This window comes from Ambystoma mexicanum, chromosome 1q (assembly GCF_040938575.1).
Source record: "Ambystoma mexicanum isolate Mex_15411 chromosome 1q, UKY_AmexF1_1, whole genome shotgun sequence".
Classification (NCBI taxonomy): Eukaryota; Metazoa; Chordata; class Amphibia; order Caudata; family Ambystomatidae; genus Ambystoma; species Ambystoma mexicanum.
In genome coordinates this window covers 1,503,339,121-1,503,483,299 of record NC_090922.1, presented here as the reverse complement: position 1 = coordinate 1,503,483,299, position 144,179 = coordinate 1,503,339,121, and positions in this window count along the sequence as shown.

The window sequence follows — 144,179 nt, the reverse complement described above, 5'->3', positions numbered from 1 at the left end:
TGACGCCCAGTTTAGCCACTTTACCATTAACTCTATCAGAATTCCAGTACTGGACACGGTAAAAACGCTAGACGTCTATCTAGACTCTAACTTATCTATGACCGGACAAGTAAACGCCATCGCCTCCTCTGCTGCTTACCATGCAAAACTCCTCAACGCAATCAGACCTTATCTGTCAAAAGACTCATGCACCAACATAGCCAGAGCCATAACTGGTTCGCGGCTAGACTACTGCAATGTTCTTTTCCTAAGGACCTCCAACAAAAACCTCGAGAAGCTGCAAGTAATCCAGAACAGTGCTGCACAAGGCATTGTCAAGAGAGAGCACATCACCGCTGCCAGAAAAGCGTCCCATTGGCTCCCCATAAAGGAAAGGATTACATTCAAAGCTCTAAGCATCACCCACAAATGTGTCCATCTCTCAGCTCCAGTGTACCTATCCCAGAGAATCCACCCGGTCTCCTCCACAAGACCCACTAGGGCACCCTATGCAAACATGCTTTCAGTACCTAGGGTAAAAAGAGCCAGAGCAGGGGGCTCCAGCTTCCCTTACCTTGCTGCCTTACACTGGAACACCCTTCCCACCTCCCTGCAATCTGAACCTTCACTGACTGATTTTCGTAAAGCCATGAAAACTACCCTGTTCACCTACCCAACACTATATGTCCAAGTTCTCATGAATAACATGTATGATGCATTATGTTGCATGATACCACCTATAGCCGATCACAGGTCCCTGCCTTACTGTAACCCAAGGCACAACCTGTACCCAGTGTAACTAAGTCTCCTTACAAGTAACAGCGCCACAATGCCCCTGGGCTGCCTGCGCGCTATATAAATGTAATAAATAAATAAATAATAACTACATATAATAAAGTATTCTGGTTCAACTTACATGGCTCCACAGCTGGTCTGTACCACTCCTGCTACAGAGACGCAGCACCATATTGAAGTAAGGAGAGTTGTGGGAGGGGGAAGAAGCTGATGGGACGGCCGGCGTATCGGAGAGGCCCGGGAGTACCACACCAGGAAGAGAGAACGCCTGCTACAGAGACGCAGCACCATATTGAAGTAAGGAGAGTTGTGGGAGGGGAAGAAGCTGATGGGACGGCCGGCGTATCGGAGAGGCCCGGGAGTTCTTTTCACTCCGACGCCGGCTCTGAAATGTTGACGTCAGCACTCTGCTAACAACGCGCCTACATTTACAATGATGCCGCGTGGCCATCTCCATGGTAACGCCAGCGCCCTGGCGGATCCAAGTGCTTTTGAAGAAAGGCACCAGCAACGTGCCTATGGATGACGTCACGGAGGACGTTTTGTAAAGGGAAAAAATTAGATTCACAATGTCATGGATGGGACATGACCTGTGTGTGCGCACTGCATCGTCTACGGACCTCAGAAGTAGAATATAATGATGAGCTTAAAAAAATGTTTTAAAAAATAAAAGAGACATCAGTTTTTATGTTTACAGAAATGCAGAAAGATCGGGGAATTGCCAATGAAGTATTTCCAGTCACAAGTAACGAAGTCACGAATGATTTAAGGGTTTCCTGGCTAAGAGCAAACCAACGTCAAATGACTTTGGACCATTTTTATTCTGTGATAGAAGTTTTTTTTTGTTTTTGGAAAGAGACAAAATTTCCTCCAATCACATCAGTGTGGCTATTGACCTACATGTTTGTTTTGCAGTTTTTTTTTCCGGTACGTGTTGGTACTGATCACACTGACACACAAGGAGTGAAGTAGTATTTTCAGCATGGGAGAATGATGGTTCATATACTAAGGGAATTAGAAGGAATTCTTAAATGGGTCCAAATCATTTTAAAGTAAATAATAAGGGAATTTAAATAAAATCAGTGCAACATTGGTTTCATTGTGCTAGTTGTGATTTCACGGCGCAGCTCTACATCAACGTGGTCGAGGATATACTTAGCGAAAAGGGTTGGTTGGGAAACGTTCATATCGGACATCAAAAATAAAATGTTCTCTTAGGACCTGCAACTCTGTGTTTCTGAGCAGTGAGCGTAGCTTTATCAGGAGAAATAGTGTTTCACAGATTCAATATTCTAAGGGCCTCATCATGAGTTGGGCGCTAACTCCGCCTGCCGGGGCTATAAGCCCTACCGCCAAACCCCCGTCGCTATTAGTGCCGGGTCACGGGTTTGGTGGAACAGTTAAGTCCCCATTCCCCAATGAGCCCAATGGGGAATGTTCAGTGCTATTAACGCTGGCAATAGCGCCGAAAAGTGTGAAAATCGCAGGGGGGGGGGGTGGAAATCTGCCAAGCCCGTAATTTGGCCGACCCTTAAATGCGACGGTTAATAGCGTTACCGCTGGATTTAAGGGTTAGAGCCAAACTCGTGATGAGTCCATTGTTTAAGTGATGTGGGGTGTTAGTGTACAGTGGTGAGAGGTTCAATAGTCCGTTTTGTGCCGTTATCTTGTTGGTTTGTGTCTAAGTGTCGCGGGCCACTGTCACCATATCACTCGTTTGTCATCTGTTACCAAGTACCACATGTTTTGTTGGTACTAGACAAGCTCTAGTCTTTAGGGCAGATTCAATTAGTTGTGTTTAGAGTAAAGGAGGAAAGTGAAGAATTAGAACTGTTGTTTAGCGTCTGGGGGGTCCCAGGGTGCATCCTCACAGCATAGGCTTGCGCCTGGTTGTTAGGGTAAAGATGTTTATTCCTGCCTGCGATAGAACGGCGACAGAGGATGTAGGGAAACGCCCAGGTCTGTCCTCCTAAAGGACATTAAAAAAAAAAGATCGTGGATAAGATATAAAGGAAACTGGGCAGTAAAAAGTAAATAATAGTTATTATGCACAGAGCGCAAAAGGCAAAAAGAGCAAATTGTGCACGGACTGAAAAGTCAAAAAAAGGAGAACTTGTGCAAGGACTGAAAAGACAAAAATAGAAGCACTTGTGCAGTGTAACAACGCATGGACTGCCCTCTTTCATGAGCATTTTAAAGTGGATTTAAGTTGATGCATTTTGCACGTAGCTATGTGTACAAATGTTGGCCAATTGGTCTTACTTTCTCTTTACAGTTTAGCTAGTAATGTTCATTCGTATTGTTCATTATCTATATTTCGCTTTTGGTGCCATCAGGGGCCTCTCATCAGTTCATTTGTTACATGTTTTTGTGAGGATTAGTGTGCTGTGGAATGGTGATAGTGCATGTGGTTGTGTATGCTTGTGGGTTACGTGTGCATGAACGCAAGTGCGATTACACTTGGGCGTATGTGGCATGGGTGGAGGATGAATGAATATGGTTCGCTTCCAAGTTGTCATGTTGGGTGTGACATGACACCACCTGTGTGTTAGAGGTTTGCCTGCACGTGCTGTTTTGCTGCCTTGTCCCATTTATTCTGCTCATTTATGTTGCGTGTGGTTTGTGCATGCAGAATGCAAAGATAGGTTGTTGTGGCAGTGTAGGGTGCTTGGTGACAGTTGCAAGGCGATAATGCTATGAAGTGATACTTCTGTGAGCCTGTCCGGCTTGGGTGATGTTTGGGATCTGATTGCCATTGTTTGTGTCTGGAATGTGAGGGTTGATGTTGGTGGATTACGTACCCCTTCTGTGTTGGTTGTTCCTGATATGGGCAACAACACCTTCCCTGGGTGTCAGTTTCCCACTCTGGCTCTGCATCAATGTTTTGCATTGCATCCGGGTCTGGTGTTTGGCGAGCCATGATCCCTCCCCCATCTGGTTCCACACCTTTTTGTGTGTAGTTGGTTCCTTGCGTGTAACCCTCTGGGTCTTTGTGCATTCCAGGGGTGGCTGCTCCGGATGGAAGGTTGTTGGTTCTGGAAGAGGAATGCTGTGTGTCTCTGCAGTGCTTGGTTGGGTGTACTGTGTGTGAGTTGTGTATGAAAGGGAGATGTGGTGGAAGGAGATGTTTTAATGTTAGCCTTCTTCTGTATCACTTGCCAGGCATGCATGCTGATAGAATGTTGGTGCATGTATGATGGACAGGGCAGGAGACTGTTGAGTGAGTGTTGTGTGTGAGTGTTCCATGAAGGTCAGTTGGGGGCCTGAGACGGATGTGAGAGGATGGCCGGCGGGTCTGTCTTTAATCTGTCACTGTCTGCCTTGGTCCTGTCTACCTGTCATGTACATACCTGCGAGTAACTGGAGTTGTACATATGTAACTATGTATAATACAGTAACCTGGTTCAACTTATATGACTCCACAGCTGGTCGGTTTGTTATCCAAGAGAGCCCTACACACCACCTTAACAAAAGTGCCGGGGCCAATCTACAGATCAGAAGCAGCGGCTTCTTACCCAGCCTGTGATTTATTAGAAGACCCAATGGAAGCAGTGGGAGCCAACAGACATGAGAAAGTAAGGAAAAGCTGGAGACCATGCAGGGCCACAGCGCTGAGAAGAGGCAGGAAATGTGTACAGCACATAGGCTTGGTAGGTATTATCTCAAACTCAGTAATTCTATATGAAGAGTTGTCAGGTAGGAGCTGGGGACGTTGCAGAAGAAATGAGTATATGAAGACGGGAACCTGGAGGGACGGGATAGAGAGGAGAACACAGAGTGGGGGAAGGAGAGGGAACTCAGAGTGGGGAAGGAGCTGGAAATCAGAGTGAGGGAAGGAGAGGGAACTCAGAGTGGGCCAAGGAGAGGGCACTGAGAGTGGGGAAGGAGCTGGAAATCAGTGTGGGGGGAGGAGAGGGCACTCAGAGTGGTGGAAGGAGAGAATAACTCAGAGTAGGTGAAGAAGAAATAACTCAGAGTGGGGGAAGGAGATGGCACTCAGAGAGGGGAAAGGAGAGGGAACTCTAAGTGGGGGAAGGAGAGGAGAACACAGAGTGGGGGAAGGAGAGGGATAACGCAGAGAGAGGGGAGGGGAAGAAGCTCAGAGTGGGTGAAGGAGAGGGAACTCAAAGTGGGGGAAGCAGAGGGAAACAGAGTGGGGGAAGGAAAGGGAACTCAAAGTGGGGGAAGGAGAGAAGAATATAGAGTGGGCGAAGGAGAGAAACCTCAAAGTGGGGGAAGGAGATGGAAATCAGAGTGGGGGAAGGAGAGGGAAATCAGAGTGAGTGAAGGAGGGTGAACACAAAGCGGTGGAAGGAGAAGGAACTCAGAGCGGGGAAGGAGAAGGAACTCAGCGTGGGGGAAGGAGAGGGAAATCAGAGCTGGGAAAGGAGAGTGAAAACAGAGTGGGCGAATGAGAGGGAACTCAGATCAGTGGAAGGAGAGAAGAACATAGAGCGGGGGAAGGAGAGGGAACTCAGAGCAGGGGAAGGAGAGGGAAACCAGAGTGGGGGAATGAGATGGAACTCAGAGTGGGGGAAGAGAGGAGAACACAGAGTGGGGGAATGAGGGGGAAGTCAGAGTGGAGAAAGGAGAGGGAACCCAGAGTGAGGGAAGGAGAGGGAACTCAGAGTGGGCCAAGGAGCGGGCACTCAGAGTGGGGGAAGGAGCTGGAAATCAATGTGGGGGAATGAGATGGAACTCAGAGTGGGGTATGGAGAGGAGAACACAGAGTGGGGGGAGGAGAGGGCACTCAGAGTGGGCGAAGGAGAGAGAACTCAGAGTGGGGGATGGAGATGAGAACCCAGAGTGGGGGAGGAGAGGGCACTCAGAGTGGGCGAAGGAGAGGGAACTCAGAGTGGGGGATGGAGAGGATAACACAGAGTGTGGGGAGGATAGGAGAACACAGAGTGGGTGAAGGAGAGGGAATTCAGAGTGGGGAAAGGAGAGGAGAACACAGAGTGGGGGAAGGAGAGGAGAACACAGAGTGGGGGAAGGAGAGGAACTCAGAGTGGGGGAAGGAGCTGGAAATTAGTGTGGGGGAGGAGAGGATAACTCAGTGAGAGGGGAGGGGAGATCAGAGGGGGTGAAGGAGAGGCAACTCAGAGTGGGGGAAGGAGAGGGAACTCAGAGTGGGAGAAGGAGAGAATAACTCAGAGTGGGTGAAGAAGAAATAGAGTGGGGGAAGGAGATGGCACTCAGAGAGTGAAAAGGAGAGGGAACTCTAAGTGGGGGAAGGAGAGGAGAACACAGAGTGGGGGAAGGAGAAGGAACTCAAAGTGGGGGAAGGAGAGGAGAATATAGAGTGGGAGAAGGAGAGAAAACTCAAAGTGGGGGAAGGAGATGGAAATCAGAGTGGGGAAAGGAGAGGGAAATCAGAGTGAGTGAAGGAGGGTGAACACAAAGCGGTGGAAGGAGAAGGAACTCAGAGCGGGGAAGGAGAAGGAACTCAGAGTGGGGGAAGGAGAGGGAAATCAGAGCTGGGAAAGGAGAGGGAAATCAGAGCTGGGAAAGGAGAGGGAAAACAGAGTGGGCGAATGAGAGGGAACTCAGATCAGTGGAAGGAGAGGAGAACATAGAGCGGGGGAAGGAGAGGGAACTCAGGGCAGGGTAAGGAGAGGGAAACCAGAGTGGGGGAATGAGAGGGAACTCAGAGTGGGGGAAGGAGAGGAGAACGCAGAGTGGGGGAACGAGGGGGAAGTCAGAGTGGAGGAAGGAGAGGGAACTCAGAGCGGGGAAGGAGAGGGAACTTAGTGAGGGGGAAGGAGAGGGAACTCAAAGTGGGGAAAGCAGAGGAGAACATATAGTTGGGGAAGGAGAGGGGAACATAAAGGCGGGGAAGGAGAGGGAACTCAGAGTGGGTGATGGAGAGGGAACTCAGAGGGAGGGAAGGAGAGGGAACCCAAAGTGGGGAAAAAGAGGAGAACTCAGAGGGAAGGGAATGAGAACACAGAGTGGGGGAAGCAGAGGATAACACAGAGCAGTTGAAGGAGAGGAGAACACAGAGCGGGGGAAGGAGAGGGAGTTTAAAGTTGGGGAAGGAGAGGGAAATCAGAGTGGGGGAAGGAGAGGAAAATCAGAGTGGGTGAAGGAGATTGAAATCCGAGTGGGGGAAGGAGAGGGAAATCAGAGTGGGTGAAGGAGATTGAAATCAGAGTGGGGGAAGGAGAGGGAACTCAGATTAGTGGAAGGAGAGGAGAACATACAGTTGGGGAAGGAGAGAGGAACACAGAGCGGGGAAAGGACAAGGAACTCAGAGCGGTGAAAGGAGAAGGAAATCAGAATTTGGGAAGAAAAGGGTACTCAGAGTGGGGGAAGGAGAGGAGAACATAGAGAGGGAGAAGGGAAGGAGAACACAGAGTGGGGGAAGAGAGGGAACACGCAGCGGGGCAAGGAGAGGGAACTCAGGAAGGAGAGGGAATGCAGAGTGGTGGAAGGAGAGGAAAATCAGAGTGTGGGAAGGAGAGGGACTCAGAGGGTGGGAAGGAGAGGAGAACTCAGAGTTGGGGAAGCAAAGGAGACCACAGAGCAGGTGAAAAAAGGAGAACACAGAGCATGGGAAGAAAAGGAGAACACAGAGCAGGTGAAGAAAAGGAGAACACAGAGCATGGGAAGGAGAGGGAGCTCAGAATGGGGGAAGGAGAGGAGAATATAGAGTGGGGTAAGGAGAGGGAGCTCAAAGTGGGGGAAGAAGAGGGAAATCAGAGTGGGTGTAGGAGAGTGAACTCAGAGTGGGGGAAGGAGAGGTAACTCAGAGTGGCGGAAGGAGAGGAGAACATAGAGTTGGGTAGGAGAGAGGAGTGCAGAGTCGGGAAAGGACAAGGAACTCAAAGCGGGGAAGGAGAGGGAACTCAGAGCAGAGAAAGGAGAGGGAACTCAGACTTGGAGAAGGAGCGGGAACTCAGAGTGGGGGAAGGAGAGGGAAATTAGAGTGGGAGAAAGAGAATGAACTCAGAGAAGGGGAAACAGAGGGAACTCAGAGAGGGGAAGGAACTCATAGCAGGCGGAGGAGAGGTAACACATAGCGGGGAAGGAGAGGGAACTCAGACTGGGGGAAGGAGAGGGAACTCAGACTTGGGGAAGGAGCAGGAACTCAGAGTTGGGTAAGGCGAGGGAAATTAGAGTGGGGGAAGGAGAGTGAACTCAGAGAAGCGGAAGGAGTGGGAACTCAGAGTGGGGGAAGGAGAAGGAACTCAGCGTGGTGGAAGGAAAAGGAACTCAGAGTGGGTGAAGGAGAGGATATTAAAGTGGGTGAAGGAGAGGGAACTCAGAGTGTGAGAAGGAGAGGGGACTCAGAGTGGGAGAAGGAGAGTGAAATTAGAGTGGGGTGTACTGAGAGACCCCCGGCTGGCCCATAGAGTTGGGGTTTGCTCTGCAGCACTTTAAGATGAGATAGCTGCACCTCGAGATGGATGGGGGTGCAGGGTCTCTTACTCCAACACCAATCAATAAGGACAACTCAATGGTTTGGCAAAGGGGAGTCAATTTAATGACAAGTACAAAAAATGGGGAAACATGGAAATCGACAGCAGTGCGACAGCCCGTCTCGCTTCAACTCCCCCGAATTTCATACAAAACATAACTTTTATACTCAAAACGCGTCATAATGTGACGTGTAACACTCAAAAGTTAACATGCAATTCTATTGGTTGGAAAAAGGTCACTTTAATATAGGTGCTATATCTTTATATGGTAAAGGAGTGAGGGGATTGGGTAAATACTGTCAGGTGGGCATCTAGGCCCTTCATTCATAAAGGACTACTGTAAACATCACAAAAAGCACGACGTCCCATTGGTTCTACTAACTATAGGACCCTAGATTGTGTGGTCCATTGTGATTAGGTTGGCACCAACCCCATGCATAACTCTCCACTTTGCCTAGCAGCAAGCAGAATATTCATCCAGGTGCAGGGTGCCCCCTCAGCTACCCAGCCTTCCTCCAATTAAGGTTACCATCAATCATCACTTCAACAACAATGTCTCAATTATGTTACTGTGGTTGGCCTCGAAACTGCATCTTCTGTCTGGAAGAGTTCTGATATCTCTGTCAGGGTGGATGCCAAGCGTAGGTGTGAACTTGTTTCTCCTCTCGCTCAGCTGGTCATGTGCTAGTACACCATGGATTTTCCTCGTTTCTTTAAATTTATGCATTTGATTTTCGTTTCACCCTGCCACCTGTCTTGGCTTTCTTATCTCGATTCTTCAGAGGCAGGATATTCTGTTCTTTGCTTTAAAGTAGCTACTGTCTACAGCTTCTATCTATGTGACCTCGGCTTCCCTGGCACGAGCTGCCTCTGCCGAGTTTCGATTCAGCTTTTTTCCTCTTGATGCTAGAACATGGAACTTCTTGCGTTTGGCCTGTAATAACCTGAGTTTGTTCTGCTTTTTATGCAAAGTGGACCCACACTTATAATATTGTGCTTCATTTTGAGGTAGATTATATACAATGGCGCTTGCCGCTCTATTCTTCTACTTAGCATAGCAAGCCGCACTGTTCTCTTTAGCTTCATGTGGTTCCAAGCATATGCACATGCGTAAACTAATCGACTGTCTTTATTTTGATTAAAGCTCAACTCTCTTACGCTTTGATTGTTTATTTATTTTTTTTTATTTTTTTTACATTTTTAAAGCACTCACACAGCCCACAGGCATCGAGGCGCTGTTACAGGAATTGTTTGTTTTTTGGATGCGTAATTGTTTTTTTTTTGTCTTAGTTGCGTATTTATAGCACGCTTAAACACCCAGAGGTTTCTGAGCACGGACCATGGGATCGAACCTGTGTTGCTTCGTGTCGTCTTCCTTCCAAGGCGCGCACGTTGCCGCTGAGCTATCCTCCCGGGACATTGTAACGCTCACCTGGTATTCATGGGGACGTAACTCAGCCTGTTCTGACCTCTTACGACCTCAAACCCTTCCATAGAGGCTATTCGACTGGAGACTGGGCCTGAAACACAGGATTGGTAGAGTTTAACTCCCTATTGTCTCTGTGTGCTTGAACCCCTTCTTCCCCAGGGTCCAACCCTTCCCTTTGATCCACAGCTCACCTTCTTTTCTTGGATAGTGTGCTCTCCATCCTGCCTTCAGCGCAGGGGCGCGTTGATTGATGCGGGCTCGTTGCTGCGTAGTTACTTCACTGGCAAGGGTCCGACAGGTAAGTATAAGGAGTCTTTTGAACAGTTCTCTAACTTCGTTCCTTTCCTTCCTTAGATGATGGCCGGCGTCCGGGGATGGCGGCATGCTGCTGAGATGAGTAGCGCTGAAGGTGAGTGAGAACGCAATGCCCAATGCACCCCTTTTGTATTTGCATTGAACTGAGTTCTATTTCGGTGTCTTTTATGTGCCGCAAAGTTTTCAGCGTGGATGCCGGTTATGAAGAACAAATGCGGTGGGTAAGCGCGGTATGCGTCGCCTCTAGATATTTCCATGCTAACCTGGAGTGTCTTTTCCCTCTTGCAGATGATTGAGAAGTTCCGGAGACAGAGTTCCCCAGAGCGGCTGGGATTCAGGTAAGCGTTTGAAGCTCGTACAGTATTTAAAAATAAGCGAAGATTTGCAGAATGCTTACTAATGCCTTTTTCTGTTCTTTTCCCTTTTCCTTAGGAAGCGGCGTGCCAGGATGGGAATGACACCGTGAAGATGCCCGCAGAACAGAAGGAGCGATGAATGATGGGCAGAAGCGCTGCAAGGTAAGGCTGTTCCTAACGGTGATCTTGTTCTTCCAGGAGCTAATCGCAGAAGAAAGATGCAGGCCTACTGGAGACCGATCCGAACACTGTGAGTGTCACGCTGCAGGTGCAGAAAACGCAAAGCATGTTTCTCAGCCTGGGAGTGGCTTAAAGAGTCTCTGGGTATCCCAGGTGCTGAACCACACCCAAAAGACTAGACCGCACATGCAGTTCTGGAAACCGAAATACGTGGGGGCATCCATCTTGTCCCATCAATGCACTACAAGTCCAATCCCCAATGCTATCCTATAGGAGTGAGAGAGTCTAGTGCCACAAGCGCCAAGTCTGACTCCAAGTGGGTCTTTGGAGGGATGGAGATGCCCTTGAGGGCCATGTAGGTGATTGTGGCCTGGCTCCAGCCTGACATCTTGGAGGGCTAGGGACATGAGGGGCAGGAATCATGACATTGATAGCTTTCTATCACTTTAAGCTCACAATCCCTTTTCCCAGGGCGTTTCGTCTCTTTGTGTCATTCTTGGTTCATCATTTGTTCTATCTGTGAGTCCGTCCAGGCTGTCGTGACGTCACCATTCACCCTCCATTAAGTATTTTCTGGTTTCTTCCTATACCGTACTTAATCAATCTTTATTTCTTTTCATTTGCTGGTAGGGCTTTCTCAATGGGTACCTTACTGCCCATGGTTGTCTGGTTATTGGTACTTCAATAGGTATTGTTCTTCTAATAGGTACTGGGCAGAGCCCCACTGCGGCTCTCTGCTGGTTTATTTGCTCATCATACGTCACATATCTCAGTGTGAACGTTCCTGGTACTTCAAAATGAGCGACTGGAGTGCAGGCTATATTTGGGACCTCCTCTACAGGGAGAAGGAGAAGGAACTCAGAGAAGGGGAAGAGAGGGAAGTCAGAGAGTGGGAAAGAGAAGGAACTCAGAGTGGCGGAAGGAGAGGAGAACTCAGAGTGGATGAAGGAGAGGAGATCACAGAGTGGCATAAGGAGATGGAACTCAGAGTGGGGGAAGGAGAAGGAACTCAGAGGGTGGGAAGCAGAGGGAACTCAGACTGGGGGTACTAGAGGGAACTCAGAGTGGGGGAAGGAGAGGAGAACACAGAGTGGGGGAAGAAGAGGAGACCACAGAGTGGTGGAAGGAGAGGGAACTCATAGTGGGGGGAGGAGAGTGAAATTAGAGTGGGGGAAGGAGAGTCAACACAGAGAAGGGGAAAGAGAGGGAACTCAGGGAGGGGGAAGGAGAACAAACTCAGAGTGGGGGAAGGCAAGGTAACTCACAGTGGGAGACGAAGAGCGAAATTAGAGTGGGGAAGAAGAACGAACTCAGAGAAGGGGCAGTAGAGGGAACTCACAGAGGGGGAAGGAGCAGGAACTCAGAGTGGGGGAAGGTGAGAGAACTCAGAGTGGGGGACGGAGAGAAGAACATAGATTGACAGAAGCAGAGGGTACTCAGAGCAGGGGAAGGAGAGGGAACTCAGAACATTTCCCCAGCCGCGTCTCGTTGGGTTGCATACTTTCTCAATCTCAACAATAGAGAAAGTAGTGTTTGCTCTCAGACAGCTGAGGCCGATGCTATACCAATCGAATTTGGCATCCATCAGGGGGCAAGTCTCTCTCCATGTCCATACAATATTTTCATGGCCCCTTTTTTTGCATTGTTGGAGCAGGAAGGGATTTGGTTTGCCAGTTTTGCGAACGACACGCAGTGCATTATCCCGCTATCAGGTTCTCACAACCAAGACAAAGTTAACTTGGATAAAGCTTATGCTAGCATTGAAAACGGGATGGTTTTGAATGGCCTGGCACTTAACAGGCCCAAGACTGAACTCCTGATCGTTGGTACGCAGTCTTCAGTACCTAAGGTGGGCCCGCCCTATGAGGGTTTTCAACTAGGTTATGTGAAGATCATCCCACTCAAGAAAGTTAAATCTGTAAGGGTTACTTTCCATCAGAATTAGACCACGAAGGCTCACGTGGGGAGCTTGGTCTAGGTGGCTGCATATTATCTTAAACTACTTGCTCACCTGCTTCCCTTCATAACCCAGACCAATGCTGAGACTCTAGCCAGAGCCATCGTGAGTTCCAAACTGGATTACTGCTGTAGCCTATTGAGAGGTATCAGCAAAGCAGAGTCCAACAGACTTCAAGTGACACTAAACGGGGGATGTGAGGGTTGTAATGGGCCTCTCTAGACCCAGTCACGTGTCAGAGGCCAGAAGAGCCTCACATTGGCTGCCAGTTGAGGCGCAAATTCTTTGCTGCCTCCTTATGATCACATTAAAGGGCACACTGGGTATCATGCCAGGCAATCTGAAGGAACTCATCGTGATCAAGGCCGCTAGCAGAGCCCTCAGATCTAATAACCACAAGCTACTAGTGATCGCAAGATGTAGATCCAAAAAGATGGAAAGGGGGGATTTCTGTGTGGCTGCCCCCTCGACTTGGAATGATCTCCCGTTCAATCTTAGGCTCCAGACCAAGCTCGAGATGTTGAAGCAAAAATTGAAAACTGGGCTGTTTACCTAAATCTTCCTCCTGGCTTATCTTTCAGAATCTCCCCATGGCACTTTCAGGTCTTTTGATCTCGATGCCCCTCTGCTTTAATGTTTGTCAGCACCCTCATGCCCCCGGGTCCATTGTTGCACTATACAAATTAATTAAAGTAAAGTGAAGTGGGAAGCAGAGCGAACTCTGACTGGGGGAAGGAGAGGGAATTCTGAGGGTGGGAAGGAGTGCAAAATTAGAGTGGGGGAAGGAGAGTGAACTCAGATAAAGGGAAAGACAGGGAACTCAGAGAGGGGGAAGGAGAAGGCTCTCAGAGTGTGGGAAGGAGAGTAACATTAGAGTGAGGGAAGGAGAGGAAACTCAGAGTAAGGGAGGGAACTCAGTGGGAGAGGGAGCCCAGACTGGGGGAAGGCTGGTGAAATTAGAGTATGGGAAGGAGAGGGAACTCGAAGCGTGGGAAAGAGAGTGATCTCAGAGCATGGGAAAGAGAGGGAACTCAGTTTGGGGGGGAGAGAGGGAACTCATAGTATGGAAGGAGAGGGAACTCAGAGTGGGAGAAGTGGAGGAAACTCAGAGTGGGAAAGGTAAGGGAATTCAGAGTGGGGAAAGGTGAAGGAACTAAGAGTGGGGGAAGGTGAGGGAACTCAGAGTGGTGGAAGGAGAGGGAACTCCAAGTGGGGGAAAGAGAGGGAACTCAGAGTGGGGCACGTGATGGAACTTAAAGTAGGGGAAGGAGAGTGAACTCAGAGCGTGGGACGGAGAGTGAACTGAGAGAAGGCTGTAGAGGAGCAGCTGTATACTTCTGCAGGAGACCTCACCCCCCTAGCTCCCCTGTATTGGAGACATGAGACCGTGCCTTGTCTGACACCGGCTATCGTACCAATACTGCAGCGAGTATTTGGAAGGAGATACCCATTTATTCTTTTTTTTTTATTGGTCATTTATATAGCACCTATGCACTTAAACAAGCATTTCAAATTGCTCCAATGCGGGGAGAGGGAGTAAAAAGATGACATTCCTAATAGGCAATGGGTCATTCCGAATGGACAATTGCTATGCGTTAGAGGTACAACATAGAACAAAATACAGACTGATTACAACATATGAACATAAATTAGTGTACGTGCCTGACGGTTGTTGAAACAGTGCAAGAGATTTCACTTAAAATAAGGGAGAGAAGGGGAGGATAAGATGAACAGAACAATCAGACTATCATCGTGCACTTCTGATAGTGTTAAGTGCTTCAGCCCTAGCAGAGAGAACGGGGGAGAGGTGGCAGGAAGAGGCTTTCTAATTGAGAGCAGAAACAAAAGTGGCAACAGTTGTAAAGGAAACCTAAAGCCAATTTCTAGCTGGGGCACACAGTGGGCACAGAAAGGAAAATGGCAACAGGAGAATAGTCAATGGAATCGGGTTAGGTGAGTTGCCAACTCACAGTAAGACTGAAGGAGTGCAAGAGGTTCTTGGGGGCCAGGCACTGTTCTCAAAGTCAGGAGACTTTGTTGTGGTGTGCAGACGCCATGAGGAAGTAAGAGGGTGGCTTCAGCGCCCTCCATGCCCAGACAGCACCGACAGGGCCATTAAAAGAGGGCCTTGGAAAGAGGGGCCGGCTATCGCCTGCCGGCTTCCCGGATTGGCCCTGTAGATGCAGGCTGGGCCAGTCAGTGCTGGGGCAGGTCAGGGACTCCAGTAGTGCATGTTGCGGCGGCCATGATGAAATGTGGCTTGTAAAGGAAATCAGAATAGCCCAAGTGGGCTTTGCCACGAGGTACCAGAACAAATAAGACAAAATGCACAAACTCTGGAATGCAGGGCTGCAAGGTATTATTTAGAGCTACATCAGGCACCATTTGTGGAATAATGAACAATGCAGAGTGCTCAGCGCTGCAGCATGTAAAAATAGCACCGCCCACAAACCAAGGCCTCGTGGGCTTACCTCGATGTTAAGCCGGCAAATGCTGCTCCTGTAACCTCATAGAGAAGGAGGGAATCCCTGGATGTTACGCTCGTTGCTGTGAAGAAAGAAGAAAGGAGAAAAAAATAGAGAGTGCAAATGAGGAACAGACAGGACCTTTAGACAAGTCTATCGAATGCATCCCCGAAGTGATGAAAACTTGCAGGAAGAACTCCCTGAAGGAATACAGAAAGAGCTATGCACATGAATGGATGACATCATAAGAAAGTATGCATGACGTCCCGAGATACTGAAAGGAGACACTGTATGGATCCTACAGGACAAATGACGAAGTAAAGAAAGTAAAGAATCAAGTGGCCTATCAAAGTGGAAAAGAAGATTACAGGTTAACAAAGTGCTGCGGAAAACAGAAGTTCAATGAATGTACAGATGCTGAAACGCAAGGTAGACCAACTCATCGTATAGGCTAGCTATGAGTAGTGAATAGAATGCAGGTGAAGACGCCACTGTACAGAAACTGGACATTGGTATCATGAAATGAATAAGCCAGAAACCATGAAGGGAGAATGAAAAGCTGTGTCACAGCAGAATAGCAGGTCCTTGGAACTGCGTGATGAGGCTGTCTGGTGAGTCAAGATCTTAGAAGACGAGGTCAGTTATCTACCCTGAAGCGGAGACCAATGAGTGTGCGGTTGATGAATCCTCTCACGTTAAGGTACAAGAAAGAACACAAAGGATGCCAAGGCATGGGTGATGAGAGATGCTGGGCTATTTGAGTGCTGAGGCAGCTTCATGTCCTATCTCCCTGCACCTGGGTCTGAGCTTACGTGCTGCTAAATGAACCGAATGTTCCAGAAATGGCACAAGCGTGCCAAACAATTGTATTAGTCCGTATAATGAAATACTGTATAGTTCCGGAGACCTATGAAACACAATGAGCCTCATTACGACCCTGGAGGTAGCCATGGCACTTTTTGTAGCATGGCTACCCCCATTCCGAGTACCTGGTCCGGGTTCCTGGAATGGGGAAATACCGGGCCATTCTGAACTTGGAGGGCCCGGTATTTACCCATTCCAGGGTAAATCCAGAGGGGAAGATAGAGTGGGGGGGGTGTGGGTGGAGCAGAGAACCCCGGGCAGGGGATGACAATCTGGCGTGAATGTATGACGCTTTTTATATGACGCACAAAGTAATTACAGAGCCTGGATTCTCGGACCCCCTCTCTTGCAAATTCCTCAGTCCCAGGACGGTACCAAAACACCCCGAGGCACAATTCTCCCAAAATGGACACTTCTGCTGAGATCAAAATGCAACCTTTGTATTCCCCGTTTTTTCTCCATTTCAGGAAACGTTCTCATTTATTAAAATATATGGATAAAATTTTGCGTTCATTTGGAGCTTTAAAAGACCATTCAACAAGAAATAATTAGTTGAAAGGCAAGGGAGCAATTTGTGTCAAAGAGCCATCCGCCATATTGGTATAGTACCATATTGTTTATTTATATAGCTCCTATACACAGGCAAGTGTTTCAAAGTGCTCAATTCATCTGTGGAAAGAGTGAGTGCGTTCAATGTTTCAGAGGAGGAAGCCAGCTCCACTCTATAGTCAGAGTCGAGTGGTGTAGCGTCTGGAAGCACATTTACTAAGTGCTGTGACTTTAAAATGCACAGGATCTGAGAGGCAGGTTCACACTGAAGCCTGAGCGGTGTCCTGCTGGTCCCTGCAAGGCTCACACTGAGCAGTGTACAACTGGTCCCTGTAAGGCTCACTCTGAGAGGTGTCCTACTGGTCCCTGCAAGGCTCACACTGAGAGGTGTCCTACTGGTCCCTGCAAGGCTCACACTGAGCGGTGTCCTACTGGTCCCTGCAAGGCTCACACTGAGAGGTGTCTTACTGGTTCCTGCAAGGCTCACACTGAGCAGTGTACTACTGGTCCCTGCAAGGCTCACACTGAGCGGTGTCCTACTGGCCCCTGCAAGGCTCACACTGAGCGGTGTCCTACTGGCCCCTGCAAGGCTCACACTGAGCGGTGTCCTACTGGCTCCTGCAAGGCTCACACTGAGCGGTGTCCTACTGGCCCCTGCAAGGCTCACACTGAGCGGTGTCCTACTGGCCCCTGCAAGGCTCACACTCTAGCGGTGTCCTACTGGCCATGCAAGGCTCACACTGAGCGGTGTCCTACTGGTTCCTGTAAGGCTCACTCTGGGAGGTGTCCTACTGGTCCCTGCAAGGCTCACACTGAGAGGTGTCCTACTGGTTCCTGCAAGGCTCACACTGAGCAGTGTACTACTGGTCCCTGCAAGGCTCACACTGAGCAGTGTACTACTGGTCCCTGCAAGGCTCACACTGAGAGGTGTCCTACTGGCCCCTGCAAGGCTCACACTGAGCAGTGTACTACTGGTCCCTGCAAGGCTCACACTGAGAGGTGTCCTGCTGGCCCCTGCAAGGCTCACACTGAGCGGTGTCCTACTGGTCCCTGCAAGGCTCACACTGAGAGGTGCCCTGCTGGCCCCTGCAAGGCTCACACTGAGAGGTGTCCTACTGGCCATGCAAGGCTCACACTGAGCGGTGTCCTACTGGCCCCTGCAAGGCTCACACTGAGCGGTGTCCTACTGGCCATGCAAGGCTCACACTGAGCGGTGTCCTACTGGTTCCTGTAAGGCTCACTCTGAGAGGTGTCCTACTGGTCCCTGCAAGGCTCACACTGAGAGGTGTCCTACTGGTCCCTGCAAGGCTCACACTGAGCGGTGTCCTACTGGTCCCTGCAAGGCTCACACTGAGAGGTGTCTTACTGGTTCCTGCAAGGCTCACACTGAGCGGTGTCCTACTGGCTCCTGCAAGGCTCACACTGAGCGGTGTCCTACTGGCCCCTGCAAGGCTCACACTGAGCGGTGTCCTACTGGTTCCTGTAAGGATCACACTGAGCGGTGTCCTACTGGCTCCTGCAAGGCTCACACTGAGCGGTGTCCTACTGGTCCCTGCAAGGCTCACACTGAGCGGTGTCCTGCTGGTCCCTGTAAGGCTCACACTGAGAGGTGTCCTACTGGTCCCTGTAAGGCTCACACTGAGTGGTGTCCTACTGGTCCCTGTAAGGCTCACACTGAGAGGTGTCCTACTGGTCCCTGTAAGGCTCACACTGAGAGGTGTCCTACTGGTCCCTGTAAGGCTCACAATGATCAGTGTCCTACTGGTCCCTGTAAGGCTCACACTGAGCGGTGTCCTACTGGCTCCTGCAAGGCTCACACTGAGCGGTGTCCTACTGGTCCCTGCAAGGCTCACACTGAGCGGTGTCCTGCTGGTCCCTGTAAGGCTCACACTGAGAGGTGTCCTACTGGTCCCTGTAAGGCTCACACTGAGTGGTGTCCTACTGGTCCCTGTAAGGCTCACACTGAGAGGTGTCCTACTGGTCCCTGTAAGGCTCACACTGAGAGGTGTCCTACTGGTCCCTGTAAGGCTCACACTGAGCGGTGTCCTACTGGCCCCTGCAAGGCTCACACTGAGCGGTGTCCTACTGGCCCCTGCAAGGCTCACACTGAGCGGTGTCCTACTGGCCCCTGCAAGGCTCACACTGAGCGGTGTCCTACCGGTTCCTGCAAGGCTCACACTGAGCGGTGTCCTACCGGTTCCTGCAAGGCTCACACTGAGCGGTGTCCTACTGGTTCCTGCAAGGCTCACACTGAGCGGTGTCCTACTGGCCCCTGCAAGGCTCACACTGAACGGTGTCCTACTGGCCCCTGAAAGGCTCACACTGAGCGGTGTCCTACTGGCCCCTGCAAGGCTCACACTGAGCGGTGTCCTACTGGCCCCTGCAAGGCTCACACTGAGCGGTGTCCTACTGGTTCCTGCAAGGCTCACACTGAGCGGTGTCCTACTGGTTCCTGCAAGGCTCACACTGAGCGGTGTCCTACTGGCCCCTACAAGGCTCACACTCAGCGGTGTCCTACTGGCCCCTCGAAGGCTCACACTCAGCGGTGTCCTACTGGTTCCTGCAAGGATCACACTGAGCGGTGTCCTGCGGGTCCCTGCAAGGCTCACACTGAGCGGTGTCCTACTGGCCCCTGCAAGGCTCACAATGAGCGGGGTCCTACTGGTCCCTGTAAGGCTCACACTGAGAGGTGTCCTACTGGCCCCTGCAAGGCCCACACTGAGCGGTGTCCTACTGGCCCCTGGAAGGCTCACACTGAGTGGTGTCCTACTGGCCCCTGCAAGGCTCACACTGAGCTGTGTCTTACTGGTTCCTGCAAGGCCCACACTGAGCACTGTCCTACTGGCCCCTGCAAGGCTCACACTGAGCGGTGTCCTACTGGCCCCTGCAAGGCTCACACTGAGCGGTGTCCTACTGGCCCTGCAAGGCTCACACTGAGCGGTGTCCTACTGGTTCCTGCAAGGCTCACACTGAGAAGTGTCCTGCTGGCCCCTGCAAGGCTCACACTGAGCGGTGTCCTACTGGTCCCTGCAAGGCTCACACTGAGAGGTGCCCTGCTGGCCCCTGCAAGGCTCACACTGAGAGGTGTCCTACTGGTCTCTGCAAGGCTCAAACTGAGCGGTGTCCTACTGGCCCCTGCAAGGCTCACACTGAGCGGTGTCTTACTGGTCCCTGCAAGACTCACACTGAGCGGTGTCCTACTGGCCCCTGCAAGGCTCACACTGAGCGGTGTTCTACTGGCCCCTGCAAGGATCACTCTGAGCGGTGTCCTACTGGCCCTGCAAGGCTCACACTGAGCGGTGTCCTACTGGTTCCTGCAAGGCTCACAATGAGCGGTGTCCTACTGGCCCCTGCAAGGCTCACACTGAGCGGTGTCCTACTGGCCCCTGCAAGGCTCACACTGAGAGGTGTCCTACTGGCCCCTGCAAGGCTCACACTGAGCGGTGTCCTACTGGCCCCTGCAATGCTCACACTGAGCGGTGTCCTACTGGCCCTGCAAGGCTCTCACTGAGAAGTGTCCTACTGGCCCCTGCAAGGCTCACACTGAGCGGTGTCCTACTGGTCCCTGCAAGGCTCACACTGAGAGGTGTCCTACTGGCCCCTGTAAGGCTCACACTGAGAGGTGTCCTACTGGTCCCTGCAAGGCTCACACTGAGCGGTGTCCTACTGGCCCTGCAAGGCTCACACTGAGCGGTGTCCTACTGGCCCCTGCAAGGCTCACACTGAGCGGTGTCCTACTGGTCCCTGCAAGGCTCACACTGAGCGGTGTCCTACTGGTCCCTGCAAGGCTCACACTGAGCAGTGTCCTACTGGCCCCTGCAAGGCTCACACTGAGCAGTGTCCTACTGGCACCTGCAAGGCTCACACTGAGCGTTGTCCTACTGGCCCCTGCAAGGCTGTCCAGTTCAAGCTTTATGGTAACCCGTGTATTTGCATGTACAACCTGCAGCTCTCCAGATGTTTTGGACTACAACTCCCATGATCTTGCTCCATTGACTATGCTGACTAGGGATGGTGAGGGTTGTGCTGTGACACACCTGGAGAGCCAATGGCTGCAGACGTACACAGAGATGCAGGGCTCTGTTTGTATTGGGAATGTCTTGCCCTGCTCTGGGCAGTGAAGAAGTTGCTGCAGGTCAATTTGGACCTTTTGTCACTCATTCAGGGAAAAAACAAAACACCTGTTTACCTCATAGGGTGTACTGCGAAGTTGATTGGATGCTTTTTATCTGTTTTGACGGCATATATATGTTGGAGGAAACCGACCCCAATGCTCCCTGATACCCCTCCACAAATGTTTACATCCTTTATTTTGGTATGATCCTCAGAGGAACGATGGTAACTGTAGCGTGACCTATGTCCCACAGCGCGGAAAAGGAATACGGTCAGCCATTGTGACATCACAGGCCTAATGCAATGCATTTCTTTTGTTTTTGTACAATTATTTATCTGTTTCTTCTTTGCTCCGCACTTTCCACTTCTCCCCCTTTCATGCACTTTTCTCCTCCCCCTCTCCCATGCACTTGCGCATTCTCAATGTCACTGGGCCTAGTAAGATCGCTGTTTTGTTCTCCCCTCTTCCCCTCCCTTGCCTTGTCGCGCTCTGAAACACTTGTGTACGAGCGCGATAGGAATAAAATATCAATATCAACCACGTCAGACTCAACAGCCAAGCGAGATTAGAACCATTATAAGATCCTGGACCCCTATGCAGCCTATAAGACCTCGCCAGTCCAAAAGCCGCTCCTCCATGACCTATATTCCAAAGGTCCATAAATAGGTATTAATGCATGGCTAAGGTGTTTGGTGATGACAGAAACATGATCTCAGTCTGTAATTAACGCCATGAATAGACTAGTTCCTGTCTATGGCTGAAGGTACACAGGAAGGCGCGTGACTACGAAACATGGTCAATTACAGGCTTGGCGTCATGTTGCATCACAGGGTGTGTGTGCACATCGGCCTAGTGTGTTCGCAGACACAGAACCGAACTACCAAGAGTAATCACCAACTTTGAAAACAGCGAGCAGATCAGTGTCGACCCCAAAGCAAGGTAAATGGCTGCCCAGACACAGATCAGCTGTGAGCCTCTTGGCTAGAAAGTCCAGTTTCCGTTTTTCATAAATATATTGAGATGTTAATGTGTTCTAGTTATCCTTAAGATATACTCATAATGAGACCGCCCACTGCCATCGTCATGCAGTCCAGCCCAGGTGACACTTCCAGACCATTAAAGCACTCCACATTCTCCTGAGCTGTCAGCACACTCCTCCACATATGCGTTATCAGCACTCCCAGGGGTCCAGCAGGACAGGCAGGCTCGGACTGGCCTATAGGGCAACAGGCCAATGGCCGAACCAAAAACGCAAACTGCTGGTGTGGTCCAGTTTTTCAGGTCAAAGAGGGCCACTTTGTTGGCCATTGTGGGCCAGTTTGATGAGTTACTTCACTATGCAGCTAATAGTTTTGACCAGTGTTGCTGAATAAATATTCTTTAAAATGTACAATGTGCATCACGTTTTATGAAAAACCTCCCCTTTAGGTACTATTCAAACAGCGCAACAAAAAGAATGAATTCCCATTTGCAACTGTGGGCCACTTTTTCGTTGGTGCCCGAGACAATCTTATGGCCCAGTCCGACCCTGGGAACAGGACAATATTCCGCAAGTCACAGCAATCAGAACGGCCTTCCGCTGGGCACCTGCCACAAAGAGGATAGGCAGGAGTTGTGGGGAGGGGGTGGTGGGGGCGGGGAATTCTGCCACGCTCGACAAAAATCTTCTCACACCTGTAAAGCGTAGTGCTATGAAGCCCGACGAAGCACTCCAGTTTCACCTCCTACAGCACATGCTGCTGTGGGTATTTGTGTGCTACGGCTATATTTCTGGGCGCCTATTTGCTCTACTTTTGGGTTTCGGAGAGAGTGCTCAGCGGAGCAGTGTTCAGGCCATGCTGCATGGCCCAGGCAATTACCTTTTTAACGCAGCTGTTTGTTACTGTGTTGGGACAATTCAAACTGAAAGGCTACGCCTGAGGGTGCCAGTTAGCTGACAAACGTGTGCTTTCTTCCGGGACAGTTAAATTGAGTTACAAAATAAAACTCTATTTTTTAAAACCGTTTTATTTGTGGCTATTTTTTTTATTTTTATTGTGATCTTTAGTTTATACAAACTTTTATCACAGAATCTCCATCTGATCACATTTATCTACAGCTAACAAAGTTTTCCAAGTCAAGTAAATTCTTGATTATCAAGTTCTTACATGCGAGTCTTCTATAAATCTTTCAAAATTACATCTAGAAAGTCAATTATTTGTGGCTATGGTTTAAAACAAACCTTGCACAATTTCGTCCTAGAAATTCAGCGTCAGTCTTATTTCACAGTTCCACAAGAGATAATACAGAACATACTTTCAACATACGATACAAAATGAGCTAAAAACAAGTTCCAATCATTGTTAACATGTCAACATTCAAATTAAAACTCTACATTTACAGGGCCCCTACGAATTCCAGTACTTAACTACAAATAACATTGTATTTATTAATTTTTTTATAACGCGCCTAATACCGTACCGGAGTTCAGTTTCTAACCCCAGATGCGGGATTCGAATCTCTGTTGCTCTGCGCGCCTTGCGTCTGTGCTATGCTCCGTTCTCCAGAGATTCCAACTTCCCCAAAACAAGTTTTAAAAACACTACCAGGGCAGTCATCAAGGACAGATGAGTACCACTCATGAACCTCTCCCACAAATCATTAGAAATCTCAGCCTCCTTTTAATAAGAATTTTGATCCTGACTTGAATAATATGCTCTTATTCAATTCTTTCTTTGGTTAAATTAGTCTTCAGACTGTTTGATATTCAATAATTTTACATTATTTATTTATTTTATTTTTTAACATTTATTACTCGCCCAGACCCTGAGGTATCACGGCGTAGTTACAGACATCTTAGCATAGAAAATCACATAAAAAATCAATCGATACTTGCATATTATAGGTTAGATATAGTTACACAAGGATAGACATAGATAGTTGATTAATTGAACACAGCGTAAAACGAGACAACACACATACTATTTACAATGGTCAGCTCAAGCACCCAAGAAAGTGAGGGTTTTGAAGGCCAAGCGACTGGTGCGAGCTGGGGAAGCTAACTTATGTTGGCTAGAACCTGTTAAAAAGCCAGGTTTCTAGGGATTTCTTAAATTTCAGGAAGGAATCTTCCTTTTTGATGTTCAGAGGGAGGAAGTTCCAATGTTTGGGGGCGAGAACTTGGAAGCTACTACCTCCTGCTCTAGAGCCCCTATAACGGGGGTCTCCAGGAGAGCGTCATTGTTGGATCTTAGCATTGTGCTGGAACTTTTTTTTTTCATGGCATTGTTTATGTAAGTAGGGGCTTTATTTTCTAGCCATTTGTAGGTGACACTTAGTATGTTGAATATGATTCTGGCCTTAATGGGAAGCCAGTGCGTTTCCCTCCTGTTGTTGGATATATGCTCAGATATTTGTATTCCTAGCGCTGCACGTAATGCTTTGTTCTGCATTAGTTGGAGTTGGTTCAGGTTGGTGTTGGATGTTCCTAGTAATAAGCCATTACAATAATCAAGTTTTCATAAAATTAGTGCTCTGACTAGGGTAATACAATTTGTGGGTGTGAGAAATGTGCGACTTAACGCGATAAGTTTTGTCGTATATGAGGTGGATGAGGATAATGCCGAGATGTGTTTAGCCATGGTGAGGTTGGCATCCAAGTAGACTCCTAAGGCCTCATCACGACCCTGGCGTTCCTGGATTGAAGGGGGCGGTACAGCACCAGCCCCCTTCATTCCGGGAGCGCCGATTACAAGCTTCCCATCGCGGGACCCGGATCGCACTCCTGGTGAAACCAGGCATGCTTTCCGTGTCCCGCGAGGGGAAGAGGGAGGCAATAACGGGCAAGATGTAATCTGCCCGTTATTACCTCCCTCCCCATTCCCATTGAACCCTATGGGGCCTCAAATGGGAATGGGGAAGGGTTCCTGCATGGAGGACTTACCGGGTCCTCCTATCTTGGAGTAACCCGGTAAATCCCCATTGCAGGAACCCGGTAATGGAGCCTGGAACGGTGGCAGCCATTAGCTCCATGGCTACCGCCATTCTCGTAATGAGGCCCCTAGAGTTTTGACTTGTTTAAGTACTGGGATCACAGTGACATCAATATTGATTGGCGAGTAGTCAGAGTGAAGGGACCCTATTTTAGATTGAGAGCCCACAATGAGAATCTCTGTCTTCTCATCGTTCAGGCAAAGTCTGTTTAGAGCCATCCAGTTTTGGATGACAGCATAGACTTTGTTAATGGTCAATGTGTCTTGGTCATAATTCCCCGAGATGGGGATGAGGACCTGGGTGTCATCTGCAAAGTTGGTGTCGATGACACCCATGTCACCTAAAGCTACGAAGAGGAGCTTTGTGTAAGCATTATATAATGTTGGGGACAGGCAGTATCCTTGCGGTACCCCTATGGGGACTGTTATAGGATTGGCAGAAACTTTGCCGATGGAGACTCTGGATGTGCGTTCATCAAGGAATGATTTTACCCAGAGAGTAGCATTATTTGAGAAATTGAAGTCATTGGCTAATGTGGTGCATAGTTTGTCGTGATCTACAAGATCAAACGCAGCGGATAAGTCTAGTAATAATAGTATGCAGAGTTTCCCTGAGTCCCTAATGGTGTCCATCTGGGATTTCAAATCAATGAGTGCTGTTTCCGTACTATGGTTTTGTCTGAAACCAAATTGATGGGCTCCCAGGAGCTGATGTTGTTTGATATGTGTTTGAATTTGTGAGTAAGCTATTTTATCTATGATTTTAAGTAAAAATGGGACCGTGGTTATTGGTCGGTAGTTGATGGGTACAGTAGGGTCGAGGGTGTTTTGTTTTAGAAGCGGGGGTAACCCAGGCTTCTTTGATGCTAGCTGGGACTAAATTGGTACTGAATGAGGCATTAACCAAATTGGTAATGATGGGGTTGAGAGTAGATGCACAGTCTAACTAAGTGCGCAGGAAAGTTATCCCCTTTAAAGTTTGAGGTTTTCAACTTAGGAATAGGAGTATTCACTAGTTCTTGGGTCACTGGAGTGAAGAAGAATGGTGGGGTGTTGTGATCAATGGAAATTGTGGGAGTGTTGGATGGGGCATTTTTTTTCGGTTAGTATTTTTCTTTTAGTGAATATTTTCTTTTGCAGCAGTTGTATTTTAGAGGAAAGTGCATCGTGGATGGTAGTGCACCATTCTTTACTATTGTTAGTTGGGGTGGGTATTGAGATAGGGTTTTCTAATTCTCTAAGGATAGAGAACAGTTCTTTAGAATCCAAGGATGCATTGCAAATGCGGAGATTGCGTATGTCAGCTTTGCAAGAGATGATTGCTGCTTTGTAGGCTTTGTTGGCAGTATTGAAGGCGTTGGCTGATTCTATAGTGGGAGATTTTTTGTAGAGGTGTCCAAGTGAACGCTTAGTTCGCCTTAGTGCTACTAGTTCATCGTTAAACCAGAAGGACGTTTTTTTGTCCGCACAACGTGTTTTGGTTGTGATTGGTGCTAGAGAGTCTATGGCATTGGTGAGACATTTGTGGTAGATATCTGCCAGAAGGCATGGATTGTCGCTCGCGACCTCATTGGTTGTAAGGGTTTTACTTAAGATAGGGTTTAGGTTCCCAGCTGATATACCTGTTTTTATATATCATTCTGTTCTATTCCAAACTAATAAAAAAACTTTAACATAAAAAAAGAAATCTCAGCCTCCGTGGTATGCACACATTTACCTAAAAACAATACTCTCTGCTGCATTATCCCGGGTAGTCCAAAACTAAGTGAGAGATTCTAGGTGCTTCATCTCACATAACCGGCAAACTCTCTCTTCTCTATGTGAGCCCAACTTTGGACCAATAACCTCAAGGGTCTGTAAATTATTCAAGTGAAATGTCATATACTAAGTCCGCACAATTGGCGAGCAGAACTTCTGACTGCATTAGTGCTTATCCTTGGTTCTGGTATATCAATATCTTGCAGCCTCATACAACTTCTGCCTTAGCAAACCATTATCATCTTCATTCGTATGCCATGGTCTTATTGGTTTCTTTATTACCAATTCTGAGGTGTCTAAGGTAATTCCCAGTTTGCACATATGACCCTCACATGTATCATTACGTATGGTCAGGAAGTCAGTGGATATCATTATAGCCTCTTCCCCATTTTAAGACAGATCCGAGATCCCATCGCCTCCATGTCCTTTATGTACAATCCTGGTTTCCTTGCTAAAACAGTTGACCACCAGGATTGTAGACCAAAATCAAATCTTATGATACAAATTCCCAACATGGCTCTCCAGATCTTTCCCTGTATAATATCCAACCATTTTCTTGATCTCATAGGTAAGAGCTCCAACCCATATAAACCAGAAGGTGTCACCTTCGCACGATGAAACTCTACCAAAGGATACACCGTAAAAACACATACGCTATATCTGACTACCTTCATTACTGAGACGAGAGCCAATAGTCTGCTCATCACTTTCTCTTTCACAAATTTCATCCTGTTCTTGTTCGCAAATGTGTAGCCTAAATATACAAAGTAATCCATTACCTCAATTCTATTATTGTCAATAGCCCAGACATTTCTTTTCCTTTCTTCCTTTCCTTTTACTATTCACAGACATAGCTCTCGATTTCTCTGTGTTATTAATCACTCTATGTGATCTCTAACGCACCATGTAAACCTATTTGAGTTAAATCAATGAGAATCAGATCATCCGCATAGATCCTACAGGCTATCCTCAGATCATCCACATAGATCCTACAGGCTATCCTCAGATCATCCACATAGATAATAATAATAATAATAATAATAGTAATAATAATAATAATAATAATAATAATAATAATAATAATTAATAATAATAATCCTACAGGCTATCCTCAGATCATTCAATCTGGGCCGATCTCCCCTCCACTGTCAGGGTCAGGGGTAAGCGACAGACTGCTTCTCCCTGTACCAGGCGGACAAGTCGTGTCAAAAAAGTGACACGCAATATAGACTCACTAGGACAAGGAACAGACCTTTGCTCCCCTACAAAAGTCTCCTCTGCCCTCTTTGCAGGAGAAAACGCGGGAAGACTACGTTACACATGAACGCCTGAGCTAAAAACTACAGAAGAGCCACATTGGGCATGGTCGCCTAGCAACACGCATGCACAATAATGCAAGCGAGGGGCTTGCACTTGAGACACCAAGCTAAGAAGACATGTTCTCAGCAAGCTCCGGCACTGATACCTTATGCCAGGGGCCACGCCCCACCGGTGAGAAACATCGGCCCTCGCTAACGAAAGATAAGGGCTGCTGCACTCCATTGCTACTGGGGTAATAAATAGGGTTGCGCAGGAGTCCTTGCCCCACCGGATCATCCGGCCTCTGCCACCCAGAGACCGAAGTGATGTTCTTTAGCGCTCAACCGGAACCACGCATGCCATCAACCCACGCGCCTCATTTAACGGCCCGCACCACCCAATAGATTCCCGTGGAGATCACTAATCACAGTGCATGCTACTATATAGACCATAGAGGACCTCGAGAGGCCGCACCAACTGGAATCTAGGCAATGTGCATGTTTGTTTGGAAACACGTGTGAACACTGCATAGGAAGGCATGTATAATAGCCACGTGCAGCGTACATTGTTGGGCACTAACAGTTGCACCTTTCCTGCAGCGACTGGACTCACAGAGGACCGCAGAGACATTAGGGCCTTGATACGATCTCAGGAGAAAACAAAGGAAGTTCCAAAATGAGCTAGTTAAGTGCCCTAATGATTTATACATGCATTGCATAGTGTAACCAATGCATGTGAGTGTGGATATTGTGGGGTATGAGGGTATGTATGTGTGTGCAAGCACAACTGAGAGTTCCTGAACTAGCACTCACCTGGAGAGTGCACCAAGGCTGCAATACCTTCCCTAATATTCCCCTTCCTATGCAATTCTTCTCGCTAACCCTCCTACCGGTTACCCTAATACCCCCAACCTATCCAACCATCGTGATCCTAGCCCTCCTTCCCTGATGCGGCTATGGAGCTCTGTGTAGCTAGTAATCACAGGTCCCAAAACAGTAGCGGGGCTGGAATGGTTTGTGATACTCCTGCGCAAGGACGCCTTGGCACCATGATAGAAGAGCAAGCCCATGGGTGTGTGTTCGCCCGGGTTGCACGACCCACCCATGCTACGGAGGAGATAGTCAAAGCCCTTCAATACCTCTGCACTGAGCTGGCCACAACCCGGCAGGAGTATGCATCGTTTGCGAGTCAGGTGCGGGTCCTGATTGTGCAAAACATCCCCATTACCAAAGTGATCTCCACCTCTGGTCCCTGTTCAGGTCCAAATCATCCCAGAGGCAGTAATACCATTGGCCCCACCAGAACGTTACACTGAAGACCCCCAAAAGTATCAGACGTTTATCACCCAGTGTTGCCTACATTTCCTCACTAAACCATCTGCGTTTCGATCTGCACAAGAACACACAGCTTTTGTCGTTTCCTACCCTGGAGGAGATGCGGCGGCATGGGTAAACCCGTTAGTACAGAAAGGCGGCAGGGTGTTGTATGAATGGCAAGGGTCCCTCGCAGAGTTTGCAAACATTGTCTGCCTCATTGCCAGGCTGCCTCATTGTTTCAGGATCGAGAGCTTTTAAACCTCAGACAAGGAGGAAAGGACCTTGTGACGTACGTCACACAATTTAATCGACTAGTAACTGAGACGGATTGGCCCAGTGAAAAGAGACTGCCCCTATTTGATCAAGGTTTGCAAGATGATCTAAAAGACCTGATCACACAGGTAGACCCACAGACTGTACCACACTGATTGACCTGGCTTTGCACTTAGACCACCGTCGAACAGAAAGATGGGAAGACAGGAAAAGGGGACAGTTGATCAACTTCCCGCATGGACCAATCTCGTTCGCCAGGTATAATGCTTGATAAGGCAACTGGAGAAGAGCCAATCCAGATTAGGTCAGTCAGGGGTCTTCTCACCAAAGAGGAGGAAGAGAGGAGGAAAAAAGACAGATTGTGTTTGTAGTGTGGGGCTACCAGTCATTTTGTGTGTGAATGCCCGACCAAGCCAAAGGCCCACGGAAATGCTTCAGCTCAACGGTGGTAGGGGTCACACAGTCAAGCGTGGCCAGCAACAGGACCCCATATTCAGGCATTGATAAATACGCACCACATGTAACAGTCGCCAGACGTTTGTATTTCTTGATTCAATGTCTTCCAGTGACCTTGTTTGTTGATTTGGGAGCAATCGGGAATTTTATTGATATATCGTATGCTGCCAAGAAGGGCTCCCTGAATACCGAAAGAGTAAGGCAGAACCTGTGAGAGCTGTTGACGGGACACCTCTAGTGTCAGGCTCTATTACTGAGGGCACTCGGGAATGAGTGCTCTGGAAATAAGCATCAGGAATCCATCTCATTCGACCTCGTTGCCGCAGCCCAATTTGGTCTTATCCTGGGGTTACCTTGGTTGAAAAAACATGACCCTAGTATACTCTGGTTAGAAGGGTCGGTAGAGTTCCCTTCCGGTTATTGTCAATCATGTTGTATAGCAGCTCAGAGTGCAAACACCACTATACAGATGCAAAAAACTTAAGCCCAGCCTGACAGTGATTCCACTGTTCTACATTATTTTGAAAAATACATTACCCTCGACATCCCTTCAGTAACCACAGATAGTGACCTATGTACACAAATCTTACGCTTCCAAAAATATGTGTGGCAAATACTGTCGACGTAGATATAAAAAAACGGAGTTCAATACTATACCAAATGTTGCTTTGGCTTCTCTGGACCAGTTTTCAAAAAAGGACAAGTAAATAGCTTGATGTCTTCTGTTAGACAGTGTAAAAGGCAAATCCCCTAAAAACACCTACAACATTAAAAGTGACAAAACTTCCATGTACATCAATGATTACAATGCAATCATTGCCGTCTTGTGGAATGCAAACATAGACATACAATACATTGCAGACAATTACACTGCAGTTGAAAGATATGTCACAGCCTAGCTCACCAAAGCTGAGAAAACAGAGCTAAAAGACCTCTGGAATGACATGGCAACTGACAAAACACTATCACAGAAACCGTACAGCTTCGGTATAAAAATGCTCTCCCATAGAGAATGCAGGTGCTACGAGGCTTGCGACTGTTCAACAGGTACAGCCTTGTATGGAAAATCTGAACGCATTGTCTGGCTAAACTTTGGCCAGCTTCATCCCGAAAAAGAGTACTAAAATCCTACCAAGAGACAGAAGCAATGTCTCTTGCGAGAAGAAAGGGACAGGAAAGAAATAAAGAGAGAGGAGGAAGAAGCACAAAGAGTAAAGGACAAGCGGTTACAGAGAAGAAGAGGAATGAAGAAAAGGAGTAAGGAGGGAAGAACAAAGGCAGAAGGAAGATAAAGCTAGAAGGGATGTGGGAAAGCAAAGGGACGTAGATCAAGAAATAGAACAGAATAGGAGGCAGCGAGTTCTGGATGCCAGTCTCATCCTCAAGGAACAAATGAGGCCAAGCTCAGAAACACGATGGGATAGAGTAAAAGAGATTCTCTGAGGAGGTAACACCAGAAACATCTAGGGTAGCGCTAGAAGAAGGCATTGGAGATTGGTTTGATAAGGTCTATCAGCAATTAAGAAGAACGAGTATGGAACTCGAGGGAGTGGTAATCGATCCCCAGTACCACAACCACGAACTGAGGAAGAAAACATGTTTAGTGATGAATGCCGAGCACTATCTTTGAGCAGATGAACTCTAGATAAAGATGAGGGGGATGATAGTCCCACTAGTTGGGGTCTGGAAATGTCAGACGAGGAAAGAGAGTCAGTTTGTGAGGCAGAAGTAGAAGGTGCGTGCGCCCCCAAGGAAAGCCAACAGATGGATAAAGAAGTAAGAGGGTCAGATCTGGAACATCCTAAAGAAAGAATAGCATATTCTGAGCTTCCCCGAAGACGATCATATAGTGAGAAGGGAGAAGCTCCACCATATGTAAGCAGGTTAAGGTTGCTACAAGCCAGAAGACGGATAGGGACTATTACCTCTGCCATAGATAGACTAATAGTGGGATCCGACTATGGGATGGGATTCACACAGTTGATCCTGCCAGAGAAGTGGGAGCAAGACCGCAATACATTCCATACACCTGTTTCAGAACATGGCATGATAACCTGTTCTGTGTTTTTTTTTCCCACTTTGAGAGTTCGCACCCATTGCTTTTTGCTCACTGTACCTTTCACAGATGGGAAATATCCAAAGAATAGTGAGCAAAAAACAATGGCTGCAAACTCTCAAAAGGGGAATAAAACACAGAACATGTTAACATGCCATGTTCGTTCTGGAGGGAGGCGTCGGCTTACTTTTTAGAAAAATATTTGCAAGGAACTTGGGGTTGGTCACCCTGAGTTACCTGGGGGAACCCAGACATGGACTCCCTGTTCACTGTGCTCAGAGAGGCACAGATCCACCTCACTGATGAGGCCCAACAAGGCTGAAGCATGTGTATGGTGTTGCTGTTGATACTCTTGTTCAGAAGGGAATTGCCATAGCATTTCGGTGCTGGACTGCCCATGTGGGGGGGACACAGACTGATATGCAAATGGATATTTCCCATCTGTGAAAGGTACAGTGAGCAAAAAGCGATGGCTATGAACTCTCAGAGTGGGACAAAAACCACAGAACAGGTTATCATGCCATGTTCTTTCTGGAGAGGGGCGCCTGCTACCTTTTTGGAAAATGTTTTTTCAGTGAATTTCATGGGTTTTATGGGTTTTTACCAGTGCACGCTAATTTCCTACATCATACTTAGCCCAATATAGCAACATTTGTGTCCAATTTGCAAAGTTTCTCCTTAAAACTCTGCCATTTCCCACTTTCTAGCATAATTTTTAACACTTCTATACACTTTTTTCAACTTTTCCCACTGTTTTTGCATCCGTCGAAATCCGCGACCATCTGACGTCATTGCAGACTTTTCAAACAGTGTCACGCGATCATATGCGTGCGGCATGATGAAGTATTTTCGAACATGTCCGCACTTCGCGAAGGGGTCCGTGCTTCGTGGACAGTTCAGGACTGCATTCTCTGTTGAGCTAGGTACTTTCAAATCAAAATGGACCCTTGCACAGCTCCTACGCCTATTCTTACTCATTGTCCATTAACAATCTAGTACAGAGCAAACACATAGAGGAATATTAGCAAAACTGCTATTTACCTTAAAAATGGCATCAGCGATTGCCTTCCCTCCTCTCCAAGAGCCACCACAACCACCACCAGGAGGACCTACACAACAAAAAAGCACAGTACTTCCAAAGACAATGAAGAGGACCAAGAAGATGAGGTAGAGGAAGTGCCTACCTTTAGCACTAAGAGAGAATCAAGGGTTTGACATTTCTTTACCACTGTTGGGAATGTACCAAGGGCTAAAGCTACCAAAGTGAAATGCACTGAGTGCAACGTTGCACTCAGTCGCGGACTACCTGGACAGTACTCCTGTGGGACCACCTCCATGTGCCGCCACACCAAGTCCAACCACTGTAATGCTCTCAGAAAGGTTGTTCCTTTCTTAGCAAGTAGTAGGCTGTCCTCCTCCACCTCATATCCCTCAAGCAACACTATAACCATACAGCCTACTTTTGTGGAACACAAAATCCCACCAGCTACCTTGCAAGCAATAAAAGAGGCTATTGATGCATATCGTTCGAAGACAACAGTCCACTTTACAATCTTTTACGAATCTCATTTCCCTCACTTACACAGAAAATGGCACACAATGCTCCTATAAATGCACATATGAATTCTGCAGTGAGATAAGTGCATAAATAGAAGGGGCAGTACGGATGCACAAGTGCTCATGAGAGCCCAGCAGAGAAATGCCAAGGTGGGACGCCTCTGAGTAACTACTTGTGCAGAGGAGTCCCAAAGGGAGTCCCAAGGGTGGGGATGCATCCTAAACATAAGATCCCTTTAACAAAGTTTTTCTGTCAATTTAATATGTTTTTATGAGTGAAAATGTTTCAATGATGTTACATCACTATATATAAGTTATTAATACCTCCTCTTTTCATATATATGTCAGAACAATAAATCTCCTGTAGAGGAGGGGCCAAGCTTGATTCACACTCCAACTGCCCATTTTGAAGTACCAGGAACATGCATGCCAAAATATGTGACGTATGATGAGCAAATAAACCAGCAGATAGCCGCAGTTGGGCTCTGTGCAGTACCTACCAGTAGAACAACACATGTTGAAGTACCGACACCTACAAAACCTGTACAGTAAGGTACCCATTGAGAAAACCATATCGACAAATGAGACAGAATGACGATTGTCAGAATGCAATCCCCGAGGAAGCTAAAAAGATACTGAAGGAAGACGAATGGTGACGTCACAAGCACCCGGACTAACTCACATATAGAAGATATGACGCCCTGTGAATGATGAAAAGAGACGAAACAACATGGGCAAGTGACATCCTGAGTTGAAAGTGAAATGATTTAAAGATGTCAGGAATTATGCCACATGCGCAATGAAGATATTCAGTTAGTTTACACGTGTACATATGCAAGGAACCGCAAGAAGCAAGAATTTGTGAGGCTTGCTCATGCTTAATGGTAAAATAGATTGCGGCAAGCGCCACCTATACATATCTACCTCAAGGAGCACTTTATATAAATATACTTCCACTGTGCACAAGAGCAGAATCAACCAAAGGTTACTAAAGGTCTCAAGAGGAGAGCTTCGTAGCGAACAAATCGAGAATTAAAGACAGAGAGAAACTCAGACGAAGATGTGCCAAGGAGCCAAGGTCGTATCGGCTGAAATAGACCAACAGTGGATACAATTTATGAAAAGAAGAACAGAGTATCCTGCTCAGAAAGGTCAAGATAAGCCACAGATGATGGTAGGTGGCTGCAGAATTAAATCTAATACACAAATTGCATGAAGAATAAGACTATTTCACGGTGCCGGAATCACATGACCAGACGAGCGAGAGGGGATGAAACGTTCACACCTACGCATGGCCTTGTGCCATGCACAGACGCCTGAACTTTCCCAGACCAAGAAGCAGTCTCGGGGCCAACCACAAAGATATAATTAACACATGACCACTGAGGTGATGAGTGATTGTAGCAATAATTGGAAGGAAGCTGGGAGTGCAGACAAACTCCCTGCACATGGCCGGCTATTCTGCACGCTGCTATGGAAGTAGAAAAGTATGAGTGGGGTTGTTGCCAACCCAATCATAGTGGACCAAGTAATCTAGGGTCCTATAGTTAGTAGAACCAATGAGACGTACTTTTAGTAATGTTTACAGTAGCAATTTTGAAGGAAGGGCTTAGATGCCCCACCTGACAGTGTTTATCCAATCCCCACTCCCCGTTACCATATACAGATATAGTACCTATATTAAAGTTACCTTCCTAGAACCAATAGAGTTGCATGCTAAAATGTCAGTGATGATGAGTTTTTGGTATAAATACTATGTTTTTTCTGAAATTAATTGGAGTTGAAGCGAGAAGAAAGATTGGGCGATTGCTGATATTCATAAACTCTCCATTTTTTGTACTTGTCATTAAACGGACTCCCTTTACCGAACTATCAAGTTGTCATTATTGATTTGATGCAAGAGTATTAATTTGCATCCCCATCCATCTCAATGGTGATGATGCTCATCTTAAAGTGCTGTTGGGAAACCCCAAGCTCCATTGTATTTATTTATTTGTAGAGCACGCTACAGCCCGCAGGCATCGAGGCGCTAATCAAAACTTAAGGAGGCTTACTTAGGGTTACAAAGAAGCCGCCCAATAAAGAAAGAACTTGTTCACATTAGGTAGTTACATGGTAAAACATAACACAGGTTGAGTCAATTCAAACAAATAGGTTGGTCTTTATGGCTTTGCAAAAGACAGAATGGGAGTCAATTACTCTAAGGTGGCGTGGAAGAGTGTTCCAGAGGGGAGAGTGAGCGCGACTGTGGGGAAGCTGGAGCCGCCTGCATGAGCTTTGCGAGTTCTGGGCAAGGCCAGTAGATTTGAGTACTGGGATCTGGATGGTTTATGAGTGGTGGGTTTGGTAATCCTTTGTGCTACGTCGGTGGGAGCGAGGTCATGGAGACATTTGTGAGTCAGGGCCAGGGCTTTGAAGATGATCCTTTGTTTAACCATAAGCCACTTGACTTTTCTTCTAAGTTCAGAGATGTGCTTTGGGCAGGCTGGGGTCCTACTGCACACTTGGTAGCAGAGATAGATGGTTATCGATTATCGATTAGATAGATATCCATTGGCCGTCGACATAAGTAACTCTAGGTCCTCTGCAATATCACAAGTCTTTTGCCATCCGGCTAAGTAGACCGAGAGGCTCCTCGTACATGGTGGTAAGTCTAAATGAAAACCCTGCAGGTGAGGTCTGAAGGAACCTGTGCTTTCCCCCACAAACTCTGTCCCACTTCTACGAGCAGCTGATTGAGCGAACAGCAAGGAGAGGCGGTAACAAAGGTAGTGATCCCGAGCATCCAGAGAGGAAAAAATGCGAACAGTGAGTGAAAAAGACTAAATACTTTGGCAAAAAGTGCATGCCTTAGAACAAGTAAGGGAAGGTAATGGAGGGAGGTGGGACAAAAATAACGTCAGAGTAAGAGTATAATGTATATATAAGGGGAAAGAAATATTGACTCGAGGGTACCTGAGCAATAGAAGAGGATACTGGGAGGATATCCAAGCTAGAGAGAGGATACCGTGAGGATACCCAAGCTAGAGGATACGCCCAGATACCTACTCTTTAATATCATGCTAGAAGAAGCCTGCACTGAAATTCCTGAAAAAATGGGACGCTATAGGAGACCAAAACAATTAAAAAGACGTTTTGAAAGGGATGGGTTTACATTCCAAGTCGGAATAGTGATAGGGGCATGAGATTCATGAAGCCGGGCGGAGTCTGTCTAGTCTGTCACGTCTGTTTTGTGTTTTTCTTTTTTCTCTTACGAGGTAAGAACATTTTTGGGGGAATTAGCAGGAAAATTGTGCAATTGTATAGCCAGGATGTTGTATGATATGAATTGATGGTTGTTGTTTGAAAAAGTAAAAAGACATAATTTGTAAAAAACAGGGTTTGGAGCTTGCGACGATTGGTGCTCGCTCATATTGTTGATTGTATTTGAGAAACGTAAAGCAAAACAAAGTGTTATATGAGGAGAGCATAAACAGATTTAAGCATGGAAGACGTTACACCGTTAGTACACTTGTGCAAACAGTTGCCAAAACATGCACCTAAGCTGAAAAGGTACAGTGCAGAATGGGTTCAAGGAACCGCCCACAAAATCTTTATGCCATGGCCCCAGGGAGGATCGCTATCTAAAACGATCCTGCAACACATGATGACATATTTGCATGCCACGTACACTGGCAAAAAGTTAGACACATGCCTAGCAAGTTTAGAACTTTGGAAGATGTACCAATAGGAAAAGGAGGAGGAGCCACCGTTAGATTGGATACTTAACATATGCACAGAGGGGGGTGAAATGCATTCTGTGCCACCCGCCCCGTCTCAAACAAAAAGTGAAGCCAGTAAAGACGAAGGATTATACCCGTTGAGGGAACTTAAAGCAGCCACGGGATATAGCAACCCGGCATATGAGTCACCTACGCAAAGTAGTGACGAAAACCCAGAGAAGGATAGAGACAGAGATATCACCTCCAAAGTCCTGGAGAGACGTGAGAAAGAAAAATGAGACCAGGCATAAGCAAGTACATCTCTAGATACAGATAGGGAGGGAAAGAGATGGAAAGGAGATGAGGACAGAATTGATGGGATGGCATTCATACAGAACAAATGGATGGGGGTCAAATTCTATTGAAACTCGATGGTAAAGGCATTGAGGACATGAGGCAAAAGGGAGAGCCAGACGATTCACCAAGGAAAGAGAAGGACAAGGAAAAAGGATTGAGAGACAAAAGGATCAGGAAAAAAGATAGACAGAGACGAGAACAGTTGTATCGCGAAGAACAAGAAAGGAAACGCAATCATAAGCAGAGAACAGCTAATGATCAGAACAGGCTTGAACAAAAGAGAAAAGAAGAAGAAGAACAAAAAATACGGGAAAGAGAATAAAAAGACGAAGGGATGAGGAAATACAAAGGGCAAATGAACGTAGAGATTCGAAGAAACAGGAAGAAGATAGGATTAGAGAGGAAGCGAGTAAGCGCAGAGAGTTTGATGACGACATAGAATGTAAGCGAAGAAAGAGAGCACGAGATCTTGAATATCTGGGGAGAGAGGTTAAAAAACCCGATCCAGTAGTAGACTGGGAAGACATAGAAGAATTCTTTCCTGAGTACGATTCATTACAAGGCACGTCTAGGGAAAATATGGAAGATGACTTCGACACCAGAAGCATCGGAGAGACGATCGATAGAATATATGATGAAATGGGCCTAAAACAAGTACACCAAGGGAATACAGATGACGAGCGTCTGGAGAGCACTCAGTTGTACGATACTGAGGACGTCTCTCGAAGTAGCAGAAATAGAGAGCTGTCCCTAGATATGTTGACGCTAAATAGAAACGAGGAAGATGAGAGGAGTTGCACGAGTTGGGCAAAGACAATATCAGATGCAGAAAGAGAGGAATATGAGGAGAGAGAAGATGAGAGAAGACGCGAAAAACACTTCTCTGGAAGAAAAGGAATAAGATAGTCAGATTCTAGTGGATCTGCACCTAAATAATCAGAGTCAGCCACACAATCAGACCGACACAGAATATCTTACGGTCAGAGGGGGTGTCTCCACCACCCTATGTGAGCAGACTAAGGACATTGCCAGGTAGACGGCGATATGGAAATATTACCCCTGCAGTGGATAGGAAAATGATGAGAGAAGAAAAAGAGTGCCATGTGTTACAATTCCTTTTACTCGAAAAAGGAGGAACGAGGCCACAGTATATATCCTGGCCACACATGAATCAAGAAAATCTGAAAAATAAGCTTCCAATGTTAACATCGGGAGCCGGAAAATGGATACAGGAGTTAGAGAAAATGACGGGAGGGAACATGTTACCTATAGGGGATATTAAGGGTCTTTTAATTGCCATACTTGGTGATAGAGCTGACGATGTGTGGACACGTGCAAGTTACCCTGGCATAACTACAGTTAATACTGCGCATGATGGAGCGCCATTTAATAATTGCAGAGACGCGGTATGAAAAGCATTACGATTGCTATACCCGGACAATTTAGACATGGGAGCCATAATGACATGTAAAATGAAGGAGTCAGAGGATCCTTTGCTTTACATTCAGAATTTCCAAGACGCATGGGTGCTGGAAACTCGCGAATCTTGGGCGAAATCCATACCCGTGTATTACCATATATCATGCCAAGGGCTGCCAGAATAGGCACAGAAGCAGCTCAAGAAATTGATAGGAATTGAGGACAAACCGTGGTCTGAAATACAGTTGACCATGGCACACTATTGCAGGCTGCTGCAAGAGAAAAATCACAAAAAAGTGGCTGCACAAAAAGCTGAAGAGGCAAAATTAGTGCAGAAGAAATTGTCAAAATATGCCATTGAAGTGGCAATGATAACTAGCACAGACGGACCAAACATGCAACAGGCCAATAATCAAGGGCAGAGTGATCAAGGCAATAACGGATTCTACCCAAGGGGGAGAGGCTTTCGAGGAAGAGGATGGCAAGGTAATCAGGGAGGGTTCCAGAGCAATCAGGGAGGTTTTCAAAACATGCAAAGCGGCAAACAGGATATGTCAAATGGGCAAATATTCAGACCACCGCCAATATGTTGGACGTGTGGAATGACAGGGCATCTAGCACGCACATGCAGAAGTCAAGGCATGGTGCAAAACGACCAAGGAACAAGAGTAGGGATGGCGAATCCACCTGTATTTTTACAGCACAGTGGAAATGGAGTTGCACAAAATCACACGGTGCAGCAGCAAGTGTTGTGAGCACAGAAAGGCTTGCAACCTCAGAATATGACAAGTTTTTGCAAGGACAGTACCAACTGTCACTGATGCAACTGTTACAAACAACAAGTATAGGGCAGGTACTGAATTCTGGAATGAGAAATAACAATGGTGATGGAGGAAGTCCATTCACTCAACATGGAACAAAGTTATATATGGACTAGGACAGCTCACTGGGAAACCTGATGTGTTCTATCCTATCAGTGACACCAAACCCTCATGAGGAACCAAGGGTAGATGTCGTTATAGGGGATATAGAAAATGTCTTCTTAGTTGGTAGAGGTGCAACACTCTCATGTATATGTGAAGGCAGGTTTTCCTTGTCCGGCAATGCAATGAATACTCAGGGCTTCACAGGAGCAACAAGTCGTGTTTCTTTTACAAACGAACTTCCAGTTTCTATAGGAGAATGTGACATGAATGTGCCACTACTTTATTCACGGCAGATTCCAGTAAATAAATTGGGGCGAGACTTAATGACGAAGTTAAACATGACAATCTCGTTCACAGAAAAGGGCATAGTATGTTCAACTCCAGGAATGCACTATTTGAACATATGCAAAATTATTAGAGCATACGCATGACCAACAGCTATGAGAGCTGTTCCATTGGAACCAGAAAAATTCACGTATGGAGTGGGTATACTAATGGCAGGGCTACCATGCTTTGCAGACAAAACCATGAGAACCCCAGATGAGTTTCTATTCAGGCCAAGAATACCTATGCATGAGGAAAAGGGACGAGTGTTTCGGTTGGCACTACACACAGCTATAGTACGAGGAAAAGTGGCTTTGATCAACGATTGTGAAGACGAAGGCAGACAATAGTGCGCAGTGATCGCCATTGAGGAAGGATACAGATTGACTGATGTCATTGATGATGATCTGTTTGAAGAGCAACAGGTATAGATGAAATAACAGTCGAGGTTAATCTCATTTATTGGGTGAAAATGATCAAAAAAGAGGTGCCCCAGAGAATGATGCTGGCACAAAAACGTCCTGAATATTTTGATGACGACATGGCAGAAGTGCAGAAGTGCATGTCTCAGTGTGGACTACAAGCCCTTATGACGTAGGCCTATTAAAAGGAGTCAGAGATGTGAGGATTACATTGAAACCAGAAGCAATCATACCAAAAGCACAACAGTATCCCATGTCTAGGGAAGCAGATGAAGGGATTTCCAAGACAATTTCTAACATGATGGAGCAGGGTATTTTCGTAACGTCAGAGACGTCATCTAATACCGCAGTGTACCCTGTCAAAAAATCAAAGGGAGGGTCTTGGCGACCAATAAATGATATTGTAGAGGCCGAGTTCCATCTAGTCCCTAACCTGTCCACATTCCTATGTAATATACCCGTTGAGACAAAATATTTCATGGTGATTAACTTAAAAAATGCATTTTTCTCAATCCCATTGCACAAAGACTCACAAGATTTGACGTCATTCACATTCAGGCAAATGCATATGAAAAGCACAAGGTTACCTCAGAGGTACTGTGAGTCTCCTTCGATTTTCAACAGAGTCCTACAGATGGACTTAAGCAATATCGCATTAGCGAGTGTGGTCTTGCAATATGTCGACGAAGTCTTAATTTGCAGCACGACAGAGGAAACGTGCAGAAACAAATCTATTCAGCTATTGACCATATTGGCTGAGAAAGGATATAAAGTCGACCAAGAGAAGTTACAATATTGTCAGCAAGAAGTGCTGTACATAGGCCAGCTAATCTCACATGAGGGGAAAAGGGTTACCCCTGAAAGGGCTGAGGGCATATTAAACACAGCCAAGCCACACACGATAAAACAAACAAGTTTTCTAGGATTATGCAATTATGTCAAGGCATGGATCTTTGACTACAGCTCTTATACCAAGCCCATGTTACAAGCCCTAAAGAAAGCACAGGTGACGAAAGGAAAAATTGAATGGACTAAACCCATGGAAGAAGAGTTTGCTGAACTCAAAAAGAGCATTTTGCACGGCACCAGTTCTAGGAATTCCCAATTATGCAGAGAATTCTACCTGTTTTCTCACACAAATGGCAGTGTTATTACGACAGTACTCACACAGAAAACCACTTTGAGGTACAAGCCCCTGGCATACTACAGTGGAAATCTAGACCCAGTGATGAGGGGTCACTTCCTGTGCGAACAAAGTTTAGCTGCCGCAACGTTCGCCTTAGAGAAGGCTACAACCATTGTGATGGGATGCTCAATGACGTTATTCGTTGAGCACGCATTATTTGCCATTTTAGAGAAACCGAAAGGCACATTGACATCTCAGAGAGCTTCTGCTTATGAGCTGATCATATCAAATCCATCGATTAACATAATTCGATGTAAGATAGTGAACCCAGCTGTGTTTATAGCAGAGCCAGTCACTGACGGAGAGCCAATCCATGACTGCGCAAACTATGAAGAATTCTGTGATGAAATTCCCAGAGTGAAAGAAAATGCATTGGCAGAAGGAGAAATTGTCATTGTTGACGGTTCTTCAAGAATCGATCAAAATGATGTGCAAAGATATACATGCACCGCTGTAATGAAGCACACGGCAAATGGAGAATTTCGAGTACTCATTAGAGCACAATTACCATCACATTATTCAGCGCAACCTGCAGAATTATTGGTGTTGATACTCGCGGTTGAGAATCACGCAGACCAGGAAGTGACTGTGTACAGTGACTCAGTGCATGCAGGCCTTGCACGCTGGGAAAAGAGGGGTTACATCTAAGCAGACTGCTCACCAGTGGAGCACGCACCCTTATTGGATAGGCTCATTAAGGCACTACAACCACCAGTGGGCATAGCAGTCGTGAAATGTGCCACCCACACGAAAGGGACAGATTTTATCTCATGAGGAAATCAAGCAGCAGACAAGGAAGCCAAATGTGTGGGGACCAAGGACGAAATAATAATGTATGTGGAAACAATGGATGTGCATGAGAGAATTATTGTTGCATGAAGTGAACCTGAAAGTTATAATAACATGGGGCAAACCCAGTTAATGCAACTCCAAAGGGAGGCACCACAGGAGGAGAAAAATCTTTGGAAGCGGCAAGGGTATTCTTTAAACACCTCCGAGAGCTTGTGGCGGCAAGACAGCAGTGGTAAACCGGTGACGCCTGTAGCCCTATTGAAAATAGCATTGGAACAGTTGCATTATCCAGCACACATGACAAAAGAGAATCTAGCAGCAATGATTGCTGAAGACTGGTTTATACTGAACTTAGCAGAGCACGTTGCATTTTTTATGGTGAACTGTATAATCTCCCAAAAGTTCACAGCTGTGCACACACTATGAGTAATTAGAGAAGTCATCCCAAGGCCCAATGGACCTTTTGAGCACTTGCATGTCGATTATGTCGATATGATTCAAGTATGTAACGGGTACAGGTATCTAATTGTTGTGGTGTGTCCATTGTCTAGATGGATAGAAGCAGGTCCATGTACGCACCCAGACTCTACCTGTGTGGATACATTTCTGGTGATGGAGGTATTTCCCAGATGGGGAGTATGTGAGGTCATAAGGTCAGATAATGGTCCTCACTTTGTTAATGCAGTATTCTAACAGAATAGCTTACTGCTTGGTATAAAGTACAGGTTTTCATCGGCGTATCATCCCCAAGGTAATGGAATAGGCGAGAGGCTCAATGGCTTGTTAAAGGAAAGGATTGCCAAGTTGAAGCTTACTCTAAAAAAGGGATGGCTGCACTGCCTTCCACTGGCACTGTACATGCTCAGAAACCAGCCTGTTTCTGACCACCATCTTACGCTGGATGAGATTGTGACAGGCAGAAGGATGCACACACCAATGACACCCTGAGATAGAGCTAGATGTGATGCTCAGTCAACAGGGGACGTTTTAGGATCAGAAATGCAAAATTACTTGAATTGCATGACATCTTATCTTACTGTAATTTCAGGACAGCTGCAGCAACGACAAAAAGGGTGCAGGGCAGCACAGAACACAGAAGGAGATACTACAACAGACCCAATTCAGTTTATGTCTACCACAACTGTTCCCTGGGGACGCGGTCCTGGTGAAAAACCACAAAAGAAAAAAGTGGGACGAGGCAAGGTTCAATGGACCATTTAGAGTGGAGGACATCACTCCCTCTGCAGTTAAGCTACAAGGAAGAAGAACTTGGAACTTCCTTGGTGATATCCAGCCATACAACGGAGAAGGCCCCCGGGCCACACCCCAACGTGTAGAGAATACAGACAACAGGGAAGAAGCACAGCACGTGCAGACGTGATCCATGACGAGGAAGAAGGTCGCATGACAAGCAAAGCAAAGGCAAAAGAACTTTTGTGCAAAATTGTGTTTAAATTTGGACATTTCCTCTGAGCAAAAAAGGGGATAAGGACATAAAAACGGACACTCTGTGCATTCTAGTTGCAGGGTGAAGAAGAAAATTTCACGTATAAGCCACAACATAGTTTATTAACTTTGATCTTTGGGCTGAAGCACACTAAAACCTTGATGAGAAAAGGATATGCCAATTTTTGATCGAGGACATGTAAATTGGAAGAAAATACAGTATCCAGACTCATTTCATACAGGAACCTTGTTTGGACTCACTTATGGTGTCCCACAGCAGTGACATCACTAAAGGTGTTTTAATATATTTCGAGTTAGTATTGAGATCGTAGCCATCGTTAGTGGGAAGGCTCACTAACATCACTGAATGTCTTCAAAACCCTGAAAATGAAAAGACAATAAGGAGGCTGCTCATTGTGATTGCCGAGCAGTTCCTTTCACTTCAGGAATACAACGAGGACAAGAGAAATGTCCATGCCAGAAGAACCTTCGAATAGGCTTGTCAGAATGCTATTCTTTCACTTAATTGAAGCCTGTCCAGCTCTTGTGGGAGACACACTGATGTCTTGACAATTCTTCGAGATCCAGCAAACACAGAACATTTGATTATAATTCTGAACGGAATCATAATTCAGGTTGCTCTTCAAGCTCATCGAAATCACAGAAGCTGCTCATCGCGATTGTTGAGCAGTTACTTTTTACAGGGAAGTCAAGACAAATTTCCCTGTCACCAGAAGATAGCAGATTAGCAAGCAATGTGTTTTTCCACCTGATTGAGGACTTTCCAGAGCTTGTGGGGAGGTCTGCCGGTGTTGGCATCCTCACTTTCATCAGAGACCCAGCAAACTGTACACAGATGAGCAAGCTGCTGCATGGTATTGTAACGCAGGTTGAACTTTCTAACCATCACCAGAACTTCAGAAGAAGATTGTAAGACTTTCCGCCGATGGACAGATCAAGAAAGTGTTGCCAGAAAGCTTCACTCTTGTTTATGCTGACAAGGACACGACATGTCGTCTGGAGTGATACAGATAAGAGGCATTGACTGGGAGCTTGTTTATTTTGAACACGCAAACTAGAGACATGCTGAACTTATTACCTTATTTTGACATTTTCACATAAAGAAAAGAGAACTGTGTCCAGAGACAATCTATTAATCATGCAAAGAAGGACAATCGTTCCAGTACCTGCAACCTACGAGCAGAGACAGCCGAATCCGGCAATAATAGTGCCTAGAATGTATTAAAGAGTTTTTTTTTTTTCCTTAAATGATCGAGATGGGCAACCAAAGTAGTAATGTTGTGATCCCACAGGAGGAGAAAGACATGCATTGTCCCGGAACTAAGTGTTGTAGGTTAACATATGGAGGAATCATGTACCTATTCATTGTATTCATCATTGTTTACTGTCACTGACGATTCGAACTGCATTTTTTATTGGTGCACAAAGTGCTCCAATTCCAGTGCACCCACCTACTGAGGTACGCATGAAACCCACAAAGGCACCCAGACCCTAGAAGGTCTGACAGAGGAGTGAGTGAACTTGAAATGGATGTGATTAGCAATGACATACACTCACATTTGCTAACAAGCAAATTGAAAAGCCAGAGACATGGTCGGCAGAGTAAGAATGAGAAAAGGTTAATCAAAGACACACACACACAAACGATGAGTGCACACACACCGGGTCTAGTGTCAATAACTACAGAACCACAATCCAAAGAATGGTAGAAGGTTGGACAATCAACAATGAAAAGTTCCACCACAAATGAAGTGAAAAGACAAATGGAGAAATTTGAACTTTTAAAGAGACGAATGGAGTTGGAGAATAAACCAACAGAGACAGCATTGACAAGCACGCCTGATCCAATGAAGAGAGCAAGTGCAAGTCTTACAAAACTCTCACGTGCAGAGATGATAGCCGAATCAATATGGCCATCTATAGCCAGAGCCAGTAAAAGACAAGAGGACAAGGAGAGAATTACCAGATGTTCTCCTACTCAAATGGTACAAATGAAGATGCCTGAACCATGGATGGAGATGCCTGAGAATCCTCCAGCAAGAAGAAACTATATGGATGCGATTAAAGATGTGATGAAAGCAAACTACATGAAACCTTGAGAATCAAGAGAAGCACACAAGAAGATAATAGCGAACTAAACGACTACCTGGACAGCACCGCACACTTGGGAAATAATATCTGGTAGCAACAAATGAAAGAAGTTGGATAACGAAATTTTGAGGAAGAATGCTATGTTTGTGCACTCCTACCTTACAGCATGGGAAAGTCAAAAATCTTTGTAGCTGCTGAAATAGATGTGCAGACGGCTTACTGTCTATCACACATAGCAATGTGCAAGACCAGAGGCACCTTGGCTGAAATTGGCAACTGAAGCAACTGATCCAAATGAAGACGATTATGTCCGGGACATAGAGACAAGAAACAATGGAAAAACAAAGAACATTGTGATCAGATATGAGAAGCCAGTAGTTAAAGGAGCAGAGATCAGAAGAGAGACAAACCAAAAACTGAACGTTCAAGGAAAAACTTCAGAAGAAGCTCGGAGTTGGAAGAACAGAGGCCAAATGCATATCTGGGGAACAATGCTTTCACCGGACGGATGGGAGAAAGGAGTAGTGATTCTGCAGAGCGTGGATGGTCATCGGTTGTTACCAGCCTACCATTGACATAGTATGAATTGGATGCAAGCCAGAATGGCCAAGATTTGCTAAACTATTGTCATGGGTCGAGGACAGAGGAGGATTCTTACAGATGCCATTGGAGAGTCCAAAATTCTGCTTCACGAATAATGGCACAAGAAAAATGGAAGCGAACCAGAACTGTGGACAAGTTTTTGACGCTCCAGGAATGGTACATGGCTGCCGAAGAACTGGGGAGGTATCTGCACACTGGTGAATGTCCATGTTCCAGCACTGATGATTCCAAAAAGTGATGCTCACCTGAGGAAAAAGAGATCTGTGGAGATTATGAGCAGAATGAAGAGAGAGAATTACTTTTCTGCCAAATCAGAAGACGTTTTCATGCAATACCGTATGAACACAGGCTGTTCAGCTTGACCTCATCAGTGTTCATGACAATTCTGATGCCAAAAGTTCAGTTTGGAGCAAATACTTAATGGTTGCAGATAACCAGTAGGGAGTTACTGCAGACCATCAACCCAACCAGAAAGGGATTCAATGTAATCAAAGAAGAGTTAAGAGCAATTCGACTAATGACTCTCCAGAACAGATATGTCCTTGACATGATCACAGCTATGGATGGGGGTGTTTGTGCAAATCGGAGAATCATGTTGCACATTTATACCAGCTCACAATGACGAAAATGGAACCTTAACAGAGGCCATAGGTATGCTGACGAATCTAAAAATCAAATGATTGATGAAACTGACGAAAGTGGACAACGACAGTTGGTTTGGATCACTATTCTCATGGGTTCCACAATGGATGGCAGATGCATTCAAATTCCTAGGAGCACTGCTAGTGAGGATATTGCTGAGATTCTGTGTTATCAAGATACTAATCTCTCAGTGCCAGAAAACTGCGAAAAAAGGCCATAGGGATGAAGATCATGATTGATGTCGAACCAGGACGGAAACCCAAGGACCTGACTGATGAAGAAATAAGAGACTTTGTAAAAGCCAGCATTTATGCATCAGAAGGTACAAAGTTTCGATATCCATGGGGACATAGAAATTATGTGGGAAATTGGATCTATTGTAGTCCAAGTGGACCATGTCAACTAATGACTTGGAACAAAGGTGAGCACGTGAGAACAGCAGGAAGCTTGAAGGGAGTCATAAAATATGAACCCCAAAGATATATTTCTTCAAACCTCTATGTGTGGATACAGAGGAGGAAGTAAAAGTGGATACAGAGGATGAGGTAAAGGTAAATACCAAGGAAGAAGTGAAAGTGGTTGATGAATCGCTCAGAGGGGGGAGTGTAGAGGAGGTGCCAAGCTCAATTCACACTCCAACCGCCCATTTCGAAGTACCAGGAACGTTCATGCCAAAATATGTGATGTATGATGAGCAAATAAAACAGCAGAGAGCCGCAGTTGGGCTCTGTCCAGTACCTATCAGAAGAACCGCCCCTGTTGACGTACCGACACCTAAAAAAACCTGGACAGTAAGTACCCATTGAGAAAACCATATCGACAAATGAGACAGAATGAAGATTGTCAGAATGCAATCCCTGAGGAAGCTAAAAAGATACTGAAGGAAGATGAATGGTGACGTCACAAGAACCCGGACTAACTCACAAATAGAAGATATGATGACCTGTGAATGATGAAAAGAGACGAAACACCATGGACAAGTGACATCCTCAGTTGAAAGTGAATTGATTGATGTCAAAGATGTCAGGAATTATGCCACATGCACGATGAAGATATTCAGTTAGTTTAAACATGTACATATGCAAGGAACCGCAATTACCAATAATTTGTTAGTAGTAAAATAGATTGCGGCAAGCGCCACCTATACATATCTACCTCACGGACCACTTTATATAAGTATACTTCCACTATGCACAAGTGCAGAATAAACTAAAGGTTACTAAAGGTCTCAAGAGGAGAGCTCTGCAGCGAACAAATCGAGCATTAAAGACAGAGAGAACTCAGACAAAGGTGTGCCAAGGAGTCAAGGTCCTATTGGCTGAAATAGACCAACAGTGGATACAATTTATGAAAAGAAGAACAGAGTATCCTGCTCAGAAAGGTCAAGTTAAGCCACAGATGGCAGGTGGCTGCAGAATTAAATCTAATACACAAATTGCATGAAGAATAAGACTATTTCAGTGTGTTGAAATCATGTGACCAGACGAGCGAGAAGGGATGAAACTTTCACACATACGCATGGCCTTGTGCCATGCACAGACGCCTGAACTTTTCCAGACCAAGAAGCAGTCTCGGGGCCAACCACAAAGATATAATTAACACATGACCACTGAGGTGATGAGTGATTGTAGCAATAATTGGAGGGAAGCTGGAAGTGCAGACAAACTCCCTGCACCTGGCCGGCTATTCTGCACGCTGCTAAGGAAGTAGAAAAGTATGAGTGGGGTTGTTGCCATCCCAATCATAGTGGACCAAGTAATCTAGGGTCCTATAGTTAGTAGAACCAATGAGACGTACTTTTAGTGACGTTTACAGTAGCCCTTTTGAAGGAAGGGCTTAGATGCCCCACCTGACAGTGTTTATCCAATCCCCACTCCCCGTTACCATATACAGATATAGTACCTATATTAAAGTTACCTTCCTAGAACCAATAGAGTTGCATGCTAAAATGTTAAGAGTTACACGTCAGTGATGATGAGTTTTTGGTATATATACTATGTTTTTTTTCTGAAATTAATTGAGTTGAAGCAAGAAGGAAGATTTAGCAATTGTTGATATTCATGGACTCCACGTTTATGGTGCTTGTCATTAAACGGACTCCCTTTGCCAAACTATCGAGTTGTCATTATTGATTTGATGCGAGAGTATTAATCTGCATCCCCATTCATCTCGAGGGTGCTGCTGCTCATCTTAAAGTGCTGTTGGGAAACCCCCAGCTCTATGGGCCAGCTGGGGTGCTACTGCACACTCCTTTAAGAGAAATATTTTTTTTAAACACATATTTATGTCTGTCATTATCAGCAGTGTATGCTCGGTATGGAAATCATCGTTCAATTGCCTACGGCATATGGCTCCACCAAACTACCCCTATTATTCACTGCACCTACTCTGCATCCTAGCTCAGTGTCAACTATACCCTAATATTCTATCCAATGGCCAGTGCTCATGGCTTGCAGCCATAGCCGGTCTCCAAATAAATACTCAAACAAAATAATCTTCCAGAATCATGGATACGAGCCGTGGTCATTCCAATCTACAAAAAACGGTAACCGAGCAAATCCTAATAACTACCGCCTGACTGCGCTGTTGGATGTTGACAGCAAGATCTTCTCAGGTCTCATACTCATGGAATTGGTAGCATGGGCAACAAAGAACAGAATCCTAACCAAGCACCAACTGGGCTTTTGAAAGGGAAGTGGTACAACCATAAATGGACTACTGATGAGTATAGTATGCGAGAAGTCGTGGGAAAAAGGGAGGTCCTATCCTGTATGGCACCTGAATTGGCCTCTCACAGGCTTTTGACACCATCAACAGAGAGTGCCTGTAGAGCAAACTGAAAGTGTGGGGGATTCTGATGTCACTTCTAGTGATCATTGTCGCGCTCCATGACAAATCAAAATTACAAGTCAGGCTGAATCTTGGAAGGGCATCTAACCCAAGACATAACAACAACAATGGTGGTGTCCTCCAGGGGCGCATAATAGCCTCTGTTCCCTTCAATCTCTATCTAGAAGATCTGGGAGAAGCCCTTGGACCCCAGGTGGTAAACACTCAGAGAGTTGGGGGAGAAAGACATAACTGGATTGCATAAGCAGACGACCTAGTACTGCTAGACTATGCTCCAATTGGGCTACAAAGAATGCTAAATGCCCTAGAGCAGTATTCAAACACCAATGACCTAACAGTGAATCCAGCTAAATATTGAGAAATGTAAAATGTCTCGCAAACATTCTCTGAATTTCAGCTGGAACCTAAACAATCAGCCAGTCCTGATGGCCAATGAGATTACATATTTGGGCATCAAATTTAGGGTGTTTCCAACATTAGCGTTTTTGAGCTCGCCTTAGACATCAAGGCGGATCATGTTATCTGCCAAATGAAGAAACAACTGTTTACTTTCTGTCGCTTCTCTCTTCTACCCCTGGTAAGGTTTTACAAATTAAATGTAATCCCTTCCCCGTTATATGGCATCAAAACAAGCCAGTGACCAAAAAAGTAAATCGGCTAGGAGGCAGAATTTGGAAAAAAAACACTAGGCCTACCATTGAGCTTCCCAGCTTGCTGTCTAAGACATGAGTTGCGTCTTTCATCAATGCAAGTTCAAGTGGACTGGAAGGTTCTTTCATTGTTCGGAATAGTACAGCTTGTTCCTTCTGCTTCCCTATTTAAAAACTTCAATATGATGCTTAATGACAGCTCTAACAATTTCTTGTACAATCTGACAAGTTAGTCTCGTGAAAAGCTCAAATGCAGTCAAAGCACGTAGGGCGACCTTACAAATAACCCGCAAAAATCAAAACTGCAGTGCTCAGAAATTATTGCATAAACACCATATGGAGTGTTCAAAATTCCAGGGTTGCAAAATCCCTCTCTCACTTCGACAAACCTAGGGTCCTCATTGCCAAAAACCTCTGAAAATGTCCAAGCTCCACAAGCAGATCAAATTTCTTGAGATTTCGCCTCAACCTACTACCCACTGGGGAATTAAAGTTGATCCGAAAGCAAGTATCACCAGACAACATCCACTGTGAACTTTGCAAGAAGCCCTTTTTACAGACTCTAAAACACCTTATGATGGACTGTACTGGCACTGAAGGCCTAAGAACCAGAATGCTCAAACGTTTTTCCCACAGGGAGGAAGTACTGTACACAAACGAGTTCTGGGAAAGACTAATTGCTGGGTATGAAATTCTATTAACCAATGAAGTGATAAAAATACTCCACAAACTAGATCTAGTGGCATTGTAACATGCATGATATTATGTGTATGATTATGCTGTTGTTTATGTATTTCCTTTGTTGAGTTTTTTAATAGATTCAATTATGTTTGTTTTATGAAAAGCCGATTTGTTTCGGCTATATCATAATAAATAAATGTTTTTAAAAAATAACCTCAGACATTGGACACAGTCACAGACACGACAAGGACGCCAGCCTCATCTTGGATTTAAAATATGGCTTCAACGACTTTATATGAGCAAATTAGAGGCAGTTCCAATTGTGGTGGTGGGTGTCAATTTCAAGCCGCTAAAGGATTGTGGGTGTTGTTTAGCCGCCAAGCTCAGCAGCTCACTACCTGCAGTGCAGTGCATATCGTTTGTTTTGTCACGGTTTATTGGACTGTCACTCTCAACTCAGGGAGTTCCCCCCAATGAAGGTATCACACAACAAAGCGCTTATCAGATTCAAATTTGGTTAGGCCTCCAACCTGTATAACAACATTCAGCAGACACCCTCTATGTATCACTAATAAGGTAGAAACCAGTCCGATGTATAGAAATAATAGTGTATATTTATTTATATTTCCACAATGAATAATAACTCACGATAACACCAGCCACCAACTCCGTGGCACAACACAATAATCACAATTGCAAATTACTGGCATCAATTGACTGACATGTATTTATTAATAGACTTTCAGTTATCACTAGAAAACAAGTTGAATTTGAAGATTTTAAATCAAAACACGCAAAGGATTTCTTTGCACATTAACAGAAAGGCAATTTAAACACACAGTTATTGCTTGGTTTGTCATAATACTCTTCCCTCCTAGCAAACCCCAACCCCAGACATCAGTTATATATGACCCCTTAGTTTGAATAAATGGTACAGGGAGTGTGAATATAATAGGAATTTCATTTGGGCTTTTTATTTGAAAGGCAAGGTTTGGGAAATGAACTCAAATGGAACATCGTTTGGGGAACACAATTTCAAATGAAATGCAGGGTTTGGGGAATTTGGAATGAATGGTAAAATTTGTTGAGGACAATTTCTTTTCACAGGGAATGCAGGATGTTGGGATTTTTGTTTTGGGGACATTACCACATTCAAATGAGCACCAGGGTTACCCAATTACATTAAATACTAGAGTCATTTACTGTACACTAGTGTAATCTTTATCAACTTTGAATTTTGATAAAAACATCACCCCGTGATAACTGATCCTATGAGAATGAATTCAATTATATTATTGGTTAAATAAGCTAAGGGTATAACGCTTTTACCCCCTTCCCACTAAGGGAAGAGCACCCACTAATGAAGTGGAATGGGTTAAACCAGACAGCTTCCCTCACATGTTTGGTTAAAACAGATATGGGGTTTTTCTCAAAGGGAACTCATTAAGTGATATTTTTAGTCAAACTTTGGCCAGGGTTTAAACAGTTTTTGCCCCCTACCGACTAATGGAAAGGGATTAAGGCACGTAGCTCCCCAGACAACTGATAGCTTTGGGATATAACTACTTACATGGGAGATATCTAATCTTAGCTCAGGAGGCCTACCAGATTTCAGACCCTCTTTCAGGAATAGGTAGGCAGCTCACACCTCTGGTCTCTATTCACGGCAAGGTCCTTCCAGCCATATTTTAGGCCTCCCCCTCGGATAGGTCTCCCAGCTTCCAGGAAAAAGCCCTCAGCAAGTATCACAGGGTCTCCTGTCTATCTGCTCGCCTGGGTGTCAGCCTTCCTTTTTGTCAGCTCTCTGTTGTTGACAGTCTGCTCTCCTCTTTTTTCCCTTCTGTCTCCCGTTAGGGCAAGGTTGTTTAGAGGTCTGTATTATTGGTAATGAGGAAGAAGAAAAATGCATCATTTCAAAATGACATGTTTTTACATTTGTTTTTTTAATCTCAAAATCTCACCACATGGCAACTACCTCCACTTTTCAGATAATTGCTTGAACATTTATATTATTGAATTCTACAATTTATGGCGAATCGGGGAATACACATTTTATTTTGGCACAACCTTCCTAGGAGAAGCTATTATTTTTCATGGTTTGTCCCTGACCTCAAATAGTTACAAATATGACACTTCACAATTCAAGCATCAATTTCACATTCTATCAGTTTGACCAACATTTGAGTTTCTTTGAATTATGAGAAGGCCAGAATCATGGTTTTCTTCCAAACTCAAATTCTATCCATCACATATGGTTAATATTTACATAGAGCTGACCGTCATTTTGTGATCTTTAATGTGAGTCTTGGATGAGTTCACTAGGACGCACAGTTTTTTTTTTTACTAAGGAAAATGTGTCTCGTGTTATTTGGATTGTAAAACATTAATATAGAAGCCTCATTTTCAAACTTCAGAACATCCAGTTTAATTTCTCACAAGTCACATGGCTTGAACAGTTGCTTATCAGTATGTCTGTTCCTACACAGTCTTTGAAGATCCATTAGTGGTTCCGAGATCCATTGTATTGGGGTCAAGCTAGTCCAAGAGGTCAGATCTGTTAGCTGGCTTATCTGACCCTCACACAATTTTGATCTAACCCTTTGTATTTCTTGGCATCTTTACGTGAAAACCAAACCTGCTTTTCCTGGTGGGCCCAGCCCAAAGGATTAGAAGTCAAAGTTGCAGAAGCACAGACCTTTCAGTTCAGTGGGGAAAACAAGCTACATACATAATCCTAACAGAATAGCATTTAAAATTGAAAAGATGTGTTTACCGTGTAACATTTTGTATTGCATCTGGGCCTACTGTCCAGGAATTAAATCTTTCTTTGATAAAATAATTGAAAAGATATGTGTTTCGCTTTCAGTGTAAGTCACTCATAGGCCACAGTTAACATAGAAAACCAGTGTTTACTTCTACAACAAGTAGGCCTCTCCTTTAAAATTATGTCATTTTAAATGTTGAAAAGTAAGTGGTTTTATTTGTGACGCATACAAAGTGCTTGGTTTCACTTTACATTTCCGGATCACAGTCCCATACTGCATTGAAGTCAATGTGAGATGCTGCTCTCTGTCTCCTCAAATGAAATGGTAGCTTTTCATATTTTATGAAAACAGCATTTTCATCCACAACTGTCTTTTGCAATGTATTGGGCATATCCAGCAGTTTTAATTTCTCAGGCGCACTGTCCTCCACTTGAGCGCCTGCCCATTTTGGGAACGTTGAACTGGGCCCATTTGTATTCCTTCACGAGGCCTTATGTCAGAAATCAATGTTTGAATGGGCCTGAATATTCCAATGAGATTCAACATCAGCCAGCTTCATTATCACAATAGGTCCTTGCATGGCCTCTCAGTCTCTGTCACTCGGGTGCTGTGAGTATTAAAATGAAATTAAACTAATATAAACATAATGCTTTGTAGTGCACTGGTGGATCACGCACTCCTGGACCCTCACCCACCCTTTCCCCTGAATCCCACTGTGCAGCTAGCGGCCTAGTCCTACTCACCTAGTTCACACTGAAGCAATGCTGGGCGAGCTGATGGCAGTGCTGCCTCTGATATCACAAGTTCTGTCGGCAGCTGGCTGAAAAAAATGGAGCCCACACTGCCGCAGCCCAAGTAGTGTGTGTCTCGAATTAGCCATGCCCCCCTATTTCCGGCATTCTGATTGCAGGATTGCCAGGGGACACATGGGGCCTCATTATGAGAATAGAGGTAACCATGCTGCTTTTTGCGGCATGGCTACCCACTTTCTGGATACGGGGTCCGGGTTCCCTGAATGGGGAAATACCGGGCCATTCCGACCTTGGGGGGCCCGGTATTTCCCCATTCAGGGAACCCGGACCCGGTACATCCCCATTCCCAATTGAGCCCCCATAGGGCTCAATGGGAATGGGAAGCATGCTAACAACGGGCCCGTTAATGACAGGCTCGTTGTTAGCATGCTGGGCTGCTCGCGGGACCCGCTAAGGACGTCTGGTAAAACCAGGCATCCTTAGCGGGTACCACGAGCGGACCTCGTAAATAGGCGGTAGGGGGTTAACAGGGGCCGCTAAGCTCTACCGGCCCCATTAACCCCCTACTGCCTTCCGTGTAATGAGGCCCATGGATTGTCTAGGGGTCGCAAGCTAAGAGCCAGGGGTTGAAATGGCGACCCGTAGCAACCCCTAAATGATGTCCCTGTCTCTGACCTTTGGCAAATATTGCAATCTCACTGTGCACAAATTGGAAGTCCCTAGAAGTGATTCAGTTCATGCTTTTATACAGTGTTGAAGATATATGGGGTCCCGGACCCGAGTTTGGAGGCAGCCATGCCCTTAATGAGGGCATGGCTGCCTCCAAACTCGGGTCCGGGACCGGGTTCCTTGAATGAGGAATTACCGGGCCATTCCAACCTTGGAGGACCTGTTAATTCCTCATTCAATGTACCCATCCCCATCCCATTGGAGCCCCCATAGGGCTCAATGGGAATGGGGAGGGAGCTAACAACAGGCCCGTTAATAACGGGCCCATTGTTAGCTCCTTGGTCCCCTCGTGGGACCCACAAAGGACGTCTGGTCTGACCAGACGTCCAGAGCGGGTCCCGCAACAGAACCTTGTAATAGGGCGGAATGGGTTTAACGGCGCCGGTAAAGGTGCCGGCGCCGTTAAACCCATTCCGCCCTATTATGAGGTTCTGTCGCGGGTACAGCTCTGGATGTCTGGTCAAACCCATTCCGCCAGGGTCGTAATGAGACACATAGTTTTAAAGAGCAAATCAGTTTCTGCTCATTCTACTTTGCTGGAGGAATCTGAGACTGTCACCTAGAATTGTACTACTGTAGGTCCGCCTCTGCCACAGTACCATTTTTGTTGACTTGAGGTGAGGGTATATATTCTCACCAGCCAGTCAGGGCACCTAAGATTCTAGAATAGTGGGTTGACTGCAACAAAACCACCATTCATTTCCCCCTCTACCACTGCCAGTCCACTGTGTTCCATTGGTCCGGCAAACGTCTTCTTCACAGAAGAATGAGTAAAATGCTTTGCTATGCCCTCTAATATTACCTTATCGGGTCTAGTGAAGTACAACTTCTGCCATTTTCATGGACGTCAGGATCTGCGAGAGGTAGAGTAAGAGACCAGCATTAGAGTGGACGGAACAGGGCAAGGTTTCCTTGTTGCAATGTTGATGTGTGCAGATCTGAAGCGGTAGGGCTCTGAGTGGTGTGCACCTAGCTATTTAATGAGTTCTCTGGTGTAATGGTTAATGTGCGCTACAGGTTGGTAATTGTTGTGTGGTTTTCTGGTGCTATCTGGCAGAGTGGTTTTTAAGGAGAGTGTGGGTTGTTGTGTTACATTATCTGTGGGGTGTTAGAGGAGATTCAGTGTCTTGGGGTGGTGTACATTGAGGTTGTGTGTTGAGATGTTTTGTTGGTGAGGGTAGCAGCAGACCAACCACAAACAACTGCAGACAACCTTTTGGACTTTTGAAAATTCAACGATGCAGCCTTTATTTACTTCCAGGGGACTACTCCGGTGGTGATAGTGCGTGGTACAAATATCCTTTAACATTAACATATACCTGCAAAATATTCTTTCTGCAGCTTTAATGCCTTGAGATGCTGTTCTACGATGTTAGGCTGAGTCTTGCCATTTTAGGTGCCAACATGGAGGGCATCAATCCAGACCCTGCAGTTTCCAGTCAGTGGCCCGGGACCGGTCTTCTGACTGCCCACTGACGCCTCACAGACACTCCAACCACTGCTCACTCAGGTTTGCATGGGATTATGGGACAATGCAAATAGTCTTGCACCCTGGATTAGCATCTAACAAAAACAACTACAAATACCGCATTATCATGCTGGCAAGTACCAATACACATTTGCATTTCATAAGACATCCCTTCATGTTTTGGGTGATGTCACTGTCCCACTGTACTTTAAAATGCCCAACTTGCTGTTAATTTGACACTAGTTCTCACAAGCAGTCCTTGGGGGAGATTGTGAAGGCGGCCCCATGCAAGGACTTTTTAACTAGCCACAGAAAGTCTCTAATCTTACTCCCTCCGCCACATTTGAAACCCTCCTTAAAAGTGTTGGTTTCAGTGCACCCTTGCTCACTGACTTCCTGTCCCGCCCCTCACACCTGTCCACTGGCTGTGGAGCGGGGCAGTAAGTTATTTGCCCCTTTCCCATCAGTCTCTGTAAGGCTGAGTAACACCAAGCTCCCCAGGGCCAGCCTGCCAGCCGGGTGAGTGCCAGAGTGCTTCCCCCTGCAGCCATGGGCAGTAAGACCCAGCAAGTCCCGGATGCCATCGTTGACCCAAGCCCGCTGGCGTTTCTGGACCCACGACCCTGTCCACCAACCAGGCTAACTCTTGGGCATGTGTGGTCGAGGCACTGACATCAGCAGATTGACTCTGGTTTCAGCGATGACGCAATTAAAGTATTTGCACAAGAGTTAGGGATGGCGCAATGCCTTCCTTTCAGCCGGAGCAGCCAGATTTGACAGGAATTGAGGAAGGAGCAATGTTATGGTGGGTAATACAGTCTAATTATGGAAATGTGGATCAGATTAGAGTCCAGCGGCAGTTTCTAATTATGACACGCAGTCTATCTTTAGAGGGCATTTACCCAGAACATGTTTCACGGTATCACTAATTGGTGAAAGGTAATTACACAGGGTTTCCCTGCCTTTGTAATATTCAATAAGGATTACTCACACGCTGGCGCAGCACAACAACGTTTTTTTACCATCTATGTCACAGGCTATTTAGACACAATCACCTTACACTACGCCTTTTTCAAATTCCAGGATAGTGAACAAGCACACATTGCAGAGTGAGTGAAATACATACAAATACTTGCTGCGGTAAAGTGTCTTCCAGATTGCCCGCCACCCAGCCTGGTGCAGAAACGTACATCCTACGCTACTTCCCTGCCACCCAGCCTGGTGCAGAAACATACTTCCTACCCTCCTTCCCTGCCAGCCAGCCTGGTGCAGAAACGTACATCCTACTCTCCTTCCCTGCCACCCAGCTTGGTGCAGAAACGTACATCCTACGCTACTTCCCTGCCACCCAGCCTGGTGCAGAAACGTACATCCTACTCTCCTTCCCTGCCAACCAGCCTGGTGCAGAAACGTACATCCTACTCTCCTTCCCTGCCACCCAGCTTGGTGCAGAAACGTACATCCTACGCTACTTCCCTGCCACCCAGCCTGGTGCAGAAACGTACATCCTACTCTCCTTCCCTGCCAACCAGCCTGGTGCAGAAACGTACATCCTACTCTCCTTCCCTGCCACCCAGCCTGGTGCAGAAACGTACATCCTACGCTACTTCCCTGCCACCCAGCCTGGTGCAGAAACGTACTTCCTACCCTCCTTCCCTGCCGCCCAGCCTGGTGCAGAAACGTACATCCTACTCTCCTTCCCTGCTACCCAGCTTGGTGCAGAAACGTACATCCTACGCTACTTCCCTGCCACCCAGCCTGGCGCAGAAACGTACATCCTACTCTACTTCCCTGCCGCCCAGCCTAGTGCAGAAACGTACATCCTACTCTCCTTCCCTGCCACCCAGCCTGGTGCAGAAACGTACATCCTACTCTCCTTCCCTGCCACCCAGACTGGTGCAGAAACGTACACCCTACTCTCCTTCCTAGCCACCCAGCCTGGTGCAGAAAAGTACATCCTAGTCTACTACCAGGTGACCCAGCTTGGTGTAGAAACATACATCCTACTCTACTTCCACGTCACCCAGGAGCAGAAACGTACATCCTACTCTCCTTCCCTGCCACCCAGCTTGGTGCAGAAACGTACATCCTACGCTACTTCCCTGCCACCCAGCCTGGTGCAGAAACGTACATCCTACTCTCCTTCCCTGCCAACCAGCCTGGTGCAGAAACGTACATCCTACTCTCCTTCCCTGCCACCCAGCCTGGTGCAGAAACGTACATCCTACGCTCCTCCCCTGCCGCCCAGCCTGGCGCAGAAACGTACATCCTACTCTACTTCCCTGCCGCCCAGCCTGGTGCAGAAACGTACATCCTACTCTCCTTCCCTGCCACCCAGCCTGGTGCAGAAACGTACATCCTACTCTCCTTCCCTGCCACCCAGCCTGGTGCAGAAACGTACATCCTACTCTTCTTCCCTGCCACCCAGCTTGGTGCAGAAACGTACATCCTACGCTACTTCCCTGCCACCCAGCCTGGTGCAGAAACGTACATCCTACTCTCCTTCCCTGCCAACCAGCCTGGTGCAGAAACGTACATCGTACTCTCCTTCCCTGCCACCAAGCCTGGTGCAGAAACGTACATCCTACTCTTCTTCCCTGCCACCCAGCTTGGTGCAGAAACGTACATCCTACGCTACTTCCCTGCCACCCAGCCTGGTGCAGAAACGTACATCCTACTCTCCTTCCCTGCCAACCAGCCTGGTGCAGAAACGTACATCGTACTCTCCTTCCCTGCCACCCAGACTGGTGCAGAAACGTACACCCTACTCTCCTTCCTAGCCACCCAGCCTGGTGCAGAAAAGTACATCCTAGTCTACTACCAGGTGACCCAGCTTGGTGTAGAAACATACATCCTACTCTACTTCCACGTCACCCAGGAGCAGAAACGTGCACCCTACTCTCCTTCCTAGCCACCCAGCCTGGTGCAGAAATGTACATCCTATTCTACTTCCCCGCCACCCAGTCTTGTGAAAAAAGTACATCCTACTCTACTTCCATGCCTCCCAGCCTGGTGCAGAAATGTACATCTCAGTCTACTTCACCTCTACCCAGCCATATGCAGAAACATACATACTACTCTACTTCCTGCCACCCAGCCTGGTGCAGAAACATACATACTACTCTACTTCCTGCCACCCAGCCTGGTGCAGAAACATACATACTACTCTACTTCCTGCCACCCAGCCACGTCCAGAATGGTACACCCTATTTTACTTCTTGCCACCCAGGATGGTGCAGAAACATAGATTCTACTGCAGAGGAGGTCCCAAGCCCAACCTGCACTCAAATAGCCAATTTTGAAGTGCCAGGAACATTCACGCCAAAGTATGTGACGTATGATGAGCAAATAAACCAGCAGAGAGCCGCAGTTGGGCTTTGCCCGGTACCTATCAGAAAAACAGCACCTATTGAAGTACCTGCACTTAAGAAACCTTGGACAGTAAGGTACCATTGAGAAAACCATATCGACAAGTGAGACCAACTAACGATTGCCAAAACACAATGCCTGAAGAAGCCAAGAAGTCCTAAAGTAAGATGAATGGTGACGTCACAAGAACAAGGAATGACTCACATATAGAAGATATGACAACCTGCAAATGATGAAAAGAGACGAAACACCATGGATAAGGGACATCATGAATCTAAAGTGAAATAACGATGTCAAAGGTATGAAGCTTATGCCATAAGCGTGATGAAGATATGCAGCCAGTTTACACGTGTACATATGCTTGGAACTGCAACAAAGCTGAGAAAATTGTACAGCTTGCTATGCTTAGTAGTAAAATACATTGCGGCAAGCGCCACCTATACATATCTACCTCAAAAAGGAGAATTTTATATAATTATGCTTCCACTGTGCACAAGAGCAGAATCAACCAAACGTTACTAAAAGGCCGCAGGAGAGGAGCCCCTCAACATGAGAATCGAAAGCTAAAAGATAAGAAACCAAAACTCAGACGCATGAACCCATACCAAGAAGCCAAGGTCGCATCGGCTGACATAGATGAACCATAGATACGATTTATGATGCAAAGAGCGGAGTATCCTGTTCAAAGAAGTCAAGATAAGCAGCAGAAGGCAGTTGGTGGGCAGAAAGCTAAATCAAATACACAAATTGCAGAGAAAAGGGGACGATTTCACGGTGTCTGAATCACGTGACCTGCCAACCAAGAAGAGTTGGGGCCTTCACAACTACACGCAGACTTGTGCCATGCCCAGATATCGGACCTCTTCCCGACAGAGATACAGTCTCAAGGCCAAACCAGCAAGAAATAATTGACACATGACCATTGGGGAGGTGATTGATGATGGCAATGGTTGAGGGAAGCCTGGATGAGCGGGCGAGCATCCTGCACCTGGTCGACCATTCTGCACGCTGCTAAGCCAGTTGAAAAGTACAAGGAGGCATGGTGCCAACCCAATCACAATAGACCAAGTATTCTAGGATCCTATAGTTTGTAGAACCAATGGGACGTCGTAATTTTAGTGACGTCCACAATAGCTATTCTGAAGGAAGGGCTTAGATGCCCCATCTGACACTGATTACCCAATCCTGTGACCCCATACCATATACAGATATAGTACCTATAGTAAAGTTACCTTACTATAACCAATAGAATTTCATGCAACATTTTAAGCGTTACACGTCAGTGATGACGAATTTTTAGTATAAATTATGTGTTTTCTATGAAGTTCATTGGAGTTGAAAGGAGAAGGAAGATCGAGCGATTGCTGATGTTCATGAACTCCCCGTTTTTTGTACTTGTCATTAAACGGACTCCCTTTGCCAAACCATCGAGTTGTCATTATTGATTTGATGTGAGAGTATTCATCTGCATCCCCATCCATCTCACGGGTACTGCTACCTCATCTTAAAGTGCTATTGGGCAACCCCCAGCTTTATGGGCCAGTTGGGGTCCTGGTGCAGACTACTCTACTTCCATGTCACTGAGTCTGGTGCAGAAATGTACATCCTACTCTACTTCCATGCCGCCCAGCCTGGTGCAGAAACATACATTCTACTCTGCTTCCATGCCACCCAGCCTGGTGCAGAATGGTACACCCTACTCTACTTCCTGCCACCCAGCCTGGTGCAGAAACATACATCCTACTCTGCTTCCATGCCAACCAGCCTGGTGCAGAAACATACATCCTACTCTGCTTCCATGCCAACCAGCCTGCTGCAGAAACATACATCCTACTCTACTGCCACGTCACAAAGCCTGGCGCCGAAACATAAATCCTACTCTACTGCCATGCCACCAAGCCTAGTGCAGAAACATACATCCTATTCTACTTCCTGCCACCAAGCCTGGTGCAGAAACATACATCCTACTGTACTGCCACGCCACCAAGCCTGGTGCAGAAACATACATCCTACTCTACTTCTATGCCACCCAGTCTGGTGCAGAAACACACATCCTACTCTCCTTCCCTGCCACCCAGCCTGGTGCAGAAACGTGCATCCCACTCTGCTTCTACACCATATTTATCCTGGGTTTTTCTCCCCAGAACACTTATAAGGACTCATGGGATTCAAAGCCACTGTTGTCAGAACGACTCGTCTTTGATTCGACTCTGGCTCCTGAAAATGCACTAATATGAGAAGATGTATTTCTTTCATTTAGAAGCTGTGCAGAGCCATCATCAGGCGTCGCCCCGGGGTCATGAAAGTGGGCCCTGTGGCCCTTTCGGTCGGTGCTACAGTGTGCCACGCACATGATTTGCGAGTGACTTGCAGGTGCTTAAAAGGGTGAATGTTTCGAAGATAACAAGGGGAGAGTGAGTTGTGCCCAGTTCATCTCTGCTGGAGCTGCAAGAGTGAGGTTGGTGCCACGCTGTACATGCCATGGTGGTGCCGGATGGTTTGCATCTTCTGGGATGAGGTCTTGTCCTGGCTCTCGCCCTCCCTCGCTCTCCACTGCTCTGTGTGCTGGGTCTCTTCCCTGCTACTTTCATGGCGAAAACGCATATTCTGCGATTTGGGAAGCGTGATGTCCGACCAAGTGCTGACGTTGCTTTGCTGTCTGCACTTGTGATCCTCTCTACAATAAGTGCACAAAGCCACAATCAGGCTCTTTCTGCTTAACATTTCTATAATGATTTTATATATATATGTGTGAAGGTGTTTTATTGTGATGTGTGTGTGCTTCAAGTCATTATTGTGAATCAGTGTTCTCATAAGAAAACCTCAAAATCATGTTTCTACCAACCGGATTTATGTGGTCAAGTAGTTAAGTTGCAGGCTGGTCTCAAATTGCAGCGTCAGCGCTTCACTGACTGTGTGATCCTGGGCAAGTCATTTCATTTCACTGAGCCTTATCTGCCGTAGTTAGAATGCAAACTGGCTAAGTCCTACTTTCACACTGAATAGAGGGTGATCAAACTAGTTAACCAAAAGCTGCTGCTAGTAAGTTTGAATTGCTGCAGTCGCCCACCCCCTGCTCCCCCCAGGATAGACAGCGGGTATTGGGAAGGAGAAATTGATGGGCGTGGGGTCCTGATGAACTGACTGGGGGCTGGGGTGTATAAACGTTGCTCTGATCTTTGAAAACGTGTTGCGGGTGGGATTGGGGGATTTCCGTCTCTGCTGCCCTGGGTTTAGGAGGAATCCGACTAGACAGCATTGTCCCACGCTGGGCACCCCAAGAAGCTGCATTTAATGGATTGGGGTTTGCCTTAGCCCCTGAGCATATTGAGGAGGCACAGCCCCTGCCCCCAAGGGGTGGGTGGATGGACAGGGGGTTTGCCAGGTTTATAAAAGATCTGGGGTTAGACTAATGTTGTGACTGCCAGGACTCGGGGCTAGCTATAGCCGTTTGGTCGCAGGCCCTAAGCTTCTATCCGGGGCTACAACCAAAAGACCCGGGGCTATAGCCCCCCCCTCCCCCTCTCAACCCCTCCAGAGCCCTTAGCAACGCCCCTGGGGATGGGGGAGGCAGGCGGGGCTGATGGCTGCTGTCACACTTTTACTTTAAATGAGGGTTCAAGGGGTAGGCAGCCCTGCCAAAGGCCTCCTTCCCTGATCTCCCAGGCTGCGGGTTAATTATGCGGGCTTTGGGGTGCAGCTGTGCTCGAGGAGAGCCGGGCAGGCCCGCTCTTCAAAGAATCCCAGATGAAAACGTCCGACAGTCCAACTAACACATGACGGAACATGACGCGACAGACCAGAGCATCCCCTTCATCATGATCTGTCATGTTGCGAGATGTCATGATATGTCGTGGCATGAGAGTTCATGTCATGCCCTGATAGATCATGTAATGATATGTGACATATATTGACATGGTAGGTCATGCCATATTATACCATTTTATGCCATGTTTCGTCATGCTATCCTATGGTATACCATATCAGAGCATATCATGACATGACATACCTAGTAAGCTCCAGGATTACTATTCACAATAGACTCCCAGTGTACGTTCCCTGGAAGTGTAATATGTCCAGTAAGACCCCAAACCTGTATTCTTGAGCTTCCAAATGAGCTACCAGTTTGACACACCCAGTACGTTTCCATGTTATTATTTCCTATCAGCCTGCAATTTCTAGTAAACTCCCAGTTTGACATTTCCAGTAAGCTCTCAGTTTAGCATTCCCAGTAAGCTCCCAGGTTGATATTCCCAGCAATTTCCCAGTTTGGCAATCCCAGTAAATTCCCAGGTTGAAATTCCCAGTAAGCACTCAATTTGGCATTCGAAGTCAGCTTTACATTGCCATAAGCTCAGAGTGTAGCATTTCCAGTAAGTTCCCAGTTTGGCATTCCAAGTAAGCACTCCGATTGACATTCCCAGTAGACTTTCAGTTTGGCATTTCCAATTAGCCATACATTCTCATTAAGCTCCCAGTTAGGCATTCCAGTAAACTTCCAAGTCGACATTCCCAGTAAGTTCCCAGTTTGGTATACCCAATAAGTGCCCAGGTTGACATTCCGAATAGGCTTTCAGTTTGGCATTCCCAATTAGCCTTATAGCCTTACATTCTCATTAAGCTTCCAGTTTGACATTCCAGTAAGCTCCCAGTTTGACATTCCAGTAAGCTTCCAGTTTGAGATTTTCTAGTAAGCTCCCAGTTTGACATTCCAGTAAGCTCCCAGTTTGGCATTCACAATAAGCTACCAGTTTGACATTCCAGTAAGCTTCCAGTTTGACATTCCAGTAAGCTCCCAGTTTGGCATTCACAATAAACTCCCAGTTTGAAATTCCAGTAAGCTCCCAGTTTGACATTCCAAGTAAGCTCCCAGTTTGGCATTCACAATAAGCTGCCAGTTTGACATTCCAGTAAACTCCCAGTTTGGCATTCACAATAAGCTGCCAGTTTGACATACCAGTAAGGTCCCAGTTTGGCATTCACAATAAGCTCCCAGTTTGAAATTCTAGTAAGCTCCCAGTTTGACATTCCAAGTAAGCTTGACAATCTCAGTGTATCCCTCATCAGATCTGACTATACTGAAACTTCTTTCCGATTCTCTACCATGAGCACTCGAGTCTCCCCTCCATATTGTGTGTCTTCGGCAAGACCTTGGAAGAAGCTTGCCATAATGACTTGTCCCTTGTAGCAACCTCGCTCCCTGCCCCGGATCGCCCCAAATCATGTCTGAATACCTTTGTTATGATATGATATGGCATTTATAACGCGCCTATACACAAGTGTTTCAAGGCGCGACGAGGCAAGGCTGGGGGGACATAGGGAAGACAGCGACATTGATATTACATCGATATTACTAGGCCAGGTGACATTGAGATCGCGCAAGTGCATAGGATGGGGGAAGGGAAAGTGCGGGGAGTGGGGGAAGGGACAGTGCAGTACAAGGGAATAAAATAATCACAAAGTAAGTAAGGGCCAGCAGGTGGCAAGTGCAAAGTTCTATGGCTCTTGGATTCTCTCATCACCTGCCTATCTACTAATTACACCCACATATCACGCACGCCAACATCTTTCCCTTCTCAACGTATGGCTGAAAACAGTCCCCAAAGCTGCTGAGCATTGTTGGCATGGCTCATAATGCATAACCAATAGGGACCTCTCCCACCATCACCTTAAAGCCTCTGGCAGTGGCATCGGTCTTGCTGGATTGGACCCAATCACCAGAAGGAACTGTTGGCTTACCTGAAGGAGCTCACGCTTCCCTCAAGGACTTCATGACTGGTTCCTGCCTCTGTCCTCTTTCTATGCACACCGCCATCCCCGCTGCCCCTGCGTCCTGGCTGAGCCGTATTCCCTCATTCCCCAGGTCTATTCTGAGTTATATTACCTACTCACTTGGCCGTCTTTCTAAGCTTAAACCCGGTTCCCTCTCGATCCCTTACCTGTTAAAATACTGAAAGATTGCTATCTTCCAATCTGCGAGTCGACTTCCCACGCATAACGTCTCCCCAACATCCAGCACGGTTCCGCTTTCAAGGAACCGGATGTTGTTAAACTTCAATAAAAACCTCTGCTGCACACCTGGTCTCTGGGCGGGGTCCTTCTTCCACACCACCCAATAGCAGGCCAGCCCGTCATGGATCACTCTAAAGCGTAGTTCCCGGGTGTATTGGGCGATGCCCTGACTTTCCCCCCACCAAACATAACCACGGCACCCCTTTAGACTCCTTCCATCCTTTTCAGATCCGCCAGGGTGCTGGGGGACCGCCTGATCTTTAACATTCCCCTATCATTGTTGCTGGCAAAGAAGGGCTGTCTTCTCCTTTCTTAGAACTCATGACCACTTCCTGTTTGCACTATCCCAATATTCATGGCCTTCAGCCGGAAACTAGACATCTGTCTAATTTCTGCGTCCTTCAAGCGTGACTTCTTCCTACATTATGCAAGGGGCCAGCGGCAAGAAGTTACTTGGGGTGACATGCACCCCGTAAAATGAAATAGAACTAGACGTATGAAGGGACATTCCTAGCAAGCTCCCTGTTTGACATTCCTAGCAGGCTCCCAGTTTGACATTCCTAGCAAGCTCCCTGTTTGACATTCCTAGCATGCTCCCAGTTTGACATTCCTAGCAAGCTCCCTGTTTGACATTCCTAGCAGGCTCCCAGTTTGACATTCCTAGCAGGCTCCCAGTTTGAAATTCCTAGCAAGCTCCCTGTTTGACATTCCTAGCAGGCTCCCAGTTTGACATTCCTAGCAAGCTCCCTGTTTGACATTCCTAGCAGGCTCCCAGTTTGACATCCCAAGTCATTTGCAGGGTGGCAAAAGCAGCTGGTCCAGCTTTCAGTGTTACTTGGTATTGAGCTGTGGCTAGTGACTGGCCTCTGCCAAGGGTCCAAGAGGGTGATTAAAAAGAACAGGTGAGGATTCGTGACTTTACCGCCTTTAAGTGTTGCCATTTATTACTTAGATTAAAGGAGAGTCGGGAATTATGATTCAGAGTCATATTTCTCATTTTTTGGTGCTGTTTTTTATCTGGCACATGTTTCGCACAACAGTGGGTGGGTTTTAGCAAAATATGTATTTGTTTGTAAAACTAAATCAAGCACCCCTGCCACATACGTAACTGCCATCACAAAGGCACATGTGTTTTCCCATCAACTTACCTACTGCTTGTAGGTACTTCTATGTGTCTCTGTGCATGCCACTGAGTAACCTGTACTAAGATTTGTTGTTGTTGGGCCGCATTCCTGTAACCCTGAATTAAGCCTGCTTACGCTCCTTTACAGCGCCTCGATGCCTGCGGGCTGTAGTGTCCTCTACAAATACAATAAAATAAATAAATAAATAAATACATTTCCAGATCACCTGGGCAACAGCATATGCAAGGCATCTTAAAAGTCCACCAACGAGCAAGATTAGCGCAATCGATCTCTACATATGGAGTTTCGGGGCACCCATTGGATGAGGCCATCAATTATATCAGTAATGTCTTCCTACACTAGTTTGTCCAGCTCGTCTTCATCTTTGCCTCTCAAAAGGAAGGGTATTGTACTGGGTGTTAGGCCATCAGCTGTGTAGTGTCATCAATGTGGGGCCTTCTGGGATCACGTTTTAGGCACGTTGTAGGCAGCCTACACTTTGAAATAATTGGTCATACCTTGCTAACAGACTATTGACGTCTTTCACATCCACCTCTCTAGCAATCAGGATGCTCGGAACGCAGGATGCATTGTATGGTACAAGCTCGTGTTCGGAGCGGCCTGGGTAGCCAAGCGTGGGGAAGCTGAATTTGCATATGGTGACATCACAGGAAGTGACTTCACAGGACATGACATCACTGGAAGAATAAATTACTTACCTGTAAACACAGTTCTTGACAACATAATTTGAATAGTGCCAGACCTCGGACTGGCAACTTCCCGAGACTTAAAATAAAGATGTACAGAAGTGAAACACCTATGTAAAATAAGGGGTTGCATATATATGTTGGGTACAGCGTTAGAGCCCATGCACTGCTGAGGATGCCTGCCACTAACCCATCAGTGCTGGACATCTAAGCTCCATCCCAGAGGCTTCTCTTCATTTTCTTTAGTTGAACATTAAAAGAAATACATTAGGACTTACAACCTCTAAAGGGGGGAGTGAGGTTTCATGTGAATCTGGCTAACGATGACCTTATCCTGCCTTGCAGACTGGCCAGATTATTTCCCTTCAATCTTCATTACTCCTCATACTACTCTTCCTCGTCCCACTGCTTACTTTCCTTCCGCACTGTGAACCAATTAGCTCTTCGTCTTCGCCTTCCCTCTGCCTGCATCAATAATGTCCAGGCCCAATGACCCCACATTCTGTAATACCAAAACGTCTAGATGTGACTCGGCCCAGGGAGGGAGGGTAGGGCATATAAGTATTGGGACGAGGAAGAGTAGGAATAAATCTAATGAACGTAACGAATCCAGCCAGTTTCTCCATCTTCCTAGTCTTGGTTTTTACCCTGGAACGTATACCAAATAATCCAATGCTGAGTGCAAATTCAATTGGTTTATACTATTGGGAACATATGATGACGTCATAGAGTAGGTACTGGGACGAGTGGAAAGGATGGGGAGGTAATGCCCCGTAAGGACAAGCTCAGGAGAAAAGACAGAGGTGGAGGGTGCAAACCCCTATAGAAAGAGTGAGATGGCAGATAAACTCAGTAGAGAGTATCCAAGAAGCACGAGACTGCAGCGGCTGCCCAGGTTGCCTGTCTCTACCTCTTTCCTAGTCTTAAGGAGAGGCCTCGTCCCCACCTGATCCTCAAAGGTCTTGTGTGTACTGCAACTGCCATTCATCATCTGATCATCGTAACAAAAACTAAACACTCTTTGACTTGAGGCTTGGGAATTCAAAGCAGTCAAGCCTTATCTGTGCCAGTCGGTCTGTGCCAGTCGGTCTGTGCCAGTGGAAATATGCAGATTTGGCTTTCGATGGGTTCTTGCAAACTGTGTGCTGCGTAGGCGCTGTTTGCCTGTTTTGAATGAATGAATGAATGAATGCACAAACAAGTAAGCTACTGGCTTGTTGATACATATCCTTGTGCCATTGGTATTTGAGCTATTAATTGATATATCATGAATTGGCAACTTTTTTTGCAAAGTGTCTGAAGCACTTGAAGCAGTTGTGCCAAGGCTCGCTGAATTGTCAGCAGGTGCTTAATTATATTCCTTGTATGTTACCCTATTGGTGTTCTATATTTGACAAGAAGCAAAAGGTTGCCCCGAAAGACTCCATAGCACCATAAGGGCTTTCCAACATCGTCAATGCGCTACACCAATGATTGCTGCGCTTGACTCCAAAGCAATCATATGCTGCTCTGTCAATGATCTAAATAAAGAAATTGGTTTGTAATGATAATTGGCCTGGATCCAGGGCCGAGTCAGCACTGTGACCGCGTGTGTTGGTCTCCCTCGGGCCAGAGACGCTACAGAAAGTGTACCCTGACAGCCCTAAGCTTACTCAGCTGGATGGGCCTCGATTCTTATGATTCCTAGCATCACAGATGAGTTCCGATTAAATAAGCATTTTAACTTTCCAGAAACAGTGATAAACACGATACATTGCCTCCTTCTCTGGGCACCTCCAGCTGAGTGGTTAGTTGAGGGGCGAATGAAGTGAAGTTATGAATACTGGGGGTGCTTTGCAAGTGAAGCAAATAATCATGTATTACCAGGTGTTTTGTCTGAATTAGTGGCAGAGAGCCTGTGTGATGGCATTAATCCAAGATTGCAGATACTACAATTTATGAATCAGAATTTAATCTATAACAGAGTTATACTAGTAAATATTTTCTAAGGGCCCATAAAAAGTGAATAAAGAAGTTTCTTAAAAGAATTTGATGTCTCTTATTGTTTAGAAGTTTCTCTTTGTATTTTCTTTTGTCTGATTTCAAAAAATGTCGTTCCTTCTATTTTGTTACAGGTTCTGATAATTGGCAAGAAAATTAGAAAATTATTTAAAGGAGAGTTCCGGGACTTTTTTTTTATTGTCCCTACGGTTCGGCCATGTGTTTTTAAGCATAACTCGGTAGATCGTAGAAAACTTTCCTATGGACCTTATCCGACTTTTCGTCCATTAACGCACTCGAAATCAGCCGCCATTTTCTGATAATCCTATCATTTCCCCCCATCGACCTGGCTCACCTGCTTTTGCGGCACTAAATCAAATCCCCCGCCCCTGAAACAGACTTTATCAAAACATTCATATTCCCCGCCTCTATCCGTGTCGTGACTGTGCTGCGTAGGCAAACGCGCCCAGGCGTCTTCTACGCGACTCCACCTCAGAACCCGGAAATCAACACAGATCAGCTCACAACACAGCGCGCCACAATTCGGAATATGAAACTGTACTTTTAAATCAAACCGCAAGATTGTAAATTTGGTAAAGTACATTTATTTGACATCAAATGTTTAGAGAATATTCAGCGATTTTCATTTTTATTTGCTCACGTTCCAAAAAGTTCGTTTTGAGGCACGCGATGTTCCTTTGCTGTACACAGGGTCTTAGATCATCTCACAATACAGCGCCACAATTCGGAATATGAAACTGTGGTTTAAAAGCAAACTGCAAGATTGTACATTTGGCAAAGTACATTTATTGGACATCAAATTTTTAGAGAATATTCAGCGATTTGCATTTTTCTTTGCTCTCGATCCAAAATAGTTCGTCTTGAGGCAAGCGATGTTCGTGTGCAGTACACAGGGTGTTGGTTTACGATAAAATAAGCTCTTCGGTCGCACTGATAATCGCATGGCTGTTCCAACAACGAGGCACTAGGCCACCACAACGGTCTGTATGTTGCATCTAGCCGTTAGTACCGCGTAAGGGCATACTTGTACTTGGCGATCGTCCCACAAAATGGTCAGGGTGCTAACGTTGTTCACGCGGAGAAGCAATTGGCGATTATAGAAGCCATCCGCCGGTGTCTGGTACTCGTGACACAGACAATAATGGATGAAGTACCTGTTTGAAAAACATAAAAAATGAAATTAGTCTCACCATCAGATCTTTATTAAAATTATTCATTTTATATATTGGGTCGGGAAATTATTTCATAGCTAGGACAGTGCAACTGGGTTTTATACGTCAAGGGGGGTCTGTAGGATACTGAGACAGTCCCCCAGTGCAGGGGTTGACAGGGAGTGCAGGTGGAGAGTGGAAGGGCCCAGGACCGAGATCGCAGACAGTGGACCAGTTGTAGCAGGGGAGAGGGAGAGAGAAAGCAGAAGCAAAGAGGAAGGTTTTGAGGTGCTTCCGTAAAAGGAGACGGTTCTAGAGCGCGGTAAGCTACTGTATAGTAATTAAATTGCGGTATAAACTCATCTAAAGAGTTACTTACATTATATTTGCATTTTCCATTGTGTCTGTGCGTAGGGCAGCCCCGAAATACCACTCCTTCTATGCCGACGTTATTTCTTCTAATGAACGAACATGAAATGGCTTTCGTTTCTGAAATTATATTCATTATCGTTTCTTACGTGGTCCCGGCCTGTCAAGGTCAAATAACAATAGAACCTTATACTGAGTCGTGGGCCTTTCTGGCACCCGAGAAAAAATCAAAGCAGCTGACCTTCACTTTGAACGAGCACACATTCCTAGTTAGCTACATTCAGTGTAAGGCCATCTCACAGGACTTGAAATTTACACTCCATCTTTGCATTTTGTCTGCGTGCTTTGCAGCCCCACAGAACCATAAATACGGAGACATTCTATATTTTTTGAAAAATGATTTATATTACTGTTTGGTTTAATTTAATGCGCAAATGAACAAGGTTGGATAGACACATTGCATGTACACTGAGCAATCAATTTTATTTACACAATACATAGCTACACATATTCAATGGGCCTGCGACATGAGGAGACTCCAGAGCAAAGTCACAGGTGACACCCGGGTGGTTCGCACAACTGCACAGTGAAGGGAGGGGCAACGGTGGAGAGACACATTGCATGTACACTGAGCAATCACTTTTATTTACACATTACATAGATACACATATTCAATGGGCCTGCAACATGAGGAGACTCGAGAGAACAGACAATCAAATTACAATCATTTAAACCGTGATGTGTATTTCTCAATGAGCTCTTCTTTAGGTGGACATGGAACACAGGCAATGTTGGGTGGCAATGCAGTTGTACCCTGCACAGGTTCGTTCACAACTCCATTTATGTGCCTATCTAGGACGTCAACAATAAGTCTTTCAATAAACTCATATTGCATATCCTCAAACACTGGTTTGATCACCCATTGTTTACTTCTTTTAGTGAAGGCCTTATTGTAGCGAAGCGTCCCTAAAGTTCCGGTCGTCCTACTTTGTTGACGGCCAACATTATGGTTATGTGTCAAGACCGCTAGAAGAGTCCGATTTATCATGCCCTCCATGCCAAAATGCAATCGTTTTGGCCTGTACTTTAGGCACATATTGTGGAACACCTCCAAATCTCCTGTGTGGCAGAATTCCGTGAGTCCCCTCAAAGCTTTTGTTATAGTTTTATCAAATACAATCTTTTCAATGGCTTTGTGAGTGGGTGATGAAGGAATCAACCACTTCTTCTTCCGTGCCTCCTCTGTGGACAAATGGCCATGTTCACAATTGTGGAAATGTTGGTTCGTGTTCCATCGGTGAACGTTTGTACAGTGTAGCATTACTGACCGCCATTTTTCCAGTAGAATTTCCAACGACCCTCCACATGTTTTTGAGCTCCACCAAAGATGGTTGCTGATTGACTTGGACCACTGTGAAATACCTTGCATATCTTTTTTTTTACCTGCAGCCGACAATTTTTTATTGATTGTTTTTGCAAGATGCCAAACGTCAAATTGGTGATTTATATTTTTGTACTCTTCTCTCATTGTCTTGGCAATTGAAACGTGTCGGTCCGTGGCTATCAGGTCGATCACCATTCCCCGCGATTGTAGTTCTTGCAATGATGCTACAAAGCCAACTTTCTCCATGGCCACTGAGGATGTACTTTGTGACACCTGCACGACCACCGAACTCACAATTTTCTTACTTTCCATGTCCTGAAAGTGGTAGGTGCAGTACTTGGCTGAAAATCCTGGGCTGTCGCACTGTCCATCACCGGCTAGCCTGAACCGTTTGCCCGCGAATGTACTATCAATAGACATTTTTTCCATTCTCCAAGCTTCGCTAATGGCTGGAAATAGATAATCGGTTTGGTATTTGTAGAACTGAGTTTTCGCAATGAAATGGATTCCCACAAACTGAAAGAAAGACTCTAACTTTTTAAAACTTGAACCACTAAAAAGTGCAGCCGCTGCACAAAGTAGATTGCCTGCTGGCAGTTGCCCCAGCATAGGTTGTGCAGACCATGAGAAAGGATGATATTTTGTACAGGTGGCATGTATTTTAAGGTTAGTGCCTCGAATTGCACGAGTCACATTAATCAATGGCTCCCCACATACTTCCCCACCAACCGAATGCCCACATTTCATCCGAATAATAATATCAATCAAACAACTATCGAATACAATGAATTTGGCCTCTTTCCTTATACTGTCACTCTGCATCCCAGCTGGTTCGGCCTGTAACGTTGAGGACATGTCACTCACATGAAAGGTAGAATCTCTGATATCGTCTTCCGCTATGTTCAGTGATATTGATGGTGTTTCATTGTCGTCCACTTCATTCTCTTCCATTGCAACATCTGTTCCTTCTCCGGCGATGGGTGAATAAAACAATTTCTTCAACTTTCTCGCGGTCTTAGTTTTCGCGGGTGTGGATTCTGTGAATTGATCTCCGACTGCATCCGAACTACCAGGAGGACATCCACTATCAATGGCTGGTGGTGGTATAGCTCCGTTGTCAATCACTTCATATTCTTCCCATTGGCACGATGCATCTCCAGTCTCAAGTCCCTGCCAAAAGGTTTGACAAGCAACATCTCTCGTTCGCTTCACTGTCTGTGTAGATCTAGTTCGTACACCCACTCGCAACTAGAGGACAGATTGGAAAAGGGATGTTCAGTTTAAACACAACTTACAGTATTGAACTATTAACAGTGAAAAACAACATAATATAGTGACCAGGACACTAACCTTCTTTTGCTTTCTTTTCTTTGAAACTTTATTGCCTCGAACTTCAACATCAGGACGCTGTTGCTCCGACTCGTGTGTGCATGTCTCCACTTCCTCTTGCGCTGCAACGACTATATTTTCCTGATAAGCACATCCATCACGCACTGACGCTCCATCGACTCCCTGAAACATAGAACTTTCATTAGTATGTATAATAATATCGAAAACACAAAATGTACTTGGGGACCAATACCCACGTACATGTCAATAGCAAAACACGAATGAACGCTTTGTGTAGAACATTCAAACGACAATTATTCACGCATTGTTGATCTAGTTAGATGGAACTGTCAAGATCCATACCTCGGGCTCCTCATAGACTTCCATTGATGATATTATTGAAGATGATGCTTCAGTGACTCCCTGAAACACAGTAATTGCATTAGTATGGTTTTCTATTTTGATAAAAAGAACAGAAACTTTGTGCAGGCGTGAACGGCTCATCTAAATAGACCTGCACAAACGATCAGTTGTCTAAAATAAATAATGGATATGTAAATATGATTCGATTTGCTCGATCGTTGGAAGTGTCACCACCCAGAGATCTGCATCAACTACTAGGGGTGATGCTCTTGTAGAAGAAGCTCCGTCATCTCCCTGAAACATAGTACTTGCGTTAATAAAGAAGGAAGTATAGCGGATGTAATCACGTCATATGATTTCGCTTGATCGAACTGTCAGTATCCATACCTCGAAATGCATAAGAACATCAAGGGACGATGTAACTGCGGTGCACACTTCTGCAAGCTGTTGCGCCGACCCGTAACTGCACGCTCCCCCTTCTTCTTGGACTAATGCTCCATCGACTCCCTGAAACATAGGACTTTCATTAGTAATGAACACAATATTGATAAAAGAAGACACATAGGAGGGCGACGACAGAAGGACATATCAATGGCTAAAAACGAAAGAAACATTGTGTGTAACAATCACGCTACAAGAATGCAAGATCTGATGATCTCCATCGATGGAACTGTCCTGAAACGTACCTCGAGCATCTGAGTGACATCAACGGTAGTCGTCAATACGTTGGACTCCTCAGCATCTCCCTGAAAGACAGTACTTGCATTATTTTGGATAACAATAATTATAACTGAAAACAAAGACTAGAGGACGAGTACAAGGGTGTACCATTAGGTAAAATAATTACACGATAAATTAAAACTATTGATTTACATGCCTAAAACAAGTCAGTGGCAGAATAGCCAAGTAAGATTACCCGATAGGCGCTTGAAGTGGCTGATGACTGCAATAACGACACGGATGGAGAATCTTCCGCCTTCATATTGAGTGGATACATAAATGGGGAAATTATTGTTAGCTAATGCTACACACTACCGCAAGGCCGAGAGATAAATACATAAACTTGACTCACCAGTGGAGGGATGTGGACGAATAGAGTGGGAATAGCGGTTGAGAGCAATTTTCGCCTCGCTCGCGGTGTGTTCTTCTTTATTAGCAATGATGTGGAGTACATGTCTGAGCTAAAGTGCCTGCTGCAGATGCGGTATCGATCACCCCTCTTGTCCGCAAAGACTTCTAGGACTCTACTTTCAAGCTCAGACAGTGGATATCCGCAATATCGGACCCATTCTCTTATCTGATCTATTGTCTTAGGGAAAACATGCATTATAATACCTTCAGATTTATTATGGGTCTTCGAAGGGCAACCGCCAATGGAACAGGCAGGCATTGTGGAAAGTTCTGAAAAGTAAAGATCAACAATTCTCTATGAATACCAATGTGTTAAAAAATTAAATGACACATAAAAGGTTCAATGCAAGGTTCGTTTTGGTTCTTGGAACTATACACGTTATTCACATGCGGATAAGTATTTGAATAACTTTAAAAAAATAGAAAAATAATTTGACTAAACTCAGAACATGTGACTAGTTACTTGCATGTACTGTCTTGAACGAAAAGAAATTGCACGCAAAATGATTATGGTACATGGCCTTACCTTGACGAACAAACAGTTAGATGCAGGGATCAGAGTAGTTTCTTGTCGTAGAACAGGGAGCAGTTCACAGGTTGCAAACTGACGAGTTTCCTCGAAGTGGTCACGGAAGTTCACAGAGACGAAGAGCAGATAACCAGCACCTTCACGGGTTGACTAGCAAAGCGCAAAGTAGTTCTCATTAGAAATATGAAGTGGGTTATAAAGAATTTGAAACAGGGGTGTGTTTGTGAATGAATGACGTGTATATGTCGTGGCATTATGCGGTTTGCAGGGGGCCGTCCAGCGTGAGGGGGGATGCTTGGCAGGAGACACGGGGTCTGGAGGTAGACATGGGAACAACAACCCATGCTCTATAGACCACTTTGAAGTGTACATGGTCTTTGGCACCTCTTGGCCTTTATCGCTCCCTGACAGCTCCACTTGCCAGCACAAGTACCCCGGTGCGAACTGCCTTTGATAGGGCGGGGGGGTGGATTGGGGCGGTGGTCGTGCAGACAAGACACAGGAAGACTCGTGAATGGAGACACACTTATGTGGATTGCAGGGGGCCGTCCAGCTTGAGGGGGGATGCTTGGCAGGAGACACGGGGTCTGGAGGTAGACATGGGAACAACAACCCATGCTCTATAGACCACTTTGAAGTGTACATGGTCTTTGGCACCTCTTGGCCTTTATCGCTCCCTGACAGCTCCACTTGCCAGCACAAGTACCCCGGTGCGAACTGCCTTTGATAGGGCGGGGGGGTGGATTGGGGCGGTGGTCGTGCAGACAAGACACAGGAAGACTCGTGAATGGAGACACACTTATGTGGATTGCAGGGGGCCGTCCAGCGTGAGGGGGGATGCTTGGCAGGAGACACGGGGTCTGGAGGTAGACATGGGAACAACAACCCATGCTCTATAGACCACTTTGAAGTGTACATGGTCTTTGGCACCTCTTGGCCTTTATCGCTCCCTGACAGCTCCACTTGCCAGCACAAGTACCCCGGTGCGAACTGCCTTTGATAGGGCGGGGGGGTGGATTGGGGCGGTGGTCGTGCAGACAAGACACAGGAAGACTCGTGAATGGAGACACACTTATGTGGATTGCAGGGGGCCGTCCAGCGTGAGGGGGGATGCTTGGCAGGAGACACGGGGTCTGGAGGTAGACATGGGAACAACAACCCATGCTCTATAGACCACTTTGAAGTGTACATGGTCTTTGGCACCTCTTGGCCTTTATCGCTCCCTGACAGCTCCACTTGCCAGCGCAAGTACCCCGGTGCGAACTGCCTTTGATAGGGCGGGGGGGTGGATTGGGACGGTGGTCGTGCAGACAAGACTCGTTTGCCGCAGGGCCTCACCAAGGAGAGGCCATCTAACTGCATGTAAGAGGCAGGCTGCAGGATGCTGGCCGGAGACATGTGGTGTGACAAGACAAGGCACAGCAAGACTATTCAATGGAGACACACTAGATTCATTTAAAAAATCAAAACAACCATTGTTAAAATATATGTTGGGTTTTATTTTAGATCTTAATTTCAATTGAACATAAATAATAAACATTACACATTGTAAAGTTCCGGTTGCAGCACATCCAGGGAAAATCCGCGGTATTGTCCACTGTCGCTGGGGAAATGTTGTCTAATGGCAAGTACCGCACAGGCAGGTATTACTCTCCGAACGCGGTGTCCGAGCCTCCCGTGAAGCCACCAAGTGAAGCAACGATAGGCCACCAGCCTGTACCACCTGTGAAAAAGAAAGATGCAAACTGTATTAAAATGACAAAACTTTCTTATCAATGTCGATTCAGGTAAAAAATGTCATTCTGCTTTGAAAAAAATTCTATCTAGAAAATGCACAATATGGAACCAATTTACATGCGTTCGAATGATATGTAGATGTCATTTTATATGTGGGAGACGACCATGAAATAGTAGTGGCATCACTGACATCACAACCAGAGTATACTTACTCGTTACTCGGATTACGCGGACGAACAGTGCCGCGAAGTTCGTGCATAAGCACCATCATCATCCTCAACACGGTCCGTGAGAGGCAGGCTTCCCTGAACTCTGGCAGCTCGGTGATGCATTGCGGACTTGGCTCGCTTTCTGAAATGTAGGCCAAGCACCCGGAATTTTCACGGCAGCAGCAGTTCTCCTCCTCAGTTGGCATTAGCTCGCACCGATTGCACGTGCACCAGGTGGAGACGCCGTCCATGCGACATGGTCCAGGCTCTTCATCCGTTGACTGGTCCTCCCAACTGCCGTCCGAATCCCCATCGTTTTCGCGTGCTTGCCTTTCCAGTAGTTCTTCCTCGGTGTACTCGGGCTCGTACATATACGGCATTATTGTAGCCATTGTGTGGTAAAGAAAGTAAAATAATTTACAGAGATGGTACAGGTGTTCACAAGGCCTAGAAGCGGCGAAGGTAGCTGACCAGAGCACAGAAACGAGTCACAGAATACTCAAAGTAACACAGAGAGAGTAATGGAATCGAAAATCTGCTGCTGTGTGTTGTGAAACGGTGTGTTTATACTTATTGAGGAAAGAGGCGTCCTGCCATTTCCATGGCGACACTTCATTAGCTGAGGCGCAGCGATTGTTGACACGAAACGTGCTTTGGGGTTGGGAAATGGGCGGTACGCGTCTGCTGATGTCAGGCTCAGGGGCGGGGGATTTGATTTAGTGCCGCAAAAGCAGGTGAGCCAGGTCGATGGGGGGAAATGATAGGATTATCAGAAAATGGCGGCTGATTTCGAGTGCGTTAATGGACGAAAAGTCGGGTAAGGTCCATAGGAAAGTTTTCTACGATCTACCGAGTTATGCTTAAAAACACATGGCCGAACCGTAGGGACAATAAAAAAAAAGTCCCGGAACTCTCCTTTAAGAGCAGTTGAAGTGTGAAACTTTATTCTATCGTCCAGTAAAATCAATGTTTTCAAAACGGCGATATCTCCAGATATTGAAAGCCATTTAAAAGTAGAACTTCCATCATCAGTCAAAAAAAGAAAACAGATAAAGGGCTTCTCCTTGTGTATCTTATGTCAACAATGAAAGAAATCTCCACTGGTTGATCCAAAATCTTATGAAAAGGTTTTAGAGTCTATTAAGAAGAGAGCCGAGTGTAACAATAACAAATACTAGAACTTAAGTCTATTATTTGCCAATTTAGCACCCCAAGAAATTAAAAAGCATCATCGCATATGGAACGTTACAAGCAATGTAATTATACAAATATGGATCAATGTAAAAGACTGTATGGAGTGTGGTTATGTGAGTCAAAGCCGTCTATCTCCAACCACGTATACGAGGAAGAAATAGAACAAAGCTACACATTGACACATTGAATATTTGAGTTAGCGATTGTAGAGGTCCTGGAGATGCCCACGCAAGGGAAAGCGCATATCACAAGCTATGTTGGAACACACATGTAGTGAATGTCTTTTGATACAAGCCTACACTAAGCGAAAAGATGCAGCCAAATTCACTGGCTTGCGAAGCAACAAATGTTGAATTTGTATCTCAAATCAGTTACTTTCTCCTTAAAGGCAATGTAGTGACAATGGGGAAATTGAAACACTTTACAGGAAAATTGCATCTAACAATGGTTTAGAAGAAGGACAGATGAAAACCAAAAAAACGAATCAAATGTTTCATAGAAGAGGAGCTTGAATGTATTGGTCTTATTTTTGGTACTCCCAAAAGGTTAAATGAACCACAACGAGCCTCATTGTAAGTAACAGCAGAAGGAGAATTTGAGGATTTTGAGAAAAATATGAGAATCCTTCTTGAAGCAGCTACGATTTTACAGAGAGCCGTACTAACTTGTGAAAAATGGAAATTCACTGGAGGTTTGAAGAAGTGAATTTGCCATACGTTGTTCCAGAGGAAGTTGTTCATTTTTACAAGTAGTGCTGCCAAGGACCGATGGATATTAAAAATAATTCAGAAAATCAGGATATCACTGCAATAAACAGGGAGCATAAATTGTCACAGATGTTTATATATGAAATGTTATCACCACAACAAGTGTCCTACGCGAGCACTACTACCACACGGCATAACCGCGAAACGTCCTTGCAGGTGACAGTTGGGCTCACAATGCACACAGCTACCCGCAGTAAATTCACCAATCAATTTCATTTCTTCATAGCATGCGAGCTTCTATAGATTACGCCAGAGTCCTTCGGTTGGAGACACAGATAACCACAGAGGTAATAAAACATATGTATGAGTGTGGAGGATCTTATGTTCCCTCAGAGTTGGTCAGCAGCAGATTTGTCTATTGTGCTGCTGACAACATTGACTTTCCACGAGGATACTCTGTATGGTAAAGGAACTTTGCTTGGTACAGTTAGGGTGGCATATCAGGGGAAGGAGGAGTCAGACGTCCCAAGCCCAATTGAACTATCAGTATCATCATCACTTCGATCACTGAAGAGGATTCTTCAGTCCCTGTCTGTGGCCATGTCTTGCAACATTCAAAAAGGGTCTAGACCACAGAATCCTGTATACAGAGAGGAATAAGGTTATTTTAGATTCAAACATGCTTGAGGACCTACTTTGATGATGGCGGACGTCTTGCCATTGAGTGATTTTCAAGAATATTTCGATGAGGAGTTGCAGGACACACATTGTAATCTCACTGGAGAAACTGAGACTGATGAATGAGAGACAGAGTCAGAACCACTCACAATCCCATCATAAGTGATTCTCCAAATAAAGCAACTAGAGTCTGGGCACTCCCACACATAGATGCCAGCCCAACCAGCACTCAAACACAGCTCACATTCATGAAGAAGTTGGAGAAAATAACATCTGTTGTCACCCCAGAATCAAAAACAGTTGTAACATTGGATCTTAGGCTTTACAAGCCTGTTTTAAAATTTGCTATGGCTAAAAAAGACTTGTCAAAGAACGGGATGCTTAGATCAGGTGAGCTGCATATAAAAATGACGATGCTTCGCGCTATTGGTTCTTTCTTGGATGGTACAAGCATTGAGGCCATCTTAACTGTACTTTATGATGCGAATGTTGTGTCGAAGATTCTATCAGGGAAGTGCGCAAGGAGTGCAGTTGAAGCAGACACGTCACTAAGGCATGCACTTTTCAAATGTATCATCGAGGAATTCCACAAAGAGCATGTTAAAATCAAGGACCCGATGGAAGCTGAGCTTAAGAAGTTACTTCAAAGTTTACAAGTGGATGATCCCCAAGAAACAAAATCAGGCCATATTTACCTTGTGACACTTCTCACAAATTTTAATGCGATGGCCCAAAAGGACGCATTTGAGGCTAAAGAATCTGAAGAAAAACCAACACTCTGAGTTGCTCTTCTGTACATTCATGTGGTGGACACAATGCTTTTATTCATCAGGGTTTGTTAAGTACTTTTTCGCCCTCGACTTAATAAACTTCACAGGTATGATAGCAAGGTACAACTTGAAAGCAAACACCCAGAATTGTGGAGTGAGTTTCAGAATGGAAATTGGGTAGTAATCAAGACAAAAGTACACTTTTGACTTTAGGTTCAGCTGGTACGGTGTGCATGCTTCGCAGGACGGTGTGCTGTGCATTGCTAATGTTGAGCTCAGTCATTAAGGTGCATAGAACTGTGTAAGTGTGGGGGCGATGAAGAGCTGTTTGATAACGATTTTGTAGTTGATGAAAATGAAGTCTGGGACCCAGAAGATGCCCTGTAAAACCTTAATTTCTCTCTTCAAATGTAAATAGCTATTGTACTTTTAATTAATAGTATATTTCAAAAAGGAAGTTGCAAATTATTTCAAACGTTCTTATTTAGTGAGCATACAGTTGAAGATTTGCGATGAAGTACCAATAATTTACAAGGCATATCTCAGAAATGGTAAAAGATATTTAAAAAATCCTTGTATGAACTTTTCTATTCCTTGGATCACGTTTAACAAAAAACTTCCTAGTTAGCACATTTTTCATAGAAATACCCTAAAAGCAGTTGCAGCTAAAAACGAAATTAGTATCCGCAACAGCAGCCATCTTGGATTAATGACATCACACAGTCCCTCTGCCTGAACTTCAGACAAAACACCTGGCAGTATATGATTTTATGCTTCATTATCAATGCATCCCCAGTAGGCATACCTTCATTCAAAATCTCACGGACTAGGTTATTGTGACAGATGCCCGATAAGTAGGTCTTGCAGAAACACACACACAGCTTGCAGAGACAACAGACACAGCATCAGAGATGGTAGCGTGCAGCGGAAATGGTGCTCAACGTACAAAGCATGATGTTCCAACTTGAGTGTGGTGGCGCCCTGCCTGTGTGTGGGCAAAACTGTTACAACTTAAAAACAAGCTCACAGCAGTCCACACAACTAAGCTATCCCCCACCTCCTGCAGTCGGGCAGAACTACTGCGTTAATGCTAGCAAGATGCAGCCGAAGCACACATTAAAGAGACCTGCACCAATGTTCCCTCTAAGCTGTGCGCATGTGCGCTTGCCCAGCTTCGTTCTGGGTGCCGCTCAAAGATTTTTAGCAGCGCACACAGACAATTTTCACCTATAGAAAAAGATTTAATAAGGCAGAAGCCACAGCAATTACCTGAAATTTACTTTCTCTCAAACTAAGCAACTAGTCTTGTTATTCTGCTAATTTGCATTACACTACTATGCACCTAAAATCCCTAACAGCAGAATACAACACAAGAGGTCAAAAACGAATATGAAAAACTGGCTAAATGAACAGAAGAATTTAACCAAGATATGCTTGCACACATTAAGCAAACATGTTCCCTCCCCACCCATGACTCCTAAACTTCACTGTACCACACTTACCTTATGAATCTAACTTCTGCCCCAGAGTACATTGAGATACTACCTGACAACTTTGACTCTTCCTCTCTTGGCTCTGCGAAAGCTTAGCAGACGTGTACCTACATCCACTTGTTTTGTTTGTTGTAAGATGAATAACGTTCACGCGCCAGAATGTCTGTTACTCATTGTGCCGTCCCAAAATCGTCACCCACTCTATATAATCGAGATACCAGCTTAAATATCGGATACTGACTGTTAGTAGGCAGGCTGCTTGGATGTGTAACCAAATCTCATACTTCCTCTTCTTTGTACATATGTCACGCAAGTGCTTTGAAGTGGCCCCCTTGTAAATTAACTTTATAAAACTCAAATATCAATTTGCCCACTAAAGATTTTGAAAAGACATATGTGATGTTCGGCGTCCCCTACTGTAGCATTACTAACATTATCCTATAAGTGGAGAGTGACATTGCAATATCATTTACTTGGCCTACACAGTATAATGGGTATGGACTATGCCTGGGATTATTCGTCCATAGTATCAGGGTACCGGATATTCAGACAGAAGAATGCTTTTCACACAACGTGCATCGTTTCCAAGTGTTCAGAGTTCCTTTGGGCATAGACCTTCACACATTATATGGCAACATGCTTCTATACAAAAACAGTTTCACTGAGCACTTGTGTAATCCTACGCAATTATATCAGGGTGGGGTATGTTGTAAACAATCTTGTATGTACAGCAACAGAATTGTGTAAATGCAGTCATGACATTCTTAAAATGCATATTGTATGTTGAGACATTTAAATATGCCTTGCTTGCAAAGTATTGTGGGTCTGCAAATATCCCAGTGAGTGTTTACTGCTACAATCCCTCACTTTTTACAGTGCTCTATAAACTAGTATTGGAGGCAAGCACGGGCCGGGGAAGGGTTTGGGTGGAAGCATCACTCCGTGTGGGTGATGAACAAAGCAGCACATTTCATAGACCAAGTCAGACGTGCACTGAAGGAAATTTGTTGCGTATTTGCTAAAGGATAGGAAATTCTAGTACCCATCTAGACAACAGCACCTTCTTGTTTTTTCTATGCCCAACAGCGGAGGGCTTTTAAATATACCCATGTGTACTGTGTGCGCAGTCTCTAGCATCTCCCTGCATCTTATTTAACTGATCACAAAGAATTACAGAAGAGGAATCCATAGTTACAGAAAAAGGCACTCATTGAGTTGTATCTCTGATGAGTTGATGCAATTAACTTAAAAGGCATATCTGTGTGATTGTCTTCAATAGGGCTCCATAATAAACCTCTGTAAGGCTCTGGTTTAATTTTATCTAGGCTGTGGTGCGGAAGGGTGGGCAGAACTATACACTTTATTATGTGCTCTGTCATTTCACTCCCTATGTCAGGGGTACAAACAGGACTCTAATCAGATGTTGCTCCCTACTTGGAGTCAAATGATTTTTCAGGGACTAAAAAAGTAATTAGCTTTGGCAATAGGGATACTTTCTGCTTTTTAAAAGAGGTTCTTTCCCCATAAAATTCCTTTTGAGATCGGGCATTAATATTATTTGACTTCCTTCCATCCTATGCCACTGCTCTACTGGTCACCAATTTGAAACAATATCAGTAGAGCTTTGTGGTTTAAAGCAATGATATGTTCATTGTTTCTCATTTTTGTTAGGCACATTTTTCTTTTTTAGGGAGTAAAAATGCATGGCGCATATGTCTCCTAGCTCTAAGGCTGCTGTTATCACTACCCACAGGAGAACATAATGTGGATACTAAGCAGAGGCACAGCAATTTTGGATCATCATATTCTAACATTCAGTTATTCTAATGCAATTATCATCCTTACAGAAACTATTAGAAGCATGTTCTCCTGGACCTTGAATTACTTCATTAAAGTGGCACTTGAACTCCTTTCAGCATGTTTTTGACACATTAATCCATCTGCAAATGTTTTCTGTCCGAGTTTCTTGACAGCCACATCAGTTATGACAAAAGATATTTGTGTTTTGTAATACAAATGAGTGATTTTCTAGTGGCATAATATGGGCCTCATTAAGATTTGGGGCAGTATACCGGCGTAAATCTGCCAGATACCACCCAAACGAATTACTGTTACTACCACTTGGTCCAGAGGAATTTTTGCCGGATTACAACTGGTGGTGGTGGTGTAATTCCCCACTCATATTAAGTCCATATTGAGTCCATTGGACTCAATGTGGCTTTTTTGGCAGAATTATTGCAGCGGAAATTCCGATGATTTCGGTGTTGAGTTGGAGGATTTACCTCCAGGATTTTCCTGGAGGCAAATCCTCCACTCAAGGCCCGAAATCGTAATCTGGCGTAGTGGTTAAGTTGGCGGTAATGGAGTTACTGCCAACTTTACCACTTACCGCCAAACTCCTAATGAGGCCGACATTTTTATCTGCGCAGAAGTACTTTTGCAAGGTACTGTTGCAGATATTGAAGGCTTGGACTGGTTGTTGAGTTTTCTGTATATTCACATATGACATATTTTATTTTAGCCTATATGTTTGGACAAAGTGTTGTAAGATATTAAAAGAATTGCTGTGGGTGGGAAAAGGAAATTCCTTTCCAAACTCTCTTCTGCGACGGTAGCTCACAAAGTGGCTTTCCTCATTAGTCAGTTACGCACATGGAAAATAATGTGCGCACAATAGCCAACCGGTTCCGCACATAGAGGAAAATAATTAGAGGGAACATTGACCTGCACTACATTTTGCCATGTTGCTGGCAAAGCACAGACTGCCCGAGGCACACCCTGTAGGCCTGTTTATGCATTGAACATGATGACGCATGTTGCACTACATGCAGATCGTTGATTCCATGGGAAAAATTCAACCAATTACATTTTACATATTTATTTAATCATTTTAGCAAATATCGGAGCATATTAAAACAAGCAGCAGAAGAACAAGCTGATCAAACTACATGAAACAGATTATACATCGAAACAACATTAACAGACTGTCCACAAGAATAACTTGAGCATATGTATACAAATTAAAAGAATTAAAGTAGGAGGAATTTCCAGCACATAAGTAAACAAATATACCCATGTAAAAAAAGGTGGGTGAGGCGCGCACTCCAATTCCTGGCAATATACTACCTGAAGAAAATAAAATATATAACTGGGTTAAATCCCAAAAGTGTTCAATTCTCTGGGTTAGATCCCTATTGATGCCAAAATATTCACAGGGTTGCATCCCTTCTGCTGCGTTGCTGCTGCTGTTCTCCTCCTCCTAACGCTTTTGTATCCCAACACTCTTCATGGAGGCTGTGTTGCCTTGCTTTTCAGGTGAATCCAATAAAATTGCTAATGCAGTCTCTATATTGGTCAGGAATTGGAGTGCGCCCTTCACCCCCTCTTTTTTACATGTAATTTGTGGAGATCCGGACTCCAGAGGCTGCAGCACCGGGGATATTTTGCCCTACAGTGGAGAACCATAGTTATGGTTTTCCCCCCTCCCCTGCTAAGGGTAAGATGCAGCATAAGGGATCTAACCCTGTGAACATTTTGGCAACAATTGGGATCTAAGCCAGTGAATTGGGCACTTTTGGGATTTAACCCAGTTATATATTTTTTCTTTCTTCAGGTAGTATATTGGCCAGGAATTGGAGTGTGCGCCTCACCCCCTCTTTTTTACAAACAAATATACCCACACAAAAATGCACGTTATTTTTATATGTAGGGTCCTGATTTCTACATAAAAAAATAAACTACCCATTAATTGAAGACTCTTGTTCGATTTAGGATATCTTTTTTTATGTACACATTAATATTCCTCCAAAATCCCCATGGAGTCCTATAGACTCCAAAAATTGACTTTAGCACTGCCATTTTGTCACTTGTAATTAGGCAGATTTTGCCGGTTAGAAGTGGCAGGACAGTAAAGAAGTTTGTCAGTAATTTGGGAGGATATGACTTGTAATGAGGTCTAATGTCTTCATATTTTTATTAATGGAGAGCGAGTTAAGTATGGGCAAGGTTACGTAAAATGAACTCAAAATAAGCAGTAGCTGATAAGATGCGGACGGCTACATTTCGTACTATCGGCAACCGTCGAAGCAAATAGCTGCCACAGGAGTCGAATTTAGTGGCTTATAAAGGAAAGCAATTTAGAATTTTCCAAGGATAGAATCTAGAACTATCACAGCCTTGGCCTGAGGCACAAAGAAACTTTTAGTGGGAAGGGAGCTATCCCAGAGATTATCTGGCCCGACCAGTAGGGCTTTAGTTTTTTCCGAATTTCATTCAACCCAGTGATCAATCATCCAGTTATCTATGGCAATGGGACACTCGCAGGAAACAACTGCCGATGACCCTCTACCACTTTCCAGATTGAGGAAGATGTAAACAAATGAAATTTAAGTGGAAAGGAGTAGATTAAACACGCAGCAGTTAAATGCAAATATTGACTAGAATGGTGGAAAGTGAAAGAGTATGAAGGCTGCAGATGAATGGTGAGGTCATGATCGACAGACAACGAACTGCATTCAGTTATTAAAACCAAGCACTAGCTGCTCCACCAAACCCAATCATGGCTCTTTCCAACCATTAGGACATCGCTTATGATAAATGCATTATGATGAATGGCGGAGGCGCATACTGATGAGAGTTTGTTGAAGCAGGCCTGCGGGTGGCCTGGTTGCAGAGCGGACAAAGGACAGGAAACCCCAACGCCTTTTTGATATGCATCTGTGTCAACCTGAAGTCAGCTCACTCCCCTCAGTATCAAGGGCAGTGAAGTGTCATGTAAGGCACATGTTTTTACAATGGGCAACCCCCGCATGGGGAGTCCCATTCAGGGGGTAGGAGTATGTGATTAAATGGAGACAGAAAGTCTGTTCTCACCACAACTTCAAGAGAGACCTGCCTTTAATCAGGAACCACAGAGAGCTCATTTAACCAGAGATAGCCTTTGATCCACAACAGACAGGAGGATGGGTGGGGCATAGTAGCACATGTTGTCACACCTTTACCTAGTACCTGTTGCAAAGCACTCTGGTCATAACCTCACGCAGAACAGAAGATTGTTGGTGGGGATCCAGGATTGGTTCATTAAGTTAGGCTTAGCCTACACCAATCACTGGGGCCCATTTGGCTTTAAAAGAGGGTTGCGGCCCCTCTTTTGAGCAAATCACCTGAAGACTTTGCAAGGATTAACAATAGGGACTCATTTTGGACCCTGGCATAAGGTAGAGTCTGTCTAACAACTTCCTCCAGTGAAGGAAGGCCAGGATTTCCAATAGGGAAGCAATATCCCTCCCCTAAACATCTCCCAGGGAACAGAGGGAGATACTGAATCCAGAGGACTCTCTGAGGAGCTCCAGAACCAGTACCCAGCCAGCACACAGCATGCCCTGCTAAGCTCTGCAAGCAAGCTTCCTAGGTGGGAAGTGCCAGAGAGTCCCTTAAATGAAAGAAGGACAAGGCCATTGTCTGCAACATTCTCCTCAGCTTTGGGCCGTCCGCCTTGAAGGAACTCACGAGGCCAGCAAAGGAGCTTGAAGAAGCGCACCGACAAGCATCAACCCGTGTCTGTCTTATGGACATTTTTGAGGCAGTCGAGCCGCTCGAGTGGCAATCGACTGCACCCCTGACTGATGTCTCGCTCCAGTTGCTCACGCCGTCTGAGATGCCTCGACCAGTGCTTCAGACCCACCAACCAGCACTGAGACAACGATTCCTGACTCCGAGTCGCTGGCTGTGTAGGCCAGCCTGCAGCTGTCCACCCAGCATCGCTCACCAAACTGCCTGCAGTCTGATGCCTGCAGCTGTCTCTCATCTTGAGCTCTGTTGCGGAAGCTGCATAGCACCCTGGAACCGACTTGGTCCTGTCGAGCACCAAGAACATCTATAAGCACAAGGTACATTGTGGTTATGTACCCCTGATCCTTCTCTGAAGGCCCATATTGACATTTTATGACCCATTGCTCTCTTTGTGTTGAACTATTGAGAAGAATTACTTTACCGACTACCCTCCTGTCATTATCCAGAGTGCATCCCTTTTCCTTCTTGAAACTGTCTGTCCTCTGCATTACATTACAGGGTTGATTGTATTGTGTAGTGTGCTAGAACTGTTTGTTGTGATAATAATAAAGTAGATATTTTTATACAACCTTGACTGGATATTGGGTAATAATTGTAATTTTTGCTGTGTTGCAACTCACCAACGATCCACAACCTTGCGGAGTTAAGCCTGCCGTTCCGTCCACATTACCAAAAATTGGACAAGGCGGTCTTATAATTCACTTGTATTCCAATCTGTCCGGATCCCTTCTGGTGTACTAAAGGTGTGGGGCTGATTGATGGTTTAGAAACCAATATCCATCCCTGGACCACTGGTGCCCCGGAAGATGATTCGCCACACTCATCTGGGCATAAAATGGATTATCTAGTTGTTAATAGAATATAAACATTACACATCTCTGTGACCTGTTTCCCCAAGATGATGCTATATTGAAAACAGTTTCACTTGGTTTTTCGAATAATATATTAAGTTAGAAATAAAATAAAGTACAATTATTTTTAGCCAAGTATGTATTTAATAAAATTATAAGCTAACAGTTCAGCCTGACTGTATTTTTCTGTAAGAATGCATCCAAAGTACATGCCCTAGGAAAAACATAACATGATGTGGCAGCAGAGAAAACAAAAAGGCATGTAACTAACATCAAAGTTCACTCAGCATTTCTGTTCATGCCAACAGCAGAAAAATATGTCATCATAGAAGGAATGAAATGAGAAGCACCCGGTGACTATAGGCTTTCCAATGCCCAAGGCTGATGTGTCTGAAACACAGCCAAGATTAAACTAAATATTTCCTTCTAGATGTGCCTATTGCAAAATCTTTAATTATGTCAGAATATTCTATCTCTTGAACCATTCCAGTCACAATGCTTAACAGAACCAAATAATGAAATCTGGCTCCAATCACAAATGTAAGACAGGGACATTTAAGAGATATACCTCCCTCGCCTTTTGTGGTAGCGTGGGCCAAGGGTCTTAAGACGGGTGTGAGGTGAATTGGTAGTGACCAAAAACAACACAGGATCATAGACCAAATAAAGAGAATGTCCAATCAGAGACGTTTTTATGGATGGGCAAACGGTACGTGTGCCCCGGGCACCCACCCTTGGTGTGGGGGGGCACCTGCTGCCCAACTTGGAGGAGTTGTGAGTTATACTGCTTGGGGGGTGGCACTTCATGGTCTGTGGCCAGGTCACAAGGCTTGATAACATTTTTCGGTCTTTATTTGTTTCCCTCATTTACATCATCCTTTAGACACTGAAAAGAACATACACTTTGTGTGTGCATACCTGCAGGATCATTTGAGACCCACAAAACAAGTATTGGCATGGGAAAGGCACTTCAGAGGCACTGACGCAGTGCCACTAACAGGCCATTAATGGTAGCAGCTTTAAAATGGTGCGAGTTCCTGGGCATCTAATGGCAGTGCCTGCACATGCTTAATGCTTATACACAAGACAACACTGTTGGCTTTGCCAATGCTTGTTTTTACAGGACTTCAGTGAAGGACACGCATAGTGCTTATAAATCGAGGGGCTGAAGGCAGCCCTGGCTAAGAAATGTTTACTACACCAGTAGTGCGTTTATTACTACAATGAAGTCATTAAATCACAGAAGGCTGCTTTGAGAAAACGCTGACCGGTGTTTCGAATGCAAAGTTTGATGGTAAGGCTTGCTTAAAGCAAGCTAAAAGTATTCCTATGGGGAGGTGTTTGGACAGGGATGGGTTGGAACTAGGTGGGAATTGCCATATGGATTAGCACAGCCATGGGCAGTCAATGGGTGGGCAAATAGGCAAACAACACCTGCAAGCTTTGTGTTCCCCTCATAACCCATTTCTACCTATCTGTACTCTAATTTAATCATTTTGGCTTATAGGTGGGTCATAAGCACCACCTAAGAGCCATAACTAAAAAACAATAGTTATGATTGACATGAGGTGCTTGAGTTGCCTGATGGCTCTGGCCCTCCTTGCAGTGAGCTAATCATTTGTCACTGTTCTCTCTGCCTTCTGTGACTGCTGGAAGTTGCTGTGGGTGCGAAAGCGAGGGAGCGCAACTGTGCGAGCTTCAGATCCAAGCAACACAAGGGTCCACGCTTTGAGATGTAGCAGGCCCAGGCTTCTATCCTGATTCCTTCCTGCCTTGGATCGGATGCTTCCCCTCCTCCTGTGCAGGTGGCACACAGCAGCAGCTTGCTGGCGGAGGCAGCTCTGCCTCTGCCCTCCCTTGGTGCGTGGTGTAGCAGATCACCACCACTGTTAGTTTGTTTGCTCCCTCCATGATCAGCACTTTCCCTTTGCTGCCTACAGCCTGCCTGCAACAGAAGGACTGCCAGCCAGGAGCCCGAGAAGCTCTTCCTTGTGTCGCTCCTCTTAGGGACTTGAGGTGAGTGAGACAAATGGTCATCAAATTGGGGAAGGTACGTACATTCATCATCCATTCAGGGCCATCACACGGGGATGCCACTCAGAGGGGCAAACTGCCCCGGGTCACGCAGGGTGCCTTGTGGGGTGGCGGTTACTCATGTGATGTGTTGAAGCTTATTATTTGCATAGCACTTCGGTTGTCTGTGGCCAAGCCCCAGTGATGATGAATTGGGATGTGTGGCCTAGTGTCCACATTACTGAGCTTAACATGCAGGCACCTCGATTTAAATCCTAGCTTAAGTACCTGATCAACATGGTGTTATTCTGGACCTATCTCTGTATGTCCCATGTCTAAAAGGGCAATTATGTGGAATGTGATGTCGAAATAGAAAGTATATCGTGCCTCCTACTGTAATAAATATATTTAATATTGGCCTACGCCAAGCTGCTCGAAAGTCGCTTGCGAAAGAAATCTGTGTTGCAAGGTCCTGACCTTAAATCCATGTAGGCCGCCATTTTAGGTCAAACCGCCATTTTAGGATTTGTTGTGTAAAAGTCATCCTGTGAGCTAAAATGGTGGACGATGTCATTGCAGAATACAACATGGCCGTCTTGCCCCCTGTACATAGCTAATGTGTAATTTGCCTGCAGGCCACTTGTTGAGGTCGTGAACTGAGACCTTGTCCTTCATTGACCTATGTGTAGAAGGATTAATGAGCACATGTTGAGACAATGTTTGTTTGTTTTATTTATTTATAATGCGCTCCAGACCCTTAGGTTACCGGGCGCAGCAGCAAGTATATGCAAGACTTACAATGTTATAATGTTACATGAATGAATTTACAATATTACAAAATTACATGAATGTACAATTAGCGTTTGCAGTATTTACATGAATGTACAGTTAGCAATATACAGAGTTAGTAGTTATAAACATAGGGGTTACTAACGCATCTGAGTGCATTAAGTAGGGCTACACTTGCGAAGGTTCAGTTGTCTAGTTGTTGTTAGCGTTAATATGTTTGATGAAGTTCCTTCTGAAGTGTGGGAAGGGTTGGTCTACTCTTAGGTTGGGTGGCAAAGTGTTCCACAAGTCGGCAGCTCTCACAGGGAAGCTTGCACCACCGATTTTAGCAAGTCTAAACCTGGGTACTACCAGGCAATTGGAGTTGGCGAGTCTCATGGGTCTATTAGATGTTTTTCTTTTTATTTTGTCCGTCAAGTAACTAGGAGCAGCATTGTTTAGGGCCTTATTGGTCAAGGAGATCATTTTTAGGTGGATTTTATTATCCATGCAGAGCCATTTGTGTTGCCCCCTAATAGAGGAGATATGCTCCCTCTTCTTTATGCCTAATGCGGCTCTAAGAGCATTGTTTTGTAGAGTTTGGAGTCTTTGGGTAGTGGCTTTATTGGCACCACTGTATAGGGCATTACAATAGTCAAATCGGGAAAGTATTGAGGCTCTAGCCAAGATTAGACAACTAGTATTGGACAGGAAGGGCTTGCCTGCTCTTTTCAATTTACAGGTGTAGGCAGTAGTGGAAGCTAGGGAGTTGACCTGATTAGTGAAAGACAAGGTAGAATTGAGGTAAAAAACGAGTGTTTTTACTTCCCTCGAGACTTGTATTCAAATACTGAACAAAGAACATCTGTTTAACTACATTGTATTAATGTTTAAGAAGGCCTGCATGGAAAACTTTAGAATACACAGCTATTGCATACGCTTGTTGATAGATGTATTAACGGTAAATCAGTTATATGCGGTTATTTGAGACTTGGCACGAACCCTAGATCGGTGATGTATTAAAGGAATATTTACCCGAAGTGGGGCTGGGCATCGCGCCCACAGAATGTATAAAAAGCGAATGCATTCTAATGTACAGTGTCTCTCACTGAACAAACTGAACCTTGCTGGAGTTCGTTGTGTTGTACTGAGGGCCGATAGCTATCTGATTTTGCTCTGTTTTTGTAATTGGATTCAGTATAGAATAAAGTACTTTGTATGTTCCTTTGTAACCCATGTTCTGTGTATTTCCTTTTGGGGTACTCAGCCTCGATATTCTTTTTCTGTTTTCACAGTTGGCTCCCGAATAGGGACCTTCAAGATTGATGCCGGATTGTTGAAGGTTGACACACGCTATCGGACCGGGATCGGACGGTGTGACATAAAGGGGACCCTGGATGAGACGCGACACCTCAGCAGCGCTGCACGACCCAATCTCTGGACGATTAGCTTGTGGTCTCAGATGGCATCTTGACGAGGGTCCACTTATTGAGGCGGGCAGATTTGCCGAAATCACCATACACGAGGTAAGATTAGTTAGGTAAGATTCTTAGAAGTACCGATCGGTCCTCCTTAGGTTTGGTCAGGTGAGTCGTGACCCGATTCTTAATTTAACCCTGACAATTTGAATTTTGGCGCATTGTATCTGCAGACACAATTATTGACCAGGTAACACCAAGAATTTGAGATATGCCTGGGAAATTGTCTACCTGCTTTAGGGCATTATTCCGCAGTGATAAACAATCGTTGGAATTTAGCCGTCCCGCACCACAGGAGGGGTCGCCGGCATGTACTATGTACTGTAAGTACGGCATTGGAAGTATAGTATTTAATGATATTTGGCACAGACAAACCAGACATGCCTCCGAACTTCAGTGGCCAATCAATGGTAGTTTTGAGATCCCTCGCATTGAATATTTGGAGTCAGTCTTGTTAAAGAAAAAGGCTTGACCTGCAACATTTGATATTTTGCAGAATTGGAAAAAAGAAGCGTTGCAACAACTTAAAGGTAGAGAGAAACATGCACATTGTCATAAAACGAACGCTGAAAAAGCATTGTTATATGACCAAAACAAACAGTCTGAGGCGACTAAAAATATGGATAGGGCTTTCTCACTTGGAATTCAGAAAATCTATCCTTCTAAAGATCTTCATATTTCTGATGAGTTTATTGACAAAATATTAAATGAACAAAGGCCTGGTGCCCCTGCGCCAGCTCCGTATGTTCCTCTTCCCACTGCTGTACCTCTTCCTGCTGTTTTTCCTGCTCTTCCTGCTCAACCTGTTGTTCCTACTCCTCCGGTTTTTGTCCCTCCACCTCCGCCTCTTTTTATCGCACCAGTTATAGTACCTCCATCGAATTTGCCTGCCCCCTGCCTTCCAAGTGGTCCTGAGCCGCTTGTAATCGATCGAGGTACGGGAACAAAAGTTGTCACTCGCAATACTGTACCGCCGGAGAAGAAACATGAGTTAATTGCATGGGCTATGCATTGTATGGAGAAGGATGATCAAACTAGTGTTTTTGGCACACTTTGTAACACGGATAATTTTCCTGAGAAAAATGTTTTTATTGAGGATTTAGGGATTCAGTTATGTATAATGTGGGGAATATTAAATAATGCGGATGTTCCGCAAGGGTTAAGGGATCTAAATACTCTAGCACTTTCCAGAGACACTGTGAAGAAGGTAAATGAGCATGTCGAGAGGTTATTTGGGTATAGAAAGGAGTTAGAAAAGATACAGAATGAGGATGATGAAGAGGAGAATATGTATGTACAGAAAGGGTTCCTTCCGTGTCATAAACCGATATTGGAGGAAATGCGAATTTGTAAGAAAGACGCGATTAGATGGATTTCAGACATATCGATAACTCCAGTTGAGTTATATGACACATATAGTCAATATACGTTGGAAATGCAGAGGAAAGTGATACAGGTAATGGTAGAGTACCTGCAGGATGAGTGTGTAAAAAGGAAGATTAGTTGTCCCACAGAGTTATTGAGCATTTATAAGAGAGCTTTTTCACTTGACACTTCTTCGACTGCTTTAGCGCTCGACTTGGCTTTGTTGCTTAGTAAGCATTCGGAGTTGCCTACATCTCAGTTACCTATGAGAGAGGTTCCTCCGACATTTGTCCCGAAGGTTGTGGTTGAGGCCGATCCTGTAAATAATATAGTCGCTGTGAACATTCCTCACAGTTTGTTCACGTCCCGTTCTCAAGACAGGAAGTGAATACTATTAGGCAATCTATCCCCGATATTAGGAGAAATACGACACGGTTCTATAAAGAGATGGAATCTGTTTTGCAATCCTCAGTGTTCACCTTAGGTGACATTGATTTGTTGTTTCCTGTACTCCTGCCCGTAGATTTATGGAAACAAGTTAGAACTTTTGACGATGTACCCGGGTTGGGAGATACATGGGCGAATATAACCATACTCGATGGGGAAAGGCCTACTGGCGAAAGACCGCAACAGGTGATATTAACTCTGCCTGAATTATTGCTAAATTAAAAACCATAATTCCCGAAAAGAGAATTATTTGGGACAAGCTTACGGCCTGTGTCCAAGGAAAGTCTGAAGGTGCTACCGAGTTCTTTAATCGGTTCGAACAGGTATTCTCGGATTTCAGTGGACAAGACTTAGGCACAGAGTCTGGGAAAAGATTATTTGTGGACAAATTTTACGTGGATTACTGCCTGAAATCCAGTCACAGATTATGTCTTCTGAGAGCGCTTGGCAGGTGAAATCACAATCAGAAGTACTGCACATGGCTCAGTACTATGAGAACCGTGTCAATAATGAAAAAGATAGGATTGAAAAACGGAAAGGCGATTTAAAAACTAAAGTGCTATTGCAGCAAATTGTTAGGGGCCCCAGAGGGGGTAATTCTCAGGTTAGAGGTCAGTATGTCCGGCAGGGGAATGTGCCCTTGGGTCATGTGAATATTAACCAGTGTGCTTATTGTCGTCGAGAGGGTCATTGGCGAGCACAATGCCACGTCCTTCAACAAAGGTCGAATAATAAATTTGGTAATATGGGTAGGCGATCCTGAGGTCGCCCGGGCATAGGGGGCCCTGGTAGAGGTCAGTTAACACAGGACCCTCAACAACCTTTTTCGCAGGACAATCAGACTCCGAGTGCGGACACTAGGAATATATCTGATCATCATTCCATTGCATATTTATCTGAAGAGCTTCCTTTTGATGATATTCTGTTTCGCTAGGATTGCCCGAAGCAGGGTTTGGAACCTACACCTATTCCCGTCAATCAGAAAGGTCCCTACGTTGAAATGGTGGGGGGATAATAGGAAACATCAGTTTTTGATAGACACTGTTTCTGTAGGGTTTTCCGGTACACCAGTGTGTGTCCGGTTTCTATGCCGGTACCTATTTCTTTGGGTCCCTTTACGGACCAGTGTCCTTTTCTGTTGACTTCGGATTGCGGAGAGAACTTGCTGGGGTTGAATTTGTTAAAAGAATTAAATGCAGTGATGTATTATTCTTCTGATGGAGTGGGCTTGACGATTTCACCACAGCAATCTTCTGCCTCGCAATTTTTGACTAGACCTCTTCCTCCAGAATTCATTGATGTACCAGAGAGCTTGTGGGCTGTCGACGACAATGATGTCAGTGTTTTACAGATCGAGCCTGTTAAGATAGTTTTGAAACATGGAATTGAGCTGCCACGCATTCCCCAGTATAAGATTTCGGTTGAGGGCGAGCAAGCTTTGAAATGTATTGTTTACGATTTTGTGCATCGCGGTGTGATTGAAGAAATTTCAGGAAGTTTGTGTAATAGTCCGGTTTTACCCATGTACAAGAAAGGCAATAATATAATTCCATTCCGTTTTATAATTGATTTACGTGACATTAATGAAGTTGTGGCACCACAATTTCCAATTGTGCCTGATGTAATGACGATCCTAACCATGATTCCAGCTACAGCTACTTACTTTAGTGTTGTGGACTTAAAGAATGCGTTCTTTAATATTCCTATACACAAGGATAGTAGATATTTGTTCGCGTTCACCTTAGGGGGACGCTCATTTACTTTTACTCGTGCACCTCAAGGGTACACAGAGAGTCCTAGTATTTATAGTAGGGCTTTGAAAGAACAACTTGATACCCTTGAATTGCCCTCTACCTGTACTTTGCTTCAGTACGTTGACGATTTGCTTCTGGCTGCAGACTCTGAGATTGCCTGTAAGGAGGGCACTGTGTTATGACTTTCGCTAAGCATGGTCACAAAGCTTCGCTTAAAAAATTTCAATATTGTTGTCAGGAGGTCACCTATTTAGGCTATCTCCTGTCAAAGGAGGGAAGAAGATTGACACCTGAAAGAATAAAACACATTTCGGGCATGTCTGTCGCAAATACACAGAAGGAAGTTAGGGCCTTGATAGGTATGGGTTCTTACTGTAGGTTGTGGATCCCAAATTTCTCACTAGTGATCAAACCGATGGTGGCTTTGACAAAGAAGGGCATTTCTTCGCCATTGCCATGGAATGCAGTACGCCAGCAGTCGTTTGACTTGCTTAAGACTGCATTATGCTCTGCACCAGTTTTGGGCACACCAAACTATGAAAAGGCTTTTGTGTTGTTTGTGCATGAATGTGATGGATGTGCTTTGGCTGTATTAACGCAGGAACATGGAGGGAAGAATAGGCTGTGCGGTTACTATTCTTCCGCCCTTGATCCTGTAGCATGCGCTTTGCCAAAATGTTTGCGCGCTGTCACTGCTGCTGCCATGTCTGTAAAACAGAGTGAGGGAATGTTCCTAGGTCATGATCTAACCCTGATGGTGCCTCACTCTGTAGATGTTCCCCTGAACCAAACTCAAACACAACACCTCACTTCTGCACGGTTGACAAGATATGAATTGATATTGTTTGCTCCTCACATTCAAATTAAGAGGTGTTGTGTCCTTAATCCGGCTGAACTCCTACCTTTTCCGCAAGATACTACTTGCGGCGATGAAGAGTCACATGATTGTTTGTATACGACCAAACAAGAAACAAAGGGCAGAATTGATTTGAAAGCTACTCCTTTGGATAAACCGCAAGGAGAGCTGTTTTGTGACGGCTCCTGCTTTAAACTTTTGGATGGTACATCCACAGCCGCTTATGCAATCACTACATTGAGCACGGTTGTGGAAACTAAGAGAATTACGCATAATTCTGCGCAGGCCGCAGAGATTATAGCATTGACCCGAACTTGTGAACTTTCTGAAGGGCTTGCAGTAAATATATATACTGATAGTCAGTATGCCTTTGGGGTGGTTCACAACCTTGGGAGACTTTGGTCAGAAAGAGGGTTCCTAACATCGGATGGCACCAAGAGTCAACATGGCTCCCTAATAGTGCAACTACTCTCAGCGTTTGCGCTCCCTACTCAGTTAGCAGTTATGAAATGTGCAGCACATCGAAAGATTGTGGATGATATTGGAAATCCTTTCGCTGATCAGATAGCTAGACAAACTGCCACAGATCTCTTCACAGAGATGTATGTTTCAAGGGAGACTGTAGATGCCTATGTAATGGATGAGGGTGTTGGGTCTGTATGGGATATCCAAGCTGATGCCACAATGGAAGAGTCTAAGAGGTGGGCAGAAGGCTTGGGGAAACTTGATGATGATGGGTGTTGGGTGGACATGGTCGAAGGAAAATGGCTGTTACCTGATGCCTATGTCATGATGATGGTTGTCATGGCACACACCCCTACACATCTTTGTGCCCAGCAGGTTCCGAAAAGGTTAGAAAAAGTTTGGGCAAATGACAAGATTTCGAAAATTGCCCAGCACTACATCCAGAACTGCATGATTTGCCTACAACACAATGTGGGAAAGGGCACATCAACTCCAAGGGGAGGTTTTGGCCCACCTTATGTCCGCTTCGAAGTTATGCACTTTGATTTAATTGAAATGGAACGATGCAACAATTTAAAGTATGTCCTTGTGGTCATTTGTGCCTTTAGTAAATGGGTTGAGGCCTTCCCTGTTAAAGATGCTACAGCCATGACCACTGCGAAAACCATGTTAAAGGAGTACTTCCCCCAGTTCGCTTTGCCGAGAGTTATCTGGTCTGACAATGGTCCACATTTTGTCGCCGCTGTTATCCTACAGATATGTACTGCGTTACGAATTGACAAACGGTTCAATTCGGCCAGACATCCTCAGAGCGCCGGAATAGTAGAAAGACACAACGGTATCATCAAAACAAGCTCGCTAAGATGTGTGCCGGCACCAAACTAAAATGGACGGACACCTTACTGATCGTGTTACTAACCATGCGTACAACCCCTCAAACTAAGACTGGGCTCTCTCCATTTGAGGTGGTAATGGGGAGACCTGCCAATATCTGTAATCTTCCAAAATGCCGAACTTTAAAGAATGTTGAAAATGTACTACTTTCAGATTATTGTAGCCAATTGACTAAAAACCTGTATTTGATTTACCACCAGGTACGAGAAGCTTTACCTGTACGATACGAGGGCCCGGGCCACGACATACGACCTGGGAGTTGGGTGCTCATCAAATCATTTGAGCGCACCTCCTGCCTCGCGCCTCGCTGCCATGGGCCATTCCAGGTCCTGTTGGTCACCCAGACAGCGGTGCGGGTAGCAGGACGAAAGAACTGGATCCATGCGTCACACATCAAGAAACTTCCCCGCCCTGTGCCACACGCTACAGAAGAAACAGAACCCCTCGCTAATACTGCAACCAACGATCCCAAAGCAGTAAGCTGCACTGAGAGTGTGACGGAGAATATCTCTGAGCCCAGGAGGCTTGGGGAAGCTGCCATTTTGTCTCCACACTCTCCGCAAATTTTACACCTGAAACGGCTGTTTCAAATTCAGCCTCTTCACTTGCCTCTGACACGTTGCTTCCAGCAGGAAGTGACGACATATTGTTTCCGGATCAATCGGTACCAGGAAAAGTACGATTCAACTTGCGACCACGAAGATAGACTTACGGCACGGTTTGACTGTGCATTCGGAGAAGGGAAAAAGTCATTGAGGGCTTGCTTTTGCCCAAATTTGAAAAAGGGGATTATGTTGGCTAAGGGTTGTGGAAGGACTAAGAAGCCGCACGACCGGGGGGTCGCCAGCAACGAACATTGGGGTTTCCAACCGAAGACTACAATGCCTGCTACCGCTGCCGCTCGTATGGGACTTGTAAATAAGGGGGTGACCAACCGGGACAATGGACAAAATGCCTGGGCCCCGAAAATGTATTGCTGTATTCTTCTAATGATATTTGGTTTTTTAATAGTCGCTGCCTTAGGATTATGGTACCTTGAGGAAACTCACTCTTTAGAACTTTTGTTCCCTACTGAAAGTGCACCCATTGTTCCTACTCCCTTTGTACATTTGCACACTTTATCCCCTCGGGATTCCCAGCACAGACAAAGGAACCATAATAACACTCTACTACTTATCATGAATGCTACACGTGCCATTTTTAATAAATCCAACTGCTGGGTCTGCTCACATTTACCACAACATGGGGATAAGGGGCTAGGTTGGTATATTCATCCCTTACCAACTTCCTGCTATGCTTCTCTTAGAGCACTGTTCTTTGGCCGATGGAATGATAGACAGACCTTTGTATGTAGGCGAACCTTTCTACTTTGTCTGCGGTAATGTAGCATTCCCATGGTTGCCCAGGGATTGGCAGGGAACCTGTTATTTAGGTATCCTGCTACCTGGGGTGTTTATAGCTAGTACAAAAGAAGTTTCGAAGGCTCGTCCGCGGCGGGATGAGAGTGGTGACACCCCGGCACAAGTATTGGGAGATATAGCAAAATCAGTTGTGCCATTTTGGGGGCAGATAGCGAATTCAGAAGATATCAGAAAACTAGCGAGAGTACTGGAGAGAACCATCAACCGGACCACAGACATATTCTATAATATGACATTAGAACAAAAGGCGATAAGATTAGTAGCACTTCAAAATCGAATGGCATTAGATGTCTTTCTAGCTGAGCGTGGTGGAGTATGCAAATTAGTGGGGTCCGCTTGCTGTGTTTTTGTACCAGATTCCTCCCCAACTATCTTCAAGGCAATACAGAATCTGTACGTCCTTAGTTCCAAAGTGCATATTCCCGAGGGAAACTGGGATCTGAGCGCTTGGTTCTGGGACTTCTTGCGAAATTGGGGTTGGAAGGTGCTTTCGGTCTTATTGATTATTTTGGGAATACTGTTGTTTCTTTGTTGTTGTATTCCGTGTCTGCTTGGTATGTGTTCGATACTAAGGGGATGTTGCGCACAAGAGATAGGTTCGATAGGACATAAAGTATATGCCCCAGCTAAGACTTCCAAAGAATACGTATTGAAGGATATTTTAGCAAAAGACCTAATGGCAATAGATATTTCTGATAGTGATTCAGGGTGCATGGACAATGATGCATGGAGTTATTTGCAAGGAGATCCAAAGTAGTTTTTAGCACTTGGCATAGGCCAAAAGGAGGGTTTGTCAAAATAGAAAGTATATCGTGCCTCTTATTGTAATAAATATATTTAATATTGGCCTACGCCAAGCTGCTCGAAAGTCGCTTGCGAAAGAAATCTGTGTTGCAAGGTCCTGACCTTAAATCCATGTAGGCCGCCATTTTAGGTTAAACCGCCATTTTAGGATTTGTTGTGTAAAAGTCACCCTGTGAGCTAAAATGGTGGACGATGTAATTGCAGAATACAACATGGCCGTCTTGACCTCTGTATTTAGCTAAAGTGTAATTTGCCTGCAGGCCACTTGTTGAGGTCATGAACTGAGACCTTGTCCTTCGTTGACCTATGTGTAGAAGGATTACTCGTGCAATGAAAACTAATCCACGAGCATATGTTGAGACAATGTATTCAAATACTGAACAAAGAACATCTGTTTAACTATATTGTATTAATGTTTAAGAAGGCCTGCATGGAAAACTTTAGAATACACAGCTATTGCATACGCTTGTTGATACATGTATTAAAGGTAAACCAGTTATATGCGGTTATTTGAGACTTGGCACGAACCCTAGATCGGTGATGTATTAAAAGGAATATTAACCCGAAGTGGGGCTGGGCATCGCGCCCACAGAATGTATAAAAAGCGAATGCATTCTAATGTACAGTGTCTCTCACTGAACAAACTGAACCACGCTGGAGTTCGTTGTGTTGTACTGAGGGCCGATAGCTATCTGATTTTGCTCTGTTTTCGTAATTGGATTCAGTATAGAATAAAGTACTTTGTATGTTCCTTTGTAACCCGTGTTCGGTGTATTTCCTTTTGGGGTTCTCAGCCTCGATATTCTTTTTCTGTTTTCACAATGTGAACCTGCAGCTGCCAGCTGCTCTGCTTCCATGTGCTAATATAGTCCCATCACTTCTAGGATTCTCTAATTTGGCCTCCACAGCCCAAGGCTAGATCGCTATTCGTGCAGTAGTGCATGTTTGTAGGGGCCCTGCCACCATCTATCCCAAATGTCAGCTTTTATCCAGCAGGATACGGGAGACGGGCAGTAACAGCTCACCTTTTATGTCACGTTGGGTTTGTAATAACCTGCTCACAGTACAAAAAATAAATACAAAGGAAAAGGAAATGGGTGCTGAGCACTGTAACCAGCAGTGTACCATTTCTGAACCCCATCAGGGCTGACTTCACATTTTATCCTTTCAGAGGTGGATAAAATGAGTACTATTCAGCTGAGCATTGAAATCCCTGATTACTTAAGAGCCAGGTTAGTTTAAAGTGCCCAAAATAACATGACTCATCAATTGAAAAAATTCTTCTCCGAGGAAGAAATGCGGTCATCACATTAGGGGAGCGACCCTGACAAGGGCATTGGCAGATCCTCACTTTAGTGGAAAGTATTTCTGGCGTGGTAGCCCCCGCCGAGGCCTTGATTCCACAAAGCACATAGAGAGGGAGCTCCTACATCCGCAGGATGTGTAAATAAGTGTATCGTTTCAGAAAGCAGAGATGTACAGCCCGAAAGGGCAACAAATCTGAAAGCAACTGAATATAGTTTTTGCACAGCATGCTGTAAGTGCAGAATAATGTCTTTGGCCCTCATTATGAGATTGCCGGTACTTGGCCAATTCTTTTCCGCGGCCCGATATCCCAGTAATACCGGGATATTATGGGCGGCGAAGGAACAGTAAGTTCCCATTCCCGAGGAGTCCCATAGGACTCCATGGGAATGGGAACACTGACACACTGGCACCACTGTTAACAGTGTCAGTGCTTCAGTGAATTATCGGCTGGTAAGGGCCTGAACTCCTGGCAGACACAGAGTTTGCCGGTCTGGAATAGGTGCCAGTAACCATAGTTACTTTAGTGCCTTTAGTGTATGTGGGGGACACTCCTGAATCTCCCACAGCCCATAATACTGAACTAGGGGAATGGGGAACACACGCGCAACCCCCACTAACCAGCATTTTTATATGACATTTTGGGGCAATACCATGGGCTTCACAGTGGCCGGAGTGCTAGACCAGCCAAAGCTCTCTGCTCTACTGAATGGGTCGCTCCGTGTTCATCACACTGTGAACAAGAGAGAAGGTGGCGGTGCTGGATTTTTGCGCTCAAGTCAAACTATTGCTTTCTCTTTGAACCAGCATGACACTGCCGCGTGCCCTAGCTAAGCCTGTCACCTGCTAGGCCCGAATCGACTGGTCGATGCCAGGACCCAATCCGAATCACTGGTGAGTCACACATGAACTCTGACACGGATTTCAACCATGGCTCAGCCCAGCCAGCCCTCGAACGTCCGCCTCATCCACCTGTACATCGACAACCCCAAAATCACCAGTCCGATGGCTGTTGCCCGCTGACTCGAACCGCTGCAGCGTCACTCGTGGCCTCTCCCAGCGGCTAAACCATGACTCAGTCTGGCTCAACTGCGAAGCAATTCTTAAACCGCTCTGACCTGCTTCATTGAGAGCGCCCCTTCAGCCACACAGAGCAACCGCATTCGCCCCTACTCAGCGCCAACCAAAAACTGAATCCTGGTACTGTTGACCCTGAACTGCCCCCTCAGCCAACTTGGGCCCCAGAGACTGGCTAGGTTATGATTGCACCTATTTTCAACATTGGCATATCTGTTTTGTGGCTAGTAATCCATCTACAACTCCGGGAACCACACTGGTAGAGTGCGAGCTTCTTCTTCCATCTTCTCTGTTCCTCCTTCTGGGCGGGTTTTTGTATTTTCTATCCGTACTATTGCATGTTGTGTGTTTAAAGTATATATATTTTTATAGAACCTTGATTGGATGCGCAGGCGTGGTCAAATGCTGGTCGAATTCCCACCAACCATGAATGGAGGTGAGGGGGCCCTCCTGTTTGAAATTCCACTCCATTGGAAGGTGTGACCCTCTCGTGAATAAGGACGTCAATGTCTCAAGCACAGATATTAGTTTCTGGCATTTAACCCACTGTGCGACTTCACTGGATGAATTTCTCATAGTGCCTCTGGAATCCTGCTGGCCGTGAGGAAAGACGGGTCTTCAATTTGTCCCTAAATTTGAACCACGCTGATGACAGGCAGCAACGTGCGTAGTGGATGATGGGGCCCAGTAGACGGGACACCCCATCAGCTGGCATGAACGGGGTGGGCTTTGACATATGCCTGGGAGGTGATGAGAGGTGGCGAGGACGCTATGGCGGCCGGCCGTATCTGCCTGCCTATGTATGGAGTCTGCAGTGAGTGGAATGACCCGTCCTCAGGGCTGCTTGCCAATCTCCCATTAATTAAATTGCTGAAAACATTTTCAGATAAAAGGAGCATAGTCTGCTACTAAGAGTTATTTCTAGGAGGAACTTAAATAAATGATGTCTCCCCGCTTGGGACTTTTTCTCTTTTTCCCGCCAGATCTTGGCAGGCTTCTCTGGCAGCAGGTTCAGTGGAGCTGGGCTTTCATACCATCTGGGAGGCCGAATCTCAAAACCTGCCAAGCTTCCCAGTGGACGGGCGCGAGCCTGGCATCGTCTGCCTTGCATATGTCAGTGATTAGGGGCAGGTGAATTTGTGTTACATCGATATGGTAGGAAAGCAACTATGCGTGCGGTACGCCACAATGTGTTATATTTATTAGTACTTCAATGAACGATGCTTTTATTACCCAACACCATGGTCCTCCTTTCATCAGCCTAGAAGGGCAAAAGACTGAGCCATTGAAGCTGAGAGGACAACCTGTGGTCTGCAGGTCTCCTTAGAAATGTGCGTTTAGGATAATGTACTCAAAAGTGATTTTAGAAAATGTGGGTGATTCCCAATTACACACAAAAGAACTCCCCAAGCGACAGAAACTGGTGTAGCTCAAGTCAAAGATCTCACCATCTACCTCCCCACAGATCTCACCATCTACCTCCCCACAGATCTCACCATCTACCCCCCCAACGGTCCCACCATCTACCGCCGTACAGATCACATTATCTACCTCCCCAAGCAATTCACCATCTAGCTCCCCAAACATCTCACCATCTACCTCTAACTCCCCAAACATCTCACTATCTACCCCCCAAAGATCTCACCATCTACCTCCCCACACATCTCACCATCTACCTCCCCACAGATCTCACCATCTACCTCCCCACAGATCTCACCATCTACCCCCCAACGATCCCACCATCTACCGCCGTACAGATCACATTATCTACCTCCCCAAGCAATTCACCATCTAGCTCCCCAAACATCTCACCATCTACCTCTAACTCCCCAAACATCTCACTATCTACCCCCCAAAGATCTCACCATCTACCTTCCCACAGATCTCACCATATACCTCCCCACAGACCTCACCATCTACCCCCCAACCATTCCACCATCTACCGCTGTACAGATCACATTATCTACCTCCCCAAGCAATTCCCCTTCTAGCTCCACAAACATCTCACCATCTACCTCCCCAAAGATCTCACCATCTATCTCCCCACAGATCTCACCATCTACACTCCAAAGATCCCACCATCTACCTCTGTACTGATCGCATTATCTACCTCTCCAAGCAATTCATCATCTAGCTCCCCAAACATCTCACCATCTACCTCACACTCCCAAAACATCTCACCACTTAGCTCCCGAAAGATCTCACCATCTACCTCTACCTCCTAAAACAGCTCACTATTTTCCTCCCCACAAATCGCACCATTTACATGCCAAAACAGCTCACCATCTACCTCCCCAAAGATCTCACCATCTTCCCCTTCCTCCCTAAACATCTCACCATCTACCTCCTAAAATAAATCGCCATATACCACTACAAAGATCTCACCATCAAGCTCCCCAAAGATTTCATCATCTACACCAATAGATCTCATCATCTACCTCCCAAATATCTCACCATTTAGCTTTCCAAACATCTCACCATCTACCTCTACCTCCCAGATAAACTCAGTATCTACCTCCCCAAAGATCTCACCATCTACCTCCCCACAGATCTCACCATCTACACACCAAAGATCCCACCAACTACCTCCCCACAGATCACATTATCTACCTCTCCAAGCAATTCGCCATCTAGCTCCCCAAACATCTCACCATCTACCTCACACTCCCAAAACATCTCACCATCTATGTCCAAAAACATCTCACCATCTACCTCTACCTCCTAAAACAGCTCTCAATTCCCCCCCACAATTCTCACCATCTACATGCCCAAACAGCTCACCATCTACCTCCCCAAAGATCTCACCATCTTCTCCTACCTCCCTAAACATCTCACCATCTACCTCCTAAAATAAATCCCAATATACCACTGCAAGGATCTCACCATGCAGCTCACCAAAGATCTCATCATCTACCCCCCCATAGATCTCATCATCTACTTCCCCAAATATCTCACCATTTAGCTTCCCATACAACTCATCATCTAACTCTACCTGTCAAATAAACTCAGTATCTACCTCCCCAAAGATCTCACCATCTTCCCCTACCTCCCTAAACATCTCACCATCTACCTCCTACAATAAATCCCCACATACCACTGCAAATATCTCACCATCTACCTCCCCAAATATCTCACCATTTAGCTTCCCAAATATCTCACCATCTACCCCAAAGATCTTACCATCTACCTCCCTACTGATCTCTTTATCTACCTCCCATAAACATCTCACCATCTAGGTTCCCAAACATCTCACCATCTATCCCTACTTCCTAAAACCTTTCACTATCTACCTCCCCAAAGAGCTCACCATCTACCTCTCCAAAGATCTCACCATCCACCCCCAAAGACTCACCATCAACCTCCCCACAGATCTCATCTTCTGCCTCCCCAAACATCTCGCCATCTAGCCCCCCAAAGATCTCACCATCCACCTCCTCACATATCTCATTGTCGATCCCCCCACCCCCGCACAGAGCTCATGTTCCTCCTCCAAATTCTCACTGTTTAGCTCCTCAAACAACTCACCATTTCCTCTACCTGCCGAAACATCTTACTATCTACCTCCCCACAGATCTCACCATCTACCTCAAAGATATCACCCTCTACCTCCCTACAGATCTCATTATCTACCTCCATTAACATCTCACCATCTAGCCCCCCAAACATCTCACCATCTACCCTACCTCCCAAAACATCTCACAATCTACCTCTGCAAAGTGCTCAACCAACATCTACCTCCCCAAAGATCTCACCAACTACCTTCCCAAAGATCTCACCATCTACCACTCATAGATCTCACTGTCTAACTCCTTAGAGATCTCATTATCTACCTTCCAAGACATCTCACTATCTAACGCCCCAAAGTGCTCCTTATCGACCTCCACAAAGATCTCACCATCTACACCCCAAAGATTCCACCATCTACCTCTGTACTGATCGCATTATCGACCTCTCCAAGCAATTCATCATCTAGCTCCCAAACATCTCACCATCTACCTCACACTCCCAAAACATCTCACCACTTAGCTCCCGAAAGATCTCACCATCTACCTCTACCCCCTAAAACATCTCACTATTTTCCTCCCCACAAATCGCACCATTTACATGCCAAAACAGCTCACCATCTACCTCCCCAAAGATCTCACAATCTTCCCCTTCCTCCCTAAACATCTCACCATCTACCTCCTAAAATAAATCCCCATATACCACTGCAAAGATCTCACCATCAAGCTCACCAAAGATTTCATCATCTACCCCCATAGATCTCATCATCTACCTCCCCAAATATCTCACCATTTAGCATTCCAAACATCTCACCATCTACCTCTACCTCCCAAATAAACTCAGTAATTACCTCCCCAAAGATCTTACCATCTACCTCCCCACAGATCTCACCATCTACACACCAAAGATCCCACCATCTACCTCCCCACAGATCACATTATCTACCTCTCCAAGCAATTCACCATCTAGCTCCCCAAACATCTCACCATCTACCTCACACTTCCAAACCATCTCACCATCTATGTCCAAAAACATCTCACCATCTACCTCTACCTCCTAAAACAGCTCTCTATTCCCCTCCCCACAATTCTCACCATCTACATGCCCAAACAGCTCACCATCTACCTCCCCAAAGATCTCACCATCTTCTCCTACCTCCCTAAACATCTCACCATCTACCTCCTAAAATAAATCCCAATATACCACTGCAAGGATCTCACCATGCAGTTCACCAAAGATCTCATCATCTACCCCCCATAGATCTCATCATCTTCTTCCCCAAATATCTCACCATTTAGCTTCCCATACAACTCATCATCTAACTCTACCTGTCAAATTATCTCAGTATCTACCTCCCCAAAGATCTCACCATCTTCCCCTACCTCCCTAAACATCTCACCATCTACCTCCTAAAATAAATCCCCACATACCACTGCAAATATCTCACCATCTACCTTCCCAAATATCTCACCATTTAGCTTCCCAAATATCTCACCATCTACCCCAAAGATCTTACCATCTACCTCCCTACTGATCTCATTATCTACCTCCCATAAACATCTCACCATCTAGGTTCCCAAACATCTCACCATCTATCCCTACTTCCTAAAACCTTTCACTATCTACCTCCCCAAAGAGCTCACCATCTACCTCTCCAGAGATCTCACCATCCACCCCCCAAAGACTCACCATCAACCTCCCCACAGATCTCATCTTCTGCCTCCCCAAACATCTCGCCATCTAGCCCCCCAAAGATCTCACCATCCACCTCCTCACATATCTCATTGTCGATCCCCCCACCCCCGCACAGAGCTCATGTTCCTCCCCAAACTTCTCACCGTTTAGCTCCTCAAACAACTCACCATTTCCTCTACCTGCCGAAACATCTTACTATCTACCTCCCCACAGATCTCACCATCTACCTCAAAGATATCACCCTCTACCTCCCTACAGATCTCATTATCTACCTCCATTAACATCTCACCATCTAGCCCCCCAAACATCTCACCATCTACCCTACCTCCCAAAACATCTCACAATCTACCTCTGCAAAGTGCTCAACCAACATCTACCTCCCCAAAGATCTCACCAACTACCTTCCCAAAGATCTCACCATCTACCACTCATAGATCTCACTGTCTAACTGCTTAGAGATCTCATTATCTACCTTCCAAAACATCTCACTATCTAACTCCCCAAAGTGCTCCTTATCGACCTCCACAAAGATCTCACCATCTACACCCCCACAGATCTCACCATCTACCTCCCACAGATCTCACCATCTACCTCCCCACAGATCTCACCATCTACCTCCCCACAGATCTCAGCATCTACCCCAAAGATCTCACCATCTACCTCCACAAAGATCTCACCATCTACCTTGCCAAAGGTCTCACCTTCTATCTCCCCGAATATCTCACAGTCTAACTTCGCAAAGTTCTCAAAGCTTGGGAAAGTGGCTTAATCCATGTGTAGGGCCACTAGCGTGGCTGTGTCGTGTGTGTTTAGGCTTACCCAGGTTTCAGTGTCCGCCATCGCAGAGAGTCTTGGTAGTTGGGGGCAAGCGGCCAGTGAAGAAGGAAGTCTTCTGGGTAAGAGATTGGTCACTCCAGAGACCTGTTGTAAGGTCAGAAGGGGTCCAGAGATGGAAGGTACCTTGATGCAAGAGGGTGGAATGGAGGATGTTGAGGTTGGATTGAGTGGGGTTTAAGCAACTGTAGTGTCATGGGGGAGGTGCCAAGGAGAGGGTTGGGGTGGGAGAAGTGAGTATAAGAGAACATTGGCAGAATTGTGCCAGGGGCACCTGGAGCCCGCAGATGAAGGGCAGGGAGTAGATGTTGAGGAGTAGGAGGGGTGTGTGCAGGATCATGCTGAGGAGGTGCACAGACAAGGTGGGGATATGGACTGTGTCACTGGACCTGATCAATAGATTGTCCAGGGACTAGCCGGTGCAAATGGCCTCGCGTTCTGTGCTTTGGAAAGAAGTGGGCATTCCTGGGTGTAGCCATTGCACGCTGGCTCCCCCCAGATCAGATGTGTGGATCAATGGGGAGCGTTCACATGAGAACTCGAGAAATATGGCCTTTGATCTGTAATCCTTGCATCAGGATTCTATTGGATAATTGTCTGCACATGTGGCTGAAGAGTGAATTCAAGATGGTTCATAAATGGATGGACCGCTGGGGGGAGCGCACGTCGATGAACGTCCTAACTGCCTCAGATTGTAGGTGCGACTGTCCCTGCAGCAAAATAAACACAAGATGCTAGGAGGTCAAGAGTCATACAACAACACTCAGCAAGCCCAGACAGTTAGAGGAGCACAGGGGAGGTGTATGTGAACACCTGCTGCCGACTTAAGAGAAGAGTAAATATGCCTGTAGTTATAACCTCCTCCCCCATCCCCCGTGGTGAGCGAGAACCTGGAATGGAACCTTCTTTATGCATAGAAGTCTTTTCCAAGAGGCAGAGAGAGAGAGTGATGCAAAAAGGTAGCTACCCATTGGGTGGGTGTGATACAGAAATGGAGGAGTGGGCCAATGAGTTCCTTTGTTGTACGCTGATCCATTTCTGTTTTTTTTTTCTCGTCCGTTTTATTTTTTATATTTTAATCTCACAGGCTTATTATTTAGTTTAGTTATTTGCATTTTTAAAGAGCTCACACACCCAGGGGCATCGAGGCGCTGTTACAGGAAAATGTCTCTTAGTTGCATATTTATAACACGCAGTGACCCAGCGATCAAACCTCTGTTGTTTCTTGCCATCTTGTTTCCAAGGCGAGCACGTTGCTGCTGAGCTATCCTGTGATAACTGCTAAAATTGCAATATGTTCGGATTAGCACAATATCGCTTCAGCATACATGCCCATTGGCCCTGAAGAAGTTGCAGAGAGAGAAACACGTGTTGTCTAGGGCTTCAAGACGTTCACAGTAATGTAAAAAACAGCTTTATGGGTTTGAATGAAGTCAGACAGGGAAGTAAGTGGGCACCACTAGTTTAGAAATTTTTATATATCCAGGTAGATGTAGAGGTAAAAAATGTATAATGGTAGATATTTGAATGGAGCTGGCTGTGACAAGTCTGGAGACACCCGGACTTCAAAATACACCAACAGCTAAAGACCAAGTAAGAATACAAGGTCACACAACCGCTCTCAAAAAGGGCCCAGATCCGGGCATTCAGTCAAGACATTCAAAAATATAGTTCTTATCAAGGTATCACAGAAGTACTTAAAGGTTGGTAAATAATAAAGATGAGGTTGTCAGTTGATTTTCATATAGTATTTTATCGGAAGAATAAAGCTGTCACTAATATTTCCTTAGTGAGGGAGCATTTGCCGCAACCCATATATATTTCAGACTAAAGCCAATGCATTTCGGAACATGTTTCCTTCATCAGGGCAAGTCTATGTAATTCAACATTGAAAAAATAATATGCCGATTATAATACACACAATACAAACAGTGATATAAATAATGAAAACATACCGATCAGTAGCAAGTCCACACATGTTCATAAAATAGAGAAAAACAAAAATAGAGAAAAACAAAAATGTAACATAGTAAGTGGATTAATGGTAACCAAATACAAAATGAGAATCAGAACAAGAATTGGTTTTACCTTGGAAGATTTGTATGGGAGCTGCCAAGCGTTAAAGCTGCCCACAGTAGGGTGCAGCGGTGTGGCATGCAGCAGGCAGCCGTAATGTTAACACGTACGTGTTTCAGAGTGAAATCTGTTTGGAAACAAAGATCGGGTTCAGAATGTCAGCGTGTCTGACAGGATCTGTGATAAAGGCAGAGTGAAATGGAAATGCTAGCGAAAATCGCGGGGAGAGAGTCGCATACCTTAACGCATCTGGAGCACAGAAAAGCTCCTGCATGTAGCCGCCGTGCTCAGATTCCACTGAGCAGTGGAATGTTACATTTTTGTTTTTCTCTATTTTATGAACATGTGTGGACTTGCTACTGATCGGTATGTTTTCATTATTTATATCACCGTTTGTATTGTGTGTATTATAATCGGCATATTATTTTTTCAATGTTGAATTACATAGACTTGCCCTGATGAAGGAAACATGTTCCGACATGCATTGGCTTTAGTCTGAAATATATATGGGTTGCTGCAAATGCTCCCTCACTAAGGAAATATTAGTGACAGCTTTATTCTTTCCGATAAAATACAATATGAAAATCAACTGACAACCTCATCTTTATTATTTACCAACCTTGAAGTACTTCTGTGATACCTTGATAAGAACTATATTTTTGAATGTCTTGACTGAATGCCCGAATCTGGGTCCGCTTTGAGTGAAGTCAGGCCAATACAGCTGATAGAGTAAATCTTCTTACAGGAAGTGCTGCCAACCCTCGTAATTGTGTTCCAAAACGAAAGCAGGCAGAGTATTTCATTTCTAGCCTAATCTGTCCATGCACCTCTGCGTCATATTCTTCTGGAATGCACGGGCGTAATCCTATTGTAAACTAGATTCAAGTTGGTAGAGGTCTGTTTTCTTGTATCTTTTCAGAAAACCCTTTCGAGAGCTTACAGGCCCCCAATCCAGGATTGAACTCTACGCCGCCTCTTCCCCGGGTGAGAGTCTGAGAGATCTTGCTGGGCCAATTGGGAGACCCCTCGACTCCATCTGAGGTTTGGTCGCCGTCCGCTGCGGTGAAAATCCTACCACAGCTCGCAGGACGATGCAAGTCCCGCCTCTTCCTCCAGTCCTACCACAGAAAACGCATCTTCTTGGCAGAATGAGTTGTAGGCTAATCTCAATACTACGTATGTATTTAAATGTATTAAGCGCAAGGAGAAAGCCGGTGGCATCTGGGCGCTGAAGGAGGGGAGAAGGGAGAGACCGGAAAAGGCAGCAAAAAAAGGAAGTCCATAAAAAGGAAAGTTTTTAGAGCTTTACGAAAGCGCAAATGATCACGTATCTCACGTAGAAAAAGAGGAAGAGAGTTCCACAAAGTAGGAGCAAGCACAGAGAAAGAACGTCCTCAAAGTCTTGCTCTACGAAAACGTGGGACCACCAAAAGGTTTTTACTTGTGGAGCGAAGTCTGCATGCTGGTACATAGGTGGTGAGTTTGGAGCAGAGAGAAGCCAGACCTATCCATTTGACGAAGTGGTGCACAATACACAGGATCTTAAACTTTAACCGGCTTCTAACCAGAAGCCAGTGAAGCTTGGCTAGCAGTGGGTTGGAATGGGAGAATTTAGGAGCCCCAAAGCCAGACATGCCGCCACATTTTGAAGGTTCTGGAGTCGGAAAATCCTGTTGGCCCAGATAGATGCCATTACAATAATCCAGAGAGCCCATGACAGAAGCAGTGACCACCAAGGAGCGATGGGCAGGAGGCAAAAAGGGCAACACCTTCCTCAGTATTTTCAGTTTCAGGAAACCCGCCCTGCAAACGGAGGAACTTTGAATCTCTCGTGATCCCGAGGGCAAAGTTTTTATCCCAAGGCTTTTCACACAGCTGCTAGGGACAGGACAGGGGCCAAGAGTATCCAGCGAAATGTCAGAATTCCAATAGGCCAAAGGGTCACTGGAGCCAACTACCAGGACCTTGGTTTTTTTCTCCATTTAGCTTCAGCCATTTTCTCACCATACGGACCCCAATGGCCACGATGCAGTCCCTCAGTTTTGGGGAGGATCCGTGGCCTGAGCACCCAGGCTGAATATCAGCTGAGTGTCATAGGCGAATGTATGAAAACGTGCACTGTGAGATGACACCAAGTCAGCAAGAAAGAGCAAGTATAAGTTAAACAATAAAGGGGACAGGGAGGAGCCCTGGGGAACTACAATAAGCGTAACAATATATGAAACAGACTCAGAGAAGCAGTGTGTAAGAGCACCTGGAAACATAGGATGCGACGTACCGTGAAACCCACGCTAGCAACGTTTAACTCCCTATTCTTAGAAGTGCTGGTCGCAATCAGAACTACAGCTAAATAGGACAATGCAGTCCCCACTCAAATGGTCAAGAGATTTATTGAACCTACTAGGCCAAGCAGGGCCGGACTTAGGGCAGGGCAACTCGGGCCACCGCCCAGGGCTCCTTTAGCCCCTGCCACGTCGGCTCAGGTGAGTCTTTCAAGGTCTCACCCGGGCTGGACTGGTGGCCGAAGTCAACCTATTGAAGTTAAATACTCCCCGCTCTTGTGCTGGCATCAGGCTTTCCAGCACAAGAGCAGGGCGCATTTAATAACAACAGGGTGCTGATGCTTTCACATCTGCGCCTATTGCAGTGATTACCTCCCCGTTCCGGTGCAGGAGCGGGGTGGTTTTCATTACAATGAGGCGCTAAATTGCTAATACAGTAACTAACTCCCTGCTCCGGCACAGGAGCAGGGAGTTAAAAAAATGTGACAGCCCTCCATTGATCAGGGGTGCACCGGCAACGGAGGGGAGCCACATTTTTGTTTCATTGCATGGGGTGCTGCCGCCCCTAAGACCGTCCCTGAAGTCTGGAGTCTGCAAACCTGGGCTCCATGGAGTTTCGGCCTACAACTCCCATCATCCCCAGCTAGCATAGTCAATGGAGAAAGATCATGGGAGTCCTAGTCCTACACATCTGGACAGACGAGGGCTTGCTGTTACGTGTGATTCCCTTTCTAGTTCTATAAACCCTAAACTATGACCACCGGGGAATGGCGGCTGATCATTCTGGACTTGCCTTTATGCCTTGTTTTCATTTACTATATATGGCCATAATGTAATTGTGAACTTTCCGGAAACTATTTCGCTGCCTAAAAACATATACGTGGTGTTCTTTAAACTCATGCTTCTTTCGAAATTTAAATAAAATGGAGAAAAAGCTTATGAAACAATCAAACTATACAGATCCCTTGAAACTGGTTGTGATTGTGTGTCAACTTGTGCTTCCTCTTTGAAAGGCTGCCTACTGGGTTGGCAAATAGAGCAGCATATTTTATTAAGCGCATTTCACGGGAACCAAGTCATCAAAAAGGCAGATAACTTACTCAGGAAGCAGAGTAGACAGGACAATAAAGGGCCCCATTCATTTCTGATGCTTCTGCCAAGCAGGGTGAAAGAAGCGGAAATCTGCGGAAAGGGTGGGGCTCAAAACCTACAAACCCTTTCCCTGCCACTGGCTTCCTGATTACAACATTCCTTTCTTAAGAAAGACTTTGGGCAGCAGGAGATCACGCAATGGATAACGGTAATGGCGAAGTGACAGGCAGTCGGTCATTTCATCAGAGTGTGTGAAATATGTTTTAAATCTTTGTGAGTCAGGCTTCCCAACGATGCAACACATTTGATCTGTTATGGAGGAGATATAATTGATTGATATTATTGGTTATTTAAAATGCACTTAATACCCAGAGGTTTCTAAGCACGGTCCTGGGGATCGAACCTCTGTTGCTCTGTGTCGTCTTGCTTCCAAGGCGAGCACGTTGCCCTTGAGTTATCCTCCCACGATGAAACAAGCCCACTTTAGTCCCTATTTACCATACTCACGTCTATTATTATTATTAGGCAATTTATTGACCATGGCCTAGCTCCAAGAAGCAACAGAGCGCTTTACAATCATAGAGGGAAGAACATGGTGAGGGGAGCAGAGAAACAAGGGAATGCGAACAGGGCCGGGAGGAGGTGGGTAATTTTTCAGCAATGGCTCTACAAGCAACCAGGGGAGGAAGCACTGGGGATCAGGTCACCCAGTCTCAGGTAGGGTGGGTCGTAGATGGTGTGTAGACATAGGTGTTTGGTAGGGCAGGGAGTAGAGGTGTGTAGACCGAGGTGTTTGGGGAGAGCCATTTCTTCAGGTAGGGTGGGGACTAGAGGGTGTGTGGACCTAGGTGTTAGGGAGGAGCCATTCCTCGAAGAGGAGGGTCTTGAGGTGCTTCCTGACCTCTAGAATCGTGGGTCGAGTCTGATGTTGATGGGGAGGAGGTTCCAAAGACTTGGGATGTAGATAGAGAAGTCCTGTGTTCTGGTTCTTTCCTGGTTCTTTCCTTCCTTTGTAGGCGTAGTTCAAGTCTGTACATACCCCTACTGGTGGGTCATAAGCATCTAGGGATTCTGAGTTTCACAGCAAAGTAGTTTGAGGACGTCAGGGTGACAGCCTCGTAGATGATGTTGCAGGATTTGGACATGATACTGGCTTGCAGCCGAGCCAGTGAAGGTCTATTAAGGTCGGGGAGATGTGGTTAAATTCATAGAATCCTTTCATGAGTCGTGCTGCATTAGGCAAGACACATCTCAGGGGTGACAGGGTACCTTCCGGAAGGCCTTCCAAAAGGGCATTGCCAGTATTCAGATTGCAGAACTCCAATGCTTGGGCAGCAGATCAGATGTTGCTTGCACTTTAAATGCAGATTCAAATCCTAGCTGCCTGCATTGCGATGGGCACCCCAGGCTTGGTGGTCCACGCATTGCATGGCTTTAGGTGAGAGGGGGGTAATATCACTTCAAAAAACACAACCACTGAACACAGACATGGTCTTTGCTAGCCAGCAGGCTAGGTCTCCAGCTATGAAGAACTTGAGGAGAGAGAAGCAGCAGGCTAGGTCTCCAGATATGAAGAAACCGAGGAGAGAGAAGCAGCAGGCTAGGTCTCCAGCTATGAAGAACTTGAGGAGAGAGAAGCAGCAGGCTAGGTCTCCAGATATGAAGAACCCGAGGAGAGAGAAGCAGCAGACTAGGTCTCCAGCTATGAAGAACCTGAGGGGAGAGAAGCAGCAGGCTAGGTCTCCAGCTATGAAAAACCCAAGGGGAGAGAAGCAGCAGGCTAGGTCTCCAGCTATGAAGAACCCGAGGAGAGAGAAGCAGCAGGCTAGGTCTCCAGCTATGAAGACACTGAGGGGAGAGAAGCAGCAGGCTAGGTCTCCAGATATGAAGAAACAGAGGGGAGAGAAGCAGCAGGCTAGGTCTCCAGCTATGAAGAACCCAAGGGGAGAGAAGCAGCAGGCTAGGTCTCCAGCAATGAAGAACCCGAGGGGAGAGAAGCAGCAGGCTAGGTCTCCAGCTATGAAGAACCGGAGGGGAGAGAAGCAGCAGGCTAGGGGTCCAGTTATGAAGAACCCGAGGGGAGAGAAGCAGCATGCTAGGTCTCCAGCTATGAAGGACCAGAGCTGAGAGAAGCAGCAGGCTAGGACTCCAGCTATGAAGAATCTGACGAGAGAGAAGCGGCAGGCTAGGTCTCCAGCAATGAAGAATCTGACGAGAGAGAAGCAGCGGGTTAGGTCTCCAGCTATGAAGAACTTGAGGAGAGAGAAGCAGCAGGCTAGGTCTCCAGCTATGAAGAACCTGAGGGGAGAGAAGACGCAGGCTAGGTCTCCAGCTATGAAGAATCTGACGAGAGAGAAGCGGCAGGTTAGGTCTCCAGCTATGAAGAACTTGAGGAGAGAGAAGCAGCAGGCTAGGTCTCCAGCTATGAAGAACCCATGGAGAGAGAAGCAGTAGGCTAGGTCTCCAGCTATGAAAAACCCGAGGTGAGAGAAGCAGCAGGCTAGGTCTCCAGCTGTGAAAAACCAGAGGAGAGAGAAGCAGCAGGCTAGGTCTCCAGCTATGAAGAACCCGAGGGGAGAGAAGCAGCAGGCTAGGTCTCTAGCTATGAAGAACCCGAGGGGAGAGAAGCAGCAGGCTAGGTCTCTAGCTATGAAGAACCCGAGGGGAGAGAAGCAGCAGGCTAGTTCTCTAGCTATGAAGAACCCGAGGGGAGAGAAGCAGCAGGCTAGGTCTCCAGCTATGAAGAATCTGACGACAGAGAAGCGGCAGGTTAGGTCTCCAGCTATGAAGAACTTGAGGAGAGAGAAGCAGCAGGCTAGGTCTCCAGCTATGAAGAACCCATGGAGAGAGAACCCGCAGGCTAGGTCTCCAGCTATGAAGAACCCGAGGTGATAGAAGCAGCAGGCTAGGTCTCCAGCTGTGAAAAACCAGAGGAGAGAGAAGAAGCAGGCTAGGTCTCCAGCTATGAAGAACCCGAGGGGAGAGAAGCAGCAGGCTAGGTCTCCAGCTCTGAAGAACCCAAGAGTAGAGAAGCAGCGGGCTAGGTCTCCAGCTATGAAGAACCCGAGGTAAGAAAAGCAGCAGGCTAGGTCTCCAGCTATGAAGACACTGAGGGGAGAGAAGCAGCAGGCTAGGTCTCCAGATATGAAGAAACCGAGGGGAGAGAAGCAGCAGGCTAGGTCTCCAGCTATGAAACACCCGAGGGGAGAGAAGCAGCAGGCTAGGTCTCCAGCAATGAAGAACCCGAGGGGAGAGAAGCAGCAGGCTAGGTCTCCAGCTATGAAGAACCCGAGGGGAGAGAAGCAGCAGGCTAGGTCTCCAGCTATGAAGAACCAGAGGGGAGAGAAGCAGCACGCTAGGTCTCCAGCTATGAAGAACCCGAGGAGAGAGAAGCAGCGGGCTAGGTCTCCAGCTATGAAGAACCCGAGGGGAGAGAAGCAGCGGGCTAGGTCTCCAGCTATGAAGAACCCGAGGGGAGAGAAGTAGCAGGCTAGGTCTCCAGATATGAAGAACCCCAGGGGAGAGAAGCAACGGGCTAGGTCCCCAGCTATGAAGAACCCGAGCTGAGAGATGCAGCAGGCTAGGTCTCCAGCTATGAAGAACCCGAGGGGAGAGAAGCAGCAGGCTAGGTCTCCAGCTGTGAAAATCCAGAGGAGAGAGAAGAAGCAGGCTAGGTCTCCAGCTATGAAGAAACAGAGGGGAGAGAAGCAGCAGGCTAGGTCTCTAGCGATGAAGAACCCGAGGGGAGAGAAGCAGCAGGCTAGGTCTCCAGCTATGAAGAACCCGAGGGGAGAGAAGCAGCAGGCTAGGTCTCTAGCTATGAAGAATCCGAGGGGAGAGAAGCAGCAGGCTAGGTCTCTAGCTATGAAGAACCCGAGGGGAGAGAAGCAGCAGGCTAGGTCTCCAGCTATGAAGAACCCGAGGGAAGAGAAGCAGCGGGCTAGGTCTCCAGCTATGAAGAACCCAAGCTGAGAGAAGCAGCAGGCTAGGTCCCCAGCTATGAAGAACCCGAGCTGAGAGAAGCAGCAGGCTAGGTCTCCAGCTATGAAGAACCCGAGGGGAGAGAAGCAGCAGGCTAGGTCTCCAGCTATGAAGAACCCGAGGTGAGAGAAACAGCAGGCTAGGTCTCCAGCTATGAAGAACCCGAGGGGAGAGAAGCAGCAGACTAGGTCTCCAGCTGTGAAAAACCAGAGGAGAGAGAAGCAGCAGGCTAGGTCTCCAGCTATGAAGAACCCATGGAGAGAGAAGCCGCAGGCTAGGTCTCCAGCTATGAAGAACCCGATGTGAGAGAAGCAGCAGGCTAGGTCTCCAGCTGTGAAAAACCAGAGGAGAGAGAAGCAGAAGTCTAGGTCTCCAGCTATGAAGAATCCGAGGGGAGAGAAGCAGCAGGCTAGGTCTCCAGCTATGAAGAACCCGAGGGGAGAGAAGCAGCGGGCTAAGTCTCCAGCTATGAAGAACCCGAGGTGAGAGAAGCAGCAGGCTAGGTCTCCAGCTATGAAAAACCAGAGGAGAGAGAAGCAGCAGGCTAGGTCTCCAGCTATGAAGAACCCGAGGGGAGAGAAGCAGCAGGTTAGGTCTCCAGCTATGAAGAACTTGAGGAGAGAGAAGAAACAGGCTAGGTCTCCAGCTATGAAGAACCCGTGGTGAGAGAAACAGCAGGCTAGGTCTCCAGCTATGAAGAACCTGAGGGTAGAGGAGCAGCAGGTTAGGTCTCCAGCTATGAAGAACTTGAGGGAAGAGAAGCAGAAGGCTAGGTCTCCAGCTATGAAAAACCAGAGGAGAGAGAAGCAGCAGGCTAGGTCTCCAGCTTGGAAGAACCCGAGGGGAGAGAAGCAGAGGGCTAGGTCTCCAGTTATGAAGAACCCAAGGGGAGAGAAGCAGCAGGCTAGGTCTCCAGCTATGAAGAACCCGAGGGGAGAGAAGCAGCAGGCTAGGTCTCCAGCTATGAAGAACCCGAGGTGAGAGAAACAGCAGGCTAGGTCTCCAGCTTGAAGAACCCGAGGGGAGAAAAGCAGCAGGCTAGGTCTCCAACTATGAAGAACCTGAGGGAAGAGAAGCAGCGGGCTAGGTCTCCAGCTAAGAAGAACCCAAGCTGAGAGAAGCAGCAGGCGAGGTCTCCAGCTATGAAGAACCCGAGGGGAGAGAAGCAGCGGGCTAGGTCTCCAGCTATGAAGAACCCAAGGGGAGGGAAGCAGCAGGCTAGGTCTCCAGCTATGAAGAACCCGAGGGGAGAGAAGCAGCATCCTAGGTCTCCAGCTATGAAGAACCAGAGGAGAGAGAAGCAGCGGGCTAGGTCTCCATCTATGAAGAACCCGAGGGGAGAGAAGCGGGCTAGGTCTCCAGCTATGAAGAACCCGAGGGGAGAGAAGCAGCAGGCTAGATCTCCAGCTATGAAGAACCCGAGGGGAGAGAAGCTACAGGCTAGGTCCCCAGCTATGAAGAACCAGAGCTGAGAGAAGCAGCAGGCTAGGTCTCCAGCTATGAAGAACCCGAGGGGAGAGAAGCAGCAGGCTAGGTCTCCAGCTATGAAGAACCCGAGGTGAGAGAAACAGCAGGCTAGGTCTCCAGCTATGAAGAACCCGAGGGGAGAGAAGCAGCAGACTAGGTCTCCAGCTAGGAAGAACCAGAGAGGAGAGAAGCAGCAGGCTAGGTTTCCAGCTATGAAGAACCCGAGGGGAGAGAAGCAGCGGGCTAGGTCTCCAGCTATGAAGGACCCGAGCTGAGAGAAGCAGCAGACTAGGTCTCCAGCTATGAAGAACCCGAGGGAAGAGAAGCAGCGGGCTAGGTCTCCAGCTATGAAGAATCTGATGAGAGAGAAGCAGCAGGCTAGGTCTCCAGCTATAAAGAACCCGAGGGGAGAGAAGCAGCATGCTAGGTCTCCAGCTATGAAGAACCCGAGGGGAGAGAAGCAGCAGGCTAGGTCTCCAGCTATGAAGAACCCGAGGGGAGAGAAGCAGCAGGCTAGGTCTCCAGCTATGAAGAACCCGAGGGGAGAGAAGCAGCAGGCTAGGTCTCCAGCTATGAAGAATCCGAGGGGAGAGAAGCAGCAGGCTAGGTCTCCAGCTATGAAGGACCCGAGCTGAGAGAAGCATCAGGCTAGGTCTCCAGCTATGAAGAACCCGAGGGGAGAGAAGCAGCAAGCTAGGTCTCCAGCTATGAAGAACCCGAGGGGAGAGAAGCAGCAGGCTAGGTCTCCAGCTATGAAGAATCCGATGAAAGAGAAGCAGCGGGCTAGGTCTCCATCTATGAAGAACTCAAAGAGAGAGAAGCAGCAGGCTAGGTCTCCAGCTATGAAGAACCCGAGGGGAGAGAAGCAGCGGGCTACGTCTCCAGCTATGAAGAACCCGAGGAGAGAGAAGCAGCAGGCTAGGTCTCCAGCTATGAAGAACCCGAGGGGAGAAAAGCAGCGGGCTAGATCTCCAGCTATGAAGAACCCGAGGGGAGAGAAGCAGCAGGCTAGGTCTCCAGCTATGAAGAACCCGAAGGGAGAGAAGCAGAAGGCGAGGTCTCCAGATATGAAGAACCCGAGGGGAGAGAAGCAGCGGGCTAGGTCTCCAGCTATGAAGAACCCGAGGAGAGAGAAGCAGCAGGCTAGGTCTCCAGCTATGAAGAACCCGAGGGGAGAGAAGCAGAAGGCTAGGTCTCCAGCTATGAAGAACCCGAGGGGAGAGAAGCAGCAGGCTAGGTCTCCAGCTATGAAGAACCCAAAGAGAGAGAAGCAGCAGGCTAGGTCTCCAGTTATGAAGAACCCGAGGGGAGAGAAGCAGCGTGCTAGGTCTCCAGTTATGAAGAATCTGATGAGAGAGAAGCAGCAGGCTAGGTCTCCAGCTATGAAGAAACCGATGGAAGAGAAGCAGCAGGCTAGGTCTCCAGCTATGAAGAACCCGAGGGGAGAGAAGCAGCAGGCTAGGTCTCCAGCTATGAAGAACCCGAGGTGAGAGAAGAAGCAGGCTAGGTCACCAGCTATGAAAAACCAGAGGAGAGAGAAGCAGCAGGCTAGGTCTCCAGCTATGAAGAACCCGAGGGGAGAGAAGCAGCAGGCTAGGTCTCCAGCTATGAAGAACCCAAGGGGAGAGAAGCAGCAGTCTAGGTCTCCAGCTATGAAGAACCAGAGGGGAGAGAAGCAGCAGGCTAGGTCTCCAGCTATGAAGAACCCGAGGTGAGAGAAGCAGCAGGCTAGGTCTCCAGCTATGAAGAACCCGATGAGAGAGAAGCAGCAGGCTAGGTCTCCAGCTATGAAGAACCCGAGGTGAGAGAAGCAGCACGCTAGGTCTCCAGCTATGAAGAACCCGAGGGGAGAGAAGCAGCGGGCTAGGTCTCCAGCTATGAAGAACCCGAGGGGAGAGAAGCAGAAGGCTAGGTCTCCAGCTATGAAGAACCCGAGGAGAGAGAAGCAGCAGGCTAGGTCTCCAGCTATGAAGAACCCGAGGAGAGAGAAGCAGCAGGCTAGGTCTCCAGCTAGGAAGAACCCGAGGGGAGAGAAGCAGCAGGCTAGGTCTCCAGCTATGAAGAACACAAGGGGAGAGAAGCAGCGGGCTAGGTCTCCAGCTATGAAGAACCCGAGGGGAGAGAAGCAGAGGGCTAGATCTCCAGCTATGAAGAACCCGAGGAGAGAGAAGCAGCAGGCTAGTTCTCCAGCTATGAAGAACCCTAGGGGAGAGAAGCAGCAGGCTAGGTCTCCAGCTATGAAGAACAGAGGGGAGAGAAGCAGCAGGCTAGGTCTCCAGCTATGAAGAACCCGAGGGGAGAGAAGCAGCGGGCTAGGTGTCCAGCTATGAAGGATCCGAGCTGAGAGAAGCAGTGGGCTAGGTCTCCAGCTATGAAGGACCCGAGCTGAGAGAAGCAGCAGGCTAGGTCTCCAGCTATGAAGAACCCGAGGGGAGAGAAGCAGCGGGCTAGGTCTCCAGCTATGAAGAACACGAGGGGAGAGAAGCAGCAGGCTAGGTCTCCAGCTATGAAGAACCCGAGGGAAGAGAAGCAGCAGGCTAGGTCTCCAGCTATGAAGAACCCGATGGGAGAGAAGCAGCAGGCTAGGTCTCGACCTATGAAGAACCCGAGGTGTGAGAAGCAGCAGGCTAGGTCTCCAGCTATGAAGAACCCAAAGAGAGAGAAGCAGCAGTCTAGGTCTCCAGCTATGAAGAACCCGAGGGGAGAGAAGCAGTAGGCTAGGTCTCCAGCTATGAAGAACCCGAAGGGAGAGGAGCAGCAGGTTAGGTCTCCAGCTATGAAGAACTTTAGGGTAGAGAAGCAGAAGGCTAGGTCTCCAGCTATGAAAAACCGGAGGAGAGAGAAGCAGCAGGCTAGGTCTCCAGCTAGGAAGAACCCGAGGGGAGAGAAGCAGCGGGCTAGGTCTCCAGTTATGAAGAACCCGAGGGGAGTGAAGCAGCAGGCTAGGTCTACAGCTATGAGGAACCCGAGGGGAGAGAAGCAGCAGGCTAGGTCTCCAGCTATGAAGAAACCGAGGTGAGAGAAACAGCAGGCTAGGTCTCCAGCTTGAAGAACCCGAGGGGAGAAAAGCAGCAGGCTAGGTCTCCAGCTATGAAGAACCCGAGGGAAGAGAAGCAGCGGGCTAGGTCTCCAGCTATGAAGAACCCAAGCTGAGAGAAGCAGCAGGCTAGGTCCCCAGCTATGAAGAACCCGAGCTGAGAGAAGCAGCAGTCTATGTCTCCAGCTATGAAGAACCCGAGGGGAGAGAAGCAGCAGGCTAGGTCTCCAGCTATGAAGAACCCGAGGTGAGAGAAACAGCAGGCTAGGTCTCCAGCTATGTAGAACCCGAGGGGAGAGAAGCAGCAGACTAGGTCTCCAACTGTGAAAAACCAGAGGAGAGAGAAGCAGCAGGCTAGGTCTCCAGCTATGAAGAACCCGAGGGGAGAGAAGCAGCAGGCTAGGTCTCTAGCTATGAAGAACCCGAGGGGAGAGAAGCAGCAGGCTTGGTCTCTAGCTATAAAGAACCCGAGGGGAGAGAAGCAGCAGGCTAGGTCTCTAGCTATGAAGAACCCGAGGGGAGAGAAGCAGCAGGCTAGGTCTCCAGCTATGAAGAATCTGGCGACAGAGAAGCGGCAGGTTAGGTCTCCAGCTATGAAGAACTTGAGGAGAGAGAAGCAGCAGGCTAGGTCTCCAGGTATGAAGAACCCATGGAGAGAGAAGCCGCAGGCTAGGTCTCCAGCTATGAAGAACCCGAGGTGAGAGAAGCAGCAGGCTAGGTCTCCAGCTGTGAAAAACCAGAGGAGAGAGAAGCAGCAGTCTAGGTCTCCAGCTATGAAGAACCCGAGGGGAGAGAAGCAGAAGGCTAGGTCTCCAGCTATGAAGAACCCTAGGGGAGAGAAGCAGCGGGCTAGGTCTCCAGCTATGAAGAACTCGAGGTGAGAGAAGCAGCAGGCTAGGTCTCCAGCTTGAAAAACCAGAGGAGAGAGAAGCAGCAGGCTAGGTCTCCAGCTATGAAGAACCCGAGCTGAGAGAAGTAGCAGGCTAGGTCTCCAGCTATGAAGAACCCGAGGGGAGAGAAGCAGTAGGTTAGGTCTCCAGCTATGAAGAACTTGAGGAGAGAGAAGCAGCAGGCTAGGTCTCCAGCTATGAAAAACCAGAGGAGAGAGAAGCAGCAGGCTAGGTCTCCAGCTAGGAAGAACCCGAGGGGAGAGAAGCAGCGGGCTAGGTCTCCAGTTATGAAGAACCCAAGGGGAGAGAAGCAGCAGGCTAGGTCTCCAGCTATGAAGAACCAGAGGGAATAGAAGCAGCGTGCTAGGTCTCCAGCTATGAAGAATCTGATGAGAGAGAAGCAGCAGGCTAGGTCTCCAGCTATGAAGAACCCGAGGGGAGAAAAGCAGCGGGCTAGATCTCCAGCTATGAAGAACCCGAGGGGAGAGAAGCAGCAGGCTAGGTCTCCAGCTATGAAGAACCCGAAGGGAGAGAAGCAGAAGGCGAGGTCTCCAGATATGAAGAACCCGAGGGGAGAGAAGCAGCGGGCTAGGTCTCCAGCTATGAAGAACCCGAGGAGAGAGAAGCAGCAGGCTAGGTCTCCAGCTATGAAGAACCCGAGGGGAGAGAAGCAGAAGGCTAGGTCTCCAGCTATGAAGAACCCGAGGGGAGAGAAGCAGCAGGCTAGGTCTCCAGCTATGAAGAACCCAAAGAGAGAGAAGCAGCAGGCTAGGTCTCCAGTTATGAAGAACCCGAGGGGAGAGAAGCAGCGTGCTAGGTCTCCAGTTATGAAGAATCTGATGAGAGAGAAGCAGCAGGCTAGGTCTCCAGCTATGAAGAAACCGATGGAAGAGAAGCAGCAGGCTAGGTCTCCAGCTATGAAGAACCCGAGTGGAGAGAAGCAGCATGCTAGGTCTCCAGCTATGAAGAACCCGAGGTGAGAGAAGAAGCAGGCTAGGTCACCAGCTATGAAAAACCAGAGGAGAGAGAAGCAGCAGGCTAGGTCTCCAGCTATGAAGAACACGAGGGGAGAGAAGCAGCAGGCTAGGTCTCCAGCTTTGAAGAACCCAAGGGGAGAGAAGCAGCAGTCTAGGTCTCCAGCTATGAAGAACCAGAGGGGAGAGAAGCAGCAGGCTAGGTCTCCAGTTATGAAGAATCTGATGAGAGAGAAGCAGCAGGCTAGGTCTCCAGCTATGAAGAAACCGATGGAAGAGAAGCAGCAGGCTAGGTCTCCAGCTATGAAGAACCCGATGAGAGAGAAGCAGCAGGCTAGGTCTCCAGCTATGAAGAACCCGAGGTGAGAGAAGCAGCACGCTAGGTCTCCAGCTATGAAGAACCCGAGGGGAGAGAAGCAGCGGGCTAGGTCTCCAGCTATGAAGAACCCGAGGGGAGAGAAGCAGAAGGCTAGGTCTCCAGCTATGAAGAGCCAGAGGAGAGAGAAGCAGCAGGCTAGGTCTCCAGCTATGAAGAACCCGAGGAGAGAGAAGCAGCAGGCTAGGTCTCCAGCTAGGAAGAACCCGAGGGGAGAGAAGCAGCAGGCTAGGTCTCCAGCTATGAAGAACACAAGGGGAGAGAAGCAGCGGGCTAGGTCTCCAGCTATGAAGAACCCGAGGGGAGAGAAGCAGAGGGCTAGATCTCCAGCTATGAAGAACCCGAGGAGAGAGAAGCAGCAGGCTAGTTCTCCAGCTATGAAGAACCCGAGGGGAGAGAAGCAGCAGGCTAGGTCTCCAGCTATGAAGAACAGAGGGGAGAGAAGCAGCAGGCTAGGTCTCCAGCTATTAAGAACCCGAGGGGAGAGAAGCAGCGGGCTAGGTCTCCAGCTATGAAGGATCCGAGCTGAGAGAAGCAGCGGGCTAGGTCTCCAGCTATGAAGGACCCGAGCTGAGAGAAGCAGCAGGCTAGGTCTCCAGCTATGAAGAACCCGAAGGGAGAGAAGCAGAAGGCGAGGTCTCCAGATATGAAGAACCCGAGGGGAGAGAAGCAGCGGGCTAGGTCTCCAGCTATGAAGAACCCGAGGAGAGAGAAGCAGCAGGCTAGGTCTCCAGCTATGAAGAACCCGAGGGGAGAGAAGCAGAGGGCTAGATCTCCAGCTATGAAGAACCCGAGGAGAGAGAAGCAGCAGGCTAGTTCTCCAGCTATGAAGAACCCGAGGGGAGAGAAGCAGCAGGCTAGGTCTCCAGCTATGAAGAACAGAGGGGAGAGAAGCAGTGTGCTAGGTCTCCAGCTATGAAGAATCTGATGAGAGAGAAGCAGCAGGCTAGGTCTCCAGCTATGAAGAACCCGAGGGGAGAAAAGCAGCGGGCTAGATCTCCAGCTATGAAGAACCCGAGGGGAGAGAAGCAGCAGGCTAGGTCTCCAGCTATGAAGAACCCGAAGGGAGAGAAGCAGAAGGCGAGGTCTCCAGATATGAAGAACCCGAGGGGAGAGAAGCAGCGGGCTAGGTCTCCAGCTATGAAGAACCCGAGGAGAGAGAAGCAGCAGGCTAGGTCTCCAGCTATGAAGAACCCGAGGGGAGAGAAGCAGAAGGCTAGGTCTCCAGCTATGAAGAACCCGAGGGGAGAGAAGCAGCAGGCTAGGTCTCCAGCTATGAAGAACCCAAAGAGAGAGAAGCAGCAGGCTAGGTCTCCAGTTGTGAAGAACCCGAGGGGAGAGAAGCAGCGTGCTAGGTCTCCAGTTATGAAGAATCTGATGAGAGAGAAGCAGCAGGCTAGGTCTCCAGCTATGAAGAAACCGATGGAAGAGAAGCAGCAGGCTAGGTCTCCAGCTATGAAGAACCCGAGTGGAGAGAAGCAGCATGCTAGGTCTCCAGCTATGAAGAACCCGAGGTGAGAGAAGAAGCAGGCTAGGTCACCAGCTATGAAAAACCAGAGGAGAGAGAAGCAGCAGGCTAGGTCTCCAGCTATGAAGAACACGAGGGGAGAGAAGCAGCAGGCTAGGTCTCCAGCTTTGAAGAACCCAAGGGGAGAGAAGCAGCAGTCTAGGTCTCCAGCTATGAAGAACCAGAGGGGAGAGAAGCAGCAGGCTAGGTCTCCAGTTATGAAGAATCTGATGAGAGAGAAGCAGCAGGCTAGGTCTCCAGCTATGAAGAAACCGATGGAAGAGAAGCAGCAGGCTAGGTCTCCAGCTATGAAGAACCCGATGAGAGAGAAGCAGCAGGCTAGGTCTCCAGCTATGAAGAACCCGAGGTGAGAGAAGCAGCACGCTAGGTCTCCAGCTATGAAGAACCCGAGGGGAGAGAAGCAGCGGGCTAGGTCTCCAGCTATGAAGAACCCGAGGGGAGAGAAGCAGAAGGCTAGGTCTCCAGCTATGAAGAGCCCGAGGAGAGAGAAGCAGCAGGCTAGGTCTCCAGCTATGAAGAACCCGAGGAGAGAGAAGCAGCAGGCTAGGTCTCCAGCTAGGAAGAACCCGAGGGGAGAGAAGCAGCAGGCTAGGTCTCCAGCTATGAAGAACACAAGGGGAGAGAAGCAGCGGGCTAGGTCTCCAGCTATGAAGAACCCGAGGGGAGAGAAGCAGAGGGCTAGATCTCCAGCTATGAAGAACCCGAGGAGAGAGAAGCAGCAGGCTAGTTCTCCAGCTATGAAGAACCCGAGGGGAGAGAAGCAGCAGGCTAGGTCTCCAGCTATGAAGAACAGAGGGGAGAGAAGCAGCAGGCTAGGTCTCCAGCTATTAAGAACCCGAGGGGAGAGAAGCAGCGGGCTAGGTCTCCAGCTATGAAGGATCCGAGCTGAGAGAAGCAGCGGGCTAGGTCTCCAGCTATGAAGGACCCGAGCTGAGAGAAGCAGCAGGCTAGGTCTCCAGCTATGAAGAACCCGAGGGGAGAGAAGCAGCGGGCTAGGTCTCCAGCTATGAAGAACACGAGGGGAGAGAAGCAGCAGGCTAGGTCTCCAGCTATGAAGAACCCGAGGGAAGAGAAGCAGCAGGCTAGGTCTCCAGCTATGAAGAACCCGATGGGAGAGAAGCAGCAGGCTAGGTCTCCACCTATGAAGAACCCGAGGTGTGAGAAGCAGCAGGCTAGGTCTCCAGCTATGAAGAACCCAAAGAGAGAGAAGCAGCAGTCTAGGTCTCCAGCTATGAAGAACCCGAGGGGAGAGAAGCAGTAGGCTAGGTCTCCAGCTATGAAGAACCCGAAGGGAGAGGAGCAGCAGGTTAGGTCTCCAGCTATGAAGAACTTTAGGGTAGAGAAGCAGAAGGCTAGGTCTCCAGCTATGAAAAACCAGAGGAGAGAGAAGCAGCAGGCTAGGTCTCCAGCTAGGAAGAACCCGAGGGGAGAGAAGCAGCGGGCTAGGTCTCCAGTTATGAAGAACCCGAGGGGAGAGAAGCAGCAGGCTAGGTCTCCAGCTATGAGGAACCCGAGGGGAGAGAAGCAGCAGGCTAGGTCTCCAGCTATGAAGAAACCGAGGTGAGAGAAACAGCAGGCTAGGTCTCCAGCTTGAAGAACCCGAGGGGAGAAAAGCAGCAGGCTAGGTCTCCAGCTATGAAGAACCCGAGGGAAGAGAAGCAGCGGGCTAGGTCTCCAGCTATGAAGAACCCAAGCTGAGAGAAGCAGCAGGCTAGGTCCCCAGCTATGAAGAACCCGAGCTGAGAGAAGCAGCAGTCTATGTCTCCAGCTATGAAGAACCCGAGGGGAGAGAAGCAGCAGGCTAGGTCTCCAGCTATGAAGACCCCGAGGTGAGAGAAACAACAGGCTAGGTCTCCAGCTATGAAGAACCCGAGGGGAGAGAAGCAGCAGACTAGGTCTCCAACTGTGAAAAACCAGAGGAGAGAGAAGCAGCAGGCTAGGTCTCCAGCTATGAAGAACCCGAGGGGAGAGAAGCAGCAGGCTAGGTCTCTAGCTATGAAGAACCCGAGGGGAGAGAAGCAGCAGGCTTGGTCTCTAGCTATGAAGAACCCGAGGGGAGAGAAGCAGCAGGCTAGGTCTCTAGCTACGAAGAACCCGAGGGGAGAGAAGCAGCAGGCTAGGTCTCCAGCTATGAAGAATCTGACGACAGAGAAGCGGCAGGTTAGGTCTCCAGCTATGAAGAACTTGAGGAGAGAGAAGCAGCAGGCTAGGTCTCCAGCTATGAAGAACCCATGGAGAGAGAAGCCGCAGGCTAGGTCTCCAGCTATGAAGAACCCGAGGTGAGAGAAGCAGCAGGCTAGGTCTCCAGCTGTGAAAAACCAGAGGAGAGAGAAGCAGCAGTCTAGGTCTCCAGCTATGAAGAACCCGAGGGGAGAGAAGCAGAAGGCTAGGTCTCCAGCTATGAAGAACCCTAGGGGAGAGAAGCAGCGGGCTAGGTCTCCAGCTATGAAGAACTCGAGGTGAGAGAAGCAGCAGGCTAGGTCTCCAGCTATGAAAAACCAGAGGAGAGAGAAGCAGCAGGCTAGGTCTCCAGCTATGAAGAACCCGAGCTGAGAGAAGTAGCAGGCTCGGTCTCCAGCTATGAAGATCCCGAGGGGAGAGAAGCAGTAGGTTAGGTCTCCAGCTATGAAGAACTTGAGGAGAGAGAAGCAGCAGGCTAGGTCTCCAGCTATGAAAAACCAGAGGAGAGAGAAGCAGCAGGCTAGGTCTCCAGCTAGGAAGAACCCGAGGGGAGAGAAGCAGCGGGCTAGGTCTCCAGTTATGAAGAACCCAAGGGGAGAGAAGCAGCAGGCTAGGTCTCCAGCTATGAAGAACCAGAGGGAATAGAAGCAGCGTGCTAGGTCTCCAGCTATGAAGAATCTGATGAGAGAGAAGCAGCAGGCTAGGTCTCCAGCTATGAAGAACCCGAGGGGAGAAAAGCAGCGGGCTAGATCTCCAGCTATGAAGAACCCGAGGGGAGAGAAGCAGCAGGCTAGGTCTCCAGCTATGAAGAACCCGAAGGGAGAGAAGCAGAAGGCGAGGTCTCCAGATATGAAGAACCCGAGGGGAGAGAAGCAGCGGGCTAGGTCTCCAGCTATGAAGAACCCGAGGAGAGAGAAGCAGCAGGCTAGGTCTCCAGCTATGAAGAACCCGAGGGGAGAGAAGCAGAAGGCTAGGTCTCCAGCTATGAAGAACCCGAGGGGAGAGAAGCAGCAGGCTAGGTCTCCAGCTATGAAGAACCCAAAGAGAGAGAAGCAGCAGGCTAGGTCTCCAGTTATGAAGAATCTGATGAGAGAGAAGCAGCAGGCTAGGTCTCCAGCTATGAAGAAACCGATGGAAGAGAAGCAGCAGGCTAGGTCTCCAGCTATGAAGAACCCGAGGGGAGAGAAGCAGCAGGCTAGGTCTCCAGCTATGAAGAACCCGAGGTGAGAGAAGAAGCAGGATAGGTCACCAGCTATGAAAAACCAGAGGAGAGAGAAGCAGCAGGCTAGGTCTCCAGCTATGAAGAACCCGAGGGGAGAGAAGCAGCAGGCTAGGTCTCCAGCTATGAAGAACCCAAGGGGAGAGAAGCAGCAGTCTAGGTCTCCAGCTATGAAGAACCAGAGGGGAGAGAAGCAGCAGGCTAGGTCTCCAGCTATGAAGAACCCGAGGTGAGAGAAGCAGCAGGCTAGGTCTCCAGCTATGAAGAACCCGATGAGAGAGAAGCAGCAGGCTAGGTCTCCAGCTATGAAGAACCCGAGGTGAGAGAAGCAGCACGCTAGGTCTCCAGCTATGAAGAACCCGAGGGGAGAGAAGCAGCGGGCTAGGTCTCCAGCTATGAAGAACCCGAGGGGAGAGAAGCAGAAGGCTAGGTCTCCAACTATGAAGAGCCCGAGGAGAGAGAAGCAGCAGGCTAGGTCTCCAGCTATGAAGAACCCGAGGAGAGAGAAGCAGCAGGCTAGGTCTCCAGCTAGGAAGAACCCGAGGGGAGAGAAGCAGCAGGCTAGGTCTCCAGCTATGAAGAACACAAGGGGAGAGAAGCAGCGGGCTAGGTCTCCAGCTATGAAGAACCCGAGGGGAGAGAAGCAGAGGGCTAGATCTCCAGCTATGAAGAACCCGAGGAGAGAGAAGCAGCAGGCTAGTTCTCCAGCTATGAAGAACCCGAGGGGAGAGATGCAGCAGGCTAGGTCTCCAGCTATGAAGAACAGAGGGGAGAGAAGCAGCAGGCTAGGTCTCCAGCTATGAAGAACCCGAGGGGAGAGAAGCAGCGGGCTAGGTCTCCAGCTATGAAAGATCCGAGCTGAGAGAAGCAGCGGGCTAGGTCTCCAGCTATGAAGGACCCGAGCTGAGAGAAGCAGCAGGCTAGGTCTCCAGCTATGAAGAACCCGAGGGGAGAGAAGCAGCGGGCTAGGTCTCCAGCTATGAAGAACACGAGGGGAGAGAAGCAGCAGGCTAGGTCTCCAGCTATGAAGAACCCGAGGGAAGAGAAGCAGCAGGCTAGGTCTCCAGCTATGAAGAACCCGATGGGAGAGAAGCAGCAGGCTAGGTCTCCACCTATGAAGAACCCGAGGTGTGAGAAGCAGCAGGCTAGGTCTCCAGCTATGAAGAACCCAAAGAGAGAGAAGCAGCAGTCTAGGTCTCCAGCTATGAAGAACCCGAGGGGAGAGAAGCAGTAGGCTAGGTCTCCAGCTATGAAGAACCCGAAGGGAGAGGAGCAGCAGGTTAGGTCTCCAGCTATGAATAACTTTAGGGTAGAGAAGCAGAAGGCTAGGTCTCCAGCTATGAAAAACCGGAGGAGAGAGAAGCAGCAGGCTAGGTCTCCAGCTAGGAAGAACCCGAGGGGAGAGAAGCAGCGGGCTAGGTCTCCAGTTATGAAGAACCCGAGGGGAGAGAAGCAGCAGGCTAGGTCTCCAGATATGAGGAACCCGAGGGGAGAGAAGCAGCAGGCTAGGTCTCCAGCTATGAAGAAACCGAGGTGAGAGAAACAGCAGGCTAGGTCTCCAGCTTGAAGAACCCGAGGGGAGAAAAGCAGCAGGCTAGGTCTCCAGCTATGAAGAACCCGAGGGAAGAGAAGCAGCGGGCTAGGTCTCCAGCTATGAAGAACCCAAGCTGAGAGAAGCAGCAGGCTAGGTCCCCAGCTATGAAGAACCCGAGCTGAGAGAAGCAGCAGTCTATGTCTCCAGCTATGAAGAACCCGAGGGGAGAGAAGCAGCAGGCTAGGTCTCCAGCTATGAAGAACCCGAGGTGAGAGAAACAGCAGGCTAGGTCTCCAGCTATGAAGAACCCGAGGGGAGAGAAGCAGCAGACTAGGTCTCCAACTGTGAAAAACCAGAGGAGAGAGAAGCAGCAGGCTAGGTCTCCAGCTATGAAGAACCCGAGGGGAGAGAAGCAGCAGGCTAGGTCTCTAGCTATGAAGAACCCGAGGGGAGAGAAGCAGCAGGCTTGGTCTCTAGCTATGAAGAACCCGAGGGGAGAGAAGCAGCAGGCTAGGTCTCTAGCTATGAAGAACCCGAGGGGAGAGAAGCAGCAGGCTAGGTCTCCAGCTATGAAGAATCTGACGACAGAGAAGCGGCAGGTTAGGTCTCCAGCTATGAAGAACTTGAGGAGAGAGAAGCAGCAGGCTAGGTCTCCAGCTATGAAGAACCCATGGAGAGAGAAGCCGCAGGCTAGGTCTCCAGCTATGAAGAACCCGAGGTGAGAGAAGCAGCAGGCTAGGTCTCCAGCTGTGAAAAACCAGAGGAGAGAGAAGCAGCAGTCTAGGTCTCCAGCTATGAAGAACCCGAGGGGAGAGAAGCAGAAGGCTAGGTCTCCAGCTATGAAGAACCCTAGGGGAGAGAAGCAGCGGGCTAGGTCTCCAGCTATGAAGAACTCGAGGTGAGAGAAGCAGCAGGCTAGGTCTCCAGCTATGAAAAACCAGAGGAGAGAGAAGCAGCAGGCTAGGTCTCCAGCTATGAAGAACCCGAGCTGAGAGAAGTAGCAGGCTAGGTCTCCAGCTATGAAGAACCCGAGGGGAGAGAAGCAGTAGGTTAGGTCTCCAGCTATGAAGAACCCGAGGGGAGAGAAGCAGCAGGCTAGGTCTCCAGTTATGAAGAACCCAAGGGGAGAGAAGCAGCAGGCTAGGTCTCCAGCTATGAAGAACCCGAGGGGAGAGAAGCAGCAGGCTAGGTCTCCAGCTATAAAGAACCCGAGGTGAGAGAAGCAGCAGGCTAGGTCTCCAGCTATGAAGAACCCGATGAGAGAGAAGCAGCAGGCTAGGTCTCCAGCTATGAGGAACCCGAGGTGAGAGAAGCAGCAGGCTAGGTCTCCAGCTATGAAGAACCTGAGGGGAGAGAAGCAGCGGGCTAGGTCTCCAGCTATGAAGAACCCGAGGGGAGAGAAGCAGAAGGCTAGGTCTCCAGCTATGAAGAACCCGAGAAGAGAGAAGCAGCAGGCTAGGTCTCCAGCTATGAAGAAACCGAGGGGAGAGAAGCAGCAGGCTACGTCTCCAGCTAGGAAGAACCCGAGGGGAGAGAAGCAGCAGGCTAGGTCTCCGGCTATGAAGAACACGAGGGGAGAGAAGCAGCGGGCTAGGTCTCCAGCTATGAAGAACCCGAGGGGAGAGAAGCAGAGGGCTAGGTCTCCAGCTGTGAAAAACCAGAGGAGAGAGAAGCAGCAGTCTAGGTCTCCAGCTATGAAGAACCCGAGGGGAGAGAAGCAGAAGGCTAGGTCTCCAGCTATGAAGAACCCTAGGGGAGAGAAGCAGCGGGCTAGGTCTCCAGCTATGAAGAACTCGAGGTGAGAGAAGCAGCAGGCTAGGTCTCCAGCTATGAAAAACCAGAGGAGAGAGAAGCAGCAGGCTAGGTCTCCAGCTATGAAGAACCCGAGCTGAGAGAAGTAGCAGGCTAGGTCTCCAGCTATGAAGAACCCGAGGGGAGAGAAGCAGTAGGTTAGGTCTCCAGCTATGAAGAACTTGAGGAGAGAGAAGCAGCAGGCTAGGTCTCCAGCTATGAAAAACCAGAGGAGAGAGAAGCAGCAGGCTAGGTCTCCAGCTAGGAAGAACCCGAGGGGAGAGAAGCAGCGGGCTAGGTCTCCAGTTATGAAGAACCCAAGGGGAGAGAAGCAGCAGGCTAGGTCTCCAGCTATGAAGAACCAGAGGGAATAGAAGCAGCGTGCTAGGTCTCCAGCTATGAAGAATCTGATGAGAGAGAAGCAGCAGGCTAGGTCTCCAGCTATGAAGAACCCGAGGGGAGAAAAGCAGCGGGCTAGATCTCCAGCTATGAAGAACCAGAGGGGAGAGAAGCAGCAGGCTAGGTCTCCAGCTATGAAGAACCCGAAGGGAGAGAAGCAGAAGGCGAGGTCTCCAGATATGAAGAACCCGAGGGGAGAGAAGCAGCGGGCTAGGTCTCCAGCTATGAAGAACCCGAGGAGAGAGAAGCAGCAGGCTAGGTCTCCAGCTATGAAGAACCCGAGGGGAGAGAAGCAGAAGGCTAGGTCTCCAGCTATGAAGAACCCGAGGGGAGAGAAGCAGCAGGCTAGGTCTCCAGCTATGAAGAACCCAAAGAGAGAGAAGCAGCAGGCTAGGTCTCCAGTTATGAAGAACCCGAGGGGAGAGAAGCAGCGTGCTAGGTCTCCAGTTATGAAGAATCTGATGAGAGAGAAGCAGCAGGCTAGGTCTCCAGCTATGAAGAAACCGATGGAAGAGAAGCAGCAGGCTAGGTCTCCAGCTATGAAGAACCCGAGTGGAGAGAAGCAGCAGGCTAGGTCTCCAGCTATGAAGAACCCGAGGTGAGAGAAGAAGCAGGCTAGGTCACCAGCTATGAAAAACCAGAGGAGAGAGAAGCAGCAGGCTAGGTCTCCAGCTATGAAGAACACGAGGGGAGAGAAGCAGCAGGCTAGGTCTCCAGCTTTGAAGAACCCAAGGGGAGAGAAGCAGCAGTCTAGGTCTCCAGCTATGAAGAACCAGAGGGGAGAGAAGCAGCAGGCTAGGTCTCCAGCTATGAAGAACCCGAGGTGAGAGAAGCAGCAGGCTAGGTCTCCAGCTATGAAGAACCCTATGAGAGAGAAGCAGCAGGCTAGGTCTCCAGCTATGAAGAACCCGAGGTGAGAGAAGCAGCACGCTAGGTCTCCAGCTATGAAGAACCCGAGGGGAGAGAAGCAGCGGGCTAGGTCTCCAGCTATGAAGAACCCGAGGGGAGAGAAGCAGAAGGCTAGGTCTCCAGCTATGAAGAGCCCGAGGAGAGAGAAGCAGCAGGCTAGGTCTCCAGCTATGAAGAACCCGAGGAGAGAGAAGCAGCAGGCTAGGTCTCCAGCTAGGAAGAACCCGAGGGGAGAGAAGCAGCAGGCTAGGTCTCCAGCTATGAAGAACACAAGGGGAGAGAAGCAGCGGGCTAGGTCTCCAGCTATGAAGAACCCGAGGGGAGAGAAGCAAAGGGCTAGATCTCCAGCTATGAAGAACCCGAGGAGAGAGAAGCAGCAGGCTAGTTCTCCAGCTATGAAGAACCCGAGGGGAGAGAAGCAGCAGGCTAGGTCTCCAGCTATGAAGAACAGAGGGGAGAGAAGCAGCAGGCTAGGTCTCCAGCTATTAAGAACCCGAGGGGAGAGAAGCAGCGGGCTAGGTCTCCAGCTATGAAGGATCCGAGCTGAGAGAAGCAGCGGGCTAGGTCTCCAGCTATGAAGGACCCGAGCTGAGAGAAGCAGCAGGCTAGGTCTCCAGCTATGAAGAACCCGAGGGGAGAGAAGCAGCGGGCTAGGTCTCCAGCTATGAAGAACACGAGGGGAGAGAAGCAGCAGGCTAGGTCTCCAGCTATGAAGAACCCGAGGGAAGAGAAGCAGCAGGCTAGGTCTCCAGCTATGAAGAACCCGATGGGAGAGAAGCAGCAGGCTAGGTCTCCACCTATGAAGAACCCGAGGTGTGAGAAGCAGCAGGCTAGGTCTCCAGCTATGAAGAACCCAAAGAGAGAGAAGCAGCAGTCTAGGTCTCCAGCTATGAAGAACCCGAGGGGAGAGAAGCAGTAGGCTAGGTCTCCAGCTATGAAGAACCCGAAGGGAGAGGAGCAGCAGGTTAGGTCTCCAGCTATGAAGAACTTTAGGGTAGAGAAGCAGAAGGCTAGGTCTCCAGCTATGAAAAACCGGAGGAGAGAGAAGCAGCAGGCTAGGTCTCCAGCTAGGAAGAACCCGAGGGGAGAGAAGCAGCGGGCTAGGTCTCCAGTTATGAAGAACCCGAGGGGAGAGAAGCAGCAGGCTAGGTCTCCAGCTATGAGGAACCCGAGGGGAGAGAAGCAGCAGGCTAGGTCTCCAGCTATGAAGAAACCGAGGTGAGAGAAACAGCAGGCTAGGTCTCCAGCTTGAAGAACCCGAGGGGAGAAAAGCAGCAGGCTAGGTCTCCAGCTATGAAGAACCCGAGGGAAGAGAAGCAGCGGGCTAGGTCTCCAGCTATGAAGAACCCAAGCTGAGAGAAGCAGCAGGCTAGGTCCCCAGCTATGAAGAACCCGAGCTGAGAGAAGCAGCAGTCTATGTCTCCAGCTATGAAGAACCCGAGGGGAGAGAAGCAGCAGGCTAGGTCTCCAGCTATGAAGAACCCAAGGTGAGAGAAACAGCAGGCTAGGTCTCCAGCTATGAAGAACCCGAGGGGAGAGAAGCAGCAGACTAGGTCTCCAACTGTGAAAAACCAGAGGAGAGAGAAGCAGCAGGCTAGGTCTCCAGCTATGAAGAACCCGAGGGGAGAGAAGCAGCAGGCTAGGTCTCTAGCTATGAAGAACCCGAGGGGAGAGAAGCAGCAGGCTTGGTCTCTAGCTATGAAGAACCCGAGGGGAGAGAAGCAGCAGGCTAGGTCTCTAGCTACGAAGAACCCGAGGGGAGAGAAGCAGCAGGCTAGGTCTCCAGCTATGAAGAATCTGACGACAGAGAAGCGGCAGGTTAGGTCTCCAGCTATGAAGAACTTGAGGAGAGAGAAGCAGCAGGCTAGGTCTCCAGCTATGAAGAACCCATGGAGAGAGAAGCCGCAGGCTAGGTCTCCAGCTATGAAGAACCCGAGGTGAGAGAAGCAGCAGGCTAGGTCTCCAGCTGTGAAAAACCAGAGGAGAGAGAAGCAGCAGTCTAGGTCTCCAGCTATGAAGAACCCGAGGGGAGAGAAGCAGAAGGCTAGGTCTCCAGCTATGAAGAACCCTAGGGGAGAGAAGCAGCGGGCTAGGTCTCCAGCTATGAAGAACTCGAGGTGAGAGAAGCAGCAGGCTAGGTCTCCAGCTATGAAAAACCAGAGGAGAGAGAAGCAGCAGGCTAGGTCTCCAGCTATGAAGAACCCGAGCTGAGAGAAGTAGCAGGCTAGGTCTCCAGCTATGAAGAACCCGAGGGGAGAGAAGCAGTAGGTTAGGTCTCCAGCTATGAAGAACTTGAGGAGAGAGAAGCAGCAGGCTAGGTCTCCAGCTATGAAAAACCAGAGGAGAGAGAAGCAGCAGGCTAGGTCTCCAGCTAGGAAGAACCCGAGGGGAGAGAAGCAGCGGGCTAGGTCTCCAGTTATGAAGAACCCAAGGGGAGAGAAGCAGCAGGCTAGGTCTCCAGCTATGAAGAACCAGAGGGAATAGAAGCAGCGTGCTAGGTCTCCAGCTATGAAGAATCTGATGAGAGAGAAGCAGCAGGCTAGGTCTCCAGCTATGAAGAACCCGAGGGGAGAAAAGCAGCGGGCTAGATCTCCAGCTATGAAGAACCCGAGGGGAGAGAAGCAGCAGGCTAGGTCTCCAGCTATGAAGAACCCGAAGGGAGAGAAGCAGAAGGCGAGGTCTCCAGATATGAAGAACCCGAGGGGAGAGAAGCAGCGGGCTAGGTCTCCAGCTATGAAGAACCCGAGGAGAGAGAAGCAGCAGGCTAGGTCTCCAGCTATGAAGAACCCGAGGGGAGAGAAGCAGAAGGCTAGGTCTCCAGCTATGAAGAACCCGAGGGGAGAGAAGCAGCAGGCTAGGTCTCCAGCTATGAAGAACCCAAAGAGAGAGAAGCAGCAGGCTAGGTCTCCAGTTATGAAGAACCCGAGGGGAGAGAAGCAGCGTGCTAGGTCTCCAGTTATGAAGAATCTGATGAGAGAGAAGCAGCAGGCTAGGTCTCCAGCTATGAAGAAACCGATGGAAGAGAAGCAGCAGGCTAGGTCTCCAGCTATGAAGAACCCGAGGGGAGAGAAGCAGCAGGCTAGGTCTCCAGCTATGAAGAACCCGAGGTGAGGGAAGAAGCAGGCTAGGTCACCAGCTATGAAAAACCAGAGGAGAGAGAAGCAGCAGGCTAGGTCTCCAGCTATGAAGAACCCGAGGGGAGAGAAGCAGCAGGCTAGGTCTCCAGCTATGAAGAACCCAAGGGGAGAGAAGCAGCAGTCTAGGTCTCCAGCTATGAAGAACCAGAGGGGAGAGAAGCAGCAGGCTAGGTCTCCAGCTATGAAGAACCCGAGGTGAGAGAAGCAGCAGGCTAGGTCTCCAGCTATGAAGAACCCGATGAGAGAGAAGCAGCAGGCTACGTCTCCAGCTATGAAGAACCCGAGGTGAGAGAAGCAGCACGCTAGGTCTCCAGCTATGAAGAACCCGAGGGGAGAGAAGCAGCGGGCTAGGTCTCCAGCTATGAAGAACCCGAGGGGAGAGAAGCAGAAGGCTAGGTCTCCAACTATGAAGAGCCCGAGGAGAGAGAAGCAGCAGGCTAGGTCTCCAGCTATGAAGAACCCGAGGAGAGAGAAGCAGCAGGCTAGGTCTCCAGCTAGGAAGAACCCGAGGGGAGAGAAGCAGCAGGCTAGGTCTCCAGCTATGAAGAACACAAGGGGAGAGAAGCAGCGGGCTAGGTCTCCAGCTATGAAGAACCCGAGGGGAGAGAAGCAGAGGGCTAGATCTCCAGCTATGAAGAACCCGAGGAGAGAGAAGCAGCAGGCTAGTTCTCCAGCTATGAAGAACCCGAGGGGAGAGAAGCAGCAGGCTAGGTCTCCAGCTATGAAGAACAGAGGGGAGAGAAGCAGCAGGCTAGGTCTCCAGCTATGAAGAACCCGAGGGGAGAGAAGCAGCGGGCTAGGTCTCCAGCTATGAAAGATCCGAGCTGAGAGAAGCAGCGGGCTAGGTCTCCAGCTATGAAGGACCGGAGCTGAGAGAAGCAGCAGGCTAGGTCTCCAGCTATGAAGAACCCGAGGGGAGAGAAGCAGCGGGCTAGGTCTCCAGCTATGAAGAACACGAGGGGAGAGAAGCAGCAGGCTAGGTCTCCAGCTATGAAGAACCCGAGGGAAGAGAAGCAGCAGGCTAGGTCTCCAGCTATGAAGAACCCGATGGGAGAGAAGCAGCAGGCTAGGTCTCCACCTATGAAGAACCCGAGGTATGAGAAGCAGCAGGCTAGGTCTCCAGCTATGAAGAACCCAAAGAGAGAGAAGCAGCAGTCTAGGTCTCCAGCTATGAAGAACCCGAGGGGAGAGAAGCAGTAGGCTAGGTCTCCAGCTATGAAGAACCCGAAGGGAGAGGAGCAGCAGGTTAGGTCTCCAGCTATGAATAACTTTAGGGTAGAGAAGCAGAAGGCTAGGTCTCCAGCTATGAAAAACCGGAGGAGAGAGAAGCAGCAGGCTAGGTCTCCAGCTAGGAAGAACCCGAGGGGAGAGAAGCAGCGGGCTAGGTCTCCAGTTATGAAGAACCCGAGGGGAGAGAAGCAGCAGGCTAGGTCTCCAGCTATGAGGAACCCGAGGGGAGAGAAGCAGCAGGCTAGGTCTCCAGCTATGAAGAAACCGAGGTGAGAGAAACAGCAGGCTAGGTCTCCAGCTTGAAGAACCCGAGGGGAGAAAAGCAGCAGGCTAGGTCTCCAGCTATGAAGAACCCGAGGGAAGAGAAGCAGCGGGCTAGGTCTCCAGCTATGAAGAACCCAAGCTGAGAGAAGCAGCAGGCTAGGTCCCCAGCTATGAAGAACCCGAGCTGAGAGAAGCAGCAGTCTATGTCTCCAGCTATGAAGAACCCGAGGGGAGAGAAGCAGCAGGCTAGGTCTCCAGCTATGAAGAACCCGAGGTGAGAGAAACAGCAGGCTAGGTCTCCAGCTATGAAGAACCCGAGGGGAGAGAAGCAGCAGACTAGGTCTCCAACTGTGAAAAACCAGAGGAGAGAGAAGCAGCAGGCTAGGTCTCCAGCTATGAAGAACCCGAGGGGAGAGAAGCAGCAGGCTAGGTCTCTAGCTATGAAGAACCCGAGGGGAGAGAAGCAGCAGGCTTGGTCTCTAGCTATGAAGAACCCGAGGGGAGAGAAGCAGCAGGCTAGGTCTCTAGCTATGAAGAACCCGAGGGGAGAGAAGCAGCAGGCTAGGTCTCCAGCTATGAAGAATCTGACGACAGAGAAGCGGCAGGTTAGGTCTCCAGCTATGAAGAACTTGAGGAGAGAGAAGCAGCAGGCTAGGTCTCCAGCTATGAAGAACCCATGGAGAGAGAAGCCGCAGGCTAGGTCTCCAGCTATGAAGAACCCGAGGTGAGAGAAGCAGCAGGCTAGGTCTCCAGCTGTGAAAAACCAGAGGAGAGAGAAGCAGCAGTCTAGGTCTCCAGCTATGAAGAACCCGAGGGGAGAGAAGCAGAAGGCTAGGTCTCCAGCTATGAAGAACCCTAGGGGAGAGAAGCAGCGGGCTAGGTCTCCAGCTATGAAGAACTCGAGGTGAGAGAAGCAGCAGGCTAGGTCTCCAGCTATGAAAAACCAGAGGAGAGAGAAGCAGCAGGCTAGGTCTCCAGCTATGAAGAACCCGAGCTGAGAGAAGTAGCAGGCTAGGTCTCCAGCTATGAAGAACCCGAGGGGAGAGAAGCAGTAGGTTAGGTCTCCAGCTATGAAGAACCCGAGGGGAGAGAAGCAGCAGGCTAGGTCTCCAGTTATGAAGAACCCAAGGGGAGAGAAGCAGCAGGCTAGGTCTCCAGCTATGAAGAACCCGAGGGGAGAGAAGCAGCAGGCTAGGTCTCCAGCTATAAAGAACCCGAGGTGAGAGAAGCAGCAGGCTAGGTCTCCAGCTATGAAGAACCCGATGAGAGAGAAGCAGCAGGCTAGGTCTCCAGCTATGAGGAACCCGAGGTGAGAGAAGCAGCAGGCTAGGTCTCCAGCTATGAAGAACCTGAGGGGAGAGAAGCAGCGGGCTAGGTCTCCAGCTATGAAGAACCCGAGGGGAGAGAAGCAGAAGGCTAGGTCTCCAGCTATGAAGAACCCGAGAAGAGAGAAGCAGCAGGCTAGGTCTCCAGCTATGAAGAAACCGAGGGGAGAGAAGCAGCAGGCTAGGTCTCCAGCTAGGAAGAACCCGAGGGGAGAGAAGCAGCAGGCTAGGTCTCCGGCTATGAAGAACACGAGGGGAGAGAAGCAGCGGGCTAGGTCTCCAGCTATGAAGAACCCGAGGGGAGAGAAGCAGAGGGCTAGGTCTCCAGCTATGAAGAACCCGAGGAGAGAGAAGCAGCAAGCTAGTTCTCCAGCTATGAAGAACCCGAGGGGAGAGAAGCAGCAGGCTAGGTCTCCAGCTATGAAGAACCAGAGGGGAGAGAAGCAGCAGGCTAGCTCTCCAGCTATGAAGAACCCGAGGGGAGAGAAGCAGCGGGCTAGGTCTCCAGCTATGAAGGACCCGAGCTGAGAGAAGCAGCGGGCTAGGTCTCCAGCTATGAAGGACCCGAGCTGAGAGAAGCAGCAGGCTAGGTCTCCAGCTATGAAGAACCCGAGGGGAGAGAAGCAGCGGGCTAGGTCTCCAGCTATGAAGAACACGAGGGGAGAGAAGCAGCAGGCTAGGTCTCCAGCTATGAAGAACCCGAGGGGTGAGAAGCAGCAGGCTAGGTCTCCAGCTATGAAGAACCCAGGGGGAGAGAAGCAGCAGGCTAGGTCTCCAGCTATGAAGAACCCAAGGGGAGAGAAGCAGCAGGCTAGGTCTCCAGCTATGAAGAACCTGAGGGGAGAGGAGCAGCAGGTTAGGTTTCCAGCTATGAAGAACTTGAGGGGAGAGAAGCAGAAGGCTAGGTCTCCAGCTATGAAGAACCCGAGGGGAGAGAAGCAGAAGGCTAGGTCTCCAGCTATGAAGAACCCTAGGGGAGAGAAGCAGCGGGCTAGGTCTCCAGCTATGAAGAACTCGAGGTGAGAGAAGCAGCAGGCTAGGTCTCCAGCTATGAAAAACCAGAGGAGAGAGAAGCAGCAGGCTAGGTCTCCAGCTATGAAGAACCCGAGCTGAGAGAAGTAGCAGGCTAGGTCTCCAGCTATGAAGAACCCGAGGGGAGAGAAGCAGTAGGTTAGGTCTCCAGCTATGAAGAACCCGAGGGGAGAGAAGCAGCAGGCTAGGTCTCCAGTTATGAAGAACCCAAGGGGAGAGAAGCAGCAGGCTAGGTCTCCAGCTATGAAGAACCCGAGGGGAGAGAAGCAGCAGGCTAGGTCTCCAGCTATAAAGAACCCAAGGTGAGAGAAGCAGCAGGCTAGGTCTCCAGCTATGAAGAACCCGATGAGAGAGAAGCAGCAGGCTAGGTCTCCAGCTATGAGGAACCCGAGGTGAGAGAAGCAGCAGGCTAGGTCTCCAGCTATGAAGAACCTGAGGGGAGAGAAGCAGCGGGCTAGGTCTCCAGCTATGAAGAACCCGAGGGGAGAGAAGCAGAAGGCTAGGTCTCCAGCTATGAAGAACCCGAGAAGAGAGAAGCAGCAGGCTAGGTCTCCAGCTATGAAGAAACCGAGGGGAGAGAAGCAGCAGGCTAGGTCTCCAGCTAGGAAGAACCCGAGGGGAGAGAAGCAGCAGGCTAGGTCTCCGGCTATGAAGAACACGAGGGGAGAGAAGCAGCGGGCTAGGTCTCCAGCTATGAAGAACCCGAGGGGAGAGAAGCAGAGGGCTAGGTCTCCAGCTATGAAGAACCCGAGGAGAGAGAAGCAGCAAGCTAGTTCTCCAGCTATGAAGAACCCGAGGGGAGAGAAGCAGCAGGCTAGGTCTCCAGCTATGAAGAACCAGAGGGGAGAGAAGCAGCAGGCTAGCTCTCCAGCTATGAAGAACCCGAGGGGAGAGAAGCAGCGGGCTAGGTCTCCAGCTATGAAGGACCCGAGCTGAGAGAAGCAGCGGGCTAGGTCTCCAGCTATGAAGGACCCGAGCTGAGAGAAGCAGCAGGCTAGGTCTCCAGCTATGAAGAACCCGAGGGGAGAGAAGCAGCGGGCTAGGTCTCCAGCTATGAAGAACACGAGGGGAGAGAAGCAGCAGGCTAGGTCTCCAGCTATGAAGAACCCGAGGGGTGAGAAGCAGCAGGCTAGGTCTCCAGCTATGAAGAACCCAGGGGGA